General features: G+C 46.2%; 1 protein-coding gene across 1 annotated transcript; it reads left to right on the forward strand.

Annotated features, from left to right (window-relative positions):
* Window positions 1-40,125: 40,125 nt before the first annotated feature.
* Window positions 40,126-88,948, forward strand: LOC121535798 (protein naked cuticle homolog 1). The gene is made up of 10 exons (XM_045225341.1): window positions 40,126-40,482; window positions 40,621-40,653; window positions 40,980-41,119; window positions 69,675-69,732; window positions 76,209-76,315; window positions 82,169-82,264; window positions 83,887-84,034; window positions 84,885-84,966; window positions 85,147-85,310; window positions 85,842-88,948. The coding sequence occupies exons 1-10, from the start codon at window positions 40,458-40,460 to the stop codon at window positions 86,387-86,389; spliced, it is 1,401 nt and encodes a 466-aa protein (XP_045081276.1). The 5' UTR covers window positions 40,126-40,457; the 3' UTR covers window positions 86,390-88,948.
* The last annotated feature ends 55,231 nt before the right edge of the window (window positions 88,949-144,179 follow it).

A 144,179-nucleotide genomic window follows, 5' to 3' on the forward strand; every position in this document is an offset into this window, starting at 1 on the left:
GCCTGGTTCACCAACTACTTCTCAGATAGAGTTCAATGTGTCAAATCGGAGGGCCTGTTGTCTGGACCTATGGCAGTCTCTATGGGGTGCCACAGGGTTCAATTCTTGGGCCGACTCTTTTCTCTGTGTATATCAATGACGTCGCTCTTGCTGCTGGTGACTCTCAGATCCACCTCTACGCAGACGACACCATTTTGTATACATCTGGCCCTTCATTGGACACTGTGTTAACAAACCTCCAAACGAGCTTCAATTCCATACAACACTCCTTCAGTAGCCTCCAACTGCTCTTAAACACTAGTAAAACTAAATGCATGCTCTTCAACCGAACGCTGCTTGCACCCGCCCACCCGACTAGAATCACTACTCTCGACGGGTCTGACCTAGAGTATGTGGACAACTACAAATATCTAGGTGTCTGGTTAGACTGTAAACTCTCCTTCCAGACTCACATTAAGAATCTCCAATCCAAAGTTAAATCTAGAATCGGTTTCCTATTTCGCAACAAAGCCTCCTTCACTCATGCTGCCAAACATGCCCTCGTAAAACTGACTATCCTACCGATCCTTGACTTCGGCGATGTCATTTACAAAATAGCCTCCAACACTCTACTCAGCAAATTGGATGTAGTCTATCACAGTGCCATCCGTTTTGTCTCCAAAGCCCCATATAATACCCACCACTGTGACCTGTACGCTCTTGTTGGCTGGTCCTCACTACATATTCGTCGCCAAACCCACTGGCTCCAGGCCATCTATAAATCACTGCTAGGCAAATCCCTGCCTTATCTTAGCTCATTGGTCACCATAGCAACACCCACCCGTAGTCTGCGCTCCAGCGAGTATATCTCACTGGTCATCCCCAAAGCCAACACCTCCTTTGGCGCAATTCCTTCCAGTTCTCTGCTGCCAATGACTGGAACAAATTGCAAAAATCTCTGAAGCTGGAGACACTTATCTCCCTCACTAACTTTAAGCATCAGTTGTCAGAGCACCTTACCGATCACTGCACCTGTACACAGCCCATCTGAAATTAGCCCGCCCAACTACCTCATCCCTATATTGTTATTTATTTTGCTCATTTGTACCCCAGTATCTCTATTTGCACATCATCTCTTGCACATCTATCATTCCAGTGTTAATACTAATTGTAATTATTTTGCACTATAGCCTATTTTATTGCCTTACCTCCATAACTTGCTAAATTTGCACACTGTATATTATATGTATTTCTGTTGTATTTTTGACTTTGTTTTATTTTACCCCATATGTAACTCTGTGTTGTTGTTTTTATCGCACTGCTTTGCTTTATCTTGGCCAGGTCGCAGTTGTAAATGAGAACTTGTTCTCAACTGGTTTACCTGGTTAAATAAAGGTGAAATAAAAAAATAAAAATAAAAAAATAAATTTGGAAAGGCACACACCTGTCTATATAAGGTCCCACAGTTGACAGTGCATGTCAGAGCAAAAACCAAGCCATGAGGTCGAAGGAATTGTCCGTAGAGCTCCGAGACAGGATTATGTCGACGCACAGTTCTGGGGAAGGATACCAAAAAATGTCTGCAGCATTGAAGGTCCCCAAGAACACAGTGGCCGCTATCATTCTTAAATGGAAGAAGTTTGGAACCACCAAGACTCTTCCTAGAGCTGGCCGCCCAGCCAAACTGAGCAATCGGGGGAGAAGGGCCTTGGTCAGGGAGGTGACCAAGAACCTGATGGTCACTCTGACAGAGCTCTAGAGTTCCTCTGTGGAGATGGGAGAACCTTCCAGAATGACAACCATCTCTGCAGCACTCCACCAATCAGGCCTTTATGGTAGCGTGGCCAGACGGAAGCCACTCCTCAGTAAAAGGCACATGACAGCCCGCTTGGAGTTTGCCAAAAGGCACCTAAAGACTCTCAGACCATGAGAAACAAGATTATCTGCTGATGAAACCAAGATTGAATTCTTTGTCCTGAATGTCTGGAGGAAACCTGGCACCATCACTATGGTGATGCATGGTGGTGGTAGCATCATGCTGTGGGGATATTATTTAGTGGCAGGGACTGGGAGACTAGTCAGGATTGAGACAAAGATGAATGGAGCAAAGTACAGAGAGATCCTTAATGAAAACCTGCTCCAGAGCGCTCAGGACCTCAGACTGGGGCGAAGGTTCACCTTCCAACAGGACAACAACCCTAAACACACATCCAATACAATGCAGGAATGGCTTCGGGACAAGTCTCTGAATGTCCTTGAGTGGCCCAGCCAGAGCCCGGAGTTGAACCCGATCGAACATCTCTGGAGAGACCTGAAAATAGTTGTGCAGCGACGCTCCCCATCCAACCTGACAGAGCTTGAGAGGATCTGCAGAGAAAATGGGTTGAAACTCCCCAAATACATGTGTGCCAAGCTTGTAGCGTCATACCCAATAAGACTCAAGGCTGTATTTGCTGCCAAAGGTGCTTCAACAAAGCACTGAGTAAAGGGTCTGAATACTTATGTAAATGTAATATTTCCGGTTTTTATTTTTAATAAATGTGCAAAACTTTCCCCAAAAACTTTTTTTGCTTTGTCGTTATAGGGTATTGCGTGTAGATTGATGAGAGAGAAAAAAAGATTTAATACATTTTAGAATAAGGCTGTAATGTAACAAAAAGTGGAAAAAGTCTAGGGGTCTGGTTACTTTCCGAATGCACTGTCCTGAGCGCTCTGGAGCATCTTAGACCAATCCTCCATACAGAATCTTTCCACATCCTTGATATCCTTTGTCTGCACTTATGGACTGCCCTCTTCAATTCAAACAACAGATTTTCAATGGGGTTAAAGTCTGGAGACTTAGATGGCCATTGAACATTTTAGATTTTGTTTTGCACATTGGAAGATAAAAACACAAATACTGTAGATCTTAACACACTACCACCACCATCATACAGTAAATCAATTCTTCCTAACTTCATAACCTTGGCCCATCCTTCTCTCTGCCATAGAAAACAGAACCATGTGGTGCAGGAAAACTTCCTCCCCATAGAGTTCAGCCACTGTTCCTGAGTAAAGTTCTTCAGTAACCAGCTCCCCCATGCATATTCTCCCATTAGTAGCCTGTCTGTCAGAATGCTTCCAGATGTCCCTTTTCTCAGCCATCACCTTGATTAAGTCCCAGCTCTGTTTCAGCTCTCTTAGCACTAGCGTGCTGCCGGATGCTGCCGGGTGCTGCCGGATGCTGCCGGGTGCGGGGTGCGGGGTGCGGGGTGCGGGGTGCGGGGTGCGGGGTGCAGGGTGCGGGGTGCCGGGTGCCGGGTGCTGGGTGTGCTGTAATAGAACATTAAACGCTGCACTCTCTACTGACTGAGCTGAGCCCAGAGGTGGTGGAGGGTAGAAAGGCCATCAACACTGTACCTCTTCTGTCAACACGTTCCAGGAAGGAACTTCAAGCTCGCACAGTGATAGAGCCAATCTATTTCACAGATTAAAGAGGGGAGAGAGATGTCAGATGCGGCAATCTGCAGCATAATTTTATATTTGTTTAAAAACAATTATGGCCTAGTGTCTGCTTGAAGAGGTACTGTATGTCCATGGATTAGGTGACACCCAGTGCAGAGAGTGATTCCAGGAGAGGAGGCAGTTCCCAACTGCTATTAACTGCTGTTCTCATGCAGTGTTTGATCCTGAGTAAGGATGGACAGCAGTTGAGCGCTGTCGAGGAGTAACTTCCTCATGTTAAAACACCACAGGACACTCCCAACCCCTTCCGTGAATTTCAGGAGTCACGCCAACGTTTCAACACAACGTTTCTGGGGAGGAAAAGGGGTGACAGATGACTAGGCAGCACACCAGTTTACAGAACAACACTCAGCAGCCTAACTTCCCCATTACTTCAACACTGACACTGTCTCCTATAATCCCTGCTTCCTCTCAGATTTGGTGCCTGTTTTGTTTTCCTGAACAGAAGGCATCTGGGGACCGGGACTCTCCGAACTGATCTATTGTGGAAGCGGTCTCGGTCTCCCTAGGGACGGGAGTTTGTAATTCCACACGACTACAAAGCCAACCTGGCGAAAGACGTCTCTAAGTGATTGCCTGGTTAATTAGCTCTGTGAAATATATTAATGTTGTGTTGGAGAGCGCTGGCCCGGAAGCTCAAAGGCCACGTTGCTGTAATCATGCCCCCTGCCTTCCCAGCAGACGGCCTGAGTCTGGGGGTGCTCTGATCACAGGGAAGCTGTGTACTCTCTGATAATGTAGTTTGAGACGTTCTACAGACTCACAGCACAGGCCTTTCAGATGTGTCGTTTATCTCATTATTCTAATTTTGAATCGGCTGATTGTCAAGGCTAGTTTGAAGATGAAACGCTGTGTCAATTAAAGTGATCTGCTGTTGAAGTACGGCTGAAATATACCGCAACAATCACAATTACAGAGGGAAAGGCTTTTCTGATGTGTAGACATGAATACAAGCACGCGCATGTGATTAAATATCGTTTCCTATCATTGTTTATTTGGAAATATCTAAGAAGTTATTTCACACAAGTATAAAAGAGCCCCTCTCATCACCATGGAAACACTTTGAGATCTACATCAGAAAGACAACTGTACAATGGAAGCTGCTCATTGTTTCAGTTTTTTCACTGAAAAGTTATTTGACAGATTAATTTCAAACAGATACTCTGTCAGACTGATCTAAAGCTTCGGAATTTTAGAAATGTGATATTTCTCCCAGAGCCAGGCAGCATCAAAAGTGATTTAACTCAGACTTTGCTAAATGTTCTCTCAAACACAGGCTACAGTCCCTCTTTATAAAATGTCCCTCTTTACACATGCACCACCTTTTCTTGGAGATCTTTAATATGGCTCTCACATTTCACATACCATCAGTTTGTACAGCTGGCTAACTTAATCATTAAAGGTCTCTGGGTAACCTTTCGCAATGTCCATCATCTGCAGACTGAGTTCTATAATCCAACTGCTACATATTCTATAATACTGTCTGTAGGCTACTTTACAGGTGACCTCACTTTCCCACAAGAATAGAGGAACACTTTCTCTTCTATGCGGCTCCTGAGTTGCTATGACGATAACCAAAATTAGAATTTGGTGAGGGACGCACAAGGGATGCCAGGAGAGGCTCAGTCGGGCCTCTATTGTCTCTCACCAGGTGGTAGAGTGGGATACACAACATAACAATTGTTTAGTGTGGGCTCTTCTATTCTCCCTCTAAAAAGAAATTATCGCATTTGGATGCACATGGAGGAGAGGATCGTGGTCCAAAAGAGTTGTGTTTACAGTTTTCAGTGCGCTTGTTGATCAAGTGTTCCAACAAAGTGAGGCTTCTCTGTCATCATCCCCCTTTCGCCTGGTCTCAAACAGCTCAGCTAACACAATGGCAGTCCCAGCTCAGAGCACTGAATCACAGCAAGCCAAAGTAATTAACATTGTACAAATTCTCTCGTCTCTCTCCGCTTCTAATGTGGGGGGACTTCAAAAAGCATCTTTGAGGTTTTTCAGAAAACAAACTTTGCCAGGCATTCTTTAGACGTCGCTGCGCCTTAGCCTCGAATCAAAAGGAGCCCTGGCATCCTCAGGCAGTGGACAATCTCCCCTTTCATCTCCCTGAAGCTGTGAAGGAATGGACTGTGTCCTGCTATGGCCGTGAACTTGCACAGCTTAAAACTGGTGAGGGCCACGTTTTTTTAGAGGGTTTCAATGTTTTTTCTCCAACCTTTTGATCTAAATCTTCTTAACTTTAAATGAAGTGCTTCAGCCTCTTGAAGATTCTGGAGCTTTCAAGTCACTATTCGTCCCGAGACGGACGGAAAATAGATCATTTGATCAAGCACAGTTGAGAACATAAATGTGGACGTTCAATCTCTCTGTCATCAGCATATTCAACTATCAGACATGACCTCGTCTTTTTAAATGAAGGAAGAAGTCACTTAGAAGTTTATCTCCCTGTAACAACTTTGACATTAGGAAGTGATAGGGAAAGATAATGTTTGACTAATTCACTCTACTTAATTATACACAACACTTGTGTAACTAAAGGACTATTATGTTAACCAATCACCTACTGAGGAAAACATTAGTCAACACAATTTAGCTAACAACCCAATCACTTAGGGAATGTTTTCTTTCTCTCCTCTCATGTACTTGCCTTTTTGCTATTATCTTGCCGAAATTAACATGGAGGTGGTATTGTGGTGGCCTAAGTGTTAAAGCCACCAAGGTTCTGAGTACACTGAATACCACAGGGACTTATGGCTCTTGAGTACACACCTTGATAGGGTCACACAATATCACGCCCCATGACATCACCACTCACAGTTCAATCTGAAGAATCTGAAGCTCATTGGAATGCATGCTAGGACACCAGACCTGGGTTCAAATACTAATTGGAATCTTTCAAAAACTTTTAGGGTTTGATCTATTCTGCTTGAAGTGAAAGATGTTCAGGGTTTTCCTTCTTGCGACGATTCCAGGGAAGCTCAATGAAGCCCAGATAACATATTTGAAATGATTTTGAATAGTATTTGAACCCAGGTCTGTTCGACACTGATGGATGTCTTTCCTCTACATGTTCACACCAGGATCCAGGACCAGGAGCACCACAAAGCCTCAGAAAAGGTTTTGAATTGCCTGGTGTGTGAATGTGGAGATATGGGGCTCAGTGGATTAGACCCAACAGCTGTGTATGTACTGTGCTCCTCCAGGCACGAGAGCTGCTACAGTATGCATCTCCATTGATCACACTCAACTGGACCAAAGCCATGCAGGTGATAGAATTCAGGGGTATTCACGCATCCCTCTCTATTATGTGCAGTTTTCATGATAGGCCTACTGTAAATGTGTTGAATTTAGTAGATGTACCCTATCTTCCCATCGCGGAATGCCAAGATATTCATAATTGAAGAAACAGTTGTCATATAAAAGTAACTGTGGTGGGAATAAACGTAATATGTCGACTACTACATAGGCTACTACTACATCGACTACTACATGCCACTGGCATAACCAGGTCTGTCCCTCCGTGCTTGGACCACTGACCTCAGCAATCAGGGGCATCCCTCCCAGGTCCCTCAGTGGTGCTAAACTGGGCTTTGTGTGGTGCTACGCTCCATCACTGGGCTTGGACAGGCCGAGCAGGGCGATGGGCCGGCTCTCTCTGCTGCTCAGGGAGCTCCAGACCAAATCGTTCTTCTCTTCATCTGCTAAGCCACTTGGCCCATGGATGAAGGGATGGAGTGGGAGAGGGAGAGAGAGGTAGAGAGAGGGATAGAGCGGACAGGGGGGGAGAAAGGGACAGAAAGAGAGGCTTCTGGGAGATGGCAGGATTCCTGCCTGCTCTCCTCCTGCATTTGTCCTCGGCACCCTTGGTCCTGATTCACCATGAATTCTTTGGTACTGCTTAATTTACATGTATGCCAACAGGCTTTTAATGTATTTAAAACTTGGAAGATGTTCAAAGGAAACCATAATTCCTCTGAAATGGGCCTTTTGAAGGCTTTATCTTGTTCTTTCACTTCTGGCTAATCTTAGAGCCCCTCAGCATGCCAGAGCAATTTTTCTAATGCCAATTAAGCTAGTCATTAGCATAAAAACAGCTTTCAACATAAAAAAAAAGAAAACCTTTTTCCGAAACTAAAGAAAGAGAACGATGTTGAATGGACACTTACACTCCAAACAAATGTCTAAGGATTTTTACCATTAACAACTTAAGTGAAATAAAGCAGCCCGTGTTTTGTCTTCATTGTTGTTATTCAGGCGAATTCCCGTAATTAATAACAACTCAACACACTTTCTGCTAATGAGCAGTCTCTGTGGTGAGACATCACAAATTCAGCTTTCTGTTCAAATGAAGGTTATGCTATACATGCAGAACATGTTGGCAGCCTCGTTCATTTAATTCTCCCCAGAAATGTTGTAATTGCCATACAGTTGTGTTAGGAATCAATTAATTACCATTAGGGCTTCACTCCAAAGAGCAAGCCAAACACATGGCTGAAAATGGTTTCATTAGCCATAAATGTGCAAATGTGACCCAGAGGACAGTCATAAATTCTTTGCAGATTTCTTGCATATTTGTTTGGAAGTTGAAAGCAGTTGAAAGCATGGCGCTTCCTTCACAGAGGAGCTGGGAACATTCCTCTCTCAGAGAGAGACAGACGTGGTCCAGAGTAGAGGCAAGGCAACACTGTGGGAACTGACCCTGCTGCCTTACTGGGCTCTTTCTTGTCAAAGAAGCTGCCAAACTGGGGGCCCAAAGAATTTGAAGTCTACAGAATTGTCCGTGCAACAGCTGTTGAATGAATCAATGAACTAACAGCACTTAGGCTATGGTGTGTGGGTTATTTAGATGATGACTAATGGCTTCATTAAAGCAACCCTTTCCCAGTAGGATAGATCCCTTTTGGATAAATTACTTTGCTATTGTTTATTTAGTCAGGAGTTGAACATAGAGAAAATAAACTGGACAACCTTACCAGACTAAGTTGTCACAGGTACCAAGGGGAAATTGACTGAGTGAGAACAGAACAGGTTTCTCCAGTTAGGTTTTCAATCAGTTGAGCGGGCTTTAAGTTAACTGAGGTAGGGTGGGAACAATTTCCTAAATTAAGTCGACAGCGGTGGAAACACATTTTTAAGTGAAGCGCGATGACAGGGAGCAGGTTTCTGAAAAGAGAAGTGGTGGGGTTGAGATTATTTTTGAGATGCATAGACAGCCTAGTCTTTACTCTCTCTATTGTGGTTTAGTCTTGTTATCCAGTTCTTTAATCACCATCCCTCCCTATGCCATCGCTCCACTAGTGTGACTACCATGCGTTGCTTTGTTGCTGTCCCATAGCTGCGTTAGTCATTGGCTACAGAGCTACTGTAAAGCACTGTTGTTGTGAGTCTCAGCCCGATCCTCCTGCAGCTCAGAGCAGAGCAGTGAGAATCACAGGGAAGAGAGACTTTAAAAGGTAAAACGCATACAAGTGGGCTGTCATCCTGTCTGTGAGAAAGCCAAAGGAATACAAGAACAAACAAGATAATTTGCAAACTTCATAATTTCTTGAAAGGAAATAAAGTACTCTTCCTGTCCTGAAGTAAAAGACAGAGAGAGAGAGAGAGAGAGAGGGGGGGGGGAGAAAACAGTGTGAGTGCAACCCATTAGCGGCTAGTCATCCACAGTGATCGTCAGCATTAGAAAGTGCTTTTAACTCTGCTGGCTGTCAGCAGCTTTGGCAGCTTGGAAGAGCTTAGCTTCTAGTCTGAATCTTAGTGAGAGGGAGGGCTGTGGTCGGCAATGACAAAATCAGTTTGAACGCTTGCGTGGAGGATCTGTGAAAAGGGTTTTTGGATCAAAGCAGCCTAAGTGGGACAGAATTACCTTGACCATCTGAGAACAGTCACATTTTGAAGAGAGGGGAAACTAATCTGCAATATGGAGGGTAGATTAACATTTTGCGAAGCAGATCCCTCCCAAAGAACGCCAGCTTCAAAGCAGAAAGTCTGAAGTATTTTCCCTCCTTCTTCTTCCACTTTCTATTGACAGTGTTAATTTGGTAATTTAGTTGACGCTCTCCCTTGTGTCTAGCGAGGCAAGAAATGTGTTTACCGTCCAGTGTTTTGAGAAAGACTCCAGGGCCCAGTCTGCTTTACTTTTCCAAGTGAAATACAGCGACAAAACCAATGTTTATTTTGGTCTTTTGGATATGAATGTACTCAACACCACTCCTGGTGTGTGTGTGAATGTGTAAAAGGAAGGACCAGACTGAGAGAGGTATGCTGCCTGCTCTCAGAGAGCTGATATGGTGGTCAGGTCCTGATGTTTTATTGTTCTGTTGATGCATCACATCCTGAGCACCCTGGAACAGAGGATACTTTGAGCTCAGTTGACATATGCAATAGGCCAGTGACAGTGTTATTTTGTGCGAACATATTTACAGCTCATGTTCATAATTGATCCTTTGGAATTGATTGGACTGAACAATAGGCTGAAATTGTTGACATATCAGATACCGGGTAACGTTGTCAAATGAAATCTGACTAGGTCCTGCTAATTATGTACAGTGACCAACACTCTAATTTATTGACACTTTCTCTTTCCCTCCCTCTTTCTGTCTGCCTCTCTCACATGACTTCCATGTAAAAACACAGCTCTCCAGTACTTATTCCATTCCCTTCTTTATGCATAATGCATAATGTGAAATATGAACAGTGTATTAGCCTAAATCTGAACTGGCTGCAGCAGTAATGAGACATGGCAGATGGGAGCACTGTTTGAGCACTGCGTGAGCAAGTGAACAGGAGGAAAGAAGCCATAATGGATTACTATCAGACCCCAAAAACACAATTGACCAGTGGTTCAACTTCAGACTCTGTACTCTAGGGGGAAAAAACTATTTGAGAGTGAAAATACATATTTCCTTTAATTTCCTCTGAGGGACGTTTCTGCTCCTAGTTGCCTAGGGGTGTGACATTTACACCACTTATCACATCAGTTGTTTACACTAAAACACCATTAGCTAGCCATATGTCCTTCTTCGTTAATTATGTTTCTTAAGAAATGTACAAGTTGTCGTATCACAAACAAGGTGATCTGTCGCTATAAGGAAGGATTTGCAGTTGGAGTTTGTTGAATTTTCCATGGTGTCTGAGTTCATTTGCAGGGGTGATTTTCGCTCTAACCTATGCTGGTCTAATTTCAGCCAGGCCTTTGGTATATGTGAAGCAGTCCTTTAAAGACGGCCTGCGTTTGAAGCCCGCTGCTCTGGGGTGTTCAAAGCTGCAGCTGTTTTGGTGGTGGATGACAGCTATAATTGATGTTTATTTTGGCATCGAGTTCCACAGTCCTTTCATGCAAATGTCCTGCATGCAGTGAAATGGGTCAGGGCAGCGCTGGGTGGTACAGAGCAGTTTGTGTGTTACCAGGATGGAGCAAAGCGCTTAATGAGGAGCATTTACATTTTAAATCGCAGAGACCTCAAAACAAAACACAACACAAAAAGGCAGCCTTGTTATTACTTAGTGCTCAAAGGGCTTCCACAAAGGCTAAACACAACTGACTTGGCTTTGATGAGATAAATAGAATGATGGATAATTAGCTGTCACATTGACATATAACATAAATTAATAGAGGGCCTTTTATAATCATCCTCTATTTAACTGAAGAAGCAGGCAGAGAGGATATTTCATAATGAGAATGAGGCATGCCTGACCCAATGACCTTGTGAGCAGCAGTATAATCATAATATTGACTTGCACTTTAATTACCTTTGATACACATCTGCAGTTCCTCTTCATGCGTTTTCTTTTCTCGCTGTAGGTATCTGACGTGGTAGTGTGTGTCAGTGTGTGTCAGTGTGTGTGTGTGTGTGTTTCCACCTTTTGCTCTCGTTTCCACAGCTCTCTGAGGGGAGGTTGTGCTGCTACATCTGCTGTGGCTGTGGCCTACTAGAGACCTGCTGCATGTATTTGAGCCTCAGCCGCCTTTCCGACATTCCGTCTCACCGCACGTTTCCCCGGCCACGCCCTCTGTCCTCCCCTTCATCCCTCCATCCTCTTTCCCCGGCCACGCCCCTCTGTCCTCCCCTTCATCCCTCCATCCTCTTTCCCTGGCCACGCCCCTCTGTCCTCCCCTTCATCCCTCCATCCTCTTTCCCCAGCCACGCCCTCTGTCCTCCCCTTCATCCCTCCATCCTCTTTCCCCAGCCACGCCCCTCTGTCCCTCCCTTCATCCCTCCATCCTCTTTCCCCAGCCACGCCCCTCTGTCCTCCCCTTCATCCCTCCATCCTCTTTCCCCAGCCACGCCCCTCTGTCCCTCCCTTCATCCCTCCATCCTCTTTCCCCAGCCACGCCCCTCTGTCCTCCCCTTCATCCCTCCATCCTCTTTCCCCAGCCACGCCCCTCTGTCCTCCCCTTCATCCCACCATCCTCTTTCCCCGGCCACGCCCCTCTGTCCTCCCCTTCATCCCTCCATCCTCTTTTCCCGGCCACGCCCCTCTGTCCTCCCCTTCATCCCTCCATCCTCTTTCCCCGGCCACGCCCCTCTGTCCTCCCCTTCATCCCTCCATCCTCTTTCCCCGGCCACGCCCCTCTGTCCTCCCCTTCATCACTCCATCCTCTTTCCCCGGCCACGCCCCTCTGTCCTCCCCTTCATCCCTTCCATCCTCTTTCCCCGGCCACGCCCCTCTGTCCACCCCTTCATCCCTCCATCCTCTTTCCCCGGCCACGCCCCTCTGTCCTCCCCTTCATCCCACCAGAGCCAACACTGACATCACCGGGGAGGCACATTGGCTGGGGCTGGGGCCCTTTGGTTCTGCTTCCAATTACGACCCAGCACTAGTACTAACTCCTCGACTCCTTGACGGGAAAGACTTCACAAACTGTTATGAAACCAGGAGGAAAAACCTGAGTCCAAGAGAAAACAAACCACCGACGAGCCCCACCAGCAGGTTCAGGTCTGAGTCCGACAGGCAGGCAGACAGGCAGGCTGAGAGGAATTCATGTGGTCCTCTAACAACACTCAAATATAGGACATCTACAATATACCGGGCCAGGCATTACAGAATATTGTCTATAGCGTGCAGTGGTATTAGGGAGTTATGATTAGATATGGGGAAAGTAGGATGAGCTGAAATAGGACAGGTCAGGATGGATTGAGTAGCAGTACAGTAAGAACGTGAGGGATTAATGCCCTTCACATGTGTTATCGCTGCTCTCAGTCTCTGTGCATGTGTCCCAAATGGCACACTATTCCATATGTGATGCACTACTTTTAACCAGGGCCCATAGGGCTCGGATCAAAAGTAGTGCACTATATAGGGAATAGGATGCCATTTGGGACACACACTGTGTTCCTGGTTATGTTGCGTGAGAATCATAGTCTGCCTGTCTGTCTGTTTGTTCTGTACTTGAACCCTGGGCAGTTCTGGTTGTCCTGTGCAATGATATACACCCTCAGAAGCCATAAAAATCCAAAGAAGGTAAAAACAAAACCATTAAAAAGGACACTGGCATTCTTGCATTTTTGTCTCCTACCATTTTGTTTTTCTTGTTGATTCTTGACTCCGTTATACTGTATACATTACATTCTTCGTCTCGGCTGAATTCTTTCGTCTCATTTTCTTTTTGGAGCTCTGCAATGTTTTAAAAAGCATTCCTCAGATTACAGATAGGGAGACATTTGTACCGAGGGCAGAGAACATTCTTAATCATGGATTAAGCTCCACTAACATTGGGAGGTCATGGTTCTTTCAGTTTATACAGGACATCAAGCATAAATGCAGATATGGTAGATTCAAAATGCTACAGATAAAATGAAATGCCCTGTAAATACCTGGCTGTCAAGAATATCAGATACCAAACCAGCTAGTAGATGATACGATGGATTTAAACACATTTTGACATTGTCATTAAGATAAACACTTCTTGCACAGGCAGAGCAAATTGATTTACAGTACAAAGAGAAAATAATACCAGAGTTGAGATTGAAAACCATTGCTGAATCTATTTAGAACAGAGCTTCCCATAAATCACTGCAGGTGGTGTAAAGCTACAGTTCTTTAGTATTGTTGTGGCAGAATTGGGGTGAGCTGTTGTAACTGCTCATGTGTATGCTCTGTTCTGTGTTGAACTGTGATGTTATGCATGTCATAGACTCCTGTTATGTCTGCACCCTAACAGAAGGCCATTGTGTTCTGGAACTGTTGCTTGTATAAATAACTGTTGTGTAACAATATGATAGTATTATTACCTCCCACTATATAAGGGACATGTAACCGTTTATTCTTCAAGCTCCTTCCCTGACTGCGATCAGAGAGGGATCTACCTTGCAGCTGCTTGTATGTATTAAAGATTCACTATTATAATTATAAATTAGTCTATGCCTAATCTTTGGATCGAGTTTTCCACAACAGTATGCAGCACGTCAATACGTCAATGTAACAGCAAGTTACCTAGAAACAGGGATTTAGTAAAGAGGTTAATTGAAACCATCCAACAGCTTGCCTGTATCATCCTGGTACACAGGCATGGCGATGCCTCCACTCTGATAAGACTAAGTGAGTGAAGTAACTGTAGTGTGAAGTAAGTAGCTGGCACACACTGTGTTTTCACAGGTGATTGTAAAGGCTTGAGTTAAAGCATGGAGGGTGGTGTTGAGACCCATACGCTGTCCAGATGTCTCCCAACATGCAGGGGAGACAGGCAGGGTTAGAGGCCCCTGGTGCAGCCCTGACCCGACCCGCCTCTCCTCAGCTGGGAGGAGCTGGACAGCATCACCGCTTCAGAGAGAACCAGGCGGACCCCATTAAGATCTCCTTTAGAATATCCTTGTAGATTTCCAGTCTTTTGAGATGGGCAATCTCCATGTCTGGAATGAGTCCAATAAGCATGAGGTTTTAGAAATGTCCTTGACATTGTGAATCCATCAATGTCATATTACCATGTCAGGTAAAAGCAAACAGGATTGTGCAGTCCAGAGAGAACAATATCTGCCACTTTCATCAGGCATTTCTTATTTTCCCACCCCTTATCCTTTCCCTGTCTTGGCCCCCTTCTCTTCCCTCTTAGTCTCCTCCCACCTCTCCCCTAACCCCTAATCTCCCGCCCTCTCTCTCTCTCTCTCTCTCTCTTTCCTCCACATCGAGTCTCACTTCCCATCTCTCTCCCTTCACTGTCTTGGAGAGAGACAGAAGCCACCTCCCCTTCGGCAGCAGCATTTCATGTGGGATTGTTTCATTCCAATCAACTGATATCCACCAGTGTGCTCTGCTCTCTGCAGTGTGCAACACTTTCCCAGGGCACAACAAAAAGCCTAGCTGGCGTTAAGTAAGATGACATCATTGTCCTCACAGAACAGACCCCCATCCCCCATTCACCCTCCGTACCCCAACCCCCAACCTCACCCCCACCTTGATTTAAGGCCTGGACAAAGGGGACCCAGCACAGCTGAGACAGGGGCCAGGGCTGCATGCCAGCCCCCCTCTCTAAAGCTTTACCCACAACTTCATTAGGGAGATGAATTGTCTTATTGTGTGGATCCAACTGCCCGGCTCACAGGAGAAGAGAGGGTGGAGCAGTGTGGAGCCATGCTCGCTGGACATCAGGGCATCATGCAGTGACCCTGCTTCAGGGGTCAGTTCACACAGTGTTTCAAAAACATCTCATGTAACGGATCACTGGATCACCCGCTTCTTCCATTAGGACTCAGAGGGACCCTCTCTCTACAATATCCTGAGGAGCCTGAGTCCCTTCATAATGGTTGCTATTTGGTAGGTCTAGCTAAATAGTAGTTTCTTACAATAATGGTAATTGTCAAATCACATTCACGTCCAAATTATGGAAAGTGCAGTGAAACTTGTCTTGGTGCGGGAATTGCTCCATCCACGACCGCAAGGCCCTCCAGTGGCTGGTGAAGACAGTCCAGTACATCACTGGGACCGTGCTCCCACCCGTCCAGGACATCTACTTGAAACGGTGCTTGAGGAAGGCACGCAGTATCATAAAGGACCCCACACACCCCAGCCACGAGCTGTTCTCTTTCTTACCATCGGGGAGACAGTATCGGAGCATGAGGTCTAACACCAACAGACTGCTGAACACTTGAACTGGACTGACCACCCCCACCCCCCCTTCCCCAATACACATGTATTGGACTATAAATTGTGCCTTCCTGTATTATACTTATGCTAAAATGTTGACTCTATTCTACTGAGCCATTTATTTTATGTTCGTAATTGTATCTTTTATTATTTCTTATTGTTGTTGCATTGTCGAGAAGGAACCTGTAAGTAAGCATTTCGTTGGATGATGTATACCATGCGTATCCTGTACATACGACTAATAAAATGTGGAAGTTGGTTAGCAAAAGTAACCGTGTTAACAATTCAGAGTGAGTGGCGCCATTTTACCATCTAATCAACTGGGATGGAGGTAGGGAATAGGTTAACATTTTAACCCTCAAGTGTTGTAGCCAGCCTTGCTCACAACTACACTGCTAGCTTCGATGCTTGACTTCAGAGCCAGGAACAGTTGAGGGCCTGAAGTGCTAAGCTGGTGGTATTTGGATTCCCTGGAGGACACACTAAACAATATGAACAAGGACAAAGATGAAGAGTGAAAGTCATAAATAGCCTGTATGCTTGTTTAATGACTTAGATCTGTGTTTTTCCTTCCTTATGCAGCGGCAGTGTCCTCTGAACGGTTTGCTTTCTGTCGGAGAGTTTAACTTTGTCTTTGTGCACAATATCCTGCAGGAGATAAAGTTCTGACTGTCTCCTAAGGGGTATGGCTGACAGGGGAGGCCTTAAGGTCTTTGATGATGGGTAGCGAGGGTATTTTTGGGATCCAGAGGCTAGCTGACCTTGTGTGCCATTGTGTGTGTGTGTGTGTGCTTGTGTGTGTGTGTGTGTGTGTGTGCTTGTGTGTGTGTGTGCTTTTTTCAGGCTGGTGCCTGCAGTGAAAGAGAGAGTCAAACAGATGCTGCTGGTGTGTGTGTGTGTGTGTGTGTGTGTGTGCGCGCGCATGCCATTGTGTGTGTGCATGTGTGTTACAGGATTTCTGCTCATTGTTCAGGTCCAGGCAGCATCATGTCATTGTATGTAGTTGTAAACTCAGCACTGCTGCATTGTGGAAAGAAAAGTAGGCAGTGGGCACGCTAACTCAGGGAGGTGGAGTGGCAGACATCTGTGGAACGTTTCAGGAGTGCAGGGCCACAGGGCCGGGAGGGAGAGGAACAGAGGGAGAGGGGAACTGAGAGGGAAATGGACAGGGAGGAACTGGGGGATAGTGTTTGATCGGCTCCTGGAGGAAGCAGAGATTTCCTCCTGGCTGCACAGGACAAAGTCCCAGTCTTGCCCTGTTCTACATGCAGCATAGACCCTTACACCTGCCCCTGCTCAGTGCTCACACATATAACAATAACAAATGCAGGGTCCAAGGCAAGACAGATAAAGTTAGGCTACCCCAGTGATCCAAATGTTCAAATGGGGGAAAATGAAAGATTGACACATTTTAGGTGTGCATTATCAAACCTTGTGTCAGTTAAAGTTATCCTCATCAAGGGCATCTGAGGCTTGTAGGCTCGTCTCATGGGTAAAGTTCTGTTTGTGTCTCATGTGTTAAATTGGCATAAATGCCATTAAAGAAATAGATGCTCCATTGACTTTTTCCCTTCAGAGGATAGGCATCAATTCAGGCAATTTATGTTCCATTCATATTATTGAACATACTGTACACGCAGTTTGTAGGTTACATTGTGTAGTGAAAGGAGATTGCTTGGAGTCTAAGATTTATAATGGATGGCTTGAATCTTGACCACAGTCATCTGCCTTTGTCTTCATTACTGTAGAGAGGCATTCAAGCATTTCAGCTGTCTCATATACTGTACACTTTGAGACAGAAATAGTGCTATAAAAGGAATTAAATCTGTTTTAATATTTGTTCATTGTAACATGCTGTCATTTAAACATTTTATGGGGGTAGAAATCAGCCTATAAAGATGTATTTTATTGTTTTTCTTCTACAATGTCCTTCTTGCTGCTTCTCTAGCTTAGTAACCACAGGCAGAATTCTGGTGGGATGGCTACGAGCCAACTCAGAAATGTTTTATTGTTGTGGAAAAATTATTTTAAGTACTTGTTTTACAATGCTGCTCGGGGCATGCCTATTTCTGCTGTCAGTACTGCGTGAGCAGCTTTTGTCTGGCAAAACTATACGTTTTTAAAGAACTGTTTAAGTAAACAAATAAAATAGAACAATGTCAAACTGCTCTGCTGCATAAAATATTTCTGCAGTAGGCCTTCAGCCAGACCCATTTTAAAAAGCATAGGTCTGCTATGTTAGTGTGGTGTGTTTTTCCAGTGATATGGCCAGGGTTAGTTATAATGTGGCCAGGTCAGTAAGGACATCTACCCTCCGGTTATGTGTCATGGAGACCAGCCAGACAGTGGGACATTGCTGCACCATAGGCGACCAACCACTGGCATTGATTCATAGTATGTGTCTCATTTAGATACAAACAAAAAAGTACCTAGTCATTTACATTTGACATTTTAGTAATTTAGCAGATGCTCTTATCCAGAGCGACTTACAATTAGTGCATTCATCTTAAGATAGCTGGCTGAGACAACCACATATCACAGTCATAACACACACACACACACACACACACACACACACACACACACACACACACACACACACACATACACATACACGTACACATACACACACACAGTACATCATCACAGTATGCTGGAAGGGTGTGTTTTATTCAATAGGTGACACTATTTACGCCAAATGAGATGCTCCTTTCAAGTACATTCACAATTCTGTTATTCTGTATCCAAGCTCTACTCTACTTCCCTACTTTGGTTGTGGCGTATATTGAAATCTAGCATTTACGGTGCCACGTTTAAAAATCTGTATTGTAGAGGGCTGAACTGCAAATGATGGTGCCCCACCTGTTTTGAGCCCCACAAGAAATGTTTGGTGGCTTGCCTGTTTTGCATGTTATTTTGGCATTAATACGTGTCACATATCAGATCGCAAACAATATTTTAAAAAAGAAAAAAAAGTTAGTTAATAAAGCCGTTTTTTTGCGCCAGCTCCAAAATGCAGGTGTTTCAGCCTAGCTCAGTGCTTTCTGTGGTGGTGGGGCAGCCAGCGGAAAATACGGAGCGTAGGGGTTGGTAATGTTCTCTAGTTGCGCCGTGATTGGCTCAGTGTTCTGTCACTCATCGGGACACTACGTCACTGCCAAGTCTAAGGATAGAGCTCGAAAATTCAAGCCCCTTTGGTGCTGCCATAGAGTTACATTAGAAGTGCCCATCCAAGAAGGCTCAAGGTCATTGGCCAGAGATAAAATGACATCAAATACGTTATATCTACAGTAACTTTGATTGGACTGATCATGTCAACATCATCCTTTCAAAATCTTAGCTGGCAGTCATCATCATGAATCAAGTCAACAATCTACTGGCAAATCCTTTTTAATCCTTGTCATATGAAGATAAATAATGAAGCTCAATTATAGATAAAACGTATCGGTGCTCATCGGCCATTGGACATAAACATTACACAACAAGTTGGAAATTGCAAATTCAACAATGAGTGGTTTGGAAGGAATCAGTGGCTAACTGCAAGCATTACAAAGCAATCACTAGCCTGCTATTCAGTGGAGTGGCTGTGTGGTCCCAAGTCTGGGATTAAGGGTCTCTTTTCCAAGCTTAAAATGATAAACATTCAACATTGGCCATGCTGTCAATGAAGCATGATTTGTGCCGCGCTCAAAACAACTGTTAACTCGGAACTGCGAATTCTGACTTCAGTGAGTTCAAGAAAACTGGGAGCTCCGACTGGAAAAATATGTTTTGAACGGTCAACCAACTCGGAATTGTAAATCTGGAACTCGGGCCTCTTTCTAGAGCTACAACCTGAAGATCACTGACGTCATCATGATTCAACCTTGTTTTTTTTCAGAGTTCCCAGTTGTCTTGAAAGCACCATAAATCCAGAGAATGCCAGACTTTAATGACAAAGTTTGATGACAAAATTTGCCCACGAAGCACCGCCACGCCACCTTCCTGTTCAAGTGAGCACAACAAGGTGAGTCCAAAAATGTATTGTATGCTGCTGCATAAATGATGTAATATGCCAGGGAGATATGTTACTGTAGCTGAGAAAGTAATACTAAGTGTATGCTGTGTAGTAAGCTGTTTGTAGTCCATGTGCCTCACCCTAATAACTTGGTCTATTTTCCCGTTAATTTCGCCTACTGTTCTGACTTGGTGGTGCTCATGTAGCCTATAACCTGTTTTAGAGAAATGTAATCATAGAATATTGTAAGAGCTTTCATTGTCTGCTTATATGCCCACTTTATTTATCCTACGGTTCTGACTTGGTGTACAGGGAGAACACTGTAAGAACGGCCCATGTTCTGAATTCTGTCGCTGTACATTTCAAAAGTGCTGAACAAATAGTTATATTGACCACGTCCGTCCTAGCTCGCTCATTAATGTCTTAATCGAAATTACGGATTGCCTCTTATCCGCTTGTCGTCCCCTTATGCCATAGCTTGTACATCTCAATTGTCAGTGGAAACTACATTTGTTTAAGCAAGTCAGCCATCTCAGCTATGTTTTTTTTAAAGGCAGTAAATGAGGCTGAATTAACTGTTTCGCTGCCAAACAAGGCTCCGCTGATACCCAGGTGTAGCAGTGGTAAGGTGTTGGGACTGCTGTTGTGACTCTGCTGTTGGAACAGCTTTATGTAGGCCCGTTTGTCACCGTTATTGTGCAATTATTTATTGTTTAGTGTTGTGTTGTGTAGTGGCTTTGCTGGCATGCATCCCACATTTGTTTTGTTTGTTTGCCCCACCAAGATTTACATGCTAAAATCGCCACTGGCTAGCTTCAGTTAGCTTCACATTCCAGCTCAGGCTTTATCCATGTTACGAAGGTAGATATTAATTGTGCACTCACCGATTACTAGAGCCTGCTCGAGCTGGGCTTGTAACTACGCATTTATGTCGCACGTGGCTAGTCGAACGCCGAACTCTTCATTGAGATAATGTTGAAACATCGATCCATGGGAGAGTCTGTGCCACATTTACATTTTTGCCGAAATCAAAATGAAAGAAAGGTTAGGCCAGTACCCAAAAGGTCGCTAGTTCGAATGCCGAGCCGACACAGTGAAAAATCTGCTGATGTGCCCTTGAGCAAGGCACGTAAGCCTATTTGCTCCAGGGTCACCGTTGATGGTGGCAGACCTTGGCCAACTCAGGGGGAGTTGGGAGTGCAAAAAACACATTTCCAATACACACTTGCGTATAAATACACACTTGTACATGTGTGAAAATTATTTTAATTACAACCTGCAAATTCAGCAGGTTATGGTGTGAAATGGGCTATTAAAAGTGCCGTCTTGTGATATGTATTTGAATATTACTATTTTTAACACACAAGAACATTTGATTAATAAAATATTTAATCAGTCATCTTCCTCAAATATGGTCCGGAGAATGAAGGATGATGACGCACTCTTTGCGAGAGGGAGGGCATCTAATTTGATTTCTCCTCAACTCACGGCTCAAACACTTCATTCAGGAAAAGTGGAGTTAGCCCTGAGTTCTGAAGGATTCGTTGCCATAGACATGTACTTAGCTAAAAGGTGAGGCACTTTTGTGTCACCGGTTACCCCGAGTTGAACTCAGAGTTGACCAAAGTTAGCTCGCTAACTCCTCTATCTAGATTCGTAGTACACCACTCTGGAGTCAACATTGAATCCAGCACCACCACCCATCGCCATTGGCTCTTCTCCCCCCGACCCAGCCCAGTCAAGACAGGCTCCTCCCTTCACATTTTACATTTACATTTTAGTAATTTAGCAGACGCTCTTATCCAGAGCGACTTACAGGAGCAATTAGGGTTAAGTGCCTTGCTCAAGGGCACATTTACGTCATTTAGCAGACGCTCTTATCCAGAGCGACTTACAAATTGGTGCATTCACCCTATAGCCAGTGGGATAACCACTTTACAATTTATTTATTTTTAAATTTTTTTGTTTATTATTTTATTTGTTTTTTATGTTTTTTATTTTTTATTTATTTTTATTTTGGGGGTGGGGGGGGTAGAAGGATTAATTTATCCTATCCCAGGTATTCCTTAAAGAGGTGGGGTTTCAAATGTCTCCGGAAGGTGGTGAGTGACTCCGCTGTCCTGGCGTCGTGAGGGAGCTTGTTCCACCATTGGGGCGCCAGAGCAGCGAACAGTTTTGACTGGGCTGAGCGGGAACTATGCTTCCGCAGAGGAAGGGGAGCCAGCAGGCCAGAGGTGGATGAACGCAATGCCCTCGGTTGGGTGTAGGGACTGATCAGAGCCTGAAGGTACGGAGGTGCCGTTCCCCTCACTGCTCCATAGGCAAGCACCATGGTCTTGTAACGGATGCGAGCTTCAACTGGAAGCCAGTGGAGTGTGCGGAGGAGGGGGGTGACGTGAGAGAACTTGGGAAGGTTGAACACCAGACGGGCTGCGGCATTCTGGATGAGTTGTAGGGGTTTAATGGCACAGGCAGGGAGGCCAGCCAACAGCGAGTTGCAGTAATCCAGACGGGAGATGACAAGTGCCTGGATTAGGACCTGTGCCGCTTCCTGTGTAAGGCAGGGTCGTACTCTCCGAATGTTGTAGAGCATGAACCTGCAGGATCGGGTCACCGCCTTGATGTTAGCGGAGAACGACAGGGTGTTGTCCAGGGTCACGCCAAGGCTCTTCGCACTCTGGGAGGAGGACACAACGGAGTTGTCAACCGTGATGGCGAGATCATGGAACGGGCAGTCACCTCTGCTGCAGGTTCATTCCCTCAGGGTTTTCTGGGAGATTTAGTACTGTATCTCCCTGAGAGATAAGCTCCCCTGAACTCCTCTCTCTCTCTCTCTCTCTCTCTCTCTCTCTCTCTTCCACCCTTCTCCCTCCTCTACATAGTTCTATCAGCCTTACATCTCCCTCCAAGGGTCCCTCTTTCCTTGTTCTCCCTATCCTCGTTGTGTAAGAAAAAAAAAAACTTTTTCCTGGCTTCCCCATGTGTCTGTGTGTGATAGGTTGTAAGCTCAGGGGCCTGTGGAGAGGAAGTCTCTCTGCAACCAGAGCCCGTGGGCCCACCCCGCTAAACCCTGTCAAACCCTGGGCCATGTTATTCCAAACAGCCCTCTTTGCTGTGGATAAGCCCCAGTAAATATTTGGGTGTTAGCCGCCCATTGTTTTTCTGTGTGGGCTACAGCCACGGTCGCATAGCAGCTCACGGCGAATACCTTGAAGATGATATAACACTGATATAACACTGATGATATAACACTGATGATATAACACTACGGCCGCAATCCGATCGTGGTCCTCTAGCGATTGAACCTGAGCGGAGAGAGAGAGAGAGAGAGAGAGAGAGAGAGAGAGAGAGAGAGAGAGAGAGAGAGAGAGAGAGAGAGAGAGAGAGAGAGAGAGAGAGAGAGAGAGAGAGAGAGAGAGAGAGAGAGACAGAGAGACAGACAGAGAGACAGAGACAGAGACAGAGAGACAGACAGAGAGACAGACAGAGAGAGAGAGAGAGAGAGACAAGCGTGGTGAAACTATTCAAAACACAGGCGGCTCGTTTCCAGGGCCTGGGATAATGAATTCCATGGCCATCCAGGCCTCTATGTGTGGGAGACTCAGAGTTTAGCTAAATAAACCAACCAGTCTGGTGGATAACCCTGCTGGTGTCCAGCCTGCAGGGAGGAGAGAGAGAAGCCTGGTCACTCACAGGTCACTGCATGGTCCAGGCCCAGTCACTGCTACTGACAGGCTCACAATGCCAACAAGATCTCATAGTTTCCCTTTGAAATTCAACATATTATGGATTAGGGATGAATATCCCAGGACTGTCCCAGGAACACTCTTCACATCCCCTTTAGCATAGCGTATTTACTTCACACAAAGTCGCCATAAATTCAAAGCACATGCATAATTGACACTGTCGGACTGCACACACGACCTGAATGCAGTTAATAAACCCTACAGGAAACCCCTACAGTATAGCCTATAAAAGAACGTGTGCCTCTTTGAGCTGTCATTGTGACTCTTCAGACAGTCACAAATGTGATAGGCCTATGCCCAATTCACTACATAGGCATATCTGTCACAGACATGAAGTCTGTTGACAATTCAAAGAGGCATAAGGGAAAATTGTATCTTCTCCTGTCCTAGAGCCTCCTAGGCTATTTTCCTATCCAGTCCCAATCCCACTGAACCCAAAATCCTGACTCCTGTCTCGCATGAAAATTCCTAACTTTAATCTGTAATCCATAGGTTGCATTATCAAAGCATGTCGCCTGTGCATGTCAAAATACCGCTATAACATTTCCCCCGCTTCTCTTCTCTATCTCGTACTTGCTGTCCATATGAGAGCACTTGTGTGATCAACAAACGTTATGAGAGTAGATATGGATATTTTTAAAACAGAGTTGGTCCCCGTTAAGATACCTTGATTGTCACGATCGTCTAAAGGAGCGGACCAATGCGCAGCGTTGCGAGTGAACATGATGACTTTATTAAATTAAAGCAACCACGAAAAACAACAACTGACAATACGTGAAGTCCTCTGTGACACCGACAGAACATAGAACACTGGAACAAAAACCCACAAACAAACAGTGAAACACAACAGTATATATATGGCTCCCAATCAGAGATAACGAGCCGACAGCTGACACTCGTTACCTCCGATTGGGAGTCATTGACCAATCACCACTAAACACAAACAAAATGAAACTCACCCAACCCCAACACCACCAAATGAGATACACCCTGGCTCTAACACACAGTCCTGGAGCCAGAGTGTGACAGTACCCCCCCCTAAAGGTGCGAACTCCGGGCGCACCAGCATACAGTCTAGGGGGCGTCTGTCCACGGTGGCGGTTCTGCCCCTGGTCGTGGTCCCCATCCCACCTTAGTCACCACCCGCTTCCCTAGCCTCCTCCACATGACCACCCCCCAACTAAACCCCACTGGGTTAAGGGGCGGCACCGGACTAAGGGGCAGCACCGGACTAAGGGGCAGTACCGGACTAAGGGGCAGTACCGGACTAAGGGGCAGTACCAGGCTGAATGGCGGATACTGGCTGGACGGCTCTGGTGGCTCCCGGCTGGTCGGCTCTGGCGGATCCCGGCTGGACGGCTCTGGCGGATCCCGGCTGGACGGCTCTGGCGGATCCCGGCTGGACGGCTCTGGCGGATCCCGGCTGGACGGCTCTGGCGGGTCCCGGCTGGACGGCACTGGCGGGTCCCGGCTGGACGGCTCTGGCGGGTCCCGGCTGGACGGCTCTGGCGGATCCCGGCTGGACGGCTCTGGCGGATCCCGGCTGGACGGCTCTGGCGGATCCCGGCTGGACGGCTCTGGCGGATCCCGGCTGGACGGCTCTGGCGGATCCCGGCTGGGCGGCTCTGGCGGATCCCGGCTGGACGGCTCTGGCGGATCCCGGCTGGACGGCTCTGGCGGATCCCGGCTGGACGGCTCTGGCGGATCCCGGCTGGACGGCTCTGGCGGATCCCGGCTGGACGGCTCTGGCGGATCCCGGCTGGACGGCTCTGGCGGGTCCCGGCTGGACGGCACTGGCGGGTCCCGGCTGGACGGCTCTGGCGGGTCCCGGCTGGACGGCTCTGGCGGATCCCGGCTGGACGGCTCTGGCGGATCCCGGCTGGACGGCTCTGGCGGATCCCGGCTGGACGGCTCTGGCGGATCCCGGCTGGACGGCTCTGGCGGATCCCGGCTGGACGGCTCTGGCGGATCCCGGCTGGACGGCTCTGGCGGATCCCGGCTGGACGGCTCTGGCGGATCCCGGCTGGACGGCTCTGGCGGATCCTGGCTGACGGATCTGGCTGCTCATGGCTGGCTGACGGGTCTGGCTGCTCATGGCTGGCTGACGGATCTGGCTGCTCATGGCTGGCTGACGGATCTGGCTGCTCATGGCTGGCTGACGGATCTGGCTGCTCATGGCTGGGTGATGGTGCTGGCTGGGCGGCTAGCGGTGGAGGCGGACCCCAGCCTCGGATTGCAGTCATCACCTCCAGCAGGGCGGCTCCCATCCGCATGAGCCGCTCCTGCCCGTCACGAACCCGAGCCTCCAGTCCAGCATAGGCTGCGTCGGCTCCTGCTGATTCCATAGCAGGTGTATGATTCTGTCTGGCGGAAGGCTCTAGCGGCTCCGGTCTGGCGGACGGCTCTGAAGGAACAGGCCGGGCTGGGCTGGTGACGCACCCCGTAGGATACGTGCTAGGAGCAGGAACAGGCCGGTCCGTACCGGGAACACACACCACTGGCCTTAACTGGGGATCAGGAACGGGCCGGACCGGACTGGTAACACACTTCAGTCTCTCATGCCGTGCGACAACAACTTCCCTCCCTCTACTCGCCAATGGCTCCCGTAATCCGATAGCCTTCTCTCCACATCTCCCTGTGGCAGCCTCCTGCTGCCCAGGCGCCCAAGCCATGTGCCCCCCCCCAAAAAATTTTTGGGTTGTACTCCCGGGCTTCCAGCCTTGCCTCTGTGCTGCCTCCTCATATCGCCTCCTCTCGGCTTTAGCTGCCTCCAGCTCTTCACGAGGGAGGCGATATTCTCCCGGTTGTGCCCAAGGACCCTTACCATCCAGTATCTCCTCCCATGTCCATGAATCCTTTATGGGTGGATATAAATCCTGTGTAGGTGGATCCTGTTGCCGCTTGACACGCTGCTTGGTCCTTTTATGGTGGGTTTTTCTGTCACGATCGTCTAAAGGAGCGGACCAATGCGCAGCGTTGCGAGTGAACATGATGACTTTATTAAATTAAAGCAACCACGAAAAACAACAACTGACAATACGTGAAGTCCTCTGTGACACCGACAGAACATAGAACACTGGAACAAAAACCCACAAACAAACAGTGAAACACAACAGTATATATATGGCTCCCAATCAGAGATAACGAGCCGACAGCTGACACTCGTTACCTCCGATTGGGAGTCATTGACCAATCACCACTAAACACAAACAAAATGAAACTCACCCAACCCCAACACCACCAAATGAGATACACCCTGGCTCTAACACACAGTCCTGGAGCCAGAGTGTGACATTGATATTTAAACTATTTCCACTCTTCATCTCCCCGTATTCATGAGATGATCTGCTATCTGTATAATCATCAACACGATTTTGCCAAATATAGGAGATATTACGTCATTTGTTGAAGGAGGTTATCCAGCAAGTTTAGCAACTTTGGTCATTTTGTTTGATTGCCATTACAAAGTTTGTATGATTCTACAACGATATACTCAGGGTGCACTCTGTGTGTCCTGAGCACGCTCTGTGTCGAGATAGCCTACTGCTGAAATGCGCTGAATTTATGAACAGCCTGTAATTGCCGATCAAAGATAGGCTATTCTATCATTACTAAATATCAGTTTCATTTGCTCAGAAATCTTTGCATAGTGGCACAGCCAAGCCGACAAGCGCCCCTCTCATTTGGGGAGGACAATGGCATAGTGTCACGATCGTTGAGAGACGGGTCAGACCAAGCTGCAGCGTGGTATGCGTACATGTTTATTAGAAGAAACACTTGACAAAACAACAAAAACAACGAAACGTGAGGCTCCAACAGTGGCTCCAACACAACAAGCCAAACACGAGTCATAAACAAGATCCCACCACTAAGGTAGGCAACCAGGCTACCTAAGTATGATCCCCAATCAGAGACAACGAGCGACAGCTGCCTCTGATTGGGAATCACACCCGGCCAAACATAGAAATATAAACCTAGAACTAAACATAGATATACACATAGAAACTCACGCCCTGACCAAACCAACTAAAGACAACCGGCCTCTCAAGGCCAGGGCGTGACAGTACCCCCCTCCCCAAAGGTACGTACTCCGGCCGCACCAACCTGACTCATTAGGGGAGGGTCCGGGTGGGCATTCAGCCTCGGAGGCGGCTCCGGCTCCGGGCGTGACGACCTCTCCCTCTCTGCCTCCCCGTTGCACCCCTGGTCTGGTCTGGACCTCAGCGCGATGCTTCCCCTCTCCTTCCTCCCACGATGCACCAAGCCCTGTCTGGACCCTGGTGTGGGAGGCCCCGAACCTGGAGAGGGGCTGACGTCTGGGCCTGGATCGGCAATCCTCCCGCGATGCACCAAGCCCTGTCTGGGCCTGGAGTGGAGCCGCTGACCGTAGCTGAACTGGATCCCGGTGGAGCGGACTGCTCTGGCTCCGGAGTGGAGCCGCTGACCGGAGCTGGACTAGGCACCGGTGGAGCGGACTGCTCTGGCTCCGGAGTGGTGCCGCTGACCGGAGCTGGACTGGGAACACGCACCACTGGTCTGGTGCGAGGAGCAGGCACGGGTCGTGCCGGACTGGAGACACGCACCACTGGTTTGGTGCGAGGAGCAGGCACGGGCCATGCCCGACTGGATACGCGCACCACTGGTTTGGTGCGGGGAGCAGGAACGGGGCGTACCGGGCTGGCGACACGCACCACTGGTTTGGTGCGGGGAGCAGGTACGGGCCGTACTGGACTGGATACGCGCACCACTGGTTTGGTGCGGGGAGCAGGTATGGGGCGTACCGGGCTGGCGACACGCACCACTGGTTTGGTGCGGGGAGCAGGTACGGGGCGTACCGGACTGGATACGCGCACCACTGGTTTGGTGCGGGGAGCAGGTATGGGGCGTACCGGACTGGCGACACGCACCACTGGTTTGGTGCGAGGAGCTGGCACAGGCCATACCGGGCTGTGGAGGCGCACTGGAGGTCTGGAGCGTAGAGCTGGCACAACCCGTCCTGGCTGGATGCCCACTTCTGCACGGTACGTGCGTGGCGTTAGCACAGGACACACTGGGTTGTGAACGCGCACTGGAGACACAGTACGTAGAATCCGGCGCAGGATATGCTGGACCGAGGAGGCGTACTGGAGACCAGGAGCGTTGAGCCGGCACACCCCGTCCTGGCTGGATGCCCATTTTCGCATGGCACGTGCGTGGCGCTAGCACAGGACGCACTGGACTGTGCAGGCGCACTGGCGACACAGTGCGTATCTCCGCATAACACGGAGCCTGCACGTCACACGCTTAGCGTGAATACGGAGAGTTGGCTCTGCTCTGAACCCTGGCTCCGCCAACCACCCCTTGTGCCCCCCCCAAAAAAATTATTGGGGCTGTCTCTCGGGCTTCCTTCGTCGTCGGCACCTTCGGCCTCGCCGTTTATTCCTCTCCTGCCTGGGCTTCTTCCCTCGCCCAGGGTCCTTTACCAGCTAAAATCTCCTCCCATGTCCAAAATGTTTTCCCCACCTGTGTCCAGGGTGTCTGCTCCTCCTGGCCATGCTGCTTGGTCCGTTGGTGGTGGGATCTTCTGTCACGATCGTTGAGAGACGGGTCAGACCAAGGTGCAGCGTGGTATGCGTACATGTTTATTAGAACTGATAAACACTCGACAAAACAACAAAACAACAAAAACAATGAAATGTGAAGCTCCAACAGTGGCTCCAACACAACAAGCCAAACACAAGTCATAAACAAGATCCCACCACTAAGGTAGGCAACCAGGCTACCTAAGTATGATCCCCAATCAGAGACAACGAGCGACAGCTGCCTCTGATTGGGAATCACACCCGGCCAAACATAGAAATATAAACCTAGAACTAAACCTAGATATACACATAGTAACTCACGCCCTGACCAAACCAACTAAAGACAACCGGCCTCTCAAGGCCAGGGTGTGACACATAGTGACCATATCTTGGTTTTAAACGCTTAAAAATGGGCACTTCCTATTTTTGCAGTATTTCCCGGGACTCTCGCGATAAATATTAATTACTCATGGTATTGAAACTTGGTAGATTTCCAGGAAATATTAATCCCTATTATGGATGAACGTCTATTTTGTACGCATTAATCCCACATGGTTACAGGGTTAATTCCGCGTGGTTACAGGGTTAAATCCAAAACAACTCAAAGGTTAACAGTTTAGGCATTAATTCTGAGTGGTTAAGGTTAGGGCTATGGTTTGGGGAACGATTAAAATAAAATACCATCAAGTATCATCAAGTATTCTCACGGCTCGCTAGAGCATTGTGAACTGCTGTGGCGCAGTGGTCATAGCAGTGCGCTTCGTCTCTGAGCATCAGGAGTTTGTGCCCAGTGCTGGGCAATTGTTTTATTATTATTATTTTTGCTGAGGAAGGCATATATGTTCATAGGACCATTTCAAACGTCTGAAATCGAAGTCTATTTCTAGTGATCAGGCTGCATAATGCACTGTAAAAGTGTCAATAGAATCTGGCAACACTGTGCTCACTTACCCATGGTGGAATCAACTGTGATACTCACTAGTGGCTACATCTCAACTCAAACCTCACAGTCATGTAGGATAGAATAGGTTTCCATTAGTAGGACAGTAGGACAAGGGGTATTGTTAACGCCTCAGTTTGAGATGACAAACCAACGTCTATAGAGACAGGGTTTGTGTGAGATGAGCTGGTGCTGGTTCGAGGTGATATGAGAGAGATTTCTGTATTTTTCTCCCCCTGACTAGTAGGAGTGGCAGAGCACTGCTCTGATGTTTTTTGGTGCTTCTCATTAACCATTCACATTTGCACCTTATGTGCAGATCACCATCGCTGCTCGACGTGGGGCCAAGGCAGTTCAAAGGGAAGTGTTGCTTTGGAAGTGTGCGAGCCACCCCAGGAGGTGCCGAGCCTCGGACGCCTGCAGAGTCGTGGGTGCTGAGAGCCAGGGTGTGTTTGGATCAGGGACTGAATTTCCCTCTGAAGATGTGGAAAAGGTTTACGGCGCGCTCCCACGAGATTGTCTCTCCGCTCTTTGAAGCTCCTGTCTTGGTGGCTTCTCTTATCTCAGGAAAGGATTATTTTATCTCCTCCTTTTTACTTCTCTCCCTTTATTTCTCCTTTCAGCTTTCTTCTTCTACTCTCTCTCTTTCTGTTCCTCTCTCTCTTCCTTTCTTATTCTCTCTCTCACTCTCTCCCTCACAGATTTTGCTCCAGCACTCTTACACCCCAAGATCATTTCACTCCTCCGTCCCGCCTATTCTGTCTGTTTCTCTCCCTCTGTACCCAATTTTCCCCTCACTCTTTTTAAACACCTCTCCATTCCCAATTTTCTCCTTCACAGACTAGTACACCCAGCCTCTTTCCTCACCTCCTCCCCTCTCTCTCTCTTTCTCTCTCTTCATCCCCTTCCTCTGTTGCGCCCCACTCCCTTTCTCTTCCTATCTTCTCTTTTCTCCTCTTCCAGCACATGACAGGCCGTGTAATTAATGAGCATCATAAACCTCTCTTTCTATTAGCTACCCATTAGTAAACCTGGCAAGCCTGTCATTTTGGACAAAAACACACAGCTCCTTCATTTGATCCCCACATCAAAGGGGGATCCCCACTGTTTTCGGCTGAATACACTAATTGTGTATTCAGCGCTTCAAAAAGGAACCAGAGTCAGTGCCGGGTGCAGCAAATAGTGAAAAATAAGAGGTGTTGATTATAGTAGAGCTAAATTTGGGACAAGGTTTTGTGTCAGAGAGGAAAAATGAATACAACCATCCGGAACTGTGACTGAAAGTCTGTGGCAGACAACATACGTTAACTTTGTTATTACACACTACACATAATTTACTCCATTACTGTCTTCTATACTGTAGACATTAGCAGAAAAAAGCTTAGTGGGCTTAAGGCCCTATTAAGGGTGTTTTACATGCCGCCTTTATTAGATAAAAATGAATTTTTAAGTGGGACTCCAGAGTTTCCCCTCTTTTACACTACAAGCCAATAACATATAGCACAAGATCAGCAGCTAATTAAGATAAGTCTCTTAAAAGAAATAAGCCGGACGATTCTTTATTTATAAGGTATACAAATATTCCAGTTTAGCAGCACCTTCAGTTTTAAATTTGCTTTCTACTTTCATTAAGTTTTTATTTTTTTTATTTAACTAGGCAAGTCAGTTAAGAACAAATACCTTATTTACAATGACGCCTACACCGGCCAAACCCGGACGACTCTGGGCCAATTGTGCGCCGCCCTATGGGACTCCCAATCACGGCCAGTTGTGATACAGCCTGGAATCGAACCAGGGGGTCTGTAGTGCACTGAGATGCAGTGCCTTAGACCGCTGCGCCACTCTATTAATATCGTAAAAACTGCATTTAAGCATAAAAGTGTCAGAGTTGGATATATGGTCTGCAGCTGGACACTTCACACACCCCAACACACTTCTTGAAGAGTTCAATCAAACATATATACAGTACATGTCTAAAAATACAAATTACTTGAAAAGTTGATAGCTTCATCAGTTTAGATCAATTTAAACATATGGAATACACATTTCATTAGGTATGTGTATTACTATGTTTGGTCAGCCATAGTGGGAATCTGTATACAGTGAGGGAAAAAGGTATTTGATCCCCTGCTGATTTTGTACGTTTGCCCACTGACAAAGAAATGATCAGTCTATAATTCTAATGGTAGGTTTATTTGAACAGTGAGAGACAGAACAACAACAAAATAATCCAGAAAAACGCATGTAAAAAATGTTATAAATTGATTTGCATTTTAATGAGGGAAATAAGTATTTGACCCCCTCTCAATCAGAAAGATTTCTGGCTTCCAGGTGTATTTTATACAGGTAACAAGCTGAGATTAGGAGCACACTCTTAAAGGGAGTGCTCCTAATCTCAGTTTGTTGCCTGTATAAAAGACACCTGTCCACAGAAGCAATCAATCAATCAGATTCCAAACAAGATTGTGGACCTACACAAGGCTGGAATGGGCTACAAGACCATCGCCAAGCAGCTTGGTGAGAAGGTGACAACAGTTGGTGCGAATATTCGCAAATGGAAGAAACACAAAAGAACTGTCAATCTTCCTCGGCCTGGGGCTCCATGTAAGATCTCACCTTGTGGAGTTGCAATGATCATGAGAACGGTGAGGAATCAGCCCAGAACTACACGGGAGGATCTTGTCAATGATCTCAAGGCAGCTGGGACCATAGTCACCAAGAAAACAATTGGTAACACACTACGCCGTGAAGGACTGAAATCCTGCAGCGCCAGCAAGGTCCCCCTGCTCAAGAAAGCACATATACATGCCCGTCTGAAGTTTGCCAATGAAGATCTGAATGATTCAGAGGAGAACTGGGTGAAAGTGTTGTGGTCAGATGAGACCAAAATGGAGCTCTTTGGCATCAACTCAACTCGCCGTGTTTGGAGGAGGAATGCTGCCTATGACCCCAAGAACACCATCCCCACCGTCAAACATGGAGGTGGAAACCTCATGCTTTGGGGATGTTTTTCTGCTAAGGGGACAGGACAACTTCACCGCATCAAAAGAGACGATGGACGGGGCCATGTACCGTCAAATCTTGGGTGAGAACCTCCTTCCCTCAGCCAGGGCATTGAAAATGGGTCGTGGATGTGTATTCCAGCATGACAATGACCCAAAACACACGGCCAAGGCAACAATGGAGTGGCTCAAGAAGAAGGACATTAAGGTCCTGGAGTGGCCTAGCCAGTCTCCAGACCTTAATCCCATAGAAAATCTGTGGAGGGAGCTGAAGGTTCGAGTTGCCAAACGTCAGCCTCGAATCCTTAATGATTTGGAGAAGATCTGCAAAGAGGAGTGGGACAAAATCCCTCCTGAGATGTGTGCAAACCTGGTGGCCAACTACAAGAAACGTCTGACCTCTGTGATTGCCAACAAGGGTTTTGCCACCAAGTACTAAGTCATGTTTTGCAGAGGGGTCAAATACTTATTTCCCTCATTAAAATGCAAATCAATTTATAACATTTTTGACATGCGTTTTTCACGATTTTTGTTGTTGTTATTCTGTCTCTCACTATTCAAATAAACCTACCATTAAAATTATTGATTGATCATTTCTTTGTCAGTGGGCAAACGTACAAAATCAGCAGGGGATCAAATACTTTTTTCCCTCACTGTATAATACTTGAAGATACATTATATGATCCAGTCACTTTAATCTAACACAATGTGGTATCTTGTTATAAGTGTTGATATCTGGCCTAGCCAGAAACATAAAGCAGATGATATGAGATAATGGAAGTGGTAATATGCAGGGAGAAATATGGTCTGTAGTGATCACCTAATACATGAGAAAATGTCAGTGTAGCTTTGTGTGACAATTTACATTTACATTTTAGTCATTTAGCAGACGCTCTTATCCAGAGCGACTTACATAATATGCCATTTAGCAGACGCTTTTATCCAAAGCGACTTACAGTCATGTGTGCATACATTTTTACGTATGGGTGGTCCCACAATGGGGTATTTCCATACAATGGGATTTTTGGGGGTGTGAATTGTTTTGGAAAAACTTCTCACACCTAGAACTATGCAAAATATAATTGTCTTGATTTGGTACATGTCTACTGCTATTTTCCATAATAATGATAGGCCTAAATGCTACATAGCAGTGTTACAGTCATAGATATTAAAACCAGTATAGTAGTGTTGATGTCATCCACGTATTACTATGGAAAACTCCTGATGGCGCCCGTGGCGTGTATTCATAGATGCCAAAGGAAGCCAGGCTTCCCCCAAAAATTGACCAAGAAAAAAAGATTTAAAAAATATAAAATAATGTATCTTTCGTCTCTCTATTGTTTTCATAATTTTCCTTGTATCTCACTGGAGAAAGCATCCAAGCGAGCGAAACAGCGGCCCTCTGTCTCTGTATGTGTACGCCATCTATCTGAAGCAGTCTGGTCATAAAGAGTATGACATTGTTGCCACCCGTTTCATTGAATGCAAGGGAAGCCAGTGAGCATTTGGCCTCCCTTGATAAAAAAAGTAAAAGCCAATCAACGTTGAGTTAAACTGAGCAAGCTCAACTGTGAATGGTCCTGGCGCACCAAAAAAAAAGTGTCAAGGGAAGCCAGTTTGGATTTGGCTTCACTCCTATCACAGAGAAATACGTCATCGACAGATACAACTTGAATTGTTGCATCTCGCTAGGGGTTTGGTCTTGTGGTTTTACTTAATTCTCCTTACTGGCCAATGATTATAACGCGATTCTGATCCAACCATAAAATACATTGTGCCCCCTGACTGAGAGGATGGAAGTTCAATATGTAGCTAGATGTAGAAGGCTAACGTTAACTAGCTAACGTTGCCCATGGTTATGAAAGGAAGTTAGGCTAGCGAGCAAGCATTTTAGCCTGTATGACGGAGTCATAGACCATTTCATCAACATGAAAGAGAGGAGGATGGTATTGCCGTTTCTCTACAAGTAGGGTGAGTCAATATGTTTTTTATACTTGCAGGAACGCACACACACACACAAATCAGAACCATGGACAGCCACATTATATTTAGCTTACTTTGATTGGACTAAATTGTTTTTGGTATCTTTTAGTTGTCACTGTATTAGACTAAGCACAGGTGATTTGATGATGTTGAAATGTTGAAGTTGAAATGGTGCTGGAATAGTGGAGGCAGCTCCTGTTTGCAGTAACTCTCTGTGGTTCTAAATCAATAGTTTTTAGTAGTCCGAAAATGTCGGAAACATTAACTTGCTTGACCGTGCTGTAGGTCATGTAACTGTTTGTTAAATGTAATATGCTTTCTGGACTTCACCGGACAGAGGTTACTCTCCGGTTTTGTGATAAAACAAAGGTGTGGTTGAATTTATTCTGCCACTGTGTCTTCTTATTGTCTCGGCCTTAGGCATATATCACGGTCGCAAAGCATATGAACTAAAAGGTTATAGAGCAAACAACGCAATTATCACAACCCATATGTTGTAATATGGCTTTTTTTTCTGGCTTGGCTTCCCCAGTGATTTTACCTATGCACCACTACTGGATGGCGCATGAAGCCGGAAGTATTTTAATTTGAAGTGCGTCATATTGCTGAATGGGGCTGAATGGCACCAAAATAATCGCTAAGGATCATGGTGAAAGTGGCCGTAACTAGCAAAGGATCATGGTCAATGTAGTCGTTTAAATCCTGCCTGAGAGAGTCAACCATGGATATTAAAGCCATCATCTTATTACTGCTTGTCATGAAAATGAAGACGACCAAATGAAGTTAGCTAAATCGATCAGGTATGCCCATAACCTGCATAATCATGCAATAACCTGATGCTAGCCTACTGTTAAACCTTTGCAGCGGAATGTTCATTTGAAAGCACAGCATTACCTAGACCATAGCCAGGTCAACATTGGAGAATGAAATGGACAGCAAATATTAACTAAAATAATCAGAATGATGACTGACTTACCAGAAAAAAATGAAGATTATACTCTTTCAAGTGACGATTAGTACAGTTAAATACAGAAAATGTTGGCATTGTGACTGTCTTTGTAAAATCTAACTCAAATTGCCGTAAAGTTAAGTGCGCGTGAGTACCCTTATCTAGTTGATCATATGACTATGATCCTTCCACCTGAAAATAAAATGTTAATGGGCTACCATCGCAACAACCGATCACAACTCGGTTAGGCTATTTTGGATTACCCCATGATATATATATTATACATTTATTTGATCTCAATTCTGTATTTTTATATGATTGTAGACTATCTTTCTCATTTGTGCAACTGCATCATTTTGTCATCATAAAAAAAGAACCTTAGACATATGATTCAAAATGTAATAAATTATAATTGCATATTAAATTGATATTTCAATCATAGTGTGAGCTAATCCTCCATCTCCATGTCCATCCTCTGTCATCCTCTGTCAGCCCCATAGCCATTGATCAGCCCCTCCATCTCCACTTGACAGGCTCGTTGACTCCGCACTCTCATCTGGATACTGTAGCACACCACACCCCCTTAGGTGTGCAAAGAGCGTGCATGAGAGCGTGAGCCTCCTCCTAGCCTCCCGGCCTGTGATTGGTCCGTGTCAGAATGGATAACTATTTAATGAAATATCTAGATTTGCAGCGAACTTAAAAATAATTCACTGTGGGGACCTAACTTGATCGTAATAAACTAATTTTAGAGCCCAAAACGGCCGTCAAAAAAAAAATGATTGGCCGTTCTGGTGATCGTAATTTACATAGGCTTTCTAGGGCAGAACAGGGCTTTTGGCACCACTAGGTTGCTACCAGCAGAGCTCGTGACTTCACGCTCCACACTGAACACTGGGGGCCTGGTTACAGTACTCTGAGTCCATACATTTTTTGTAGATGAATCCAGCACTGGATGACTATAGGCGGAGTTCTCCATTCTCCATATGGAATGGCATACACACGACAAGCCAGAGCTCCCTTCCTGAAGACCCCTCGCCTGACACATCACACGCTGAGCTCACCACAATGAGCTGAGTCACCACCGCTCCAGGAACCAACACTGTACTTCAATCACGATTGTCTTCTGCCCTTTACAACATCCCCCCTCCTTTTGTCCCACTACAAAAAGGCAACAGTCACATGTTTGTCCTCTAAGCGCCCAGCAGCTGCTCAGCTAGACGCTAGCCCCTCTCTCCACACCCCCTTCTCCTCACTGAAGCGGCATCCAGTGTGCTCCCCAGGCAGCCTCCCTAACATTGTTACAAGGACATAAACACAGACAAAGCATTAGATCCCACCAAATCCAGGGAGCTGAATGTCCCCGATTATTCCTGTTGCCAGGGAGAGGACAGGGTCTGACGGTGGAATCAACTGGGCTTGGCCACCAAGGTGGTCGGTAAATAGGTTGACAGCCAGGCAGGTGTCCATCTTAAGACCTCAGTCTACACTCCTCTTCCGCTGTGTACTTATACCTCAAAGAGCACCTTCCTTTCACCTCAATGTGACTGTTGTTATCTTGTTTACTCTCTGAAGTCCAAGCCAGACAGAGATTACTGCACTGCTCTGTACGTATCAAGTATGTTATTAGAGACACATGACGTATGTAATTAGATTTACATTTTAGTCATTTAGCAGATGCTCTTATCCAGAGTGACTTACAGTTAGTGAGTGCATACATTTTTCATACTAATTAGACATAGGAATAAGAAGATGACCCCTATGAAATATATTTTTGGTCCGTTCCATAGCCGGATGATGAGTAATGGAGCTGAAAGTGGCCCAGCGCACAACAGCAGAATCAGTGGGTGTGGGTGGTTGGAGTTTGATTCAGATCCATCCGCGCAATGGATTTCTGCTTGAAACCCTCTCCACCTCCTCTCCCAGGCATCAAAGTGCCAGGCTCGGAAATAGGGACGCAACGCCATCTCTCCGTTGGCCTCTTCAAAGAACAGGAAGTGTGTCAGAGGGACAGGCCTTGGTTCCCAGCGAATGCAAGCGAGCCGAGCGGCTATAATAACAAGCTCATCTGCGTGTCTTTGGCAGAGGAGTTCAAAGAGAGAGGCCTGATTCCTCTGGTACAATGTGATGATAGACTCAGGATGCGGAAAACCGCTGTTTACTGGAAATGCACTTGGATGGGTCTGTGGTGGCTGGTATCAGGGAAAAACTTGATGCTTCCACTGTAGATACGTTAGAATCCTCCAGAAAAGTGTGAGGAGATTAGATTAGTGAGCATGACCTCCCCCTCAAAAAACATCCCACTAGCTTAAACTTAAATGAAACCACAGTAAAGTTTCTCTCAGTGCACTACTTTAGGAGACTTCCTGTGCAGGTAGCTGGTATAGTGCTCGTACCATACCGCCACCAGACCACACACTCTGAGACCAGACCTCCCACATGGACCTGCTCCCACGAGTGTCTTCAGGCTCGACTGCAGCTGAATACAGATAGAGGGGGAGGGGGAGAGATAGAGAGAGAGAGACAAAGAGAGCAGTTTTGCGGCTGCTGCCAGCAGTTATGATGGAGGTAGAGGCCCCGGTGCCAGTGATTTTATCTGCTGCTGCAGGGCCCAGGGCCTGTCAGAGGCAGACACTGCTAATGGAGCATGGCCTGGAGCCTTCAGGGAAGGACCAGCAGAGTGCAAGCCAGGCCTGGAGTCTTGAGCCCCAGGGAAGGACTAGTAGAGAGCAGGCCGTGGAGCTGCACACCCAAGAGTGCGAATTATACCATGACATTTGGGGGGTCTCTTTTTTTTTCATGGGACTTCCTATTTGTGCCGTGCACAAACAATGTGCATGGGCCTAATAGTAAAGACATGTATTTTAACAGAAAACATCTATTACCTTTTAACGTGGCATGAACACAACCAGTCGTGAGGTTTTCATCTGATTGTCAAACAAATTACATCAAAAAGTAGGCTACCTGCGCACATTCGTCCACTCCAAAATAATTCCAGCATCCATTGGGTGAATGGAAAGTGACATAATTTATGTTACAAAACACCATAAAGTGTAGCATAATGACCTTCTGCAATTGTCATTAGGCCTGCACTCTTGTAGCCTGAATTAATTGATGTGTCTTGCTGACAAATTGACCTTTTTTGTAAAAAGAAAAGTCGGGACTCCTGAAAAGGGGCTGAAATACGGGACGCAAATACAGCTGTGTCTGTCCCGAGCTCATCGGTGTGGGAAACTGTGAGGGCCCAGTTGAAACAATGTTGCAAGTTCGCTGGACCCAGTTGATACTGTTGCAAGTTTGCTAATGAAAGCTCAAGACAGACAGAGAGAGAGGCAGACAGGGGGAGCAGAGAGATGAATGTGATTGAAAGAACCTGAACCATCTGTCACTGGTTTAAACCATGACAGAGAAGTGGGGTGTTGGTTTCATTTGGAATAAGCTTTTATTTTCATATTTACCACTGTATCAGTACAACATTGCATTTTAAACAAATAGGAGAATGGTTAAATTAGAGAACCCCCAAAGTTTGACTTTTGTTGCATTTAGGGGAGCTCATAACTCCTTCGGGGGTTAATTCGCACACTGTCCAGGCATGTGGGTTGGTGGTGCAGGTGGCTGCCTGGCTTGGTAGATCTAAACTGCTGCATGAGGCTGACCAGGCCTGTAAACTTAAACATAGCCTTGACCGTTATAGAGGCCCGGGATAATTTAGGGGCCATTACACTTGGGCCACGTGGGAGCCATCCTGTTAAATTGTGCACTTTTTTTGTTAAAGCAATAATTGGCTCTTTTTTTTGGTAAGACCTTGAACACGTCTCAAAGTTGTATGGGACTTCATGAGATGACTAATTTGAAATGTAGCTAGTATTGTATGCATTAAAAAAATGCAATGTGTCTCTTGATAGAGACACAAGCTGCCCTGTCTTCAGGCTCATACAGTATGTTGTAAAATGTCTGAAGGGCATTTATGGTTTATTAAATGTATGCCCCAAATTAGTTTGTCTTGTGTTTATTTTAGTTCTAAAACTGGGATCATAAAGTGTTCTATAAGTGCCATAAATATTATAAGTTGTATTCTATTTCATATTCGTTTTTGTTTATTCAGGACTCCCTCCCACAGTTTGAACTATGAAAAAATGTGTAAACAAGTTATTATAGGAAGCAATTAACCCAAAATAGTTATATGATTGATAAAATATTATGTTTGCATGTCTATCAATCAAATACATGTTTTTATTCATTCTTTTTTATCCTCCAGCGAAATATCCTTTAACTCCCTTTTGCGCTGCTCTTCGACCACCGCGCCTAGTTGGCTGGCTGGGAATGGTGGTAGTGGTGACGGGGGCTGCTGCATTGCTGCTCTTTTTATATTTGGAGACTCCGAAAGAATCTCGGCTAGCTTTCATGTGCCGCCGTCGTCCAATAAAACAGAAGAGAGCCTGCCTGCAAGTCGTCTAATCTTGGGCGAGGTGTCAATCATGTTCATTCAGCGGTTGAAGTGCGGGTTTTGGTAACCGCCTCCTTTACGCCTTGAAGGGAGTCGAAGCCGGGAAAGCTTTCTTCCGATCAAAGGCTAGTGTGGCGCTGTTGCCGTAGGATGTACTGAGCGCAGGCTGCTGCTTTCTTTACGGACGCTTCTTGTATCGTCTGGATATCGCTGATTTCTGGATTATAAATACATTTGATGGTTTTCAATCCCAACTCAATGCAGAGAAATGGGTAAACTTCACTCGAAACATGGTAAGATATGATGTTTTACTGAAAAATGTCACCCCTAATCGTTGATTTGAATGCTCACTTGCGGTAATACTTTCGAATAATGCTATCTTTATGCCTATCTTTATGTTCTCTGTTTCTCTCACCAATTGTCCCGAAAAGCTGCGATTTGTAAACCGAGGGAGAGTCCGGAGGGTGAGTAGCCCATAGGCCTACACTTAGGACAGGCTATACATTTGTAGTCTATATTTTAATATATTTGTTGAAAAAATACATTTAAAAAAGTATTTCCAGTCTATCTTCCCATTTAACCATGCACCAATAATGACCGACTCGTAGGCAACATCCGACGAAGTCTACTATCATTCAAGAAAATTATGAAAAAAACACAACGCTGAGGAAAGCTAAATGGCATATTATTATTATTATTATTATTATTATTATTAGAAAGATGTTACATTGTAACCTAACCGTAACATGTTGTTTACATTGTAATAACGCACCTTTTATGTTGATTTCAGGCGACAGTTTTGTAGTTAATGCCTGTTTGGCAAGGAAAGGAATTGACGATTGGCTCGTGAAACAGAAATACTATTGCACGGGCTCGCGGCTTGAGCAACAGGACTGTCACCACACGAATAAGTGCGGCTTGTCTACTCGGGTAAGTGAAATAAATATTTCAATATGACGTTATTATGATTTCAAAAACAAGATTGTTCATCTCAGTTTGATGTTGATACAGTGGAGCCTGGACCGTCCTAACATTCTTAGCTTCCCATTCGAGGTTTAGCCAAGGCTGCATTTATTCTTAGTGGGATAAGTTGTAGGCTAAAGTTTTCAACTGAATTTATCGGTTGTTGTGAATAAAGTACATTTTAAAAATACAAAAGTAGATTCTGTCACCTTATTGCAATACACCAATGGAATGATAATACCTGATAAATAGCCTACCAACTCTTCAGATGTTGCCCGCTTACTTTTTCTTCAAACACTCATAGCATAAAGTTTGCCTCTGACGTAGACCTATTCAAGGACATTCTCAAGAAATGTTGCTTATTTCTATGTTTTCTGTGCATTATGCAGAAGTTGAAAAGAAAACCAGAAATGTTGTAAAAAGAAAATAGCAGTGTGTTTAGTTATAGGCTAGTTGACTAATAATCTCAATGAAAAAAAAGGGAAATTAATGATAATATAAAGCTGACATCACACGGATAGTTTGCATATGTGTTAAAAAAAAAGTTGAGATAATCGTTATTTGCTTTGTTAGCTACACAACATAGATAGACATTCTTGACTCTCTCATCCAGACACATGGGCATTATTGAATGCAGTGGCACATTAGAAGAAGTCTAATGCAGGTGTGGCAAGATAAAAGCTGCTATTTAAAATTCAGTGTGCAGGAACTTCTTCCTCTTCTTGACCTGTGAAATTCTTATCAGTGTGTTAATTTCATTCCCATTGCAAACAGTTTGTAAGGTACATGATCCATTGGAAACAGGATGTTGTGTGTTTTGTGATTCTGGAGAATGAAAGTGTGACATGTTGACACTAACATGGCTGTTGACAAAACATACTTTTCCCCATATACATGATAGACCAAATATTTAAGAGGGAAAACTTTGTAGGCTTGTGTTTAAACCTCACTATTAACAAATATATTCCCCATGTTTGTTTCAACGTACAGTACAAAACAACATGTTAGTACAACTTTGTCCAAAAGGAGCCCTGACTTGATACACACTGCTTACTTTGGTAACTGTCTTATCGTCAGACACTTTTGGTGCATGGGAACAAATGTGTCACACCACCAAGAACAGATGCTGCTGATGTTTATACTCTAGGTAATAGATCACGGCTGAGTTGAAAGCATTGCAGTCTGACAGACTGGTGACAGGGCTGCATTGTAAGGCTGGGGTAGAGGTGGTGGAGGTCATGTCTGTTTCAGATTTGTCATCCCGGTAAACACACAGTGGTTGCGTCCCAAATGGCACCCGATATCGGGAATAGGGTGCCATTTGGGGACGCAGACTGTATTGTTGTTGTCGAGAGGAGAACTCCTTTTTTGGAAAAGCTTCAGAGGAGCCGGGTGTAAGCCTCTTTGGTTAGGGATGCTCACTTCTCAAAGGCAGCATTTTTTAGGATTGAGAGCTCATCAAAAAATCCACCAGGACTTTCCCCCTTCTCAGCTACTGAGCTCACTCAGCCCACTGGAACAGTGGGAAGCTAATACACTCTGTCCAGCAAAGTGGCCATCATGTTGCGACCACAGACATACCACCATTAGGATGTTTACATGCTACATTTCATGCTACAGTTGCCCTCAATGAGAATCAAGCATTCGCTGTCACACTATTTCATGGACATTGCATTTCTAGTGAGCTGCTCATGCTTGTGTGCATGAAAAGCACAAGAAAAGCCTTGTGTTACCTGAACGAGAGGTGTTCTAACCGTTTGCCTTTGTTTCTCTGGTTGGATTAACCCAAGCATTTATTATCCCAGCACTTTGAAACTTTGTCAATGCATGCAAAGGAATGTATCTAAAGTGAATATTTTATGTGATAGCATATGCCTCTTTTTGCTTTGCTTCTTATGATTTATCATGCCATTATCATAAGGAAATGACCGATGGCAGCGCATACCAGACCAGTCTGGTTAATTTCATTTAAATGTCTCTGGTATGAGGAAGACACAGGGATATGCTGGTGAGGAGCCAAGCCAAGCCAAGGACTCCTTCAGGAAGTGACAATCAGCCTCAAGCACGCTGGCAAAATATCTTGATCAAAGTCTAACCTGCGTCTAAAGTACACAGTTGTTTTCTCTATCCCTGCCGTGAGGTGTTTTTAATAGCAGCACATTGGTCGGCGGGCTGCGAAGGTGTGAGGCTCTGTTAGCCCAGGGAGGTTGATGAGAAAAGCAGCGGGCTGAGCTTTTTATGACTTATGCCCAGTTTGTATTGACATACGAGTGATCAAGTGTAGCACTGAGTGTCGTGATGGGGTCAGCGACAGGTCTGCTTGTTGCATGCACATGCTGTCAGGCCTCTAATAAACATCTTCATATTGTAATCGGACCCTCCTTATGACATCATCATCAGGGAGGAAGGGGTTCGGTGTTCTGTTCCGTGTAGTGTAGCAGCCCTCTGGGCGCGGTTAGGGTATGCATGGGCCCTCTGGTTCAGCAGACTCACCAGAGGGCATTGTGGGATACATGTGAAAGGGTGGGATTGTTTTGTGGAGCATTTTTTCATTCATGGTGTGAAGTGATATTTGGCCATGATGGAAAAGGAACCCCACTGAAAAAGTTGGATGGATTTGAACAATTTGGGCTCGGCAGAGTTTCTGTTTTATAAATAATTTTATTCTATGTGCCTAATGGCTTTCACAGCGCTGCGGGATTCTTATATTTGTATTCACAGTTTTTTAAAGATTTTAAGACACTTAAGTATGACAATTCTTGAAATTACGGTCTTGTAATAGCAATTTAGTGATACCATTTTTTATACATTGTGAGATATTTACTAGCAAATGTCTTATAAATGATATATGACTTAACCTTACCATGAAGAATTAACATTACAAAACTTGAGAGGGGGAAGTTTGTGGAAGTTACTGCTTTCCATAAGTCGTAGTAAATACCCTAACCCCATAGTATTGTCAAATGAAAAAGGGCTAAAACCTTAGCGAGGTGAGAATGCAATGCAAACAACCCTCTTAGCCTTTAAAAGCGGTTCATGTTGTATTGGATACATGTACTTTAAAGACTGTGTTCTTTTTGCCTCCCGGCTGAACTGAGATCCAGGAGAATGTGGGTCAGATGGTGGCAGCAGCGGGGAGTCTGAGACTAGAATCCTTTTGATCTGAAACCTCCCAAACCAAACTATCATATTCTTGAAAGGAGTGAGGGGATTACTGCCATAGCCTACCTCCTCCATCAAAATGAAATGCCCTTTTATGGAACATGTTTGTTTTGTAGAGCTTTAGCAAGGTTGTTATCATTAGTTGAGGTACATATGCATTGAATTGTGTTAAGTGGTAGGATAAGTCGTGGGGAGATGAGACTCCAGAGCCAAGAAGAATTTCCTTGCATATAGATTTAGTGCATATAGATGATTTAAACTCACTTGTTCTTATGTATTATTTGAAATCAACATTTAAGTAAGTTACCAAAGTTATTTTATGTGGAACTGAGCAGTAAGGACAGGTGGTTTTGTGGTATTGTCATTTGAGGTCCACAACAGGTGACCTGGGTACATTTTCTCTCCAGGCTATGGCCCTTTAAAGATAGAATCCACATTAGTGGAAACAGCGCCACTGTTCACCCCAGCGCCATTGTTATTGTTTTTGTTTTGTTGACTAAATGGAGGTGAGCAGCGTCCAAATGGAAATGAGCAGTGTGGTAAAATAAATTGCATTACGTAATCTGCAGTTCTATCGCACGTGCAATAATGTCTGAGGGGGAACAAACAGTGTTTGTTCTTTGCAGAAACTTCTTTGTTGTTGTGTTATCCCAAACAGATGTGTCAGTTTCATCACTAAGGATTCCAGCTTTAATTCTGATTCTAAACACAGTTTTTGTTTTTTACTATGCTGTTTTTATATCTCCTATAAAGTTTTGTAACTTAGATTATTAAGTAGGAGTAGAGAACTCCACAATTTATGATTTGGCAGTTCCAATGCCTGTCTGGTCTGGTTTGTTGGGTTTTAAGAAGTCTCTGAGCCAAGGTGTTGAAGGTCTCCTGCCCTCCCCTGCCTTCTCCTGTCCTCTTCAGGCAGTGTTGTGAGTTGTACCCTAAGCCAGCGGTCTGTCTGGGGAATTTGCAATGTGCTGAAAGTAAATCGCAAAGATTTCATTTGATGATTTGTTAACGCATTTTCCCCCACACCCTTGCCAAGTTCCTTTCCTCCTCCCTAAAGCCCCCTCTCCCCATCTCAGCTCTCTCCTCTCCCCCTCTCCCATTTTCCCTCTCAGGCTCCATCTGTTTCTTGTGTTTACCCTGTGGCCTTGCCTGGTTGTTGCTGATGAAATTAGACTGCATTTGAAGTGGGACAGGGAGGTGGATGTATAGACGCCCCCTCCTCTGTGAGGCCTAACCCTCTGTGTAGTAAAAGGAGGCCCCAAGTGATGCTACTGGTGGAGTCGCCGAACCCATGCTCTGGCCTGACAATTCCAAAGCACATTTTTCAAAACCTTCCATCTAAGGTTTAGATTCTAAACCCATACAAAACTGAGACAAAAAATCTTAAGGTACATCTGACAACGAACGGCGCTCTGAAATGAATCGTAGAGTAGAACTTCTGCCCCCATCCCCCGTGTTTCTCACTGGGTGCCAGCGCTCTGATTTTTGAAGGAAAGCTTTTAAATGTGCTCCCCTCAGCCTCTGAGTCTGATAAAAGACATGGCAGTTCTGTGGCCAAGCTTCTTTTATTACTTCTTCTCCTGTAGTGTTTTTTTATTGTCTTCACAAAAGCACAGGGTCCTTGTCTCGGCGCTGAATGCACCTTTCAAATGCAGACTCCTCTCTTCCTCTCTCTCTCTCTTTCGGTCCTCTATCTCTTTCTGTCCTCTCCCCATGCCTGTGCTGTTCCCACCAGCTGTCCCCCTGCATGCTGTGTGTGACAGTGTGTAATATGCCCCTCTCCCGCCAGGCCATACCCCTCCACGCCCCCCTGGGAGGACAGGCCTGTTGTTGGTCTTTGAAGAGGCTAGGAGAAGTTTGGAGTTGTGGTCTAAGAAAAGAAAGCGTTTGCCTTTGGGGAGAGGGCTGGAGAGTAGGGGGACATGCACCTGGCTCTGTGTTATTCCAATGAGAATAGAAGAGAGGAGAGGAAGTCTTGTCTTGTCGTATCTGGGGGACTGGGAGGGTGAGGAGACGCAGGTGGAATTAGATTACATAGCTGGACCCTATGTGACAATGTAAAGCGGATAACCCTCATTGGGTGTTTTGTCAATGGATCCTCTGGAAAAGGTTCAGTGAAAGAATGAGATAATAATGATACTAAATGATGTAAAAGTATCTATACGCGATACACAGACATTTGATCTGTTGGCACTGTTGTTTACAACTTTATGTTGTGTGTTGTGATACTCCTGTGTTACATCTCACATGGTTCTCCATTCATTTTAGTCTGAGTATCTTCACAATATTGTTCCATTGTTGATTTGTCTCCATTTATTGTTGGGTTCCATGTCTGTGTGATGTTTTGATCTGATTGTTTGTGTGTGAATGTGTAAAAATAGTGATTGAGCATGTGAGGTATGGGGGCGTGCAGGGGGGACGGTATGGGACTTGTGTGTGTGTGTGTGAGGATGCCGTGTGTCTGGGATGGGCTGTCCGGATGCACTCAGGAGATCAAAGCAGTCCCCGGAATGTGCTCGGAATCTCCAGGGATTAGCAGCTGAGATTTGGGCTTTGTTTCCCCACATATCTGCTCACTGTGGCGCTACAGATAGCCCACCATCAATTGGAAGTGTTTCTCTTCTCCTCTCTCTTCTCTTATGATGCTTTGCTTTCAGTAGGAGTTGTTTGTATGTTCAGTATGCTAGAATATATACTTTTTTAGTGTTATTTTAACACCACGGATAGATATTAGTGCTTTTTTCTCTTTGACTCTCCCTTTGTCTTTGTTTTGTGATAGAGTTTAAAGCTTCCGGTTTTGAGATGGCTTATCGAATTGATGAGTGTGTGCATATTGAGTATCAGTGAAAGGCCTAATTAGTAGATTATCCATCTAAATATAGAACTAATCACGCTGACATCATCATGCTGAGACGAGATGCTCACTTCTCTTTATCCTTTTGATGTGTGGATGCATCAGACACTGTGTTTTGAAAAACAGATCTAGAAAGCAAATACAGATGTAGGATCTTAATTTGAGCCAGTTTCCAACAACAGGAAACTAATCTTGCAGCAACATGAAATGTGGAAGATAATTAATGGAAAAATGTTTAGGGGTTGATACATTTTTGATTAGGACAAAGCAAGTCTGACATTTCAAATTGGAAATGACAAACTTTAGAAGCATTTTAAAAACTCAAATACAATACAAGTTTGCATTTCCTGCTTTGCAAAAGAGTGATCAAATTCAGATCCTACATCTGTAGGCTATACCCCTATTTTTGTTTTACTCTGGCTGATTGAAAAGGGATGTTCACAGAGAGTGTTAGTAGGAATGGATGTTATATGGGACAGGAAGAATTGGTAAAGATGGAGCGTGTGAGGAAGGACCATGTATAGACTGAGTGGGAGAGAAAGAGAAGGGGAGATATAGATTGAGAGAAAGAGAGGGGGAGAGAGATTGAGAGAGAGAGGGGAGAGATAGATTGAGAGAAAGAGAGGGGAGAGAGATTAAGAGAGGGGAGAGATAGATTGAGAGAAAGAGAGGGGAGAGATAGATTGAGAGAAAGAGAGGGGAGAGATAGATTGAGAGAAAGAGAAGGGGAGAGAGATCGAGAGAAAGAGAGGGGGCGAGAGATTGAGAGAAAGAGAGGGGGAGAGAGATTGAGAGAAAGAGAGAGAGCGGGAAAGCGACTCCTGTAGTGGCGTTGTGCTCCGCTGAGCTTTCCATGTGAAGCTCAGTGCCCGTTTTAATCACACACTTAAAAGGCTCTGCTGAAGTGGGCGTTTAAGCGTTTACACCCTGAATAATTCTCTCTTGTTTGTTTATGTGGTCCCCCTGTGGGTTGAGCTCTGGCCCATGTAGTAAGCACGGAATAATTTGACTGAACAAAGTCGCTGCATGTATACGGCTCTTATAAATAGGACAAGATCATAATCTGAATAAAACTGCAATCACACACATAGACACACAGTCAGGCACACACATGCACACATACAGTGGGGAAAAAAGTATTTAGTCAGCCACCAATTGTGCAAGTTCTCCCACTTAAAAAGATGAGAGAGGCCTGTAATTTTCATCATAGGTACACGTCAATTATGACAGACAAAATGAGAAAGAAAAATCCAGAAAATGACATTGTAGGATTTTTAATGAATTTATTTGCAAATTATGGCTTAAAATAAGTATTTGGTCAATAACAAAAGTTTCTCAATACTTTGTTATATACCCTTTGTTGGCAATGACACAGGTCAAACGTTTTCTGTAAGTCTTCACAAGGTTTTCACACACTGTTGCTGGTATTTTGGCCCATTCCTCCATGCAGATCTCCTCTAGAGCAGTGATGTTTTGGGGCTGTCGCTGGGCAACACGGACTTTCAACTCCCTCCAAAGATTTTCTATGGGGTTGAGATCTGGAGACTTGCTAGGCCACTCCAGGACCTTGAAATGCTTCTTACGAAGCCACTCCTTCGTTGCCCGGGCGGTGTGTTTGGGATCATTGTCATGCTGAAAGACCCAGCCACATTTCATCTTCAATGCCCTTGCTGATGGAAGGAGGTTTTCACTCAAAATCTCACAATACATGGCCCCATTCATTCTTTCCTTTACACGGATCAGTCGTCCTGGTCCCTTTGCAGAAAAACTGCCCCAAAGCATGATGTTTCCACTCCCATGCTTCACAGTAGGTATGGTGTTCTCCCGAGTGGCGCAGTGGTCTAAGGCACTGCATTGCAGTGCTAGCTGTGTCACTAGAGATCCTGGTTCGAATCCAGGCTCTGTCGTAGCCGGCCGTGACCGGGAGACCCATAGGGCGGTGCACAATTGGTCCAGGGTAGGGGAGGGAATGGCCGGCAGGGATGTAGCTCAGTTGGTAGAGCATGGTGTTTGCAACGCCAGGGTTGTGGGTTCGTTTCCCACGGGGGGCCAGTATGAAAAATAAAAAAAGAATGTATGCACTCACTAACTGTAAGTCGCTCTGGATAAGAGCGTCTGCTAAATGACTAAAATGTAAAATGTAAATGTGTTCTTTGGATGCAACTCAGCATTCTTTGTCCTCCAAACACGACGAGTTGAGTTTTTACCAAAAAGTTATATTTTGGTTTCATCTGACCATATGACATTCTCCCAATCCTCTTCTGGATCATCCAAATGCACTCTAGCAAACTTCAGACGGGCCTGGACATGTACTGGCTTAAGCAGGGGGACACGTCTGGCACTGTAGGATTTGAGTCCCTGGCGGCGTAGTGTGTTACTGATAGTAGGCTTTGTTACTTTGGTCCCAGCTCTCTGCAGGTCAGTCACTAGGTCCCCCCGTGTGGTTCTGGGATTTTTGCTCACCGTTCTTGTGATCATTTTGACCCCACGGGGTGAGATCTTGCGTGGAGCCCCAGATCGAGGGAGATTATCAGTGGTCTTGTATGTCTTCCATTTCCTAATAATTGCTCCCACAGTTGATTTCTTCAAACCAAGCTGCTTACCTATTGCAGATTCAGTCTTCCCAGCCTGGTGCAGGTCTACAATTTTGTTTCTGGTGTCCTTTGACAGCTCTTTGGTCTTGGCCATAGTGGAGTTTGGAGTGTGACTGTTTGAGGTTGTGGACAGGTGTCTTTTATACTGATAACAAGTTCAAACAGGTGCCATTAATACAGGTAACGAGTGGAGGACAGAGGAGCCTCTTAAAGAAGAAGTTACAGGTCTGTGAGAGCCAGAAATCTTGCTTGTTTGTAGGTGACCAAGTACTTATTTTCCACCATAATTTGCAAATAAATTCATAAAAAATCAGACAATGTGATTTTCTGGATTTTTTTTTCTTCTCAATTTGTCTGTCATAGTTGACGTGTACCTATGATGAAAATTACAGGCCTCTCTTATCTTTTTAAGTGGGAGAACTTGCACAATTGGTGGCTGACTAAATACTTTTTTCCCCCACTGTACTCTCAACATATTTATTTACTTGTGTTTATTTAGTCACCAATTTAGTCTACTCCCACATTTGTATGTTTTCATTAGTAGGATGACACAGAGAGACACCAATGATGGTCTCCAGTCTACAACTCTTGGAGTATTTACTCTCTGCTTCAGACACAGGGTGACCACAAGGTCCCTGTGGCCACCTGAGTGACAGACTGAGAGAGAACAGAGGAAGTGGGGCATAGATAAACATTAAACAGCTCTGGGACCATTGTGGCCTCCTCCTGACAGCCAGCGTGGGGCGTAGGCCCTTCCCATGGCGCCTGGGACCCAGGGGCGCTGGGCCTGGCCTGGAGAGAGGTTCCCTACCTGAGCCTAGATTGTCTGTTAGGGGATGTTTTTGGCCTGGGCTGGAGGGAGGTGGCCTGGGCTGGAGGTGGCCTGGATTGTCTGTTAGGGGATGTTTTTGGCCTAGGCTGGAGGGAGGTGGCCTGGGCTGGAGGTGGCCTGGATTGTCTGTTAGGGGATGTTTTTGGCCTAGGCTGGAGGGAGGTGGCCTGGGCTGGAGGTGGCCTGGATTGTCTGTTAGGGGATGTTTTCGGTTGAGAGAAACCCAAACACAGGACAGGAGAGGGGGGCCCAGCTGTAAAGGAAGGCCCTGCTCCCTGCTGCTCTTGTGTGTTTATGCTCCACAGGTGCCTGAGAGAGGCCCAGAGAGGAGATGACTTTACCCCACGTCACAGCCTCTCACTGGGGCAGGACGACCAGGGAGGAGTCCCTAAAGGGCCATTTGGCCTGGCTGTTAACCTTAAACCCATTACTCATACTAAACACAGGCAGAGGAACCTCAACCGGAAGAGTGCTTAACCAGAGATGGAGTTGGTCTGTGTGAACTCTGAATGGAACTGAATGTAAAGTGGCCACAGGCTGTCAAGCGTTTAACTGTGACTACTGGTTTGTGGGGGTGCGTGGCTGGCTGGTTCTCCATCCGTAGCCTCAGATTATGATGCCATGCCCAGAGTTGTTTTTGTTGCTTTGTGTATGCATGTGGTGTGTCTGTGTGTCTGCATGTGACTGTGTGTGGATGATGAGGGCAGCTGAGGGAATCTCCTGTGGGCTTTGACAGTCCTCAGTGGACAGTGAGTGAGTGCTCTCTACCCTTGGTTGTGTAGCAACAACCAGGGGCCTGAGCTGTAGGCCTCCGCACCAGGCAGAGGTTAGCACATGCCTCACTGTCTTGCCTCTGCTGCCCCATTTCAACTCTAATAGCACAACTATATTTACTAAACACAGTGTAACATTTCTGGGTCATTTCCACTCCAGAAGCATCAGTGTTCTTCTAGCTTAAGTCTGCCCAGCCATTGGACTGTGGTGGGCCTAGCTTACGTTTTATCCCTCTCTGAGGTACACCTGGGGCAGTTGGAAATACTGTTTCAAATGCAGTGTGTCGTTCTCCTCCTTCTTCTGAGTGAGCTATCTATCTGAAACGGTTCTGCCTTAACTTTCTGCTGCATTATCAGTGGAACCTCACAGATTTAAGAAGTGAAAGACGGGTTGCCTGAAGGGAGTGGAAGTGGAACAAACCGACTGTACCGATTCATATTTGATGCTTCTAAGGCAATCCGCCTGTATGCCGTCGGTGTGATACTTTCACTTGAGATTATGAAGCCGCTGCTAATGCTACACATTCCCCAAAATCTTTGAAACCAACAAAAGTGAGAGGTTCAATGACTGAGTTCTGGATTCTGTGAGTGGGGTGCTCTGAGAGTTGTTTTGTTCTTTCCTGTTTGAGTTCCCGTTTTCTGATTGGTTTGTCGCTGGTAACGTTTCCTGTGTGTGCGTGTGCGGTAGTGAATACACATGCTGTGCAGGCGATTGTTGGTGTGTGCTTGCAGGGGATTCAGTCAAGCACGAGCGTGAACAACATGCTCCACCATAGTTCGTTATCGTGACCAACTGACAGCTAACCCTGACCACTAATTCTGGTTAGAGCTATGAATAGAAACCCTTAAACCTGCCACTGGCACCAGAGTGCTCTCTGTAGTGGAAGTGGTTATTTCTGCCCCTGTGTTTATTTGCTAAATTGAGAAGTTGTCTGTAATTAGAGAGAATGTTAGTGTAAAGTTTAAAGTTCAACATGTGAGAGATGGTTTTGAGGTAGTTCAATATGATAGGGACTAGGGAGGATGTCTGTGTGTCTGTCTGGACTGGGTTGAAAAAGTCTGTGTGGTCTAAGGTGTGGTGACTCTGTCTTTCAGGTCTCTGGGTTCCTTCCCATGTCAGCCTTAGAGAAGTGTTCACCTAAACCTTATTCCACCTTTGTCCTACGTTTAAAAACAAGACACAACTATCTCGAAGTGGCTGTGAATTTTCCCTTTAGATAATGGCTTGGGACAATGAAAGAAGATGGACAGTCAGAGCAGGTGTAGGCCCAGATGTCATTTCCTGACAAGGTAGAGAGCAGAGGTGTGTTTAGCTGGATATCTCCCCAGTGCTCTGTCTGCGGTGAGAGGCTGAAGTGCCTGTCACTTTCTACTTCCCCTGAGGGCTATAGTTCTTGACTAAAAGACCCCCTTCCTTCCTTCCTTCCTTCCATCCTTCCTTCCTTCCTTCCTTCCTTCCTTCCTTCCTTCCTTCCTTCCTTCCTTCCTTCTTTCCTTCCTTCCTTCCTTCCTTCCTTCCTTCCTTCCTTCCTTCCTTCCTTCCCTCCCACGCTCTGAAGCACTTTAGACCGGTGTCTGAACCCACACAGACCCCTACAGCACCGTCTCCTAAACCCACTCATGATACTTCAACTAATTACCCAGACCTCCTAGACACACTGCGTCACGCCCTCTGGAACTCATACAGCTCTCTCTCTCTCTCTCTCTCTCTCTCTCTCTCTCTCTCTCTCTGCAGTGTTAACCCCACACTGCTGCCTATACGGCTCCTCTCCCCTCATCTCTTCCATGCTTTAGAAATGTGCTTCACTTCACTCTGCATTCAAAGACAAGGGCTATAACGTAGTGATTTGTTACTCTTGGCAGACTAGGACACTGGTAAATCAAGGCCAAGTGACAAGCGGTCTCCATTCCTTTCCAATCCCGGCTCCCCCTGGGAATGGAGGCTTTCTCCCATAGAGGGTTCATCATAGTGGCTGGGCTGGCTGGCGGAGAATGTGTTCGAGAGAGAAAGAGTGAAAAACAAACACCATTGTAAATACAACCCATATTTATGTTTATTTATTTTCCCTTTTGTACTTTAACTATTTGCACATTGTTACAACACTGTACATAGCCATAATATGACATTTGAATTGTCTCTATTTCTTTCAAACCTTTGTGAGTGTAATGTTTACTGTTCATCTATTTCACTTGCTTTGGCAATGTAAACATGTTTCCCATGCCAATAAAGCCCTTTCAATTGAATTGAATTGAATTGAATGAGAGAGAGCAGTCCACCTGGAGTTCATATTCTCTCTGAATTTTAATTTTAATTTTTTTATTTCACCTTTATTTAACCAGGTAAGCCAGTTGAGAACAAGTTCTCATTTACAACTGCGACCTGGCCAAGATAAAGCAAAGCAGTGCGATAAAAACAACAACACAGAGTTACATACGGGGTAAACAAAACATAAAGTCAAATATACAAACAGAATATATATATACAGTGTGTGCGAATGTAGTAAGTTATGGTGGTAAGGCAATAAATAGGCCATAGTGCAAAATAGTTACAATTTCGTATTAACACTGGAATGATAGATGTGCAAAAGATGATGTGCAAATAGAGATACTGGGGTGCAAATTAGCAAAATAAATAACAATATGGGGATGAGGTAGTTGGGTGGGCTAATTTCAGAATGGCTGTGTACAGGTGCAGTGATCGGTAAACTGCTCTGACAACTGACGCTTAAAGTTAGTGAGGGAGATAAGTGTCTCCAGCTTCAGAGATTTTTGCAGTTTGTTCCAGTCATTGGCAGCAGAGAACTGGAAGGAATGGCGGCCAAAGGAGGTGTTGGCTTTGGGGATGACCAGTGAGATATACCTGCTGGAGCGCAGACTACGGGTGGGTGTTGCTATGGTGACCAGTGAGTTAAGGTAAGACAGGGATTTGCCTAGCAGTGATTTATAGATGACCTGGAGCCAGTGGGTTTGGCGACGAATATGTAGTGAGGGCCAGCCAACAAGAGCGTACAGGTCACAATGGTGGGTAGTATATGGGGCTTTGGTGACAAAACGGATGGCACTGTGATAGACTACATCCAATTTGCTGAGTAGAGTGTTGGAGGCTATTTTGTAAATGACATCGCCGAAGTCAAGGATTGGTAGGATAGTCAGTTTTACGAGGGCATGTTTGGCAGCATGAGTGAAGGATGCTTTGTTGCGAAATATGAAGCCGATTCTAGATCTAACTTTTGATTGGAGATGCTTAATGTGAGTCTGGAAGGAGAGTTTACAGTCTAACCAGACACCTAGGTATTTGTAGTTGTCCACATAGGTCTAGGTCAGACCCGCCGAGAGTAGTGATTCTAGTCGGGTGGGCGGGTGCAAGCAGCGTTCGGTTGAAGAGCATGCATTTAGTTTTACTAGTGTTTAAGAGCAGTTGGAGGCTACGGAAGGAGTGTTGTATGGCGTTGAAGCTCGTTTGGAGGTTTGTTAACACAGTCCAATGAAGGGCCAGATGTATACAAAAAGGTGTCGTCCGCATAGAGGTGGATCCGAGCTTCACTAGCAGCAAGAGCGTATTGTAATGTATTTACAATTGTATAAACTGCCTTAAGTTTGCTGGACCCCAGGAAGAGTAGCTTCTGCCTTGGCAGCAGTTAATGGGGATCCATAATAAATACAAATACAAATCTACTGTATCTCCATTAACCCCTTCTCAGTTCTCTGCTGCTGGGCTGGGGGAAACCAACCGCAGAATAACAAGAGCTTTAAAGACCCTTGATCTAGCAGCCATTTTCTCCTCCTCCTCTCTCTGTGAGACACTCGTTTGATAAACAGCCTGATAAAAGCTAATTGCTGTGGTTACATATTTTTCAAAGCCCTAATAAATACCTTGCCTTATGCCTTGAGAAACAGGCAGGTTGCAGTGGAGTGCGTTGCCCGAGGGGTTAGCAAGCTAGCAGAGCTGTAAAAGAGTATCTTTGCAGGTGTAAAAGTTTTGTAAATGGGTCATTAAAGCGTTGGCTAACTTCACACATGAAGCACAAAGAGGCAGGGAGGGAAGGAGGGAGGGAGATTAGCTCAAATCAGCATGTTTCTGAAGTACAGAAATGAGGGCTGTAAATCTCCACTAATATTCTACTGAGCCTTTTAGGGGGAAGTCTTTGATGTGGATGAGGTAATGTGACCAGCAATGTTTGCAATGTTAATCTGACGTGGTGAAAATGACTGGTGGGCAGGCCGTGCACAATCAAACTATAAAAGCCAGAGGCAGTCATTAGGGGATAGTCTTCTGGGGGGCTATCAACAGAGCTGGATTCACGCAGACGGGCACACACGCAAGCAGGCACACACACGCGCGCACACACATCATTTTCTCTCTCCAGGCCCATGAGTTAAATCTGGTATCAAAGGCACCACATTCAGCAATGTTATGTTATGCAGTTGGTGTGCACGGATGCACCAAATGTCAATAAATATACCAGCATAAAACCATGAGATTGGACACCACAGCTCCTCCAATCACAAGGCTTTTTTTCCCTTCCCAGTGTTGCTAGAGGATAGAGCTGTCTGTATGTGACCTGTTCAGTTAACTAGAGATAAGAGGGTAAACCCACTGGCATGCACCCCTACAGGCCCCTCCACCTCTCCTAACCAGCCCAGCGTAGCCATCACAGAACCCTGGTGCTGCTCACTGCATACCACACACACTTTAATCATAAGGCAGCTTCCTCCCTCCCTCCAACCTGACTGGCTGACTGGCTGCTGACGAATCCCCAGCCTGTGGCTATAATTTCCTTCCTGGGTCACAGGCAGGAAGGGAAGACAAGTGGGTGTGCTGTGAGTGAGTGGTGTCAGGCGTGGGGCCGCAGAGTCTGCTCCATAACCCTGCCGACTGCAATGAAGGTGTCCGGTCCACTCTGCTCCTTCAGAAGCGTCAAATTAGCCACTGTCGTCCGACCGTCTGGCATGGTGTTTCAAATGGGGGACCTGGAGTTCAGTCAGTGAGTTGTTATGGTCCAGTTAGAGTTCAAGGAAACATTCTTTGTTTCCTTGAAGAGGGTTTTATCTGATCAGGCTGGACTTGGCTCAGAAGTTGAAAAGGACCTAAAGATCAAACCTCGGATTGCCTTGACATGCTTTGAACTCAGCGAAAAACGTTCAGTTGATTATCAAATGTGCATCAAATAGCATTGTAAAAGAAAACCGATATGTCTCTTTTCTTGGCATGTCAAATTGCCTCTCTTCTGCTTTTAATAAAGATCTATGATGTTGGAGTCCATCCAAGTATCTATGATTTTGGTGGGAACCCAAGAAATACCTCAAAGTAGCATCAGATCTTCTGGCCCGAGAGGATAGGCTCTTCACAGTGAGTTGTAAATAACAGAACAGGTTTCTCTGGCTCATAGTGCTACATGCTACATGCAGACACCTACATTATGTTTGCTCAACACACACACACGCACACAGATATGGCTGTTGATCTAACACAATAATTGGCTGTCTGCTCTCTCCACCCTGGTAGATGTGTCTTTCTGTCTCCTGCCAGGTTCGCTACGGTATATGATTATCTGAGATCTTAATTTCATGTGTGCAAACCGATCCTCTTTGAAGCCATGCTCCGTTCACTACCTCACATCAACACTTTCTATCTTGGCACGATCTCAAGGCGTCGTGTTTTGTCAGTACGTGCCGCCCAGTCTGACTGTGGCTGTTAAATGTCAGGTAGGGACGGGTGAGGAGGAGGAGGAGCGGTTCACATGAAGAACTGAAGCTGAGTCCTGGGTCGTGTTCATTATGGCAACAGAAAACACACATTTGCATTTCTTATTGGACAAGTCCATGTAGTTCCACCCCGTTTGACTCAGTTTACAACCTAGTTCTAAGCTGCTGTCTGGTGTCTGCTGGTGCTTTCTGTTTTTCCACACAGTACCACACAATTGAAAGGGTCACTGCACTTCTAACTCTCTGATCCGGATCCCCCTACTCAAGCATATAGTCGCAGCATCAGACCCAAACCTTTGAACCAGCCTCCAGAGTGTCTCAGCTTACTCTGTTGGGGGCGGAGGGGGGATGGGCATTTCCTCTCAAGAGGTCCTGCTCCAGTAACACTACACCTTAAGCTCATTTGCAGCCTTAAAACCAATAGACGTTTTGTTGTTTTAGTTCTAACCTTTCAACATCAGCCATTTGTGTGCTGCAACCTATAGCATTGTCATCAAGCCATTTGGCAATGTCTTGGCTTTAAAAACAAGCAGTTTTAGTGGATTTCTTTCATTATGAATTTAATTTATATATACATTTCAGATGTTAGCATTGGTGTGGTGTGGTTTTCTAGGTTATTCATGACCCCTGTCTTGACTCTGACATGTGGCCATGGCTGAGAGGAGCTTAGTTGTTGTAGACAGATATCACCCGGACAGTTTTTACACTTAAATCCCTTTCCTCTGGCAGATGGCTTTGGGTGAGGCCTGTGGGCTGTGATCCTCTGTGTCTCTCTGTCAAAAGGACCCAGCAGGACTAACAGACAGACAGACAACAAGACAGACATGGCCACCAACCATTCCCTCGTTCTCCCCTCTCTCTTGTCTTCCTCGCTCTGTTTGTCTTCCTCACGTTCTCTAAATGGCCTTTCATGTGTTGTTTCCCTCCCTGCTGTGCGTCGTGGGCCTGTCTTGCTCCAGTCTAAATGTCAGACCTGAAGGTGTTATCCTGTTCCAGTACTGCCTGGGAGAGCAGAGCAGAGAGCAGCGGGAGGCACCCAACCCAATGCTTCACTCCCATAATGAGATTTTTCCTGGGTTTTGAAGGAGTGCCAGTAACTAGTAACACTGCTCCAACCCAATGCGGCTCCTGAGGCCTCCTGCTTGCCTCCACCGGGCCCTGCGCCCTGGCTGACTGGCGCACGATCAGGGGGAGCTGTCATCGGCCGCCCGCGTAAATTGTCAGCAGCCTGTGTTGGGTGGAGGCAGACAGCGTAGAGACCAGGGCCTTGTAGGACTTTCCACAACCCCACACTTACACATGTAAACACACACATGGTAGTTACACACGCACTCATACACTGAATGTGCTCATAACCAACCAGTCACACACATAAACACACACGCACTTATACACACACATACATAGACACACACACACACACACACATACATAGACACACACACATACATACACACACACACACATACATAGGCACACACACACACACATACATAGGCACACACACGGCCCAGTATTGTCACGAGTTGCAAAGCCAGAACCCAGAAGCAGACCAGGACAAGGTAAGTTGAAACGAAGGTGAGTGTTTATTTACAAATTCAAGAGTGATGCTGAATAATCCAGGGAACAGAGCGGGCGGCGTTGATTAGTTGTTGGGGGTGCAGTGGTTGATCCAATCATGGCTCGGCAGCCGCCGACCACCAGGCAGAGGTTGGATGAAGGTTCCGGACGAGTGACTGCAGATGGAACAAAACGGAGGTAAGTAAACAACAAACCAACAAGGTGCAAAACAACAAAACTAACGCTAGAAGCTCTAAGACTGATACTCTGGTAAACCTACTGTTCATGGCTAACGATCCGGCAGGGAATGGATGTTAGGCCAGAGCCTAAGAAGGGTGATGATCAGGACCAGGTGTGCAGATTGCTGATGGGATGCAGGTGCGGAAATCAAGAGAGCTCCCCGGAGCGTTCCAGAACCCTCGGGAAACTGGAGATCCCGAGCAGAAAAAACTAGTCCACAGACAGGACCCGACTCAGACTGCCGGGATCGTTACAGTACCCCCCTCCGACGAACGCCACCGGGCGGACTCCCGGAGCGCCAGGATGGAGGCGGTAGAAGTCACGGATGAGGTCAGCATCTAGGATCTGTCGCCGCGGAATCCAACTCCTCTCTTCAGGACCATACCCCTCCCAGTCCACGAGATACTGGAAACCCCGGCCCGCCGTCTGGAATCCATGATGCGTCGCACCGTGTAGGCAGGACCACCTCCGATCATCCGAGGAGGAGGAGGAGGAGGCGGAGGAGGCAACAGAGGACTGAGGAAAACAGGCTTGAGGCAGGAGACATGAAAGGTGGGATGGACTCTGAGCGTCCTCGGGAGTTTGAGTCGAACTGCCACCGGATTGATCACCTTCTCCACCACAAACGGACCAATGAACTTCGGTAACAACTTCCTAGACTCAGTCCGTAAAGGAAGATCCCGTGTGGCCAACCAGACCCTATCTCCGATGGTGTAGGTGGGAGCGGGGATCCGGCGACGATTCGCCTGGAGCTGATACCGGTCCGAAACTCTAAGGAGTGCCTTTCTGGCCCGATGCCAGGTCCGGTGGCAACGACGAATATGGGCCTGAACAGAAGGCACTGAGAGCTCCTTCTCCTGAGAAGGGAACAAGGGAGGTTGGTAGCCATACAGGCACTGGAAGGGAGACATCCCAGTGGCAGATGTAGGGAGAGTATTGTGGGCATACTCAACCCAAGGCAACTGAGAGACCCAGGAGGTGGGGTTGGAAGAGGCCAGGCAGCGTAGCGTGGATTCCATCTTCTGGTTGGCTCTCTCCGCCTGACCATTAGATTGGGGGTGAAAACCAGATGTGAGACTGACTGTAGCTCCAATGGCCAAACAGAAGGACTTCCAGACAGCAGAGGTAAACTGAGGGCCACGGTCGGAAACGATATCACTGGGCAACCCGTGGACCCTGAAAACCTCCCTAACCAGGATCTCGGACGTCTCCCGAGGCAGAGGGAAGCTTGGCAATTGGCACAAAGTGGGCGAACTTGCTGAATCTGTCCACGATAGTCAGAACGACCGTGTTCCCCTCAGAAGCGGGCAACCCAGTGACAAAGTCCAGGGCCAGATGCGACCATGGTCGCCGGGGAATAGGAAGGGGGTGAAGTAGTCCAGAGCTGGGCCGATTGGTACTCTTATTCTGCGCACACACTGGACAGGCAGCAACATAACCCCGAGTATCTCGGCCATGGCAGGCCACCAAAAACGTCTGCGAAGAAACGCCATCGTCCGAGCCACGCCAGGGTGACAAGCCATCTTGCTGGCGTGGGACCATTTGAGGACCGCAGGACGAACCGACTCAGGCACAAACAACCGACCGGGTGGACCGTTACCGGGACCGGGCTGCGTCCGAAGAGCCGCCATCACCTCCTCCTCAATCTTCCACCTAACAGCTCCCACGACGCAGTTCCGGGGAGAATTGTCTCGGTCTTGGACCCACTCTCCTCCGTCTTGGAGAACATCCGAGACAAGGCGTCCGCCTTGCCGTTCTTAGATCCAGGTCGGAACGTCAGGGAAAAATTGAATCGTCCGAAAAACAACGACCACCTGGCCTGACGGGAGTTGAGACGTCTAGCCGATTGCACGTAAGCAAGATTCTTGTGGTCAGTCCAGACAATAAACGGTTGCTCCGCCCCCTCCAACCAGTGGCGCCACTCCTCCAAGGCAAGTTTCACCGCGAGAAGCTCCCGGTTACCCACATCGTAATTCCTCTCCGCAGGCGAAAGGCGACGAGAGTAGTAGGCGCAGGGATGGAGTTTACTGTCCGTGGAGCATCGCTGCGACAGGATGGCGCCAACTCCCACATCAGACGCGTCCACTTCCACGACGAACTGACGGGCCGTGTCCGGTTGAGAGAGAATCGGTGCGTTGGTGAATCGCCTCTTCAAATCCAGAAACGCTCGATCCGCCTCCGGATTCCACTTGAAGCTCCTGATACTGGAAGTCAAGGCAGTTAACGGAGCGGCCACACGGCTGTAATCCCCGGATGAATCTGCGGTAGAAATTCGCAAACCCCAAAAATCTCTGGAGCTGCAATCTCGTACCGGGCTGGGCCCATTCCAGAACCGCTCTAACCTTCTCCTGGTCCATCCTAATCTCTCCCCTGGAGATGATGTACCCGAGAAAGGATGTCGTGTGGGCGTGAAACTCGCACTTCTCGGCCTTCACGAACAGGCGATTCTCCAACAATCGCTGCAGAACCTGCCGGACATGCTGGACGTGGTCGGAAGGTTCCTTCGAGAAGATCAGAATGTCATCCAGGTAAACAAACACAAAGAGACCGATCATATCTCTCAGGACGTCGTTCACCATACTCTGGAATACCGCTGGAGCATTGGTCAGTCCAAACGGCATCACCTGATACTCGAAGTGACCCATCGGTGTATTGAAACCCGTCAACCACTCGTCTCCCTCTCTGATCCGGACCATGTGATACGCATTGCGTAGGTCTAGCTTGGTGAACACCGTAGCACCCTGTAAGGAGTCGAAGGCAGAACTCATCAAGGGCAGGGGATACTTGTTCTTGACCGTGATGTCATTCAACCCCCGATAATCAATACACGGTCGAAGAGAGCCATCCTTCTTACCCACAAAGAAGAATCCTGCCCCCAGGGGTGATGACGAGGGACGAACGAGACCAGCAGCTAGGGACTCCTTGATGTAGGTCTCCAAAGCCTCACGTTCAGGGCGGGAGATACTGTATAACCTTCCCTTGGGGTAGACAGCTCCAGGGAACAGGTTGATGGCACAATCATATGGTCGGTGGGGGAGGGAGTGACAGAGCCTTCTGCTTACTGAACACTTCCCCCAAATCGTGATATGTCTCGGGAACCAGGGACAAATCTGGGGGTTTAGCCTCAATCACCTGACTGGGAACCGAATGGGGACAGGCAGTCTTGAGACAGTTAGCATGACAATCAAGGCTCCAACTCGTTACCTTGCCCGTCACCCAATCGAACGTGGGATTGTGTTCCTTCAGCCAGGGGTATCCAAGGACCAGAGGAACATGGGAAGACGGCAGAATGAAGAATGAAATCATCTCCGAATGATTCCCCGACAACAGCATCTTAACCGGTTCAGTCCTCATCGTGATACGTGCCAGACTACTGCCGTTCAGAGTGGTCGCTTCAATGGCTTCCCGGCAATTGCTCCTTGGAAAGCCCCAGCTGTTCCACCAACTCGGCATCAAGAAAGCTTCCATCGGCACCTGAATCGATAAAAGCGTTAATCGCTAAGCTCTGACTCCTGTTCACAAGGGTAGCCGGGAAACGGGGTCTGACAGAGGTACTGAGAGGTTGAAACTGGCTCGCTAAAAGTCCTCCCAACTTTAGCGAGCCGGGCAGTTTGACGACCGCCGGGAACAAGTGGAGATGTAATGTCCCGAGCTACCACAGTAGAGGCAGCAGTTGGTCTTACGTCTATGTTGACGCTCCTCCTTGGTTAACCCGTGCCGCCCCACTTGCATGGGTTCAGAATCGGGAGAGAGGACCTCTCCACTAATCCTTTGTGGTGGAGAATGATCGACGTGTTCTGGTCCACCACCCGACCCGACTGGGAACTGAGAAGCTGATCGATTGGACGGACCCCATTGCTTCTCCCTCCTTCGCTCTCGGACTCGATTATCCACCCGAATAGACAAGGCTACCAAGCTGTCCAGGTCACTAGGCTCCGGATAGGAGATCAACTCATCCTTGAGCTGCTCCGACAGACCCTGGTAAAAGGCCGCTTGCAGAGACTCCTCATTCCACCCACTCTCCACAGCCAACGTCTTGAACTCGATCACGAAGTCGGCCACGCTGCGAGTTCCTTGGCGAAGCGAAAACAGGCGCCTAGCTGCGTCCCTCCCTCGGACGGAATGGTCGAAGAGCTTCCTCATCTCGGCCGTGAACCCCTGGTATGAAGCCATGCAGGGATCCTGTCGTTCCCAAACGGCTGAAGCCCACTCCAGCGCTCGACCACGCAGCAACTCAATCACAAAGGCTATCCTAGCCTTGTCTGTGGCATAAGAGTAGGGCTGTAGATCGAACACTAATCCACACTGCATAAGGAAGGAACGGCATCTTCCCAGCTCCCCTCATATTTATCCGGCGTCGGAACCTTGGGCTCACGGAAGGACACAGCTCCAGAAGCGGCAGGCGAGATGGGTGAAACCGGTAGTGGATCCTCCACCGGAAACTTGCGTTGGTTCTGGACCTCCGTCAGACCGGTAGAAAGGTTCCGAACTGACAACGCGATCTCCTGTAGTACCGTGCTATGATGGCCCAACATCTTCTCCTGATGGGTAATGGCATGGCGAACAGAGTCCAGGTCCGCTGGGTTCATTACTGGCCGGATCGTTCTGTCACGAGTTGCAAAGCCAGAACCCAGAAGCAGACCAGGACAAGGTAAGTTGAAACGAAGGTGAGTGTTTATTTACAAATTCAAGAGTGATGCTGAATAATCCAGGGAACAGAGCGGGCGGCGTTGATTAGTTGTTGGGGGTGCAGTGGTTGATCCAATCATGGCTCGGCAGCCGCCGACCACCAGGCAGAGGTTGGATGAAGGTTCCGGACGAGTGACTGCAGATGGAACAAAACGGAGGTAAGTAAACAACAAACCAACAAGGTGCAAAACAACAAAACTAACGCTAGAAGCTCTAAGACTGATACTCTGGTAAACCTACTGTTCATGGCTAACGATCCGGCAGGGAATGGATGTTAGGCCAGAGCCTAAGAAGGGTGATGATCAGGACCAGGTGTGCAGATTGCTGATGGGATGCAGGTGCGGAAATCAAGAGAGCTCCCCGGAGCGTTCCAGAACCCTCGGGAAACTGGAGATCCCGAGCAGAAAAAACTAGTCCACAGACAGGACCCGACTCAGACTGCCGGGATCGTTACAAGTATGTCTGTGACCCTTTCAATTTTGTGGTACTGTGTGGAAAAACAGAAAGCACCAGCAGACACCAGACAGCAGCTTAGAACTAGGTTGTAAACTGAGTCAAACGGGGTGGAACTACATGGACTTGTCCAATAAGAAATGCAAATGTGTGTTTTCTGTTGCCATAATGAACACGACCCAGGACTCAGCTTCAGTTCTTCATGTGAACCGCTCCTCCTCCTCCTCACCCGTCCCTACCTGACATTTAACAGCCACAGTCAGACTGGGCGGCACGTATGTCTGTGAACACAGTGCCAGTAAGGGTATGTCTCCCGAGTGGCGCAGTGGTCTAAGGCACTGCATCGCAGTGCTAGCTGTGCCACTAGAGATCCTGGTTCGAATCCAGGCTCTGTCGTAGCCGGCCGCGATCGGGAGACCCATGGGGCGGCGCACAATTGGCCCAGCGTCGTCCAGGGTAGGGGAGGGAATGGCCGGTAGGGATGTAGCTCAGTTGGTAGAGCATGGTGTTTGCAACGCCAGGGTTGTGGGTTCGATTCCCACGGGGGGCCAGTATGAAAAAAATTATAATGTATGCACTCACTAACTGTAAGTCGCTCTGGATAAGAGCGTCTGCTAAATGACTAAAATGTAAAATGTAAGGCTGGCGGGCCCCCATGGCAACCTCGTGCCCTAACTTGCCAACCTTCAGTCAGTCTATGATGTGCTCTTCACCCCTGCAGTCAGTGGTTCCTTGGCTCTCTTGTCTCACTTATACTCTCAATATAACCATTCTGCTCCAATGTTAGTTCTTAAAATATTATTATTTGTAAATACGCAAATCTGGGTTCTCCTTTATTTTTCCTTATTTAAATCCATATTTATGTCTCTCATTGACGTGGGTTAGCCATTTTGATTCAAAGGCCAAATCAAACAGCCCTAGTAGACGGAGCGGGCAGCCTGTCCAGTACTAATGTAGCTAACTGGGATGCTGTAATGCAGCACAGTCACACTGTGTTCCTGTCTTATGCTGCTCTAGGAATAAATCACTTTCTGTGAAGGGGCTTTAACAACTTTAAAATACACTGGGGCCATACAATCCTCCGTCCTCCAAGCCCAGAAGAGAAGACACTCTGAAGGGTCTGGCTCCTGTTGAAAGTAAAATGCTTTATACTTTGGTTTCCACAGAACATTAAACATCATGTCTGGAAAATTGTTTTTGGTGGTCCCAAGCGTTGGAGGAAGGAGGTTTGTTCATGTGCTTACAGCCTTTCATGATACTCTGAAGCTCTGCAGTAGCGGCCAAATACGTTCTGCAGAGCTGGGAAAGTGACACTTCACTGTAGTCTTCGTAAAACCTTCATAAACACTCCATAACACCAGTCGTAAACACACAGGAAAAAAAAGCCAAAAGAACTTACAACTTACTGTGTCACACGATGTTCATCATCTGAGCAATTAATTATCCTCGGCTATTGCTCAAATGAGCAGCTGGGCCTTCACTTTTTTGTTTTGTTGTATAGAGTTAGACCAGTGAAGCACATTTGATTAGCATATAGTATGGAAGATGGTTACTAAAGGTATGAAAGATACAGGAAGATTCCGTGTTCATTGTGTTCTACTTGAGATGATCAAAGTGGTGCAGCACTTGGCCTTGTCCCTGACTCTGTTTGCCTTAAGCTGCACTCCTATTGTGACCCTTGACCCCACAGAGGGCAAAGGTCACCAGGCAGGCCTGTGATTGGCTCATTGGCCTGACACGTCAAGATGGATGGCTCTTTTAAGGTCAGCTGATTACCATGTTTATAGCTAGTGGCAAACACGGTCATGGAAGATAAAGAATAAAGGTTGGATGAACAAAAGATGCAATCACTGGAAAACATTTAAAGAATAGTATTAATTCTTCTTTGATAACGTTACTTGTGTATTGAAGCCCACATTGGCCATGAAGCTGAGAGGATGAAACAACTTTGAAGTGTGAATTTAAAAAAATCAGTGAACATCCTATGTGAAATCTTCCATCTATTGTGCCAACCAAGAATCCATCAATGAACAAAAACAACTCCTAAACCTTTTTTAGAACCTCCTAAAAGAGGACAGAGGTCACTAGTCAGTATCCCCATTCCCTAATCCTCAAACCTGGGAGCTGTGGGGTTCCTGTGAGCTCCCCAGGAAGAAAAGAGCAGTCAGTCCCACACTAGAGGGGTGAGGGCCTGAGGGGTGCGGGCCTGGGCCAGCTCCTCCATTGATCTGAATGGAGATGCTGAGGTGGCAGGGAGGGGCTGAAGACTATAGAGGGCTCAGTGTGTCACCACCAGAGTCAGAAGTGAGGTTCAGGGGATTAAACGTCTTTCTCACAGTGCTGAATAAAGTTGGTCCAGCCCTCTGCCTGCCTGGTGAGGAGGTGAGGACCTGAGGACCTGAGCCTCACTGAAAGTGTTATTCTAGCTCCATTAAAGCCTACTGACAGGGCCACAACAGGACAAAGAGAGTGGCCTTATTGTTCCTTTGGGACAAGGCCCTGGAGAAAGAACAAGGGATATTCAGTCACTTCACTGCCAGGACCAGAGGAATCTTAATATGGGACATTTTGGGCAGTCCTGGTCTGAGTTCAAACTTTGAGTGTGTGTCGAATTGCCCAGTTCTCTGAACGGCACATTCTAGAAAGTAGAAGAGAAAGAAATAGACTTCAAATGATACTGTGTAAATTACTGTGTTTCTCTTATCATATTCCTCGTGCCATTTAGCGGTCAGGTCTTTTGATGAGGGATGAGAGAAATGAGAGAGAGAGAGAGCTGAAAAAGAAATCTGAGGTTTTTACTGAATGTATTTAAAAAATTTCAACATTAAGCAGAGATGCCAAGAGCAGATCCCATCCATCATCACAGACAACAACCAATTAGCACATTCCTCTTTCCCATGTTCTCATGTTCTTGGCTAACCCCGCCATCATTTTGGGTAATTCATCAAAAACAGAAAATGTGCTCAACTCAATACTGTGCGTACGTGATAGAGAGATAGTGAGTGTGTATGAGAGAGAGCAAGAATGTGTGTGTGTGTACTTTGAGAGTTTGATTGGAGGGATGTTGCTCGCTGTAACTAAAGCCCAGCTGTCTTCATTGTTTGATTTCAGAGCACAAACCCTGGTGAGAGAGAGGGTGGAGGAATGTTGATTGAGGGGTGATTTTTCTGGGGGTTTGTGGAGGGAGGGAGGCTGGGGGCAGGGACCTGGGCTGGGGTTACTGTACAGGCCAGGGCCTTAATTGCAAACAGTACTGTAGATCTGGAGCTCTGTGGCTGTGGTGCCAATGCTGGCTGCAGTACTACTGACAATTAAGTTGTCAGCTGGCGCTCCTGAGCCCTCCTCCTCTGACCTGAAGAACTCTGCCTGACCTGCAGAGATAGTCCTGATGCCACTCAGGGACAGCCATCTGACTGCAGCTCTCGCTCTCGCTCTCTCTCTCTCTCTCTCTCTCTCTCTCTCTCTCTCTCTCTCTCTCTCTCTCTCTCTCTCTCTCTCTCTCTCTCTCTCTCTCTCTCTCTCTCTGTCTCTCTCTCTCTCTGTCTCACTCACTCACACACATACACACACACGCGCTACACACTACAGCTTCATCTGTACTACATTCAGAGCCCCCCGCTGAGTATCTGTAAATATAAGGCATTCAGAAATGCGTTACAGATGTGTGTTGGCAGCAGGATTTCAGCAGCACTGAGACATTCAGGCCTTGTGTTGGACAGGGAGATCTTTTAAAGCAGCGTACACATGGAGAGGCTCTCCTGTTACTTACCTTATCTGCTGCAGACTGCTCTGCTGGCTGCCTCTCAAAGGCAAAGCAGGGGCTGAGCGTTAAGCAGCAACACAACACTGCTTCATGTAACTCTCTCCCCACCGTCCCACCTCCCCGCCGCCCACTCCCCTCCTCTCTCGCTCTCCACTCTCACTCCATCCACACAGACAGTGTCTGATTTTTATCTCCTGGGCTGGCTTCTTTTGGGCCTGACCATATTAGTCTGGGTCAGGCCTAGTTTAAATAGCAGGCTGGTAAGGTTTCGGCTCAGAGGGAGAGCGAGGAACCTGGCTACCCTGAGCAGGTTTTAGTGATTCAGACAGCCTCAGTCAAGTTATGTCCCAAATGGCACCCTTCTCCATATTTAGTGCACTATAGTCAGTCAGTCAGTGATGTGGTGAGTAGTGTGGGCTGGGCTGGACTGGGGTACGCTGCAGAGCTGCTCTACTAGGCTGACTGGGCTAGGATCACCCCAGCTGAACTCTACCTCTCTACTAGATTAAACCCAAATCCCTTCTACACTTTTTCACTCTCATAAATCCACCTATTTAACACAGAGAGAGGGGAGGGAGAGGGGAGGGAGAGGGGAGAGAGAGATCTACAGTACTGTTTGCAATTAAGGCCCAGCCCAGGTCCCAGCCCCCAGCCTCCCTCCCTCCACAAACCACCAGAAAAATCACCCCTCAATCAACATTCCTCTAGCCTCTCTCTCAGAGAGGCGAGAGAGATACGGAGAGGGAGAGCGAGAGATACAGAGAGAGGGAGAGGAGAGAGAGGGGAGAGAGAGATACAGAGAGAGGGGGGACAGAGAGATACAGAGAGAGAGAGATACAGAGATACAGAGAGAGAGAGATACAGAGAGAGGGGGGAGAGAGAGATACAGAGAGAGAGAGAGAGATACAGAGAGATACACCGAGAGAGAGATACAGAGAGAGGGGGGAGAGAGAGATACAGAGAGAGAGAGAGAGAGATACAGAGAGATACAGCGAGAGAGAGATGCAGAGAGAGCTAGTAGCTCCACATAGACTAGATCAAGCAGCTCAGGAGTTGTTTTAGTGGTGTTTGATTTGATTGCTGGAGCAGGTAATTTTATATTTATATTTATATTTATATTTATTTATATTTATATTTACACATAAGGGATAGGGTATACCGTAACTTTAATACATGTACAGTATGTAGAGTGTGGTTGTGTGGTGTGTTTATCATGTAGTATGTGTCTGGGTTTATATCTGTGTAGGGTTACGGTGTGACAGTGTTTTCAGTAGTATGTATGTCTATGCCAGCGAGAGAGAGAGAGCTTTTCCCGATATGTGTGTGAGAAAGAGAACTCTCAGATCAGGGGTGTGTGTGTGTGAGTAATGGTTATCGGGCCAGATGACTGTAATGCCACAGAGACACCTGAGTTGGCATTTTCCATGGTGAAGCCCCAAGCTCACATATCACGCAGTCCCATTGGTATGCACTCACAGACACGGCTGCCAGGAGAGGAGAGGGGCGGGGGTCGGGTGGACTGAGAAAACAAGCCCACCAGCGAATCGCTACCACCAATGACGATAGACCCCGTCACGGAAATAACCTCACAGACAACCCACAATTCACCACAGGAAGAGTGTGATTGAGACCAGTGATTGAGGCCGTTCTTTGACTTACTCCAGTACTGTGTGCCAGTGGCATTTGGATTTGGCCATGTCACTATGTATTGGCGGCTCTAATGTGGATCTCCAGTGTCCAGCTAGAATAGTTTGTTTATATGGTGAATATACTCTTTCTCGATACTGTATGGAAATAAACTCTGTAGCTAAATCTGGTGGAATATATATTTGTTGTGCATGGTCTGTGACAAATACACTAAGATAAATGTGTCTCTCTATGTTTCTCTCTCTCCAGGATGTGTTGGACAAGGCGTGTGCAGAGGGGATCAGTGATGAACATTACCGTTTAGAAGGTAGGCCGCCTGTCTCCTCCCCCCTCCTCCACTAAGCTCCTGAAATGTGCTGATGAGGTGGATGTATGAAACCCCCCCAGTCCCTTTCTCCCTCCATTACCTTCCTTCTCCTTTCCTCCCCCTTTTCTCTCACCCGGCCCTCCCCTCCCCCTCTGTGCTTTGCAACCCGCCTCCATCTATTCTGTTTTCCCCCTGTGTGGTGTGATCCTGGATTAAGGAATCAGGAAGGAGAGGAGAAGCCTCCCCCTTCATGTGAACTGAACTCTGTTGTGCTACCTAACTGGCAGCAGGGGAGAGTGGGATGGGACCAGCCCAGATATGTGGGTCAGGGTGTCTCGGCTGGCTAGTTTTGTTGTTGAGTTTAACTAGTTCAGGCTGGTTTATTTTAAGGGGTGGTCCTCATCACAGTCCCCTCCACATAAAAGGGCCTTAAGACCTGGTGAAAAACACTATAAATACAACCTATTATAGAACATGAAAGTATGGTAACGTTAGATGGCCATTCACACCACACCTTGTTCCTGTCAAAATCCCTCCCTGTGTCAGATTAAGAGCCATCTTGGTCCCTTTCTCAAAAGTCTTAGTGTTTGAAACGGTATCTGGAGCCAGTCCCCAAAGAGCTCATAATAGGCCTTTATGTTGCAGTCAGAGAGAGGCAAGGCAATAGGAATTCAGGCATTTGGACGTTTTAGAGGAGAGAGAGCAGAAGCTAGGCTAACAGGCCCAAAAAGGTCCTAATTTCTGAGTGGTTTTGTAAGCCTCTTTTCTCGGCATTGGCAGTCCAGGGAGCATTTGTAGAAATGCAGTAATTACCTTCAGAGGGAAAACGCTAACAAGACTTGAAATATGTATAATTAAACATAATATACACCATGGTTCTCTTACAGCCTCTGTAGACAAGTACCGTTTGTGGTACATTTCAGTCAGAACTTATGAGAGACGATTTATTATCAAAGTAGTTATTGATTACCGTTTGGTACAATGCTTCTTTAGACCTGGGGGTTCACTAACAGATTTCTTAAATCACATTTAAACTTGAATGAAAACTGTTATGGAGCATTCCGGATTTTTGATTCTTTATAAGCCAGGAATGAAAGTGGTTTGTTGAAGGGGAAAGAGACAGACATAGAGAGCCAGAGAGAGGTTACAGATGATCGTTAGGCCAATGCACATATAAAAGCCTGTCTTTCCTCAGGGCTTCAGTAAGCATTTCCAAAGGAAGTTTGTGAGGATTAAAAAATAACTTGCTGGCAAAATTGCAAAGAGGGACGAAGAAAAAGGGATCCAAGATGAAAGCGTGTTTTGGCTCTTCGGATCTTGCAGTTACATCCTCTGTGCCTTTCAAATGTAGTTTTCACAAGGTCATTAAGTGAGGCTCATAAGTCCAATTCAATTCAGCTGTATAAACCTGTATCTCTGTTGTGTCTGGTCACACTTGCTTGACTCTCAGACCAACCACACAGAGCTGAAAGCTGAGAGTGTGTGACAGCGGTCCTGTGGGTGTGATGGTGTGATAGCTGTGTGTGTGTGCTTGTGCGGGGTTACACATGTGTGCGTGTCTATATAATGGCAGGGCTGTTGAATCAGGCATGATGGTATAGTGAGAGTGCCAGCCCCTCCTCCCCTCCCTTCAGATCGGATCACCAGCCAATCCTCTGGCAGCATTTAGCTCCACTCATAAAGAGCAGGCCGACTGTATTTCAGTGACGAGGGGGTCAGAGTCAGAGAGGGAGATAGCAGATTACGTCTACATAGGGAATAGGGTGCCCTCTGGGACATAGCCTACAGTATTCCTCTGGGCCTTTTCATTAGCCTGGAGATAAGCATCTCCATCTCCACAATATTGGGCTTGCTACCCAACAGATTTGCCCCCTTGCACGGCACAATGGTACCTTTGAGCACCTGTGATGATCAAAAGAGAGGGTTATATTTTTGTCCTCCAAAAACTTTTTGGTTCCTAGGATGCTGCCTTTCATTGTGCCTGCAGCCGAGGGGATGGGAGACGGGACAGACATGTTCCTCTCTCTTTGATCTGCTTGGATACAGAGGAAAGAGAACGAGGCTGTTGTGTCTGTCTTTCTGCTCCTTTGGCGACCACAACAAACACTGTTTCAGATTTGACTTGGCTTAATTAATTAGTGATTCTGTTTTACAGCCGGCTGGTCTGATCCTCGTCCAAAAGGTTTGAGAATGGAACTTCAAAGTGCGGGGGGGTGAGGAGGAGCTGTGCAGTGTGGGTGGGTGTGTATATATGTGCACAGTAACCCAGCCAGCTCCGAGCTAAACCAAATGGCCACCAACTGCGTCCCAATTAAAATGGCACCCTATTCCCTAAATAGTGCACTACTTGGACCAATGGAGAGACTCTGTGTATTCATGGCCTCTGCCAGTGGCCTATCAGTCTGTTTTTCATATGTAGTACCCAGGTCTGAAGCATCTCAGAGGTTTTAATTGGATTATGATGTGATGAGAGGATATGTAAGGACTGTGACATGTTCAGTTACAGTAGGGGGGCTGTTGGTGGGCTGACATACACCATAAAGGTTTGATACTGTAGTTGGGGCCTAGTGTTGATGAGGATGTGGAATAGGATGTGTGTGTGACAGACGAGGTGAGGCCTCCCTATGGACGCTGTCTGTCTGGGCTATATGTCTGGGAGATATAATGCTCAGTGAAACATCTAGAGTTATGAGCTCCGCTACAGTGGGCACAGAGACAGAGGCAGGGCTCCCATGGGGTTCTTTGATGTTCAGATCAGATGATGTTCCCAGTTTAGAATTTAATATCTTACGCCACATTATACAGTAGCATCATGTCCTTTTCTTGGCATTTTAGGCATGCTATGTCTGTTCAGTTCCATGTCTCCATGTTCTATTCATCCACCTCCTCACCCATTCCTGGTGCTATGCTAGCACTTTCCCATAGTAATGATTTGCATCCAAGCCCCAAAGTATTTTGTGTCTGTGCCTTATGCTTATTTATACACTGGATTGTTGACATAGCTTACTGTAATATACAGTTGAAGTCGGAAGTTTACATACAACTTAGCCAAATACATTTATACTCAGTTTTTCACAATTCCTGACATTTAATCCTAGTAAAAATTCCCTGTTTTAGGTCAGTTAGGATCACCACTTTATTTTAAGAATGTGAAATGTCAGAATAATAGTAGAGAGAATGATTTATTTCAGCTTTTATTTCTTTCATCACATTCCCAGTGGGTCAGAAGTTTACATACACTCAATTAGTATTTGGTAACATTGCCTTTAAATTGTTTAACTTGGTTCAAACGTTTCGGGTAGCCTCCCACAAGCTTCCCACAATAAAGTTGGGTGAATTTTGGCCCATTCCTCCTGACAGAGCTGGTGAAACTGAGTCAGGTTTGTAGGCCTCCTTGCTCGCACACGCTTTTTCAGTTCTGCCCACACATTTTCTATAGGATTGAGGTCAGGGCTTTGTGATGGCCACTCCAATACCTTGACTTTGTTGCCCTTAAGCCATTTTGCCACAATTTTGGAAGTAAGCTTGGGGTCATTGTCCATTTGGAAAACCCATTTGCGACCAAGCTTTAATTTCCTGACTGATGTCTTGAGATGTTGCTTCAATATATCCACATAATTTTCCTTCCTCATGATGCCATCTATTTTGTGAAGTGCACCAGTCCCTCCTGCAGCAAAGCACCCCCACAGCATGATGCTGCCACCCCCGTGCTTCACGGTTGGGATGGTGTTCTTCAGCTTGCAAGTCCCCCTTTTTCCTCCAAACATAACGATGGTCATTATGGCCAAACAGTTCTATTTTTGTTTCATCAGACCAGAGGACATTTCTCCAAAAAGTACAATCTTTGTCCCCATGTGCAGTTGCAAACCGTAGTCTGGCTTTTTATGGCGGTTGTGGAGCAGTGGCTTATTCCTTGCTGAGCGGCCTTTCAGGTTATGTCGATATAGGACACGTTTTACTGTGGATATAGATACTTTTGTACCTGTTTCCTCCAGCATCTTCACAAGGTCCTTTGCTGTTGTTCTGGGATTGATTTGCACTTTTCGCACCAATGTACGTTAATCTCTAGGAGACCGAACGCGTCTCCTTCCTGAGCGGTATGATGGCTGCGTGGTCCCATGGTGTTTATACTTGCGTACTATTGTTTGTACAGATGAACGTGATACCTTCAGGCATTTGGAAATTGCTTGTGGAGGCCTAACAGGTCTTGGCTGATTTCTTTTGATTTTCCCATGATGTCAAGCAAAGAGGCACTGGGTTTGAAGGTAGGCCTTGAAATATATCCACAGGTACACCTCCAATTGACTCAAATGATGTCAATTAGCCTATCAGAATCTTCTAAAGCCATCATTTTCTGGAATTTTCCAAGCTGTTTAAAGGCACAGTCAACTTAGTGTATGTAAACTTCTGACCCACTGGAATTTTGATACAGTGAAATAATCTGTCTGTAAACATATGATGGAAAAATTACTTGTGTCATGCACAAAGTACAGTGAGGGAAAAAATAAGTTCATCCCCTGCTGATTTTGTACATTTGCCCGCTGACAAAGGCATGATCAGTCAATAATTTTTATGGTAGGTTTATTTGAACAGTGAGAGACAGAATAACAACAACAAAAATCCAGAAAAACGCATGTCAAAAATGTTATAAATTGATTTGCATTTTAATGAGGGAAATAAGTATTTGACCCCCTCTCAATCAGAAAGACTTCTGGCTCCCAGGTGTCTTTTATACAGGTAACAAACTGAGATTAGGAGCACACTCTTAAAGGGAGTGCTCCTAATCTCAGTTTGTTGCCTGTATAAAAGACACCTGTCCACAGAAGCAATCAATCAATCAGATTCCAAACTCTCCACCATGGCCAAGACCAAAGAGCTCGCCAAGGATGTCAGGGACAAGATTGTAGACCTACACAAGGCTGGAATGGGGTACAAGAACATCGCCAGGCAGCTTGGTGAGAAGGTGACAACAGTTGGTGCGATTATTCGCAAATGGAAGAAACACAAAAGATCTGTCAATCTCCCTCGGCCTGGGGCTCCATGCAAGATCTCACCTTGTGGAGTTGCAATGATCATGAGAACGGTGAGGAATCAGCCCAGAACTACACGGGAGGATCTTGTCAATGATCTCAAGCAGCTGGGACCATAGTCACCAAGAAAACAATTGGTAACACACTACGCCGTGAAGGACTGAAATCCTGCAGCGCCCGCAAGGTCCCCCTGCTCAAGAAAGCACATATACAGGCCCGTCTGAAGTTTGCCAATGAACATCTGAATGATTCAGAGGAGAACTGGGTGAAAGTGTTGTGGTCAGATGAGACCAAAATCGAGCTTTTTGGCATCAACTCAACTCGTCGTGTTTGGAGGAGGAGGAATGCTGCCTATGACCACAAGAACACCATCCCCACCGTCAAACATGGAGGTGGAAACATTATGCTTTGGGGGTGTTTTTCTGCTAAGGGGACAGGACAACTTCACTGCATCAAAGGGACAGTGGACGGGGCCATGTACCGTCAAATCTTGGGTGAGAACCTTCTTCCCTCAGCCAGGGCATTGAAAATGGGTCGTGGATGGTATTACAGCATGACAATGACCCTAAACACACAGCCAAGGCAACAAAGGAGTGGCTTAAGAAGAAGCACATTAAGGTCCTGGAGTGGCCTAGCCAGTCTCCAGACCTTAATCCCATAGAAAATCTGTGGAGGGAGCTGAAGGTTCGAGTTGCCAAACGTCAGCCTCGAAACCTTAATGACTTGGAGAAGATCTGCAAAGAGGAGTGGGACAAAATCCCTCCTGAGATGTGTGCAAACCTGGTGGCCAACTACAAGAAACGTCTGACCTCTGATTGCCAACAAGGGTTTTGCCACCAAGTACTAAGTCATGTTTTGCAGAGGGGTCAAATACTTATTTCCCTCATTAAAATGCAAAACAATTTATAACATTTTTGACATTAGTTTTTCTGGATTTTGTTGTTGTTATTCTGTCTCTCACTGTTCAAATAAACCTACCATTAAAATTATGGACTGATCATGTCTTTGTCAGTGGGCAAACGTAAAAAATCAGCAGGGGATGAAATACTTTTTTCTCTCACTGTAGATGTCCTAACCGACTTGCCAGTGGTTGAAAAACGAGTTTAATTGACTCCAACATAAGTTTATGTAAACTTCTGACTTCAACTGTATCTACTGCTATACATATCATTCTTAGTTGATCCCGGTGTACATACAGTACATATAGATTGCATTTTAATCCTGCTGTAGTGCTATTTGGGTTGTTAATCAGATTCATCCCGCCATTCTTGATAAAAAAATATATATATATATTTTCTTTCCATACATTTTAATTGTTTGACATTTTATTGCATTGTTAGGAGCTAGTAACATTAGTATTTCGCTGCACCCGCTACAAAATCTGCTAAACTGTGTACGCGACCAATCAACTTTGATTTGATAATTTGGTTGCGTGTGTGTTTACAGTGGCTCTGCCCCCGGAGAAGATGGTGGACAGTTGCTGTGTGGAGGAGAAGATGCAGGGAAGAGAGAGCCAGGCGCCCGCAGGGACACAGAAACAGCTCCAGTTTGAAGTGAGTGTGAAGTCGAACTGTGAACCACCAACATGGACAGAGGGTAGTGCGTACGGCCCAGTACATCACTGGGGCCAAGCTTCCTGCCATCCAGGACCTCTATACCAGGCGATGTCAGAGGAAGTCCCTAAAAATTGTCAAAGACTCCGGCCACCCTAGTCATAGACTGTTCTCTTTGCTACCGCACAGCAAGCGGTACCGGTGCGCCAAGTCTAGGTCCAAGAGGCTAGGTCCAAGAGGCTTCTAAACAGCTTCTAGCCCCAAGCCATAAGACTCCTGAACATCTAATCCCCCCTCTTTTATGCTGCTGCTACTCTCTGTTTATTATCTATACATAGTCACTTTAATAACTCTACCTACATGTACATATTACCTCAATTACCTAGACTAACCGGTGCCCCCGCACATTGACTTGGAACCGGTACCCCCTGTATATAGCCTCGCTATTGTTATTTTTACTGCTGCTCTTTAATTATTTGTTACTTTTATTTCGTATTATTTTGTATTGTATTTTGTTGTGATTTTTTTGGGTATTCTTTCTGAAAACTGCATTGTTGGCTAAGGGCTTGTAAGTAAGCATTTCACTGTAAGGTCTACATCTGTTGTATTCGGTGCATGTGACAAATACAATTTGGTTTGATTTGACCATTTAAACGTGTTAACCCTCGCAAGGCTGCTGGCCCAGACGGCATTCCTAGCCGCGTCTTCAGAGCATGCGCAGTCCAGCTGGCTGGTGTGTTTACGGACATATTCAATCTGGTAACTGAACTAAATGACTATCGCCCTGTAGCACTCACGTCTGTCATCATGAAGTGCTTTGAGAGCCTAGTCAAGGATCATATCACCTCCACCTTACCTGTCACCCTAGACCCACTTCAATTTGCTTACCGCCCCAATAGGTCCACAGACGATGCAATCGCTATCACACTGCACACTGCCCTATCCCATCTGGAAAAGAGGAATACCTATGTAAGAATGCTGTTCATTGACTATAGCTCAGTATTCAACACCATAGTACCCTCCAAGCTCATAATTAAGCTTGAGGCCCTGGGTCTCAACCCCACCCTGTGCAATTGGGTCCTGGACTTCCTGATGGGCAACCCCCAGGGGTTGAAGGTAGGAAACAACATCTCCACTTCACTGATACTCAACACTGGGGGCCCACAAGGGTGTGTGCTCAGCCCCCTCCTGTACTCCCTGTTCACCCATGACTGCGTAGCCATGCACGCCTCCAACTCAATCATCAAGTTTGCAGACGACACAACAGTAGTAGGCTTGATTACCAACAACGATGAGACAGCCTACAGGGAGGAGGTGAGGGCTCTCAGAGTGTGGTGTCAAGAAAATAACCTCTCACTCAACGTCAACAAAACAAAACAAAGGAGATGATCGTGGACTTCAGGAAACAGCAGAGGGAGTGCCCCCTATCCACATCAATGGGACAGCAGTGGAGAAGGTGGAAAGTTTTAAGTTTCTCTGCGTACATATCACTGACAAACTGAAATGGTCCACCCACACAGACAGTGTGGTGAAGAAGGCGCAACAACAAATGTGTCCTGTCACCTAAAACCCTCACAAACTTTTACAGATGCATAATTGAGAGCATTGTGTTGGGCTGTATCACCGCCTGGTATGGCAACTGCACCGCCCACAACCGCAGGGCTCTCCAGAGGTGAAACCCAGAGGTCAGGCTGACCGAGACCCCAGATGTTCCATGAATGCCTTCCAGACACTGGATGTAAACTGGGGACCCCGGTCAGACACTATGTCCTCTGGCACCCCGTAGTGCCGGAAGACATGAGTAAACAGGGATTCTGCAGTTTACATGGCCGTGGGGAGACCGGGCAGAGGAAGGAGGCGGCAGGCTTTAGAAAAGTGGTCCACAACAACCAGGATGGTGGTGTTACCCTGAGAGAGGGGAAGATCAGTGTGGAAGTAAATTGACAAGTGGGACCATGGCCGTTTTGGAACTGGTAAGGGATGTAACTTACCCGCTGGGAGGTGCCTAGTTGCCTTACTCTGGGTGCACACCGAGCAGGAGGAGACATACACCCTCACGTCCTTAGCCAAGGTAGGCCACCAGTACTTCCCGGTCAGGCAGCGCGCTGTACGACCGATACCTGGGTGACCTGAGGAGGGGGACGTGTGTTCCCAATAGATGGTCACGGATAAGAGACGGCACGTACCGCAGCCCAGCTGGGCACTGAGGTGGAGATGGCTCTGTGCGTAACACCCGCTCTATGTCCGCGTCCACCGCCCACAGTACCGGCGCCACAATGCAGGAGGCCGGGAGTATGGGGGTGTTGTCTATGGGCCTCTCCTCTGTGTCGTACAGCCGTGACAGCGCATCTGCCTTCACGTTCTTAGTACTTGGTATGTATGACAACGTGAAATCAAACCTGGTGAAGAACAAGGCCCACCTGGTCTGGCGAGGGTTCAGCCTCCTCTCTGCCCGGATGTACTCCAGATTACGGTGGTCAGTCCAGACGAGGAAAGGGTGTTTCGCCCCCTCGAGCAAGTGCCTCCACAGCACCTATCCCTACCTCGGATGCATCCACCTCCACTACGAACGGTAATGATGGATCGGGATGGGCCAGTACCGGGGCTGAGGTGAACAGAGCCCTCAGGTTACGGAAAGCCCTGTCAGCCTCAGCAGACCAGCGGAGCCGGGACGGCCCACCCTTCAACAGAGAGGTGATGGGAGCTGCGACCTTGCCAAAGCCTCGGATAAACCTCCGATAGTAATTGGAAAACCCAATAAAGCATTGCACCTTCTTTACCGTGGTTGGAGTCGGTCAATTACGCACGGCTGAAATGCGGTCTCCCTCCATCTCCACACCTGAGGTGGTGATGTGGTATCCGAGGAAAGAGACAGACTGGTGGCTGCACCGGAAGCGGTCGATGAGGGCCCGCTCATTCCAGCCGGACCCAGCCGCTAGAGTTCTAAACTCCAGAGCAGTCCTGCGCGGTCCTCGTCCCCTGCCTCAGATGAACAAGCCGCTCGCCGTAATTCTCCAACGCGTGTCCTCCTTCACTCCAGACTGCGTTGGCCCACTCCAGGGTTTTCCCCGAGAGGCAGGAGACGGCGGACACCTTCTCCCGCTCCGATGGAGCCTGGCTGATGGTAGAAAAATAGAGGTCCAGCTGCAGGAGGAATCCCTGGCAGCGGGCAGCTGTCCCGTCATACTCCCTCGGTGGGGATAGGTGAATCCCTCTGGGTGCTGGGGTGTGGGTGGCTGGATCGCTCAGCTGGTCCTGAAGGGTCGGGTCCTCTCCTCTCCAGGCGTTGGATGACCTGGAGAACCCGATCCATCGCTTTGCCCAAGCTGGTTAGCATGTTGGAATGCTCCCGGACCCGCTCCACGACTCCAGGCATATTCCCATCTCCTGCCGACTCCATGCTGTTGGGTGTGTGATTCTTTGGTGGGTGATTTGGACGGAGTCAGGCGCAGGAGGGTAAATCACAGAATAAATGGTTTATTCGGTAAGACAACGGTATGCAGCAATGCGTAAAACACTCCAGTGCGGTATTACTGTGCACTGTAGACAACAAGGCACACGGGTGAATATCCTGGCGATACAAAATACCATATAGCTCCACCGAGCTATAGTAACCTCCACAATAAACAATCACACACAAAGACAAGGGGTGCAGAGGGAATACTTATACAGGTACTGATGAAGGGAAATTAACCAGGTGTGTGTAATAAACAAGACAAAACAAATGGAATGATGAGATGAGGAGCGACAGTGGCTAGAAGGCCGGTGAAGACGAACGCCGAAGCCTGCCCGAACAAGGAGAGGAGGCAGGTTCGGAGGAAGTCGTGACACCAAAGTGAGTACACCCCTCACATTTTTGTAAATATTTGAGTATATCTTTTCATGTGACAACACTGAATAAATGACACTTTGCTACAATGTAAAGTAGTGAGTGTACAGCTTGTATAACAGTGTACATTAGCTGTCCCCTCAAAATAACACAACACACAGCCATTAATGTCTAAACCGCTGGCAACAAAAGTAAGTACACCCCTATGTGAAAATGTCCAAATTGGGCCCAAAGTGTCAATATTTTGTGTGGCCACCATCATTTTCCAGCACTGGAGTTCACCAGAGCTTCACAGGTTGCCACTGGAGTCCTCTTTCACTCCTCCATGACGACATCACGGAGCTGGTGGATGTTAGAGACCTTGCACTCCTCCACCTTCCGTTTGAGGATGCCCCACAGATGCTCAATAGGGTTTAGGTCTGGAGACATGCTTGGCCAGTCCATCACCTTTACCCTCAGCTTCTTTAGCAAGGCAGTGGTCGTCTTGGAGGTGTGTTTGGGGTCGTTATCATGTTGGAATACTGCCCTGCGGCCCAGTCTCCGAAGGGAGGGGATCATGCTCTGCTTCAGTATGTCACAGTACATGTCGGCATTCATGGTTCCCTCAATGAACTGTAGCTCCCCAGTGCCGGCAGCACTCATGCAGCCCCAGACCATGACACTCCCACCACCATGCTTGACTGTAGGCAAGACACACTTGTCTTTGTACTCCTCACCTGGTTGCCGCCACACACGCTTGACACCATCTGAACCAAGTAAGTTTATCTTGGTCTCATCAGACCACAGGACATGGTTCCAGTAATCCATGTCCTTAGTCTGCTTGTCTTCAGCAAACTGTTTGCGGGCTTTCTTGTGCATCATCTTTAGAAGAGGCTTCCTTCTGGGACGACAGCCATGCAGACCAATTTGATGCAGTGTGCGGCGTATGGTCTGAGCACTGACAGGCTGACCCCCCACCCCTTCAACCTCTGCAGCAATGCTGGCAGCACTCATACGTCTATTTCCCAAAGACAACCTCTGGATATGACACTGAGCACGTGCACTCAACTTCTTTGGTCGACCATGGCGAGGCCTGTTCTGAGTGGAACCTGTCCTGTTAAACCGCTGTATGGTCTTGGCCACCGTGCTGCAGCTCAGTTTCAGGGTCTTGGCAATCTTCTTATAGCCCATCTTTATGTTTTTTTCAGATCCTCAGAGAGTTATTTTCCATGAGGTGCCATGTTGAACTTCCAGTGACCAGTATGAGGGAGTGTGAGAGCGATGACACCAAATTTAACACACCTGCTCCCCATTCACACCTGAGACCTTGTAACACTAATGAGTCACATGACACCGAGGAGGGAAAATGGCTAATTGGGCCCAATTTTGACATTTTCACTTAGGGGTGTACTCACTTTTGTTGCCAGCGGTTTAGACATTAATGGCTGTGTGTTGAGTTATTTTGAGGGGAAAGCAAATTTACACTGTTATACAAGCTGTGCACTCACTACTTTACATTGTAGCAAAGTGTCATTTCTTCAGTGTTGTCACAAAAATGTGAGGGGTGTACTCACTTTTGTGAGATACTGTATATACTGTATTCTATACAATCGTAATAATGTTTACATATCTTGCATTACCCATCTCATATGTATATACTGTATTCTATACTATCTATTACATCTTAGCCTATGCCACTCTGACAATGACATTACTCATCCATATATTTATATATTCTTATTCCATTCCTTTACTTAGATTTGTGTGTATTATATATTTGTTGTGGAACTGTTAGATATTACTTGCTAGATATTACTGCACTGTCGGAACTAAAAGCACAAGCATTTCGCTACACTCGCAATAACATCTGCTAACCATGTGAATGTGACCAATACATTTGATTTGATTTGATTATTAGTGCCTCTGGGGAGAACTAGAGCGACAACAGAATACTCTTTCAGGGATTGAAGGATGCTCACTTGCACGCACGCATGCACACAGTCATGAATGTATCGATACTTATATTGAAATGTGATTTGTTTCAGGAGCTTGAGTGTGCCGTCTCTGTAGAGGAAGACAACAGACAGGAGTGGACGTTCACGCTGTATGATTTTGACAACAATGGCAAGGTCACCAGAGAGGTAAGGGTTCAAAGACATTTACATTCAAATATACTCTTACACGTAACAGGGCACTTCCCTTTTCTTTACCCACCCATGATCTTTTTCTCTTTCAAACAATTACACAAACACATATATAGACTAAGTGAGACACAACCAGATGAAGTTATATTAGTCCATTTCAATAATACAGCCACTAGGAACCAAAGAGACTTTTTCCTTCCCAGCGATAGATACCTAGTGTCTGGCTGCTGCCTTGTAAAGATCTGAGCAGTGCAGTCAGAGAGGCCTGTATTTTTGGAGAGCTGAGTTGAAACGGTGTGAAGAGACTGAAGCCGTCCTCTGTGTGGTGGGATGGTTGGATCTCCAGTTTCTTTGGCATCGCCCGTGGCCCCGCGGCACATGAGACGGCAGGCGGCAGCTCACAAAAAGAAGTAGAAAAAAGAAAGAAATAGCTTTCTTCTCCAGCTCCCTTTCTTTATTTCTTCACACGTATGAAAAAATTGAAAACTAAAAATGACATAAGAGGATTTTTTACGTTTTAGCGTTTGAAATGGTATCTGGAGCCAGTCCCCAAAGAGCTCATAATAGGCCTTTATGTTGCAGTCAGAGAGAGGCAAGGCAATAGGAATTCAGGCATTTGGACGTTTTAGAGGAGAGAGAGCAGAAGCTAGGCTAACAGGCCCAAAAAGGTCCTAATTTCTGAGTGGTTTTGTAAGCCCCTTTTCTCGGCATTGGCAGTCCAGGGAACATTAGTAGAAATGCAGTAATTACCTTTAGAGGGAAATTGCAAAAAATACTTGAAATATGTATAATTAAACATAATATGCTTTTGATCCATCTGTGGATGTTCATGTTGCTCTCTTCCTAAACAGGCTTTTAAAGACTTAAGCGAGTGCAGATTTCAGATGTCTGGTTTGTGCTCACTGTGTGTGGATGTTATTCGGCCTTTCTAGCTCTCTCTGCGGGATTTTCCCTCTTATTTTCTCTCTTATTCTGTCTATGTCTGAATCTTAGCCCTGAGGCAAAGGTCTGTGCTATGGCCCTCCGCTACTCCACTCGTTGAGAGAGAGAGAGAGAGAGAGAGAGAGAGAGAGAGAGAGAGAGAGAGAGAGAGAGAGAGAGAGAGAGAGAGAGAGAGAGAGAGAGAGAGAGAGAGAGAGAGAGAGAGAGAGAGAGAGAGAGAGAGAGAGAGAGAGAGAGAGAGAGAGAGAGAGAGAGAGAGAGAGAGAGAGAGAGAGAGAGAGAGAGAGAGAGAGAGAGAGAGAGAGAGAGAGAGAGAGAGAGAGAGAGAGAGAGAGAGAGAGAGAGAGAGATAACTTTTAAACTTCCAAAGTTACACAAACCACCATAAAAAGCCTACAGAGAGAAAGAAAACAAGAGTGAAATTAAGAGCAGAGCTGCTGTAGAGAAGAGTTCTGACATCTTTTAGCACTTCTCCTCCCACCTCCCAGACAAATATTTTCATGCATTTATCCCATCTTTGTACTCCCTGCCTGATCACTTTACAGGGAGAACACTGAAATAAAACAACTGACAACCCAGCATGTTCTTCTCTCCATCTCTCCTGTTTGCCTGAAACAGTAACTGGGTTGTCAGCTGTGTACTAACTCAGACCATCTCTCTCTCTCCCTCCCCCTCAGGACATCACCAGCCTGCTCCACACCATCTATGAGGTGGTAGACACGTCGGTCAACCATTCCCCCAGCAGCAGCAAGACGCTGCGGGTCAAGCTCTCCGTGGCCCCCGACTCCAGCCAGCGCTGGCGGAGCTGCACGCAGGGCCCCGCAGGTAACCACCAGGCTGGGGTAGGATCACAGGGCTGGGAGTGAGGATAGGGGAGACAAGGGAGGAGAAGGGGGAGATAGAGGAGAGGGGGAAGAAAAGGTATGAGATGGGGAGGAGAGAGAGCGGTGTTCTTTGGGCTCTACTTGACTGTTCCGCTGTCAGCACATCCAGTCTTGTTTGTTGTCATGCAGAAAGGCACCTGCTTCAGGCCTGTCAGACTCCTCACTCTCTCTCTCTGCCTGTCTCTCCATCGCTCCATCTCTCCGGCACAATGGGGTTCATTTTTAATGATGGGAGTAGGGACAGAGCTGAGAGCCCCCCAGTGCCTTCAAATACTCTGAAAGAAACCTTAAGAGATGCACCGACTCCTTTTGATAACCACAACCATTTTCTTTTTCTCCAAAGTGTTTCTTCTTCTCCCTCACCCCCCACTTCTCAGAGCTGTCGGTAAAATATAGCTACATTCAACGCAACTTTTCTAACTGACGACTTGGTAAACAAGTATTGAGAATAAAAATGTGCTAAAAAATATGACGCCATGTTTGTTTACTTCCTGTTGTTGTGGCTATTTATAACGTCAAGCGATTCAAAAGAAGCAGGCTTTGAAAAGGAACCGCAACATATCTCACTTCATTAATAAACTCTGGGTTATATATATTTTTTCTTTATGTCTTATATGAGGCCTGGAGTAAATAAATGAAGCATTGCTGTTTTTTCTCTTTTATAGATCTTCAAAGTAAAAGGCTGTGAACAAAGGTTTCTTTCTTCTGAGAGAAATAGGCCTGTGCTGTGTGTGTGTAGCTGCTCTGTGTGTGCTGCTCTTTTTGATAATGTCCTGCTCTCTCTCTCACAGACATGCCCCTCCCCAGAACCAAGACTGACAAGTGCATTGAAGACCTTAAAAGTGCAGAGAAGAAGTCTCGAGCCCTCCTCAGGTAACAGATGTTCTACAGCCTGCATCAAGGTTTTACAAGACCATAATGTAATTCTGTACATCTTTGACACTAATAACAATCTTTATTTTGACACCGAAGGAATGTATGTTTTGCAATCCATCTTAGAGAGCTAAAATACTCCTTCAAGCTGTTCTAAAGTCCCATCTCTCTCCCCTCCAGGCGCCATCACAGTGACCACCACACTGTCCAGCACCAGGTTCTGACCCAGCAGGGTCAGAGTCAGGGCTGTCAGCGCCACTGCGTGGATGAGAACCTGGAGCGCAGGAACCACTACCTAGACCTGGCCGGCATCGAGAATTACACATCCCGCTTGGAGCAGGTGAGCTAGAGCTGGTCCGGGGGTAGAAAGCCAGAGCGATGGGGGCAAGGGCCAGGGGCGATGATGGAGGGATTGGAGACTTGAGACACCGACCGATCACAGCACCACGGTCCTTTGAAGCTGTGTCCAGATAGAGAGAGGCCTTCATTACCCCAGCACCTGCTTGGAGGCTGGATCCATTAGCCGTACTACTGGCCAGTAAAGCATCTGGATCCCCCAGGGCACAATACCATATGTGTTCAGGGGCCAGGCATCATCATGAAGTGAATTAAATTATGTTTAATATTGGGCTGCTTTGGTGTAAATGTCTGTGTTGACGAGAGGATTTTTTAGTGTGACTCCCTCTAGTTCAAGGCAGAAAAATACACTTTGTCCTGTGAAAAAAGAAAGCAGAAAAAATGAAAAAATAGGTATTGGAACTGGTCATATTAACGTTAATGAGTTATGAACTTCTCAGACTTTCAATTAAGTTATTGGTGTATCAATTCACCCATCATGGGTTATTTATCCTGACCTGTATTTCTCTCCTCTCCAGCCCCCACCACAGAGCCTGTGAAAGCAGAGCCACAGACCCGACCATCGAACCAGACCAGGTCTCGCTCTCATGAACCAGAGAATGGCCACTCCTACCCCCACCACCGCCGCTCGCAGGTGGCCATGGAGAGCAGCACAGCTCCGGGCCCAGACACTCTTTGTCCCCCACGACCGGGTAAAGACTCAGGTAAACACGCCCTGCGCTCCCCCAAGACCCACAGCCGCACGCATCCCACACAGACCACCACGGGCAGGGTGATGAGGAGTAGAGGGGCCCCACCTCCCCCGGCCCTGCCCAGCCAGACCCCACCTCACCAGTCCTCAGCCCCCTACCGCAGGCACAAGCAGAGGGCCAAGGAGGGCCAGCAGCAGTACCGGGCCTTGGGGTCTCTGGGGGCTCCAGTGGGGCCTGTGATGGAGAAGGAGCAGGTGAGGGACCTTCCCAGTGTGCTCCTCTATGAAGGAGGGCTGGCCCAGATGGTTCAGAGGCACGAGCATCATCACCACCATGAACACCACCACCATTACCACCACTTCTACCAGTCCTGAAGCCAGCCAGCCAGCCAGCCCGCTGCCGTGCTGCCCCCGGCCCCAGAGCACCTTCTCACAGCCCCACCTCCACCTGGCTCCACAGCCAGGACAGTAGACTCTGCAGACAGGCAGGCCCCTCCCACACAGGACAGCAACAGCACAGCCAGAACTGTGTCACTGTCAGGGGGTGCTGGGTCTTGCATTGCCACAAGAGCTGGCCCTGTGGGCTGAGAGGACAGGACATCAGGAGGATTGAGTTGGACAGACATGGAGGTGCAGGGTGAAGAGGGTTATTATGGGGTTGTCCAGGCATGAAGAGTCCCTGTGAGGCAGCGGGACAGTGTCTTAGTCTTCAGGCATGCCAGGAACCAGGAGCAGGACAGGGCAGAGGGATGTAACTGGGGAACCAGGAGCAGGACAGGGCAGAGAGATGTAACTGGGTAACCAGGAGCAGGACATGGCAGAGGGATGTAATTGGGGAACCAGGAGCAGGACAGGGCAGAGGGATGTAACAGGGGAACCAGGAGCAGGACAGGGCAGAGGGATGTAACTGGGGAACCAGGAGCAGGACAGGGCAGAGGGATGTAACTGGGGAACCAGGAGCAGGACAGGGCAGAGGGATGTAACTGGGGAACCAGGAGCAGGGCAGAGGGATGTAACAGGGGAACCAGGAGCAGGACAAGGCAGAGGGATGTAACTGGGGAACCAGGAGCAGGACAGGGCAGAGGGATGTAACTGGGGAACCAGGAGCAGGACAGGGCAGAGGGATGTAACTGGGGAACCAGGAGCAGGACAGGGCAGAGGGATGTATCTGGGGAACCAGGAGCAGGACAGGGCAGAGGGATGTATCTGGGGAACCTGAGAGGCACAGAAGGAGAAAAGAGACTTGGCTGTAATCCTTCAGAGGACTCCTCTCATCCCTCTCTGTCTGTCTGGTTCTCTGAACCCCTCTACTGTGATGGACTAACTGACTTTATGAAGCCATACGGGCCCCGACATCTTCACAGACCTCTGAGTTTTGGGGAAGAGGAATGAGAGGTGAGGGGCTGGTTTGGATGGAAAGACTGTGATGTAAAAATATAAAATATATGAAGGAAAATAGAAATGCCCAGTGTCCAGTGAGTTTGTGTTAGAGAGAGAGAGCATATGTGTATTTTGTGTGTGTGTGTGCGAAAGAGAGAAAAATAATGTGTACATTTGTGTGTATGAATATACAGTGTGTGTGTGTGAGAGCATGTGTGCATTGGTTCAATTGAATGTTTGCGTATGTGTGTGTGTGTATGTGTATGTATAGTATCCGTGTGTCTGTGTGCATGTGTTCCCTGTCTGTTGTGACACCCCTGTCGCCACTGAAAACCACTTGAAAAGCACTTGTGGGTGCAGTTGCATTGGAGACACTTTGGGCTGTCAGAACAGAGGACAGACAGGCATCAGATGGAGATGAAGAAGACAAGATCATCCAGCTCCTGACTCTCACATGCAATACAGGACACTCCCTGAGAGAAAAATTTTGAAATGTTCAGTGAGAATAGAAGACTGTAATCAGCTGCTACCTCTGGTGTTATTAATGGAATTGTTGTTATTATTGTTATTATTCAGATGTTATTTTTCAGTTACATTTTGTTTTATTTTTAAAGATGCCACAATCTGCAGTCGTGTAGTGTTGAAACGCTCCTACATATTTTACCTATATATTGTATGTACACGTTTAACACAGGTATATTATCAACATTATAAGCTTAATTTATAATGTGATAGGTTTGTATCAACAATCTAAATCCTAAATTCTTTCTCCCTCAACCCCATATTTCCCCTATTGAAAGACCACTCTGTATACAATTTAGACCATCAAAGATACAACTCTGACTCACCACACACAGTTCTTTCACACAAATGGTCAGAGTACACCTTCTCAAGTACATCTCTGCTTTGAATAGTGTCTGTCCAATCGTTGTGGTTAGCAGTTCACAGTAAGGCTCTTTCTCATTAGCTGAATCATAAATATGTGATGGTTGACAATCCACAGCAGTCCCATGATCCTCCAGGTCTGATCATACCACATGACCCTAACCGCTGTCCACCCATGGGGCATCCCCGTCCCCAGCTGTCAGCACCCGTTTCACCAGGCCGCCATCATGCCATGTGTCCCCAGCACTCAGGCAACAAGGCTCTGTTTATGACGCTGGCTGGGCGGGCTGGGCCGGGGTGGAGGCTCTCAGCTGTCTGTCTCATTCCTCTGCTGCTAGGTGACACCAGGCCTGGCCCGCAGGCTCCACCAGGACCATAACTCACCCTGCTGAAGGCCTGCTGTCGGGCAGGCAGCTCCAACCACACAGGACCTCTCAGATCCTCTTCCACCCTAGGTGAACCATCAGAGCCCTACACCACTGTTTAGGACAGGTCACTACGGTATGCCTGCATCTGGGTCCAGGAGCTCCTGACTGAATATCATCTGGCCAGGGTAAAGGGGAAAATACTGTAATCAGCAATGTTCCCTCATTTTTTTAAGTCACTGAGCAAATTTCAGGTCTGCTGAGCGCAAACTTGAACGTTGTTAAAATTCTGTGCAACTTCCAGCGCGCGTTTACTGTGAACACTGAGGCTGTACCCGCTTTAAGTTTTAACAGTGGTCAAATAGGCTACTGTGGCTATTTGATAATAATGTAGGCCTACCAGACTGGCCTAACATCAAAAACAATGGAGACAATGCATCCCATAAAATGTTAACATGCCTACAGTAGCAGCCAATGTGTGGCGTTTCACCTGTTTATCCTCTTGTCCTTCAGACGAGGAGGCGACTGAACATGTTGTTGTGTTGTTTGATGCAAGAAACCACTTTACAAAATAAAATGCATCATTATTCTCATACCATTATTACAGAGAATCAGGCAAATTATGCTATTGGCTACTTAGCTTATTCAAGTCTGTCTGAAAATACAACACTGCCCCTTTAAGACAAATAAGCAATTTACCTGACTTGCTTTTCAAAGATGTCTAGAAATGCACACGTTTGTTTGTAGGAAGCAATCACTCCCCCATTGCTGACTACAAATGATATATAACTGGGATAATAACTCACTAACTATCAAAGGATATGAACAAATGTACACACGTCGCTACATGTAGCTCTCGCTTTGATCTCAAAACAAGCGCATCTACTCACGAACGCTCATGCTGTAAAAACAGTCCAGTTCAAAGTGAATGGCACAGATCCATAAATGGCAATGGTCTACTTGCATATAGGCCTACTGCAGCTCTGATTGGTTATGGCGCACCGGTCTGTGTAGAGTATGTTGTACCTGTCAATGAAATAGAATCCTACTCCGATGAGTTCTGCTTACAACAAATCTCTTGCATAGTTCGTTTTGCAAACTAAGTCTTGCATAGTTCGTTTTGTTTCGGTATGTTGCATTGAAAGTGGCTGATATTGCGTTGATTCGATCACAATTCCCACAGTAAAGGGAAACATTGATAATGTTAACTAACGAGGAAAACTCTAGAAAGTTGAGTGAAGTTCAATCTCGTGCTTCTCTGTGCGGGCTGATATTTTTTCTGCACGCAGTCCTGGGGGAGCTGCACGCTCGCGCATCTTAGAGGGAACATTGGTAGTCAGTATGAGCTATTAGACCTAGCTAGTGGCTATGCGTTGTGAGCAGGTGTGAAGAGTTCAAGAATTCCTCTACAGGTGTGTTGAACCTCACACCAGGTGTGTGGACATCAAAGCCAACTGTCCACTCTGGGTCATGTGTAGGTTTAGAGCTTTTACTACAAGTTTCCGTTAGTGTGTGTTTTTGGTCAGTTCAAGGAATCTGGTGCATTCCAGGCTTGTCCTGAGCTCCAGTGCTGCCCTCCCTCACACAGCTGCAGGCTGTCCATTAGCAGAGGCACCAGTCAGGCTGGCCTCACCACGGGACATAGTCACCCACCTCAGCCACCACCAAGGGGAACGCAGCTGCACCCCATTCCACAGGCCCTCACTCCCCTGGAACGCTGCCGCTCTGCGATCTGCTTGGCTCTGGCATCTGTCTGGCCTGGCATGGCAGAACCCCATCTGACATGGCCCATCACAACACTATAACTCATGTTGTAGTCTTCACCCCACACCACAGCAACACCAGAGCTAAACAGTAGAGGTGTTGATACTAGCACCTGCCCATAGGATAGACATGCTTAAGATGGAAATGGCTTGTTGCTGCATTGGGGACTATATCAAGCCAGAGAGATGCAGAGGGGCCACGTCTCCCTTCATGGTGGTCCTCGTTAGGTGTGTTTGTGTGTGTGTGTGTGTGTGTGTGTGTGTGTGTGTGTGTGTGTGTGTGTGTTTGAGAAGGTGTCTGGATCACTCAGTTGCACAGCTCAGTGATCTCCTCAGACAGACACTGTGGCTAATAGGCAGGGATCTGCTTGGGTTCTCATCCTCAGTTAAATTTACAATCCCTCCGCCATCTTCCCCCAACACAACAGACACTAGATGAATGGTGCAAAGTGCCTCTAGAGTACTGTGGTATTAGTGGTGCTGGGGTAGCCACTGGAACAGATATCTCTATGGTGCGTCTGAAATGGAGCCTTATTCCCTACATAATGCACTACTTTTGATCAGGGTCTCTGGTCAAAAGTAGTGCACTGTATGGAATAGGGTGCCATTTGGGTGCACACTATGCTTCTTTTAAAGGGACACTCCAGTTTCACCGGCATCTAAAGTTCTGCTCCAGAATTCTCCACTGTATCTTCTCCATCTGTAAATGTATTCAGTTTCAGTATTTACAGACAAGACGGAATTACATTTTCTCACTGTATTCCACCACTAAGTTATGTTTTGTAAAATTAATGTATCTACATGTTTAACTAATGTAAATAGTATATGGACTGCAGAAAGGTTATACCAGTATCATGTAGAAGGAATAAACGTATTTATAATAATTGAATGACTGAGCGAATATACAATATTTCTGCCAAGCTATCACACATTTTGTCACTTCTCTACAATATCCGCTGTGCCAATCAGTGCTAGCAGGGAAGGATAGTTGTCTCTCTTTCTCTCACTTCTCTCGCTTCTTCTTGGTGATTGTTGTAAATGAAACATGTCTAGCACTTGCTGTTCAGTTCCTCAATAGCAGACCAGACCTTTTCTCTCTTTTCCCTAATGGCTTTTTCATGACTTTGTTTAGTTTATATAGACGGATTTTGATTAATTGCTTTATTTATTTGATAGCAGAACTGTGCCAAGGGAAATATCCTTTCAATAAAGTATGAACTTGTTCCCTAGAATACGTCTGCTGACTTCTCTTTGTGTGTATTTGTTCTGTGGTGCTGCTGTGTGTATTTGTGTTGGACGTACAGTGGGGGAAAAAAGTATTTAGTCAGCCACCAATTGTGCAAATTCTCCCACTTAAAAAGATGAGAGAGGCCTGTAATTTTCATCATAGGTACACGTCAACTATGACAGACAAAATGAGAAAAAAAATTCAAGAAAATCACATTGTAGGATTTTTAATGAATTTATTTGCAAATTATGGTGGAAAATAAGTATTTGGTCAATAGCAAAAGTTTCTCAATACTTTGTTATATACCCTTTGTTGGCAATGACACAGGTCAAACGTTTTATGTAAGTCTTCACAAGGTTTTCACACACTGTTGCTGGTATTTTGGCCCATTCCTCCATGCAGATCTCCTCTAGAGCAGTGATGTTTTGGGGCTGTCGCTGGGCAACACGGACTTTCAACTCCCTCCAAAGATTTTCTATGGGGTTGAGATCTGGAGACTGGCTAGGCCACTCCAGGACCTTGAAATGCTTCTTACGAAGCCACTCCTTCGTTGCCCGGGCGGTGTGTTTGGGATCATTGTCAAGCTGAAAGACCCAGTCACGTTTCATCTTCAATGCCCTTGCTGATGGAAGGAGGTTTTCACTCAAAATCTCACGATACATGGCCCCATTCATTCTTTCCTTTACACGGATCAGTCGTCCTGGTCCCTTTGCAGAAAAACAGCCCCAAAGCATGATGTTTCCACCCCCATGCTTCACAGTATGTATGGTGTTCTTTGGATGCAACTCAGCATTCTTTGTCCTCCAAACACGACCGAGTTGAGTTTTTACCAAAAAGTTATATTTTGGTTTCATCTGACCATATGACATTCTCCCAATCCTCTTCTGGATCATCCAAATGCACTCTAGCAAACTTCAGACGGGCCTGGACATATACTGGCTTAAGCAGGGGGACACGTCTGGCACTGCAGGATTTGAGTCCCTGGCGGCGTAGTGTGTTACTGATGGTAGGCTTTGTTACTTTGGTCCCAGCTCTCTGCAGGTCAGTCACTAGGTCCCCCCGTGTGGTTCTGGGATTTTTGCTCACCGTTCTTGTGATCATTTTGACCCTACGGGGTGAGATCTTGCGTGGAGCCCCAGATCGAGGGAGATTATCAGTGGTCTTGTATGTCTTCCATTTCCTAATAATTGCTCCCACAGTTGATTTTCCTAAAACCAAGCTGCTTACCTATTGCAGATTCAGTCTTCCCAGCCTGGTGCAGGTCTACAATTTTGTTTCTGGTGTCCTTTGACAGCTCTTTGGTCTTGGCCATAGTGGAGTTTGGAGTGTGACTGTTTGAGGTTGTGGACAGGTGTCTTTTATACTGATAACAAGTTCAAACAGGTGCCATTAATACAGGTAACGAGTGGAGGACAGAGGAGCCTCTTAAAGAAGTAGTTACAGGTCTGTGAGAGCCAGAAATCTTGCTTGTTTGTAGGTGACCAAATACTTATTTTCCACCATAATTTGCAAATAAATTCATTAAAAATCCTACAATGTGATTTTCTGTATTTTTTTCTCCTCAATTTGTCTGTCATAGTTGACGTGTACCTATGATGAAAATTACAGGCCTCTCTCATCTTTTTAAGTTGGAGAACTTGCACAATTGGTGGCTGACTAAATACTTTTTTCCCCCACTGTATATGGATGAGGGAGTGTGAGTGGGATCTAAACTACCGCAGGTCGCCTATCTGTGTGTCTTGGAATCTGTTTCTACTTGTCAGTGTAGCTGTAGGTGGGTGTGGTGGTGGAATCAGGCGCAGGACGCACAAAGTAAGTCCAAAAGACTTTAGTAGTTTGCAGCAAACACAGCATGAAAACAAATGCCCTGAGGCAAGAAACTCCGCACGCAGGCGAAATAAAGTGGGCGCACAAAACACGTGGGACAAAATACTCCAAACACAGAATGGAGAGCAGCTCAACCGAGCAAACAGTAAATACATAAGCTAAACGCACGACAGTGAAAACAATCACACACAACACTAGACAAACACAACGAGAACTATATAGGACACTAATTACACTAAACGATAACAGGTGTAACAACAATCAGACAAAAGCAAACGAACATAGAAACATGCAACGGTGGCAGCTAGTATTCCGGAGACGACGAACGGCGAAGCCTGCCCGAGCAAGGAAGAGAGGCAGCCTCGGCCGAAACCGTGACAGTACCCCCCCCTTGACGCGCGGCTCCAGACGTGCGCCGACTCCGGCCTCGGGGACGACCAGGAGGACGCGGAGCAGGGTGCGTCGGGTGCCCACGATGGAATTCCGTCAGGAGAGACGGGTCCAAAATGTCTCTCCTCGGCACCCAGCACCGTTCCTCCGGGCCGTACCCCTCCCACTCCACTAGATATTGGAGACCCCCCATCCGACGTCTCGAATCCAAGATGGACCGCACGGAGTACGCCGGTGCCCCCTCGATGTCCAATGGGGGCGGAGGAGTCTCCCTGATCTCACTTTCTTGGAGTGGGCCAGCTACCACCGGCCTGAGAAGAGACACATGGAACGAGGGGTTAATACTTTTATACTCAACAGGTAGTTGTAATTTGTAACACACCTCGTTCAACCTTCTCAGGACTTTAAATGGCCCTACAAACCGCCGACCCAGTTTCCGACAGGGCAGGCGGAGGGGCAGGTTTCTGGTAGAGAGCCAGACTCGATCACCAGGTGCGTACACCGGTCCCTCACTGCGGTGGAGATCGGCGCTCGCCTTATGACGACGGAGGGCCCGCTGCAGGTGGACGTGTGCAGCGTTCCATGTCTCCTCCGAGCGCCGCGCCCACTCATCCACCGCAGGAGCCTCGATCTGGCTCTGCTGCCAAGGTGCCAGAACCGGCTGGTAACCTAACACACATTGGAAAGGGGTTAGGTTAGTGGAGGAATGGCGTAGGGAATTCTGGGCCATTTCGGCCCAGGGAACGTACCTTGCCCACTCCTCCGGCCGGTCCTGGCAGTATGTTCTAAGAAACCTACCCACATCCTGGTTCACGCGTTCCACCTGCCCATTACTCTCCGGGTGGTAACCCGAGGTGAGGCTCACCGAGACCCCCAACCGCTCCATAAAAGCTCTCCAGACTCTGGAGGTAAATTGGGGACCTCGATCAGACACAATATCCTCGGGTACCCCGTAGTGCCGGAACACATGGGTGAATAGTGCTTCGGCGGTTTGCAGGGCAGTAGGAAGACCCGGCATAGGGAGCAAACGACAGGCCTTAGAAAACCGGTCCACAACGACCAGTATAGTGGTATTTCCCTGTGACGGAGGAAGGTCAGTGAGGAAATCCACCGAGAGGTGAGACCATGGTCGTTGTGGAACGGGCAGGGGTAGTAACTTACCCCTAGGCAGATGTCTAGGCGCCTTACACTGGGCGCACACCGAGCAGGAGGAAACATAAACCCTCACATCCCTCGCCAACGTGGGCCACCAGTACTTGGCACTAAGACAGTGCACTGTCCGGCCGATACCAGGGTGTCCAGAGGAGGGTGACGTGTGAGCCCAATAGATCAATCGATCCCGAACCTCGAGCGGAACGTACTTCCGACCCTCCGGGCATTGAGGTGGACTAGGGTCGGTGCGTAACGCCCGCTCGAGTTCAGCATCGACCTCCCACACTACCGGTGCCACCAGACAAGACTCTGGCAGTATGGGAGTGGGCTCCACGGACCTCTTGTCAGCTTCCTGCCTCCTGTTTGTCTCCGGGCCTCTAGAGGTCATCTGTGTTCCCCTCTGCCTTAGTTCTTCCTCGTGTGTCCTTATTAGCTTTATCCAGGTCACCTGTGCCTTGTTTCCCCTAGAGTATTTTAGCTGTGTTTTTTCCCCTTGTTCCTCACTTGGTTTTTGAGTCCTGGCTATGTGTCTCCTGCTGTGTCCCACAGAGTCTTTCCGAGTAAGCTTTTCTAAGTTATCTTTATTTTGTTTTTCTCCCCTCGTGGAGTTATTTTGTTTTGTCCTCCTGTTTTGTTTACTGTACCTCTGTTAGTATACCTCTTTCTGAGAAGAACTTTTGTTGGATTATTTTTGAAGTGCAAAGAAATACCTTTTTTTATATTAAACCTACTTTGCCTGGAGTATTGCCTTGGGTGTTTCGTTTGGGTCCTACTATACCTCCTCTGTGGCTAAGGGGTAGAACACCCAACTCTCCACATCTGAGACCTGAGTTCAAGCCTAGCTTGTGACACCTCTCCTCCGTGTCATACCGCCGAGACAGTGCGTCTGCCTTACCGTTCTGTGACCCAGGGATGTACGTGATCTTAAATGTGAACCGGGTCAAAAACATATTCCACCTCACCTGGCGAGGGTTCAGCCTCCTCGCTGCCCGGATGTACTCCAGGTTACGGTGGTCCGTCAAAATGAGGAAAGGGTGTTGAGCCCCCTCAAGCCAGTGCCTCCACACCTTTAGGGCCTGTACCACGGCTAACAGCTCCCTGTCCCCTACGTCATAGTTTCGCTCCGCCGGACTGAGCTTCTTGGAATAAAAAGCACAGGGGCAGAGTTTAGGTGGCGCGCCGGACCGTTGCGACAGCACGGCTCCTATACCGGCCTCTGACGCGTCCACCTCTACCTGAAATGGCAAAGAGGGATCCGGATGCGCCAGCACCGGAGCCGAGGTAAACAGGTCCTTCAGCCTCCCAAACGCCCTGTCCGCCTCGGCTGACCACTGCAGACGCACCGGACCCCCCTTCAAAAGAGACGTTATGGGAGCTGCCACCTGTCCACCGGTAATAATTCGCAAACCCCAAAAACTGCTGCACCTCCTTCACAGTGGTTGGCGTTTGCCAATTACGCATGGCTGACACCCGGTCTACCTCCATCTTCACCCCTGACGGAGGCAGACCAGACGCTCCCCCGCCGCTTTCCCCTCCGGGGGATGGTCAAACACCGCCCTGAAGCGGCGGGAGAACTCGTCGTAGGTGATGGTGTTAGCGTCGATTCTCCTCCACTCTGCGTTGGCCCATTCCAACGCCTTACCGGAAAGGCAGGAGATCAGGGCGGACACGCTCTCATGTCCCGAGGGCGCCGGGGGCACGGTGGCCAGGTAAAGCTCCACCTGGAGAAGGAATCCCTGACACCCGGCCGCGGTCCCATCGTAGGCCCTCGGGAGCGAGAGTCGAACTCCTCTGGGTTCCGGAGCGGGAATGGGCTGACTTGCCGATGGTGCGGGCAGGGAGGATGGCGGTGGAGGTGTCCCTCGGGTCTCCCAGCCTCGGATGGTGGTGATCACCTCCTGCAGTGCGGACCCCATCCGCAGGATCTGGTCATTCTGTTCGCGGACCCTGTCCTCCAACGTCGCCTGTGCTGCTGCGGCTCCTGCTGATTCCATCGAGAGTGGTGTGTGATTCTGTCAGTGTAGCTGTAGGTGGGTGTGGTGGTGGAATCAGGCGCAGGACGCACAAAGTAAGTCCAAAAGACTTTAGTAGTTTGCAGCAAACACAGCACGAAAACAAATGCCCTGAGGCAAGAAACTCCGCACGCAGGCGAAATAAAGCGGGCGCACAAAACACGTGCGACAAAATACTCCAAACACAGAATGGAGAGCAGCTCAACCGAGCAAACAGTAAATACATAAGCTAAACGCACGACAGTGAAAACAATCACACACAACACTAGACAAACACAACGAGAACTATATAGGACACTAATTACACTAAACGATAACAGGTGTAACAACAATCAGACAAAAGCAAAACGAACATAGAAACATGCAACGGTGGCAGCTAGTATTCCGGAGACGACGAACGCCGAAGCCTGCCCGAGCAAGGAAGAGAGGCAGCCTCGGCCGAAACCGTGACACTACTGGACCTCTGTGCCCATGGTGTTTTCTATGCATACATTTCCTCATTGTGATGTTAGTGCGTTTGGGTTTATTTCGGGTCGTTTTATCCGCTTGTGTGTGCGTTAGTCTGTGTGTGTGTTTTGATGTGCCATGTATGTGTTTGTTTGATGTGGCTGTTCGTGGGAACATGTGGGGATGAGGGAGTACGAGGGAGAGGGGGAGGAGGGGGGAGGATCCTTTCCATCCCACCCCATGGAGTCTTGGTGGGCTCCCAAATCTGTCTGGCCACAGCTGCCCGCCATGCCACGCTCTCTACATGCACACACTTTGATATGCAGCTTAAGCTCTTATCTCTCATTGGGACGACCACAGAGTGTCCGCGGCAACGTGTCTCTCGGCAACGTGACACGCCATTCTATCCCAAATACAGCCCATTTAAATCATCCACATTTGTGTGTCTGGAGAAGTCGGCATCATGATAAACAGTATCTATCCCTCCAACACTGACACATCAAAACACGCCATTTCCGAAGCTCCCTTTCTTCATTTCATCTTTTAGTACATCAATCGTATCCCCAGCCCACTGCAGGGTCTACATGGAGATATGTTAGCCAGGAGTGGGTATAGAAACGAGATGATGGAGCTAGGTGGAGCGGCGAACCGGGAGAGCGGAGAACAACAGCGCCAGTGTCACTCTTGTGGCACGGGAGGATATTCTGCTGCATGCTGTCGTCTGCGTTCTTTTGGGTCTGGAGGCGGCAGGCAGGGCACTCTCCTTCAACCCAGGTATCGAACACCCACACTCATTCAGAGCCCTCTGCTGTGCACTGTACCCTACACATCCACTTTCCTGATTACATGGTAGTTCCCCAGTGTATGGCGCTGGTCGATTCAGGCGCAGCTGGGAACTTTATGGACAGGTCATTTGCACATAGACTAGGCATTACATTGGTTCCCCTATCCATTACACTCCCCATCAGAGCACTTGACAGTTGACCATTAGGTCAACTGTCGTTAGGGAATTTACAGCACCAGTCACTCTGGTTACGCACAACACCCATAGAGCGCAAGTCACCTTTTGTATTATTGAGTCTCCTGATTTCCCTGTTGTGTTAGGTCTTCCCTGGTTAGCACTACACAACCCCACCTTTTCATGGCCGCAGAGGGTTCTCACGGGGTGGTCGCGAGAGTGTCAGGGTAGGTGTCTAGGTGTTTCTGTTGGTGCAACCACGATGGAAAGTCCAGACACTACCTGCACCGTGCGCATTCCCTCCGACTACCTCGATTTTCCAAAACGCAGGTGACCACCCTGCGTGATAAACCTCCAGGTAGACGCTGTGCCTCCCAGGAGTCATGTGTATCCCCTGTCGCAGGCTGAAACGGAGGCTATGGAGACATACGTCTCCGAGTCCCTGCGCCAGGCGTTCATACGTCCCTCCACTTCGCCCGCCTCCTCAAGTTTCTTTTTTGTGAAGAAGAAAGACGGAGGTCTGCGCCCTTGCATTGATTACCGAGCACTGAACAAGGGGACAATATGTTATAGTTATCCTCTACCCCTCATTCCATCTGTGATCGAGTCAATGCATGGGGCGCGCTTCTTCACAAAATTAGATCTCCGGAGTGCGTACAACCTGGTGCGTGTCCGAGAGGGAGACGAGTGGAAGACAGCATTCAGCACAACCACGGGGCATTACGAATACCTGGTGATGCCTTAAGGTTTGATGAATGCTCCATCCGTTTTCCAGTCCTTTGTGAATGAGGTGTTTCGGGACATGCTTGGTTGCGGTGTAGTGGTCTACATCGATGACATTCTGGTGTATTCCTCTACGCGCGCCGAGCATGTGTCCCTGGTTCGCAAAGTGCTGGCCCGACTGTTGAAACATGACCTTCATGCCAAGGCAGAAAAGTGTCTGTTTTTCCAACAGTCCGTCTCGTTCCTTGGATACCGCATTACCACCTCAGGTGTGGAGATGGAGGGAGATCGCATTTCAGCCGTGCGTAATTGGCCGAATCCAACAATAGTTAAGGAGGTGCAGCGCTTTATTGGCTTTGCCAACTACAATTGGAGGTTTATCCGGGGCTTTGGCAAGGTCGCAGCTCACATCACATCACTGTTGAAGGGTGGGCCATCCCGGCTCCGCTGGTCTGCTGAGGCTGACAGGGCCTTCAGTAACCTAAGGGTTCTGTTCACCTCAGCCCCGGTACTGGCCCATCTCAATCCATCACTACCATTCATAGTGGAGGTGGATGCGTCCGAGGTAGGGATAGGCGCTGTCCTATCTCAACGCTCGGGCACGCCACCCAAGCTCCACCCCTGTGCCTTCTTCTCCAAGAAGCTCAGCCCGGCAGAGCAGAACTACGACATTGGTGATTGGGAGCTGTTGGCTGTTGTCAAAGCCCTGACCGTGTGGAGGCACTGGCTCGAGGTTGTGAATCACCCTTTCCTCGTCTGGACGGACCACCGTAACCTGGAGTACATCCGGGCAGCGAGGAGGCTGAACCCTCGCCAGGCCAGGTGGGCCCTATTCTTCACCCTGTTTGATTTTACCCTATCTTACATCCCGGGTACGAAGAACATGAAGGGAGACGCACTGTCACGGCTGTACGACCCAGAGGAGAGGCCCATAGACAACACCCCCATACTCCCGGCCTCCTGCATTGTGTCGCCGGTAGTATGGGCGATGGACACGGACATAGAGCGGGCGTTACGCACAGAGCCATCTCCACCTCAATGTCCAGCTGGGCTGCAGTATGTGCTTTCTCTTGTCCTTGACCGTCTGATCTATTGAGCACACACGTCCCCCTCCTCTGGTCACCCAGGTATCGGTCGTACAGTGCACTGCCTGACTGGAAAGTACTGGTGGCCTACCTTAGCTAAGGACGTGACGGTGTATGTCTCCTCCTGCTCGGTGTGCGGTCAGAGTAAGGCACCTAGGCACCTCCCAGCTGGTAAGTTACAACCCTTAACAGTTCCACAACGACCATGGTCCCACTTGTGTATTGACTTCCTTACTGATCTTCCCCTCTCTCAAGGTAACACCACCATCCTGGTCGTTGTGGACCGCTTTTCCAAAGCCTGCCACATCCTTCCTCTGCCCGGTCTCCCCACGGCCCTGCAGACTGCGGAGGCCCTGTTTACACACGTCTTCCGGCACTACGGGGTGCCAGAGGACATAATGTCTGACCGGGGTCCCCAGTTCACATCCAGGGTCTGGAAGGCGTTCATGGAACATCTGGGGGTCTCGGTCAGCCTGACCTCTGGTGTTCACCCCAAATCTAATGGGCAGGTGGAATGGGTGAATCAGGATGTGGGTAGGTTCCTGCGGTCCTACTGCCAGGACCAGCCGGGGGAGTGGTCGGTGTTTTTGCCATGGGACGAATATGCCCAGAACTCTCTCCGCCATTCCTCCACTAACCTAACGCCATTTCAATGTGTTTTAGGTTATCAGCCGGTTCTGGCACCGCGTCAAGGGAGGGGGTACTGTCACGACTTCCTCTGAGGCTGCCTCCTCTCCTTGTTTGGCAGGCTTCGGCTTTCGTTGTCACCGGCCTTCTAGCCACTTCCGCTCCTCATCTCATCATTCCATTTGTTTTGTCTTGTTTATTAGACACACCTGGTTCATATCCCCTCATCAGTACCTGTATAAGTGTTCCCTCTGCCCCCTTGTCTTTGTGTGTGATTGTTTATTGTGAGGCTAGTGAAGCTCGGTGGAGCTCCTTGTATTTTGTGTGCCTTGTTGGTTCCAGTGTGCCTTTTTTGCGCACTGGACCGTTTTGACGCATTACTGCGTAACTCTGTTTTCCGGAATAAATCCTGTTATTCTGTGATTTACCCTCCTGCGCCTGACTCTTTCAACTCACCCGGCGGGTATCAGCCTAATTCTGCTCTGCATGCATTATTTTGTGTTTTTCGTTGTACATATTTTTGCAGAATTCTGAATTTGGTGTTTGTCCCATTTTGTGAATTCTTGGTTGGTGAGCGGACCCCAGACCTCACAAACATAAAGGGCAATGGGTTTTATAACTGATTCAAGTATTATTAGCCTGAGCCTGGTATGTCGAATTTTATGTTACTTTTTGATGGCATAGAAGGCCCTTCTTGCCTTGTCTCTCAGATTGTTCACGGCTTTGTGTAAGTTACCTGTGGCACTGGTGTTTAGGCCGAGGTATGTATAGTTTTTTGTGTGCTCTAGGACAACGGTGACCAGATGGAATTTGTATTTGTGGTCCTGGCAACTGGACCTTTTTTGGAACACCATTATTTTTGTCTTACTGAGATTTACTGTCAGGGCCCAGGTCTGACAGAATCTGTGCAGAAGATCTAGGTGCTGCTGTAGGCCCTCCTTGGTTGGTGACAGAAGCGTCAGATCATCAGCAAACAGTAGACATTTGACTTCAGATTCTAGTAGGGTGAGGCCAGGAGTTGCAGACTGTTCTAGTGCCCTCGCCAATTCGTTGATATATATGTTGAAGAGGGTGGGGCTTAAACTGCATCCCTGTCTCACCCCATGGCCCTGTGGAAAGAAATGTGTGTGTTTTTTGCCAATTTTAACTGCACACTTGTTTGTATACATGGATTTTATAATGTCGTATGTTTTTCCACCAACCACACTTTCCATCAATTTGTATAGCAGACCCTCATGCCAAATTTAGTCAAAAGATTTTTTGAAATCAACAAAGCATGAGAAGACTTTGCCTTTGTTTTGGTTTGTTTGTTTGTCAATTAGGGTGTGCAGGGTGAATACGTGGTCTTCTCTCTCTCTCTCTCTCTCTCTCTCTCTCTCTCTCTCTCTCTCTCTCTCTCTCTCTCTCTCTCTCTCTCTCTCTCTCTCTCTCTCTCTCTCTCTCTCTCTCTCTCTGTGTGTGTCTGTGTGTTTGGTGCTCTGTGTGTGAGCATTCAGATGAACCCAGGTCAAAGGGTTATTATAGTGTGTGGAAGGTTGCAGAATTTGCAGTTAGCAGAAGACGAGTCTGTGATGGCCGCTGAGAGACATGGGGAGAACACGTTGTAAAGAAGGCAGTTAGGATGGTGCTATGTTCACTCAGCTGAGGAAGAGCTCCATTCCCATCACACAGTGGGTATTTAAAGCTACAATCTCAAGTCATTACTCATTCATATGTACACCCCTGGTTACTCTAAGGCTGCATTTATACAGGCAGCCCAATTCAAATATCTTTTTCAGGAATTGGTCTTTTGTATGAAGTGAAAATGTAAGTAAGTATATCTAGCTGTCCGATAACACATTCTGATGGAATGGCTTGTCCTGCACTTTGTAAAAACCCAGAATGCATTGAGTGAATGTTGGAAAAAGATCTTGGTTCCTTTCTAAACATAGCAATGTGAATTATCAATGTGATCATCAAGACAAAGGAGATGATTGTGAACTACAGGAAAAGGAGGACCGAGCACGCCCCCATTCTCATCGACGGGGCTGTAGTGGAGCAGGTTGAGAGCTTCAAGTTCCTTTCATCGACGGGGCTGTAGTGGAGCAGGTTGAGAGCTTCAAGTTCCTTAGTGTCCACATCACCAACAAACTAACATGGTCCAAGCACACCAAGACAGTCGTGAAGAGGGCACGACAAAACCTATTTCCCCTCAGGAGACTGAAAAGATTTGGCATGGGTCCTCAGATCCTCCAAAGGTTCTACAGCTGCACCATCGAGAGCATCCTGACTGGTTGCATCACTGCCTGGTATGGCAACTGCTCGGCCTCCGACCGCAAGGCACTACAGAGGGTAGTGCGTACGGCCCAGTATATCACTGGGGCCAAGCTTCCTGCCATCCAGCACCTCTATACCAGGTGGTCAGAGGAAGGCCCTAAAAATTGTCAAAGACTCCAGCCACCCTAGTCATAGACTGTTCTCTCTGCTACCGAACGGCAAGCGGTACCGGAGTGCCAAGTCTAGGTCCAAGAGGCTTCTAAACAGCTTCTACCCCCAAGCCATAAGACTCCTGAACATCAAATCAAATGGCTACCCAGACTACTTGCATTTTTTTAGGTATTCTTTCTTAAAACTGCATTGTTGGTTAAGGGCTTGTAAGTAAGCATTTCACTGTAAGGTCTACACCTGTTGTATTCGGCGCATGTGACAAATACAATTTGATTTGATTTGATATGCAAAGAGGACTCGGAACCCAAAATAGGTGAAGTGAATCTGCAAAAGAGTCCTCATTCAAAGGCAAGAGCAGTGTGAATACAAAGAGAACTGAGTTCTTTGGCTTTTTTGACCCCAGAGTTCAATTTAAAAAGTACTGAGATCGGTTATTTTAATGATGACACTATGTGAAAACACCCTTAGATTGTGTGTTGTTGAGCGATGGGAGTGGGAGTCGGGTGGGAGGAGGTGGGGGTGTTGGGGAGGGGGTGGAGATGAACCCTATCTTGTTGTTGCCGAAAGCAGGAGAAGCAATGATATTGTGGGAAAATGAGAGGCTGCCATATGTGTTCTCTTTGTCTCCAGCAGATAGGCAGTGAGAGCTTTGAAGTGCGGATTGGCCCAGTGGGGTGCTAGCTTCTGTAGAGACGAGATGCTAAACGCTAAGGATGAGAAGGATATGGGGTACTCTATTACCAATACAGGAGCAAAGAGAAAAAAGCAAATCCAATGATAATGTACATCTGTTCCAGCGTATTTATGGGCTTTGATTTTTTTTTCATGCAGGATAAGTGGGCCCCTATTTCTTACAGCATATCAGAACTTCAAAGCCCAGATTCACAGGATAATACAAATTATTGGAATATGCCGGTTTCTGCCGATTCAAGAGCATGAAAAGAAAGAGGGAAAAAAGAGAGGGAAAATAGAATGAAGGCTAATTGGTGTGGCAGCCTTTCATGTGTAGAAAAGAAGGGGTAGAAAATAAAGCCACTTCAATAATTGTCAAGTTCATTGAATTAACAAAGGAGCTGAAGTTCAAGCCGTCTGCCCCTGTAGTCAGTCACTGGCACTGAATATCACTTTTCACTGTCTGTTGACATTTGCACCGGGCCTCGCTTGTTAAAAATTTGATGAGATGACAATTGGCTGGATTAAACAGCCGTCCCTATAATCACTCGGTGAGTGTGTACATGTGTGGTGAAGAGGCAGCATCGCCCCCTCATCTCTGATCCTACAGTGTTGATCGTGGGCCATCACTGTTAGCCCTGACCTAGCCTCATCCACCAGCCGGCTCGTTAGCAATTAGCCTGGGACAATGTTAGCCGGGACCTGTTTTCCAGCTCTACCTGGGCACACGCTTAGCTGTCACTCATAGAAAGGGAGGTGAAGTAATGTCTTAATATCTTTGGACCAAAGGTGCAGTATGTGAACGTTTTCAAAATCACATAATGAGTTTTACACCTTTAAACAATCAGATTACACTTTTCTGTAAATGCAAGAGGATGATGGATGTTTAATCAATATGAAAAGTAAGAGCCCAATCATTTTATCCAGAAACTGCTCCGAGGGCATGGAGCTACAGTACTAACTAAATGGTCCAGGTGTTCTCATGCCAGGAGACTCAGTCAGTCAGTACAGTAATAATAACATTTCCACAGGTTTGCTTGCCATTGGATTTTCCAGCCACTAAGGATATGTTTGTAATGGAGTTAGCCTGATTGCTAATGAACTCTGCTGTGGTGAATTATTCAGTGTCTGGGTGGATGGAGGATGAAGGGGGGCAGTAGCTTCAGGCCTTTTATATCCAACAGACTGTAATTGCTGCTTTTAGATTGGAAATTACTCTTGATTTGAAAAGGAAAAAAGTCAACAGATCTCAGCACACAGATCAAAGCGGAAAATCAATGTAGATGCACTTGTTGTCTATGTGTTCAGGTGTGGTTGACCGGTGGGAGGGGTGGAGGGGGCGGCCTACAGTAGCCTTCACAGCCCCAGCCTCTAGTAATCCAGCCTGCCCTGCCTCCCTGCTCCATCTTCCCAAAAGTGAGGGTCTGCAGTCTACACACATGGCTTTTTTGCCCAATTTCCCAGCAATGTTTAAGATTAAAGATGGCCACAAACCAGTCAAGAAGAACGCCTACTTTCTCCTTTTATATCTGTGATTTCTGCACCAGATTTAAAGGCTCCGCCTCTGTCACAAACAGGAAAAACAAAAAGACATTTGTCATTTCCACAAGCTTTACAGATCCTTTGAAAAAACTGCAAATTACTGCAACATAGGATTCAAAGGAAACAACTGGTTTAGATTGGTCCCAGATGGACGAGTGTGTGTGTGTGTGTCTGTGCACACCATGTGTATTTCCTGTTTCATGTCATCATTACTGGATTCTGGAGCCACATATTATTTACCGCAAGCTGACATCGCATGTAATCAGTAACTATTTTATGACTGAGGATGATGATTGAAATAGTCTGCTTTGTGACTGTTTGTTTTAGCTTAAATACAATTGAACGATCAAATTGTGTAGGTTAAGGTGTGGGGGAGACACTAATATGATTACAGCAGTGTGAGGAGGAAAGACCTTAGATTATGGGAGAAACAGACAGAGACACTGTACAGTCGTGGTCAAAAGTTTTGAGAATGACACAAATACTAATTTTCACAAAGTCTGCTGCCTCAGTTTTGATGATGGCAATTTGCATATACTCCAGAATGTCATGAAGAGTGATCAGATGAATTGCAATTAATTGCAAAGTCCCTCTTTGCCATGAAAATGAACTTAATCCCCAAAAAACATTTCCACTGCATTTCAGCCCTGCCACAAAAGGACCAGCTGCCATCATGTCAGTGATTCTCTCATTAACACAGGTGAGAGTGTTGACGAGGACAAGGCTGGAGATCACTCTGTCATGCTGATTGAGTTAGAATAACGAGACTGGAAGCTTTAAAAGGAGGGTTGTGCTTGAAATCATTTTTCTTCCTCTGTTAACCATGGTTACCTGCAAGGAAACACGTGCCATCATCATTGCTTTGCACAAAAAGGGCTTCACAGGCAAGGATATTGCTGCTAGTAAGATTGCACCTAAATCAACCATTTATCGGATCATCAAGAACTTCAAGGAGAGAGGTTAAATTGTTGTGAAGAAGGTGTCAGGGTGCCCAAGAAAGTCCAGCAAGCGCCAGGACCATCTCCTAAAGTTGATTCAGCTGCGGGATCGGGGCACCACCAGTGCAGAGCTTGCTCAGGAATGGCAGCAGGCAGGTGTGAGTGCATCTGCACGCACAGTGAGGCAAATACTTTTGGAGGATGGCCTGGTGTCAGGAAGGGCAGCAAAGAAGCCAATTCTCTCCAGGAAAAACATCAGGGACAGACTGATATTCTGCAAAAGGTACAGGGATTGGACTGCTGAGGACTGGGGTAAAGTCATTTTCTCTGATGAATCCCCTTTCCGATTATTTGGGGCATCCGGAAAACACCTTGTCCGGAGAAGACAAGGTGAGCGCTACCATCAGTCCTATGTCATGCCAACAGTAAAGCATCCTGAGACCATTCATGTGTGGGGTTGCTTCTCAGCCAAGGGAGTGGGCTCACTCACAATTTTGCCTAAGAACACAGCCATGAATAAAGAATGGTACCAACACATCCTTCGAGGGCAACTTCTCCCAACCATCCAAGAACAGTTTGGTGACGACCAATGCCTTTTCCAGCATGATGGAGAACCTTGCCATAAGGCAAAAGTGATAACTAAGTGGCTCGGGGAACAAAACATCGACATTTTGGGTCCATGGCCAGGAAACTCCCCAGACTTTAATCCCATTGAGAACTTGTGGTCGATCCTCAAGAGGCGAGTGGACAAACAAAACCCCACAAATTCTGACAAACTCCAAGCATTGATTATGCGAGAATGTGCTGCCATCAGTCATGATGTGGCCCAGAAGTTAATTGACAGCATGCCAGGGCGGATTGCAGAGGTCTTGAAAAAGAAGACTCTTTGCATAAACGTAATGTAATTGTCAATAAATGCCTTTGACACTTATGGAATGCTTGTAATTATACTTCAGTATACCATAGTAACATCTGACAAAAATATCTCATAACACTGAAGCAGCGAACTTTGCGAAGACCAATACTTGTGCCATTCTCAAAACTTTTGACCACGACTGTACATAGACATGACATTTGAAATGTCTCTATTCCTTTGGAACTTTTGTGAGTGTAATGTTTACTGTTTATTTTTGATTGCCAAAGCAAGTGAAATAGATAATAAACAATGTAAACATATGTTTCCCATGCCAATAAAGCCCTTTGAATTGAAAATGTTTTAATAAAAATGAATTAACCATCTGCTCTGGTGTCTTGTCTTTTACGAAGGCTAACTTGGGTTTTCTGTGTTTGCTGGATCTGCAAAGGAAGGACTTGCAAAGTAAGGGACTGCAAAGGAAGGACTAGCCATGGACAGGAAGAACAGAACAGGTTGGACATTAAGAAGAAGAACCCTTCTCAAACTCAAAGAGAGTGAGCTAGTTGGAGATGAATAAAGCAGCCAGCCTGCTCCCTCCAAAAAGTTGCTGCATTGGTTTTAGTAGATCATTGAGGTTCTTTCTTTTTGCAACATCAAAGGCAGCTCTTCCTCTTTGAAGTGGCAGCATGCTGTTAAAGGTACAGCATGAATGGAGAGATGTCAAGCTGCAAGGTGCCTCTGTAGTTTATGTTGAGTGCTGCAGATGAAAGGAGCAAACAGAGTTTGATAATGAATGTCCAACAAGTAGGACCCATCTCAGACAGCACGCGCTCAGCGGGGGCCCCAGCGCTAACCTTGAGTGGCCGTGCCCGCTGCACCCCAAACCTCGGCCAGGCAGGCAGGCAGGCACTGGAGAGGAGACCAGACTCTCCTTCTTTTTTTGGCTTTGCTGGCGCCCACAAAAAGCTTATTCGTCTCTCAGATGTGAGCTTGAATCTTCCTGTCAATTAAATCCCGATTGACACACACACACACTTGCGGCCACACACACACACACACATCCTTGCTCTGTTCCCTTTAAAATAGGTTCTATCCGGTTCTTGTTTTAAGTTCCTCCCTCCCTCCCTCGCTCGCCGGCCTTGGAGAGAACTGACTAATTGGACACCAATCTTATCAACATACGAGTCAATAAGAGACAGAAAACCACTCTCCCATTCTTACCATTATTACAGCAAAGCCTGTTGCCAATTAACCTCTCCATCATTTGACTGGGAGAATAATGTACCCACCTGTATCTTCCATCCCCCCTCTCACTCTCATTAGAGTGGCTTATTTAGTCTGTCTAGGGAAGCTGTTATCATTTTGATTAACACACACACCTTCGATTCAATCTTCCAGATTTCTATGAATTTCAGCAGAGCTCAACTCTCTTTTTTGAGTGAGGACTCTTTACAACGCACCCCAAGTTCTCAGCGCAGTGATTTAAGGAACCCATGAATTTCAGCAGTCCATAAAGTTTGATATGATGATGCATAATCTGACCTCACAGTGCACTCGGTTTTATTGTCTGTCTGTGGAGAAAATAAAATAAAAGAAAGATGGCCGCTTGACATTTACAGCTACTGATGATGGCTATGGAACCATGGAGCCAATTTACAGACAGGTAGTAATAGGTACCTACACTACATTCCTGTCCAAACACTGATAAGGAAATAGAGAATGTCTCTGTGACTGATCCCATCAGGTTATGGATGGACCTACTCTACCCTCCCAGTCCTATCCTTGTCTGACTGATCTAACACCAAGCACAAAGCAAGAGCGGTCCAGATTTATTTTGCAGTCACATCCACAATCAAACATCTTGTATTACAATATCTTAGTATTCAAAACAACTCCTAGCCTACATTTTTTCTTCCACATTACGTGCACACTCGATGCACCTGGCCTAACGTCAAGATCACCACTTGTTTTTGATATCTTAAGAGCAGAAAAATGCATGATGGTGAAACGGCTGCGCTGAACTACATTATTCACTGCCATAAGCCTGCAATGGCTGTGCTGTGCTATGTTATTCATAGCCATCAGGTTAAAATGGATGTGTGGAGTAAAGTAATTTAGTGCTTTGCAGCTGCTTTAGTGCAGTGCAGGGAGCTGAATTGAGTCCATATGGAGCAGGACTTTACTTTAATGTCCAATAAACCACATGCTGATGAACATTTCCGCCATGTCGGGGTTTGGCTGGGGCTCTCTGTGGGTATTGTGGAAAAATGAACATTATCTCCCTCTAAAATCCCCCTCTTTCTCTCCTTCTCTTTCACAGGGTGATTTGGAGGACCATAGAAACTTGGAGTCCCATCGGCATCTTGATTCCCCTTTATTACTCCATTGCTCAGGTCCAGGGATCTGTACGTAGCTGGATCCATAGACTGTGTGGTTGGAACAAGCTAGAGGCTACAGTAGATATATGGAGAAGTCCCAGTCCTGGCTATTCATTGACATGTCAGTCTGTCACTAGGTGTCCATTGCAGAGCTCACAGGCCTGCACCACATCAACAGATCAACATCAGTTTGATCCTTCATTACAACCAATGACCCAGAGCATAAGAGCTTGGTGGTGACTGGTGTGAGACGTTGGCACCCAGACACTAGTCCTTACTGTCACTAAAGAACAAGTATAACAGTGACAGCTAGATCCTGGCTCTTCTGTCATCTGACTCCCTGTTCAAATCAAATCAAATTGTATTTGTCACATACACGTGTTTAGCAGATGTTATTGCGGGTGTAGCGAAATGCTTGTGCTTCTAGCTCCGACAGTGCAGTAATATCTAACAGGTAATATCTAACAATTTCACAACATATACACAATACACACAAATCTAGTAAGGAATGGAATTTAAGAATATATACATATATGGACAAGCAATGACAGAGCGGCATGGACTAAGATACAGTAGAATATTCCTGTTTGTTTGTTCAGAGATTTCTAATTGGCACGAGAGATACAATTAACTCCAAGGTTATATCAGCAGGACTGCATAGACTCCAGGGGTTAACAGGATATATTATCCTCCATTGCAAACAATTTGTGGATTTCTTTCCACCCCTTAATCATCAGACACACAATGTAGCCAGACTCTCTGTAACATATCTGTGAAAAACATTATTATACGTCTGGGCAAGATTTAAGAAGTTGTCCCGCACCGTTGGAGACCCACACAGACCCAAGAATCACCTCATCACTGAGGGAGGAAATTAGTAGGAATGGTCTGTACTCTGTAGAGACTTGGCTAGCATCATTGCTCCTGGAATGGGTATGGTTTCAGCTATAAGAGAAGAAGAAATAAGGCAGTGATTTCTGCCAAGTACTGTATATTACTCTAGAAGATGTATTTTGTCTGCTTCCTAAATTCTACATTTTTACACAAATCATAAAGCTGTGTCTACAGTCACAGTGCATCATTTAGAAAGTGCAAAGACTGTATCAACAACACAGTAACATCTGTACGTACCACACCCAGGAACTCACCATAAACAAGCAACTTTTCATTAAATCATCCCAGATATTCATGTCCATGGTCAGACTGGGTTAAATGAAAGGATACTAAAGCACAGTGTGCCAGTTCGTTTAAATTGACTCAGACCAGGCCACAACCCCTAGTTCATATCACAGAACTTTAGATATTCATCAGATATAGCAATAACTATGCTGTGCTGGTTGGATAAAGACAATTGTGTGACAATACATGTGTGACACTCTGCTACTCCCTGTGGTAGGCTTGCCTCCTTGTCAGATTTAGGAAGAAACTGACTTTAAAACCACCCCCCCCCCCAGCCTTTCATGACATACTTCCTTTGTCTGACATTTGATGATTTCCCCTCAGAACATAATGAAAAACGCAATAAACTAATCATGGCACACAGGAGGAAACAATGATAATATAACAATAATAAAACAACAGACAGTCCCCAAAAATATTTTTTTCCGCTGGTATTTTATTTCTCAGATCAAAGAATGCATGAGGAGTAGATGGCAATCGGAATGTGTTGTTTCCATCGTTGTGTTTTTATGAGCTCTTTCAACATTACATCAGAAACACAGTATGTGAGCATGATGCATAGATACATGTTCCCAATGGCTAAACTATTTATTTCACCCGTTTCTCTCACTCCCACACCTCCACTGCATACTTTTTGTATTAATTAGTATTTCAGTATTTTATTGTTGTAGGAAGAAACAGCATTAAAATTTCCACCTGCACTGTTTTATTTAGAATGAGTTGTCAAAACACAGCCAATTAATCATTGTCTCACATCAAGTGATTTCCCGATTTAGATGAATGACAATTAACTGGCTAAATGTCTTGGTAAATGATCACAGTGCACCCTACAGACAGAGTTATGATGTGGGTGAAAAAACACCCCTATTTCTGATAATTTGTGCCTCAGACACTTCTATGATTGAGTTCTGTAGAACGTTTGAAGCTTATAGTTAATAGAAAGTGATGGATGAAAGGTTAGTGTCAGGGGAATCTAAAGCAAATGTGTCATAGGAAAATGGTAAGAGATGGGGCCCCACAGTCCACACTAGTCAACAGATAGCATGCTCTAATTTACACAACAGTTCCCTCAAGTGGTTGCTTTAGGCCACTGCAGCATATATTATTGGGAATGACAATTTGACTGCCGCTCTAATCTGTGCTACAGATCTCCTAGGACCTAGCAGAATTAAATGAAGTCCCTCACAACATGCATTTAAAAACTACTTTTACTCAATTATCATTTGGGTACTAATACTGAAGAAATTCAGTTTTTGTTGTTAGACATTTCCTCTTTATAACAGCTTCTTTTTGACGAACACATTCCCAAAACCACCTTCAAAGAGTATGTGGCCTCTAGTCTGAGCTAATGCCTTTCCTATATCCATGGTTCAGAATACCAGCAGTGATGTCTTTGACAATATGGGGCGGTCAGTATGAGGGGAACTCACACATAAAATCAAAAAAATCAAAGTAAGCAACGACTGAAACAAGCAAGCTTTAAATCAAACTTCAAACTGTAGTCCAGTCTCTATGTTTATTTTACCTTTATTTAACTAGGCACGTCAGTTAAGAACAAATTCTTATTTACAATGACGGCCTACACCGGCCAAACCCGGACGATGCTGGGCCAATTGTGCGCCGCCCTATGGGACTCCCAATCACGGCCGGTTGTGATACAGCCTGGATCCGGTGGTCCTCTGTAGCTCAATTGGTAGAGCATGGCGCTTGTAACGCCAGGGAAGTGGGTTCAATCCCCGGGACCACCCATACGTAAAAATGTATGCACACATGACTGTAAGTCGCTTTGGATAAAAGCGTCTGCTAAATGGCATATTATTATTATTATTATTATTATCCGAACCAGGGGGTCTGTAGTGACGCCTCAAGCACTGAGATGCAGTGCCTTAGACCACTGCACCACTCGGGAGCCCAATGCTCACCTTTCGAATAAAATGTACAGCAGTTAAGGCCTAGATACAATCAGATCAAGTGTAAACCCTCGATAGCCGACACCCGCATAGCTGATGTTTTGGCGGTGTGGTGACACTGATGGTTTCTCGGAACTGATGACTTCTACGGTTGTGGCTAGATTATAGGGGCAGGTTAGGAGAATTAGGTTTGAGGTTAGGAAAAGGGTTAGGGTTAAGCCAAGCTAAAATGCTGTACTCCATCTAGATACAACTGTAGAAGCCATCAGTTCCGAGAAGCCATCAGTGTCACCACAATGGGAGCCGCTTGTGGACTTGATGACAGCTCTTTAGGCTTACCTCTAACCTTTGCTCATAACACTACAGTTATCCATTTACCATTACTCCAAATCTACCATCTACAAATGGATTACAGGAGATGGGCACTTCATATCTAGCAGCATTTTAAAAGGGTTAGGCTTAGCTAAAATGCTGTACTCTAGCCAAAACCATAGAAGCCATCAGTTCCGAGAAACCATCAGTGTCACCACACCGGGAGCCGCTTGTCGATTTGACAGGTCTAACCCAGTTCCACCTCCGACACCGTCAAAACACCAGCTATGCGGGTGTCGGCTAGGGTCAATCAAATTGAATGGAGCCCTCAATCATATAATAACGGTAATATTGTGTCTGTTTACTTGTGGCTGCGTTAGCCACAAAGGGGCAGCATTGTAATACAAATTGAACCTCTGCGCCCGTATTCATAAAGCGTCTCAGAGTGGGAGAGCTGATCTAGGATCAGGTTCCCACTGTCCATGTAATCTGATATTCATTATGATTTAAAAGGCTAAACTGATCCTAGATCATTACTCATTACATGGTTCATGTTGTGCTCTCATTGCAGCCAGGTCACCCGTTATACACGTTAGTATTTGACATCCATCTATGTCTAAGGATGTCGGGAGATGACGTGGAAACTGGCCACTAGGGGCAACAGTGAGCACTGTTACGTTCAAGTAGGTTTCGGTTTTGCTAGGGGATGGTGGATGGGCGTAAGCATCTGCATCTGTTTCCATAGGTTGGAAGTTCAAATCCAGTGATTGACGTTTTTTTTAAAGCCTATCACAAAACTTAAACCTTACGTTAACCATTCGGAGGTAATGCCTAACCTTAAGATTTCGGAGTTAATGCCTAAATTTAACCCTAACCTTAAGATTTCGGAGTTAATGCCTAAATTTAACCCTAACCTTAAAAATTCTGAGTTAATGCCTAAACTTAACCTTAAATACTTCAAAGTTTCACATTTGCAACAACTTCGAAATTTGACGTTTGAGAAACATGGATGATCATCACATTCTGACGTGAGACAGTGAGAGCTAGTTGCTCACTGAATAGAAACAATAGAATAACTTTCATGTTCCAGCCACTACTACTTTGTCACTGTTCATGCACATTGAAATAATGGGAATGATATTGAATTGGGTTACCACATGATAATGATATGGTCATTGGTAGATGCTTTTATCTAAAGCTACTTAAATTACAATTGCCAATGATACTTACATTCAGTATGTGGCACATGTGAGAATCAACTCCAACACCCTAGTGTTGCCAGCATCATTTTCTAACTGACATAGCCTGTTCAAACCTTGTACACCTATGGATATCCTTTATTGATAACTTGTAAGCCAGTTGGAAACCCTCCATAGATCATAATGTAGCGGTTCTACCAACCTGCCATTTGTTATTATTAGCCAATTTTTTTTTACAACTTTTTACCAATTGGTTGTGGAGATATTGACCAAAAGGAGGAAGACCCAGGAAATATAATTAGAACACTAACAAAACAATATGGTTCCTGCACCTGCTAGGACCCCTAATAAAATGTAACTCACATTAGGCTACATCATGTCAAACAGTTTTTAATTACAAAAATAAATCCATCAGTATGACATATGTCTAGGCATATAGGCCTACAATATTTTAGTCGATGGAAGAATAAGACATGTTTTTGCTGGTTGGTTAGGGGGTTGGATTTCTTGTCTTGATTGGTCCTCACACTTTATCTCTCCTCATTGCTGAGCAAGAGGAACTTGGACTGTGATCACCGGCTAGAAGAGAGAACTCACACACTCAATTAAGAGGTTATAACCGTCATGTTATAACAACATTCCATTTCTGATGATAATGCAGATGTTCTGTTTGGTATCTGGACAAATACAATATTTGAGTGATGTGAACAGGCCACTCAGCCCATTCTAGACACACCACAGGCATAGTATTGGTAGGCCTCCAACCAAACTTTGCATTTCAAGGTGATGTCTGTTCTAGGCAGGGATGGACTGGATGAGACCAGAAATTGCCGTGGGCATTTCTAAGTCACTGGACAATTTTATTCCCTTGTTGTCCTCATCATAAGCCAAATCATGATAATTCTGCGCTAAAACCACAATTTAGACTGGCCTATTGGCCAATGGACCCGTCTGGCATTTGCCAAAACGGACTTATGGCCCTTTCTGATTCTAGAGGTTCCAATTCTACACTGACTCACCATTCGTGGTCCCGGGGAGCAGCAGTTGACCACCTTGCAGCAGTAGGCAGCCAGCGTGACAGAGATAGCGATGAGAGCAGTTTGTATCAGGACCAACTCAGCAAAGTAATGTATAGCGGAATTCTGTTGACAAGAATTGGAGCATTGTGTACTTTCTTTAATGTTTTTTTCCTATTGTATGACATACACTACATGACCAAAAGTATGTGGACACTTGCTCGTCAAACATCTCATTCCAAAATCATGGGAATTAATATGGAGTTGGTCCCCCCTTTGCTGCTATAACAGCATCCACTCTTCTGGAAGGCTTTCCACTAGATGTTGGAACGTTGCTGCGGGGACTTGCTTCCATTCAGCCACAAGAGCATTAATGAGGTTGGGCACTCATGATGGGCGATTAGGCCTGAATTTGCAGTCGGCGTTCCAATTAATCCCAAAGGAGTTCGATGGGGTTGAGGTCAGGGCTCTGTGCAGGCCAGTCAAGTTCTTCCACACCGATCTCGACAAACCATTTCTGCATGGACCTTATTTTGTACATGGGGGCATTATCTTGCTGACACAGAAAAGGGCCTTCCCCAAACTGTTGCCACAAAGTTGGAAGAACAGAATGGTATACAATGTAATTTTATGCTGTAGCGTTAAGATTTCCTTTCACTGGAACTAAGGGGCCTAGCCCGAACAATGAAAAACAGACATACCCCCATTATTCCTCCTCCACTCAACATTATAGTTGGCACTATGCATTGGGACAGGTAGCATTCACCTGGCATCCACCAAACCCAGATTTGTCCGTCGGACTGCCAGATGGTGAAGCTTGCCACACTTAGGCTTGTGTGCAGTTGCTTGCCATGGAAACCCATTTCATGAAGCTCCCGATGAACAGTTATTGTGCTGACGTTGCTTCCAGAGGCAGTTTGGAACTCAGCAGTGAGTGTTGCAACCGAGGACAGACGATTTCTACCCACTACGCGCTTCAGCACTTGGCGGTCCTGTTCTGTGAGCTTGTGTGGCCTACCACGTCGCGGCTGAGCCGTTGTTGCTTCAACATGTTTCCACTTCACAATAACAGCACTTACAGTTGATGGGGCAGCTCAAACAGGGCACAATTTTGATGAACTGACTTGTTGGAAAGGTGGCATCCTATGACGGTGCAACGTTGAAATTCCCTGTGCTCTTCAGTAAGGCCATTCGACTACCAATGTTGTCTATGGAGATTGCATGGCGGTGTGCTCAATTTTATACACCTGTCAGCAATGGGTGTGGCTGAAATAGCCGAATCCACTGTACTTTTATATATATTGTGTATTTGCCTCTACACATTTAATAAGTAATATTTGCATGTACCATTTGATAGGACTTTCTCAATCTCAGCCCACTTTAACATCTAATATAAGCATCACTGCTGCATTTACATTGAATTGTATCCAACACATACTGACATACTGTCTGTAAATACTCACATCAAATGAAAGGCAAGTTTTGTGGTAATCAGTGCGGTTGCCTAGACCATATTTCCAGCAGACATAATTGGGTCCTTCAGTGGCGGTCAGTGCCATTTAAGATGAGGGAGGACACATTTTTTTTCATGACCATGGCCGTATTTCTATTACAGAATATTAGACGACTCTCATTCATATTCCATTCACCCAGTTCAATGTAACAGCGATAGGTTTAGGCTACGACATGATACTCACATTTCCCCTATACCCATCATGAGGTTGCTACAAGCTAGCATATAAATGAAAGTTTACAACGTAGGTGCACACAGGTCGAGAGACAATTCAATACCGCCTTGCACACTCTTGCACACTCTTGCTTGCATCTAGCTGATACAGGGTGTAACTATTAGTCCAACAGTTGCAAATGAGAGTTTCTATCGGACAAATTCAGATATGTTTATCCCCGTTTTGTTCCGTTTGCTTCCGTTTAAAGAACATTTTTCAACAGAACCAGCAGAATGAATACACCCCGATCACCCGTAAACAGAGTTCACTCTCATAACAGCCACGTTGCATTCCTTCTCTTCCCTTCGCTTGTGGACTTCAATGCACAACCCATCAGCTGTATGTGACCACGTGAAAAAACCTTTCCAAGCCAAACTGCTACACACAGCTTACATCGTTGTCACCATATTAGCTAAAGTAACGTCATAGTCAGCATAGCTAATAGAACTAACGAGTTAGTAAACCCACTACAATCATGCAGTAACATTATTGTACAGTCAGTAAGCAGTTACACCGGCGGGCCCCGGTGGCAATAAATTACTAATACCGAAAGCTTACCTTGACTTGGAAGAGTTCCAGTGTTGTGTTGGAAAGTCATAGCCACCTAGCTAACATAGCATCCCTCTGTTTCGGCAGGTTGTTTCAGTAGGCTAAACTAGCTAGCTTCATTTGCTAGCTAAGTAAGTGAAAATGAAAGTGAAAAATAAAACAATGAAATCTCTCTATTTCTCTCTTGCTTCTCCTTCATTTTGGAATAAATTCATTTGTTTAAAACTGTTCAACTATTGTCTTTCTCTCTCTTTGAGTCAACTACTCACCACATTTTATACAATGCAGTGCTAGCTAGCAGTAGTTTATGCTTTCAGTACTAGATTTATTCTCTGATCCTTTGATTGGTTGGATAACATGACAGTTCATGCTGCAAGAGCTCTGATAGGCTGGAGGACGTCCTCCGGAAGTTGTCATAATTACTGTGTAAGTCTATGGAAGGGGGTGAGAACCATGAGCCTCCTAGGTTTTGTATTGCAGTCAATGTACCCAGAGGAGGACGGAAGCTAGCGGTCCTCCGGCTACACCATGGTGCTACACTACAGAGTGCTGTTGAGGCTACTGTAGACCTTCTTGTAAAATAGTGTGTTTTAATCAGTTATTTGGTGACGTGATTATATGTAGTATAGTTTGATCTAAAAAGGATAATTGTTATGAAATTCACTGAAGAGAATGGTCCTTCCCTTCCTCCTCTGAGGAGCCTCCACTGGGGTCCTTCCATGTTTGATACAGAGACTATCAAGTTGAACACTGACACTACACAGGCCACTACCTGCATCCCCAAACAGGCCTTCAGCTGAGACAAGAGGGAGGAGAGGAGAGGAGAGGAGAGCAGAGCAGAGCAGAGCAGAGCAGAGCAGAGCAGAGGAGAGGAGAGGAGAGAAGAGGTGAGGAGAAGAAATGCCAATGGTACAGTATATCTCACTTGTTTTACCTTATTCATTCATAATGAATTCATCATTAACGTTTGCTTCATGCATGTGACAGACCAATACCTCACAAGGCTTCTTCTCTAAGCTGAGACTTTGAAACTGAGATATCTTTTGTTTTCAAAATAAGGGTCAGGGCGTACTGCCAAATTGCAGTTACTGATAGTGAGGGTTTGTTCAATCAGTCACTTGCATGAACACAGAAAACGGATATTAGAAAAGCACAAACATAGAACACAGAAATTGGTAAATAGAAAGCACCAACGTAACATTTACCATTTTCCATCACATTCAATCCTCTTATCACTTGTGTGATAATAATCATTACATTTTAATGTAAGCATTTAGATTTTAGCTTCTATATCAAAATATTCTATGCTCCTATTTGAGTAAGGGAAATCAACACAGAAGAAAACTAAACACTTCATCATTTCAAACCCTTTATTCTGGGTTGTACAATCTAATTTGTATGGTAATACTATCATCATAATAAAGGATATACTTCTATTAATGGGAGTGAATTTATCAAAAATACACACACATACACACCATGTTGAATAACACAATTTTGCCGAACTAAGAAAAAAACACACGCTGCAGCCCATTTGGCAATTTGGGATCCCCAACTTCCAAACAGGGATTCCAATCAAGTTGCAGGCATCCACTCTGGTTGTGGGGAATTATTCTTAACAACAGTGGCAATGTATTCAGCGAGATCAGTCATATTAGAAGAGTGATCTGGGACAAAACTACAACATTCATCGCCAATGATTGCACAAGTGTCACGATCGTCTAAGGAAGCGGACCAAGGCGCAGCGTGTTGAGCGAACATGTTGACTTTATTAAATTAAAGCAACCACGAAAACAACAAAACAAATGACGATAGTGAAGTCCACAGTGACAATGACTGAACATGGAACAAAAACCCACAACCCCAAGGTGAAAACACACAGTTTAAATATGGCTCCCAATCAGAGATAACGAGCCGACAGCTGACACTCGTTATCACTGATTGGGAGTCACACGAACAACCAAGACAACACACCCAAAGACAACCAACCAAAACACAACAAAACGAACACACCCTGGCTCAACATACAAAGTCCCGGAGCCAGAGCGTGACAGTACCCCCTAAAGGCGCGGACTCGCGACCGCCTCAAAAACCCCAAACAGGGGAGGGCTGGGTGGGTGTTGCTCCTCGGAGGCGGCTCCGGCTCCGGGCTTGACCACCACCCTTCCTCAATCCCCCGTAGCGCCCCGGTCCGATCCGACCCAGCTGGTAGGATCTGGACTGACGACGCGTACCCCTGGCTTGGCGCGTGAGGCAGAAACGGACCGGACCTGGCTGACGATACGCACCCTAGGCTTGATGCGTGGAGCCGAACGGGCCTCACCAGGCTGACGACTCGCATCCCTGGCTTGGTGCGAGTAGCAGGAATGGGCTGGATCAGGCTGACGGCTCGCACCCTTGGCTTGGTGCGAGTAGCAGGGACGAGCTGAACCAGGCTGACGACTCGCACCCTTGGCTTGGTGCGAGTAGCAGGAACGGGCTGGACCAGGCCGACGACTCGTACCCTGGCTTGGTGCGAGTAGCAGGAACGGGCTGGACCAGGCTGACGACTCGCACCCTTGGCTTGGTGCGAGTGGCAGGAACAGGCCGGGTCGGGCTGGCGACGCGCACCGTAGACTTGGTGCGGGTGGCAGGAACAGGCCGGACCGGGCTGGCGACGCGCACCGTAGGTTTGGTGCGAGGAGCAGGAACAGGCCGGGCAGGGCTGTCGACGCACACCGTAGACTTGGTGCGTAGAGCAGGAACAGGCCGGGCAGGGCTGTCGACGCACACCGTAGACTTGGTGCGTAGAGCAGGAACAGGCCGGGCAGGGCTGTCGACGCACACCGTAGACTTGATGCGTAGAGCAGGAACAGGCCGGGCAGGGCTGTCGACGCACACCGTAGACTTGGTGCGTAGAGCAGGAACAGGCCGGGCTGGGCTGGCGACGCACACCGTAGGTTTGGCGCGTGGAGCAGGAACAGGCCGGGCAGGGCTGGCGACGCACACCGTAGACCTGGTGCGTGGAGCAGGAACAGGCCGGACAGGGCTGGCGACGCACCCCGTAGGCTTGGTGCGTGGAGCAGGGACAGGCCGGGCAGGGCTGTCGACGCACACCGTAGACTTGGTGCGTAGAGCAGGAACAGGCCGGGCAGGGCTGTCGACGCACACCGTAGACTTGATGCGTAGAGCAGGAACAGGCCGGGCAGGGCTGTCGACGCACACCGTAGACTTGGTGCGTAGAGCAGGAACAGGCCGGGCAGGGCTGTCGACGCACACCGTAGACTTGATGCGTAGAGCAGGAACAGGCCGGGCAGGGCTGTCGACGCACACCGTAGACTTGGTGCGTAGAGCAGGAACAGGCCGGGCAGGGCTGTCGACGCACACCGTAGACTTGATGCGTAGAGCAGGAACAGGCCGGGCAGGGCTGTCGACGCACACCGTAGACTTGGTGCGTAGAGCAGGAACAGGCCGGGCAGGGCTGTCGGCACGCACACCGTAGACTTGATGCGTAGAGCAGGAACAGGCCGGGCAGGGCTGTCGACGCACACCGTAGACTTGGTGCGTAGAGCAGGAACAGGCCGGGCAGGGCTGTCGACGCACACCGTAGACTTGATGCGTAGAGCAGGAACAGGCCGGGCAGGGCTGTCGACGCACACCGTAGACTTGATGCGTAGAGCAGGAACAGGCCGGACCGTACTGGGAACACACACCACTGGCTTTAAACGGGGATCAGGAACGGGCCGGACCGGACTGGTAACACACATCAGTCTCTCACGCCGTGCCACAACAACTTCCCTCCCTCTACTCGCCAATGGCTCCCGTAATCCGGTAGCCTTCTCTCCACGTCTCCCTGTGGCAGCCTCCTGCTGCCCAGCCGCCCAAGCCATGTGCCCCCCCCAAAAAACGTTTTGGGGTTGCCTCTCGTCCATCCGACGATGGCCCTGCTGACGCCGTTGCTCCTCTCCTGCCAGGTTCTCCCCCTTCATCGCCCTCCGGTACCGGACGGCCTCCTCCTGCGTAATATGTCCCCAGCCGAGGAGGACATCCACCAGCGTTCTCTCCTGCGGGTGTTCCTGTGTACGCTGCTTGGTCCTTTTGTGGTGGGTTTTTCTGTCACGATCGTCTAAGGAAGCGGACCAAGGCGCAGCGTGTTGAGCGAACATGTTGACTTTATTAAATTAAAGCAACCACGAAAACAACAAAACAAATGACGATAGTGAAGTCCACAGTGACAATGACTGAACATGGAACAAAAACCCACAACCCCAAGGTGAAAACACACAGTTTAAATATGGCTCCCAATCAGAGATAACGAGCCGACAGCTGACACTCGTTACCACTGATTGGGAGTCACACGAACAACCAAGACAACACACCCAAAGACAACCAACCAAAACACAACAAAACGAACACACCCTGGCTCAACATACAAAGTCCCGGAGCCAGAGCGTGACAACAAGTGCCCCCTTGACCTGCCAAAAGATAGTCAAGAGCCTCTCATTTTTACAGAGCCAATTTACACAATTTTTTTTTGCATTGCCAATTTTCTCTACGTCTATAGATATCTCCTGAATTTGGTCTAGGGCATATGCATATTGACTTTCACAGGGAAGAGAGAGAACACATGTTATAACAGTTTCACACCAACCTTGATAAGAATGAGATTGGGCCAAGGTTAGCCCAAGCTACAATCTAGTGACAATTTAGGGGCATAGCTCTGTTTCTAGAAGCCTCGCCTTTCCAAATCATAATTATAACTATTGATAAATTATCCAACCCAAATTTAGAATGACAGTCCTTAGTGCTTCACGTTTGTTCTATCACTTTAATTTAAGACCTTCAACTTAGCACACACTGATACTGGCAGAATGTACATTTACATTGACTTACAGTATATTCATCTCATATTTCTAGCATTAACTTTTCTCATCACTTGACAGATTGGTATCTCAATGCATTTTTTGTCTAAATTACTATACATTTTACTGTGTGCAGACCTCCACAATCAACATGATACCCCAAATAAACAATTTTGGATAAGCCTAAATCAATTACGGGCACGGTTGACCACCCCCCTCCCTCCCGGGCACTCATCCTTCTGGTATTTCTTCATGTTCTTCTTCAGATAGTGTTTCAGTTCGTCCTCCCAATGGCACATGTTCAAAGTGGATGGCCCTTGATAATGTCTCTCACCTGAACCGCCACTGTCCTTTACAGTCCATTATGTCTTGTCCATTTTCCTACCAGTACACAAGCAAGTTTGTACGGGATCTCTCTCCATGCTCACTCCATGTGGACTCATGTTGCAGTCTGAGAGAAACGGCATGAGAGAAAAAGCAGTTGATAGCTTCGACTGGATGATGTGTACAGGTTGCTGGCTTGGACTCAGGTCTCAGGGTAGAAGTGGAGAAGGACCATATTGAACGCCATTGTCACCATTACTTCACACTGTTCTTGGTCACATTATCCCTTCCATGCATCTAGATACCACCTGTGGTCACCTTCGCCATAACCTCAAGAGAGGACAGACCAGAACAACAGTTTAGTTTAGGGCATTTCTGATTCAGGAAATCTAGACAAATGATTTACTGTATGACAAATTATTACTACTACCTGATTCAGGAAATCCAGACAAATTCTTAAATCCATTTGTAGTAACTGTCAACAATTACCAACATATATTTATTCCTTTTATGTGACTAAAATACATTTGCATATTTAGTAACCCAGGGGACTGGTAATTCCCCCTTTGGACACATGACTCACATCGTGATTAATGCATCCAAAAAAACAACAACACTGCCTGTTAAATAAAAAATTAAGAAATTAGAAAAACAAATCAAATTAGAGTTACAACTCTTGATAACTCCATAAGGAAATAATTGTTTCCCATAAGGTAATGGTAAAATAGACTAGAGATAGGTGTCCCTCATTCAGGGGCAACGCTCTCTCTCTGTCCTTCTCGTGGTCCGAAACATAGGACTATTGATAAATTATTAACTTCTTCTTAATTATTTGTGTTTACATAGCCCAGTTAAATCTCACCCAATGTCTCCAATCTTTCTAGTGAGGGTGATCAGGCCTCACCAGGAAGTCAGAACAGAGGTCAGAGGTTTCCCTGTACCTCAGACATTATTTAAAGATATTTAAAACATTTAAAACATTTTGTGTATCAGGTTTACATTGGGTTTTTCAGTACATTTCTTGTCAAGAGAATGTACATGTGTGCAACCAAAACTCTGACAATAGAAACTTCAGAAAATGTCATTTGTGTACAGCATCCTTTCTAACCTGTGAAAAACCCACTAAAACAAAAATAAAAAGACCCCACACAATACATCAAACAGAGTATTAACCACTAACAAATATTAATTAACAGGTGGGTTGTGTGTGGGTGCTGGCATTTATGTAGTAGAAATCGTAGGGTAAAAACAAACAAAATGGCCAGGACTTACAGTGGGGAAAGAAAGTATTTAGTCAGCCACCAATTGTGCAAGTTCTCCCACTTAAAAAGATGAGAGAGGCCTGTAATTTTCATCATAGGTACACGTCAACTATGACAGACAAAATGAGAAAAAAATATCCAGAAAATCACATTGTAGGATTTTTTATGAATTTATTAGCAAATGATGGTGGAAAATAAGTATTTGGTCAATAACAAAAGTTTCTCAATACTTTGTTATATACCCTTTGTTGGCAATGACACAGGTCAAACGTTTTCTGTAAGTCTTCACAAGGTTTTCACACACTGTTGCTGGTACTTTGGCCCATTCCTCCATGCAGATCTGATCAAAAGATCAAAAGTAGTGCACTGTATGGAATAGGGTGCCATTTGGGTGCACACTATGTCTCTTTTAAAGGGACACTCCAGCTTCACCGGCATCTAAAGTTCTGCTCCAGAATTCTCCACTGTATCTTCTCCATCTGTAAATGTATTCAGTTTCAGTATTTACAGACAAGATGGAATTACATTTTCTCACTGTATTCCACCACTAAGTTATGTTTTGTAAAATTAATGTATCTACATGTTTAACTAATGTAAATAGTATATGGACTGCAGAAAGGTTATACCAGTATCATGGAGAAGGAATAAACGTATTTATAATAATTGAATAACTGAGCGAATATATAGTATTTCTGCCAACCTATCACACTTGCCTACTATTTTGTCACTTCTCTACAATATCCGCTGTGCCAATCAGTGCTAGCAGGGAAGGGTAGTTGTCTCTCTTTCTCTCACTTCTCTCACTTCTTCTTGGTGATTGTTGTAAATGAAACATGTCTAGCACTTGCTGTTCAGTTCCTCAATAGCAGACCAGACCTTTTCTCTCTTTTCCCTAATGGCTTTTTCATGACTTTGTTTAGTTTATATAGACGGATTTTGATTAATTGCTTTATTTATTTGATAGCAAGGGAAATATCCTTTCAATAAAGTATGAACCTGTTCCCTAGAATACGTCTGCTGACTTCTCTTTGTGTGGATTTGTTCTGTGGTGCTACTGTGTGTATTTGTGTTGGATGTACAGTGGGGGAAAAAAGTATTTAGTCAGCCACCAATTGTGCAAATTCTCCCACTTAAAAAGATGAGAGAGGCCTGTAATTTTCATCATAGGTACACGTCAACTATGACAGACAAAATGAGAAAAAAAATCCAGAAAATCACATTGTAGGATTTTAAATGAATTTATTTGCAAATTATGGTGGAAAATAAGTATTTAGTCAATATCAAAAGTTTCTCAATACTTTGTTATATACCCTTTGTTGGCAATGACACAGGTCAAACATTTTCTGTAAGTCTTCACAAGGTTTTCACACACTGTTGCTGGTATTTTGGCCCATTCCTCCATGCAGATCTCCGCTAGAGCAGTGATGTTTTGGGGCTGTCGCTGGGAAACATGGACTTTCAACTCCCTCCAAAGATTTTCTATGGGGTTGAGATCTGGAGACTGGCTAGGCCACTCCAGGACCTTGAAATGCTTCTTACGAAGCCACTCCTTCGTTGCCCGGGCGGTGTGTTTGGGATCATTGTCATGCTGAAAGACCCAGCCACGTTTCATCTTCAATGCCCTTGCTGATGGAAGGAGGTTTTCACTCAAAATCTCACGATACATGGCCCCATTCATTCTTTCCTTTACACGGATCAGTCGTCCTGGTCCCTTTGCAGAGAAACAGCCCCAAAGCATGATGTTTCCACCCCCATGCTTCACAGTAGGTATGGTGTTCTTTGGATGCAACTCAGCATTCTTTGTCCTCCAAACACGACGAGTTGAGTTTTTACCAAAAAGTTATATTTTGGTTTCATCTGACCATATGACATTCTCCCAATCCTCTTCTGGATCATCCAAATGCACTCTAGCAAACTTCAGACGGGCCTGGACATGGCTTAAGCAGGGGGACACGTCTGGCACTGTAGGATTTGAGTCCCTGGCGGCGTAGTGTGTTACTGATGGTAGGCTTTGTTACTTTGGTCCCAGCTCTCTGCAGGTCATTCACTAGGTCCCCCCGTGTGGTTCTGGGATTTTTGCTCACTGTTCTTGTGATCATTTTGACCCCACAGGGTGAGATCTTGCGTGGAGCCCCAGATCGAGGGAGATTATCAGTGGTCTTGTATGTCTTCCATTTCCTAATAATTGCTCCCTTAATAATAGTAATTAAACCTCTTATAGAAGAAGTTACAGGTCTGTGAGAGCCAGAAATCTTGCTTGTTTGTAGGTGACCAAATACTTATTTTCCACCATAATTTGCAAATAAATTCATAAAAAATCCTACAATGTGATTTTCTGGAGAAAAAAAATCTCAATTTGTCTGTCATAGTTGACGTGTACCTATGATTAAAATTACAGGCCTCTCTCATCTTTTTAAGTGGGAGAACATGCACAATTGGTGGCTGACTAAATAATTTTTTCCCCCACTGTACTTAATTTGGGAGTTCGACAGCTGGATCTGGGTACCTGTCACGAGAATTTTGTTATCTCAATGGTTGAAGTCAAACACTTCTTAAATCTTCGAATAATTCCCAGAGGTGTAAATCTCTAGTTTAAATAAATTAAACAAAGACCCCTTTCTGCAATGGTCAGCCTTTATTCATGAGAGCACTCTGCCACAAAATGGACGTACAATATTTTTATACACACACGTCAGAGGGAAAATCCCACCCCGCTTTAGGCGGGCTGTATTTTTCTACTGTACACATCTTGTAAGCTAACACCTGGGTTTAGCTCATGTGATTATCCTCTGCTCTCCTGACCATCAGGTCACATATACACACACAAACACACACATACACACACAGACATACACACACACACGCACACACGTTCTTATCATAGTCTACTCCTTGCTCGGGCAGGCTGCATTTTTTCTCTATTCCCAAACATAGTTATCGCTGTTCTCATAATATTCTGCAAGCCTTTTTCACTCCCCCTCCCTGTGTGGGAACCGGTCTCCTGTTATTGGTTTCAATCGTTTTGCACTTCTGCTTGCCTAATTACAAGACACAAATACTCTGTTGCTGGGCAAATATGCATCTTATATAAACACATTTGATTAACTCTCTAAGCTCTAGTCTACTAATAGTCATACATTATTAGTTTAACTGAGGGTGTGACATTTTAGTCATATCTTACTCACACATTTCTTTATCAATCCACCCTTTGACTAAATTTCACACACACATTTAAAATACATTCTTATAAAATGAAACACACAACAAGGCATACAACTTATTTTGCATATAAAATGAATCACTCGTATGAATCACACAATAAGAATACAATTTGTCTTGCATGCTATCAAATTGTACTTCTAACCATAACCCTCCTTGTTAGGATTTTCACTATAACTTTCATTGAAAAGATAGCATACTAAACATAAAAAATGGTCTCATTCAATTCAGGTTCATCAGGATTGAAATCTTCTGCATCCTCCACCAGAGCGGGAGGCATGTAGCGTTCATTCCATTGGTCTGTCGGGAATGGGCCCATACCTCAGCATCTGCTGGGTCACTGCTTTCTCCAGAGACCTGAACACAAGACTTCTCACACACGGAATTAAGCAACATCCACATAACATCAACATGAACATCCCAGTCAGAGCCCCCCCTAATAAAGTTGCAACAATAGCTTTCCATTTTCCAAACATGTTATCAAACCAACCGGTTAGTGAGTTATCAATACCAGAGTTCTCAGCCAGTTTGTTCGCCAGCGTGGTGAGTCCCTGAAGAGCCTTGGTCACTGACCCATCAGGTGCTGAATTATTGGGGATGAAAGTACAGCACATAGATCCAAACATAACACAAACCCCGCCCTTCTCCGCCAAAAGCAAATCTAAGGATATTCTATTCTGCCATGCCATTAAGCTAGTTGCCGCTGTCTGCTCAGCCAATCCCTTTATTGCATCACGAGTGTGGTTAATAAATCTCTGCTGGTTGTAGTAAATGTAGTTTAAAAGACTTGACTCAAACCCAGGCGCGATCTGATTCCTAGCTTTGAATTCTTCTGGAACCCCTCAAGGTACTTCTATCCCATCGATATATATCCTCTCATCAAAGGATCTCGGAAGGAGGTCTCGCTTTTTACGCGACAACCCATCAGTCTCTGACATGTTAGATTGTTTGATGAGAGTGAAAGGCATTACTAGCTGAGCTAACGCACAGGTTCCAGTCCAATTCGCATGTAGTCTGGGCCACAGTCTGTTACCACCACACAACCACCAGATGTCAGCGCGGGCCTGATTTTGGTTCCTAAAATCCTCTGTGTCACGATCGCTTATAGACGGGACGGACCAAGGCGCAGCGTGATATGCGTACATGTTTATTAAATATCAAACACAATGACAAAATAACAAACAAAACGAAACGTGAAGTCCAAGGCAACACAACATACCTTTACACGGAACAAGATCCCACAACTAACTAGTGCCAAAAGGCTGCCTAAGTATGGTCCCTTTAGTTATGACATCCTCTGTGTGGGAGCAGGAGCTAAGATGCCCTACCCCGTACCCTATCTTATCCATCCTAGAAAAGCAATAATACGCCTCCACTGATACTTCAAAAGGGGGTAATCTAGGTCTAGGAGACTTTGATACTGGGGGATACAGATAGTGCAAGTTAACACAAGACTCATTCACCACATTCCCAAGTGGTTTGAACAATTTAACCATGCAGGATAAACCTGATGGAGTGTTAAAGCCAGTCAAAGGGAACGGAGTAGTGGTTAACCTAGATTTAGCTGTTCCACAGGCGTAACAGTCCTCCTTAGACATAGTTCTTACTGTATACTGTATCCATTCCAACCATAGATTTGGGTCCTTATAACCAGTCTCCACCTCTAATACCTCCTTCAGGTCTATAGTTTGCACTTCACCATCTTCACCACGGCCCCAGTCTCACTCCCTCCTTCCGAAATGTTTACTCTATAGGGTGCCCCAGTTGAAGAGGATATTTCATCTGTTGGGACTGTGTATGGAGATTCACATATCCCCCCTCTCGGTATGAGCGACTACATAGTCCCAGGATGTACATGGTGACATACATATATATCTCCCGTCCTTTATAACACTACCAGCCAGCCTTGGCTCGAGAGACCCCAACTGGTCCGCGAAGACCTCAAAGGTGATGTCCTTTCCTACAGTCAATAGTACTTCCCCTGCCTGCTTTTGCTTTCCCCGGGCATGTTCTTACTAACTTGAGTTAGGTTAACTACTACTTCTGGCGGGTCAGGCGGGTTTGGGTGTGCTAGGAATTTGGCTCCCACAATCAGACAGCCACCTACCGCCAGGAAACGTAAATCCCCACCCTCGTCCTGCGAACATGTCAGACGCCAGAGGCCAACCCATTGCTTTACCTTCTATCGAACTCACACAGGGATGATCAGACAGGGTAAGGGAATCTTCGTTAAGGAGCCAACCACCGAGCCCTAGTGGTGATCGGTTCTTTCTCCTAACTCTGTGTTTGTTCGTCAGGTGTGGCTTGGTTTACCTTTTTGCAGTGTGTGACATGCACCCAGGTGGATCTTTCCGCAATTCTTACAGCGAAGGCCGTCACCAACAGGACCTGATATGGACCTTCCCAACGGGGCTGCTTCCAGTCTTTCTTCTTTAGGGATTGGAACCACACCCAGTCACCTGGTTGGATAGAGTGGGTTACCTTCTCCTTTAGTTCTCCTGTGGGGCACAAAACCTTTGACATATGGGCGTGGTTAATAAACAACCTTCTCATGTGTTCGGCTAGGGTGCTCTCAGTTTCTATCTCTGCCTGCTTTGGTCCGCCTAACTCAGGCATTCTGTATGGACTCCCAAATACCCTCTTGAAGGGGGATAACCCATCTTTATCTAGGGTTACTCTAATGTTGATCAACACTATTGGTAGGCATTGTACCCAATTTCTTCCCTTCACTCCGTGATAACTCTATAAAATCAATTTCCAATTGCTGGACTGGATATTTTGCCAGGGGATATTCCCCCTGGGGTGCTCTCTCTACCTTGGTGATTATTCTGTGCACAGATGACACATCTGGAACAATTTTTGTTTTTATTTTAGCAGTTCGTTATACCATAGGCCACAAAGTGTTTCCTAACCCGCTCTACCATTCCCCCTGTTGACACATGGCTTTACCCATGTGTCAATATTTCTGCATATCAAAACGGTGACTTTAATAAAATTAATAATTTATCCTTATGGCAGACATTATCTCGTAGGATTGCCCCTTTCTTTTTCCACATGTTCAATTCTTTATCCTGTCTTCTTTACAGTATGGAAATGTATGCACTCACCAACTGCAAGTCGCTCGGGACAAGAGCGTCCGCCAAATGACCAAAATGCTCAATTTAATCAAGAACATAGGAAATATCTGTTTCCCCATATATTGTTCCTGTCAACCTTCTTAATGTCATATTTCACTCATTTGCCAATATAATCCTTTACTTCATGTAAGTAAGCAGTAATATTTTGTTCCCAGGCATCTATTTAAAAAATATATTTGATACGTTGTCTCCTACTGTCCCTTAACATATACTGTAGGGGATTTCCCTCAATCCTGGGAAATAAAAAATAAAAAATCCCCCTTAGAACACATCGGATAACTCCACGTTTCATTAAATTCACTAAACCTATAAATAACAAACCCATAACCACCTTCCGGTAATCTACTGATTTAAACCTGTTGCATTAATTTATTAAAATATAAACCTGTTGTTTAATAAATCCAGAACCCACGAAAAATATTTACTATGCCATCAGCCTAATAGTAAAAACGATCTCCCATTGTTCAATGTGAACTGTCTGCATAACTCACTGTTGTATAAACAAACTATTCAGACATCCGCTTCACATTACCCTCTGCTTCGTTTACTAAATCCTGGCATTAGTAAATTATATCCACACACCACCAAAAACTAATACAACTTGCATACACATAACTAGAAAGCATGAATTTAATACCATTCTTGCTTAAACAATGCAATTCAACATTTATCATCACCCAATTTCTATTACTTTTTTTTACGCAGGAAACCCTGTACAATCTCTATCCTCTACCACTGTCTTTCCATCTAACATACTTTAACAGATAACCAATTATTTTTAAGTTATAGTCAAAACAAACAAAACATCTATTCCCAGAGATGCAACTTAAACTACTATGTTATACTATCCGCTATGTGTCGCTAGGACAATCTCTTTCGTATAAACGTATCAATTAGACCAGTCAGTCAATGTTATCTTACATACTCTGCTTCCTTCCAACACTGTTTCATTATTCTTAGTGTTTGTTTAATAATCCTATTATTCTCTGAGTTCCCTTACTTCACTTCCCATGAATATACAGTGGGGAAAAAAAGTATTTAGTCAGCCACCAATTGTGCAAGTTCTCCCACTTAAAAAGATGAGAGAGGCCTGTAATTTTCATCATAGGTACACGTCAACTATGACAGACAAAATGAGAAACAAAAATCCAGAAAATCACATTGTAGGATTTTAAATGAATTTATTTGCAAATTATGGTGGAAAATAAGTATTTGGTCAATAACAAAAGTTTCTCAATACTTTGTTATATACCCTTTGTTGGCAATGACACAGGTCAAACGTTTTATGTAAGTCTTCACAAGGTTTTCACACACTGTTGCTGGTATTTTGGCCCATTCCTCCATGCAGATCTCCTCTAGAGCAGTGATGTTTTGGGGCTGTCGCTGGGCAACACAGACTTTCAACTCCCTCCAAAGATTTTCTATGGGGTTGAGATCTGGAGACTGGCTAGGCCACTCCAGGACCTTGAAATGCTTCTTACGAAGCCACTCCTTCGTTGCCCGGGCGATGTGTTTGGGATCATTGTCATGCTGAAAGACCCAGCCACGTTTCATCTTCAGTGCCCTTGCTGATGGAAGGAGGTTTTCACTCAAAATCTCACGATACATGGCCCCATTCATTCTTTCCTTTACACGGATCAGTCGTCCTGGTACCTTTGCAGAAAAACAGCCCCAAAGCATGATGTTTCCACCCCCCATGCTTCACAGTAGGTATGGTGTTCTTTGGATGCAACTCAGCATTCTCTGTCCTCCAAACACGACTGAGTTGAGTTTTTACCAAAAAGTTATATTTTGGTTTCATCTGACCATATGACATTCTTCCAATCCTCTTCTGGATCATCCAAATGCACTCTAGCAAACTTCAGACAGGCCTGGACATGTACTGGCTTAAGCAGGGGGACACGTCTGGCACTGCAGGATTTGAGTCCCTGGCGGCGTAGTGTGTTACTGATGGTAGGCTTTGTTACTTTGGTCCCAGCTCTCTGCAGGTCATTCACTAGGTCCCCCCGTGTGGTTCTGGGATTTTTGCTCACTGTTCTTGTGATCATTTTGACCCCACGGGGTGAGATCTTGCGTGGAGCCCCAGATCGAGGGAGATTATCAGTGGTCTTGTATGTCTTCCATTTCCTAATAATTGCTCCCACAGTTGATTTCTTCAAACCAAGCTGCTTACCTATTGCAGATTCAGTCTTCCCAGCCTGGTGCAGGTCTACAATTTTGTTTCTGGTGTCCTTTGACAGCTCTTTGGTCTTGGCCATAGTGGAGTTTGGAGTGTGACTGTTTGAGGTTGTGGACAGGTGTCTTTTATACTGATAACAAGTTCAAACAGGTGCCATTAATACAGTTAACGAGTGGAGGACAGAGGAACCTCTTAAAGAAGAAGTTACAGGTCTGTGAGAGCCAGAAATCTTGCTTGTTTGTAGGTGACCAAATACTTATTTTCCACCATAATTTGCAAATAAATTCATAAAAAATCCTACAATGTGATTTTCTGGGGGAAAAAAATCTCAATTTGTCTGTCATAGTTGACGTGTACCTACGATGAAAATTACAGGCCTCTCTCATCTTTTTAAGTGGGAGAACTTGCACAATTGGTGGCTGACAAAATAATTTTTTCCCCCACTGTAAGACATTCGCTTCTCTAGGCGTCATAAACCACATCCCATTACCTCTGTTATCAACTAAAATTATAGCCACCTCTTATGAAACCCCCAATCTGTCATTGTTTAGAATACAGCAGATCTAGGCAACTGTCCTTTCTAAGTAGGCTACAAGTAATTCACACTTATAAAGACAGATTTATTCACTCTATGTGATTAAAGTGACAAATAAATCCCACTACTATCACAATGGTTTGTCGTCTTACCATCTGATACAAAATGACGTTCCTTAATGGAAACCCTAAATTGGCTTTGTACAATATTATAACTTACGTCTTTAACCACATTACTTCTGGTCAGTTTATTCAGGAAACCCATATTAATTATGTCTCACTCATGACGTATGTCTACGTTTGGGTGAGCAAGTTAATATATAATTATTATTCCAATTATTATTTTATGAAATCTCTAGCCTGTCATTCAACACAAATCCCCTTCATCAAATATACTCCCAGCAGAACTGACAAAAAAAACACAGACTGTGATTTCCAGGACACTGCCCCTTTGTTCTGGCCTTCTATCTCCCCGAGTGTTGGCACTCCCTTCAGGTCCCTCTTACTCCTCTTTTCTCTCCCGCTCTGTTCTTGGTGAACGGCACACCTTTTAACCTCAGTGTTGCTGTGCCCCAGCCAATCAGGGTCTTTTTTTATTGTTTGAGAAATTTCAGGCCTCATTCCGCTTAAAAAGGCTATTTTTAATTGTTGATGATACGGTCCATCTGCTACCTGTTTGCGCTCATGGATTTTAGAAAAATCAGCATGTCTATGGTAGTAATCTCTGAGATTGTTACATAGTTGATTAAGTTTATCTCGATACTCTCCATCTACGGCCCACTGTAAAATAACTCTGTCCCCCCTTCCTGGGGTCCAGTCTCCCTTCACAGCTGCCCAATCCTTTCCTACCACTATCTGTCTCACTGCCCTTTCCAATTCCCCCGTGTTTAACTTAAACCTTGCAGTGAGCCCTTCCATATCTCTCCTGAATCCCTCTATTCCTGTTTTCGGGTGTACCACCCCTTCTACGGCTCGGACCACATCTCTCTGGGTCCATGCCCTGTATACATCTAAGGTTGCCGGGGATCCCTCAGCCCCTGCCAATGGATTGGGTAAGGCTATCATTGGGTACCGGCCCCCTCCTACTCCCTCATCTCCTGACTCACACTGACTCCCTCCTGAGCTCAGCTCTGAATCCTCCTGTTCTTCCCTCCTAACTGGACTTTGTTTGTGGGGTTCAAGTCTCCTCAGGGACCTGGGTCTTCCACCCTTCGGTCCCTTGACGCCCCTATTGTACCCTAGTACTCTAGTTACTTTCTGCAATTCCAATTGGGTTTGCTGCTATTGTTCCAAAAGTTTCTTAAGAACCTCAACTGTACTTTCTTCCTTTTCTTTATCCTCACCTCCTCCCTGTCCTCCCTCAGCTTCCCCTTGGTTCTGGTAAGGGGGTGGAGGCTCCAAAGCGGCAGCCTGCTGTGGCACCCTTCCCCTCACCACCACTGCTTCATCGTCTGGATTTTCCCTCCAGGCCTGATCTGCCAAGGAGGGGTATAATCTGGATCCAGACCGTTCTACAGGGGGAGCTGTGGGTTCTGTCTTAGACCTTCCTTTCTTACTTTCTTTTTAACTTCCTTTTTCTGTCTCTCACCCTCCTCTCTCTTTCGAGACTCAGAGAGCCACACCCTGGCCGTATCTAGCCCTTCCACTCGATCTCTCTCTGCTCTGCCTTTACACACCTAGTGCATCTGTTTTACCATGGATTCGAGTTTGTCTGCATCCAGACGTCCCTCAAAACCATACCTCTCTTAAAATACTCAATTGTAGTAACCTTCTTTCTCACGCGACCTATCTTTGTCCCCTCCTTGAAGTTTTCACCCCCGTTTTCTATTTATCTAGAATATTGGCGCATTGGGTTTTCTCTAGATAAACTTCTAAAAACGCAGAAGTTCACTTCCCTCTTGTCCACTATTGAGATGGGGAATTATCTCAACACAAGATTAGTTTATTTTTGGTAATGGCCTCAACTACCTGGAGTCAATTTCGGACCCACACTCCGTTTTTGATCTTACATCCCCCCGTCTTATATTTATCTAGAATACTGGCGCATTGGGTTTTCTCTAGATAAACGTCTAAAAACGGGCTACCAAGATTTCGATCCCGTTTCGGATTATTGACGGAACCTCACTACAGCAAATTTAAACTATGAATTTTTACTGCAGGTTACAGATTAAATTCCCCCCAAAAACATGAATAAAGATTACTGACCTTATTCTTGCAGCTGGGACTCAATTTTGGTTAGATATCGTCACTGTTTCTGTCGTGAACCAGTTCACCACTAGCCTGATTTAATCCTCAATCTCAGAGGTCAGGTCTTTGTATATACGGATATATCATCCTCCCGTGCACAGTTTTCGGTGTCCCCCGGAATGACAGAAGATGGGTATTGATATCCGGCTTGAAGGACCAAGCTGTCACGAGAATTTTGTTATCTCAATGGTTGAAGTCAAACACTTCTTAAATCTTTGAATAAATCCCAGAGGTGTAAATCTCTAGTTTAAATAAATGAAACAAAGACCCCTTTCTGCAATGGTCAGCCTTTATTCATGAGAGCACTCTGCCACAAAATGGACGTACAATATTTTTATACACACACGTCAGAGGGAAAATCCCACCCCGCTTTAGGCGGGCTGTATTTTTCTACTGTACACATCTTGTAAGCTAACACCTGGGTTTAGCTCATGTGATTATCCTCTGCTCTCCTGACCATCAGGTCACATATACACACACAAACACACACATACACACACAGACATACACACACACACGCACACACGTTCTTATCATAGTCTACTCCTTGCTCGGGCAGGCTGCATTTTTTCTCTATTCCCAAACATAGTTATCGCTGTTCTCATAATATTCTGCAAGCCTTTTCACTCCCCCTCCCTGTGTGGGAACCGGTCTCCTGTTATTGGTTTCAATCGTTTTGCACTTCTGCTTGCCTAATTACAAGACACAAATACTCTGTTGCTGGGCAAATATGCATCTTATATAAACACATTTGACTAACTCTCTAAGCTCTAGTCTACTAATAGTCATACATTATTAGTTTAACTGAGGGTGTGACATTTTAGTCATATCTTACTCACACATTTCTTTATCAGTACCTTTAACTGCTCTCCTAAGGCACTTGCCTTAGGAAGCCTTTCTAAGGGAAAAATACAGAATTATAGAAAAACATGAAAAAAAAACTTGGTAGCTGACATTCCATCAGTCGTATACAGAATAATACTTCAGACACATCAGATGATACAGTGTCTCGTCAAGCTGAATGGGCACCTTCTAAAGTAAACAATCCCAGAGCCCCTCTCTTGAAATCATTATCATTTTGACTTGTTACATTGACATACAATTCTGTACAAACTGTCCCAGGGACATAAACTTAGTAAAAATATAAAACCTGTTGTTTAACAAATCTGCTAGGACCTTCAAATAGTTGGTGCTGGCTCATCTGCTCAATATTCGGTACTAAAACATTTACTTGGATCTACTTCAATTCTGGACACATTTCCACGTAATGGAAACAGATCATTGCTCTAAATGACATCACCCACTTAAATCACTGGTGCTACTCAAACTTTAGAATTGAGTAATAAATTGTCAAAAACTTGTCTTATTCAATTATTCATACCTCTGTCCCAAATTTCCCCACTGTCTCTCTTACAGCCTGTTTGAGTTCAGTGTGTACTGCCAGCTATCTATTGTTCCACAGGAAGGTTATCTCTAACCCAAACAACAGATGACTTAAACACGAGAGCAGTGGACCAGGCCTTGAAGAGTGGCGGCCTCAAATTTAATATCAGTCCCAATGCTCAATCCCTCTGTTCGTCATGTGAAAAATATTGAAAGATTTACTTCTTCAAATTACTAAGATAATGCATTATTGGAGTGCTATCTGAAAGCCAATTACCATTCACTAGTCTCCATATCTGTTTCCTTCAAATAGGACTCCCTTCTTCCCAATAGGAAGACCTTCTCAATCTACTACTACTAATACACACGGCTCACTCTCAAACAATGTTCTGCTTTTCCCCTGTTGTATGGTTTAAAATAAAACAAAACAAACATGATAACTTTCTCCATATTGGAAGGCATTGTTTTAATTTTAGTCTACCCTAACAATGTTACCTCTTAATATTTATTACCAATTTCTGTTGGATATTCACTTTCTGCTTCACACTTATTAAATGTCTATTATTTTAAGATTAACATGTAATGCTTTGGAGGGATCAATATGTATTAACTGTGTTGGCACTGTCAGTCCCCTGAAGATGGAGCGCTCGGTCGATAATAAGTCTGGCACCTGAGACAGCATTGACAGGGAAACAGATGCAGTTCATTCTGCCTACTCACAAACTGGTTTAGAACGTCATCATTTGGGATATCAATGAAAACGCAATCGGGAATACAATACATTGTAGCCTTAAGTTTAGTTAAAGAAACTGGTGTGTTCCAAGATGGCGTAGCAGTGCGGTCGCGGTTTTATTCATTGTCCTAGTGTAAATATCCAGTTTCTTGTTTTTTTTGTCTATTTTGTCTATATTTCTCAATTTTTACTTTTCATTCTTTAACTAAATATACTTTCCTGCAACCCGCCTCACCCAACGTGGAAAGGATTCTATTATTTCTTTATAACTTTCATCAAGAACCTTAAGCTGAAACTAGTGTAGCTGCAACTGAATGGCTACTTGCTATTAGTCACCGTTAGCGTCTTCACCATTGTCCGTGGTCTACACTATCCACCAGCCAGCTCTAGCTCTAGCCTGGACAATTCGTCGGCCAGTCTGCACAGCGTGCTATCGACCCAGAGCTTATCGGACTTTCTGCCGGAATCACTGGACCCTAGCGCCGGATCATCGCAACCAGCTAGCTAGCTGCAACCTGTTGTTGGCTAATTACCATTGCCCTATAGCAAGCACCAGTTAGCCTTGAGCTAGCCTCAGGCCCATCTCCCGGCTATCTACCTCTCTGTCAACCGGACGGGACCTCCTAGTGTTGACACTGAGCCCCGCCCGATCCAACACGACTGGTTTGCCGGCGAAATCGTCTGATGTGGTTTCAACAGGCTTCCCGTTGCGGCGACCACGAAGATCCATCTGCCAGCCCCGGCCCGCTAGCACACGCAAACTACAACTGTGCTCCCTGCTAGCTGTGCTGAAGCACCAATTTGAACTGCTCTCGGACTCACATATTGCTGTTCACTGGACCTTATGATCACTCAGCTGCACAGCTGATGCCTGCTGGACTGTTCCTTTACACGGTACCCTGTCCTGTTTATTCTGTTTAGCCTCAGCCCAAACTTTATCGCTATTACCAGTTGTTGTCTTAGCTCTCTCTAATAACACCTGTGATTGCTTTATGCCTCTCTCCCTTGTCAATATGCCTTGCCTATTGCTGTTTGGGTTAGTTCTTATTATACAATTTCACTGTAGAACCCCTAGTCCCTCTCAAACTGCCTCAAATAGTTCCTTTGTTCCACCCCCATACACGCCGAGACCGGCTCAATCGGTGCCTCCAGTGATGCTATCTCTTTCATTGTTACCCAACGCTTAGGTTTACCTCAACTGTACTCATATCCTTCCATATCCTTTTCTGTACATAATGCCCTGAATCTTTTCTACAACGCCCGGAGAACTGCCCCCTTTATTCTATGTACCCAACGCACTAGAAGACCAGTTCTTAAAGCCTTTAGTCGTATCCTTATTCTAGTCCTCCTCTGTTCCTCTGGTGATGTAGAGGCTAACCCAGGCCCTGCAGCCCCCAGTATCACTCCTACTCCCCAGGAGCTATCATTTGTTGACTTCTGTAACCGTAAAAGCCTTGGTTTTCTGCACGTAAATATCAGAAGCCTCCTTCCTAAATTTGAGTTATTCACTGCGTTAGCACACTCCGCCAACCCTGATGTTCTAGCAGTGTCTGAATCCTGGCTTAGGAAGGCCACCAAAACTTCTGAAATTTCCATCCCCAACTATAACATTTTCCGTCTAGATAGAACTGCCAAAGGGGGTGGAGTTGCAATCTACTGTAGAGATAGCCTGCAGAGCTCTATCATACTATCCAGGTCTGTGCCCAAACAGTTTGAGCTTCTACTTCTAAAAATCCACCTTTCCAGAAATAAATCTCTCACTGTTGCCGCTTGCTACAGACCCCCCTCAGCCCCCAGCTGTGCCCTGGACACCATATGTGAATTGATTGCCCCCATCTATCCTCAGAGTTCGTACTGCTTGGTGACCTAAATTGGGATATGCTTAACACCCCGGCCATCCTACAATCTAAACTAGATGCCCTCAATCTCACACAAATTATCAACGAACCTACCAGGTACAACCCTAAATCCGTAAACATGGGTACCCTCATAGATATCATCCTGACTAACTTACCCTCTAAATACACCTCCGCTGTCTTCAACCAGGATCTCAGCGATCACTGCCTTATTGCCTGCGTCCGTAACGGGTCCGCGGTCAAACGACCACCCCTCATCACTGTCAAACGCTCCCAAAAACACTTCAGCGAGCAGGCCTTCCTAGTTGACCTGGCCCAGGTATCCTGGATGGATATAGATCTCATTCCGTCAGTAGAGGATGCCTGGTTGTTCTTTAAAAGGAATTTCCTCTCAATCTTAAATAAACATGCCCCATTCAAAAAATACAGAACTAAGAACAGATATAGCCCCTGGTTCTCCTCAGACTTGACTGCCCTTGACCAGCACAAAAACATCCTGTGGCGTACTGCATTAGCATCAAATAGCCCCCGCGATATGCAACTTTTCAGGGAAGTTAGGAACCAATATACACAAGCAGTTAGGAAACCAAAGGCTAACTTTTTCAAACAGAAATGTGCATCCTGTAGCACTAACTCCAAAAAGTTTTGGGACACTGTAAAGTCCATGGAAAATAAGAGCACTTCCTCCCAGCTGCCCACTGCACTGAGGCTAGGAAACACTATCACCACCCGATAAATCTACAATAATCGAGAATTTCAACAAGCATTTTGCTACGGCTGGCCATGCTTTCCACCTGGCTACCACTACCCTGGCCACCAGCTCTGCACCCTCCGCTGCAACTTGCCCATGCCCCCCGCTTCTCCTTCACACAAATCCAGACAGCTGATGTTCTGAAAGAGCTGCAAAATCTGGACCCCTACAAATCATCTGGGCTAGACAATCTGGACCCTTTCTTTCTAAAACTAGCCGCCGAAATTGTCGCAACCCCTATTACTAGCCTGTTCAACCTCTCTTTCGTAACGTCTGAGATCCCCAGAGATTGGAAAGCTGCCGTGGTCATCCCCCTCTTCAAAGGGGGTGACACTCTAGATCCAAACTGTTACAGACCCATATCCATCCTGCCCTGCCTTTCAAAAGTTTTTGAAAGCCAAGTTAACAAACAGATCACCCGACCATTTCGAATCCCACCGTACCTTCTCCGCTATGCAATCCGGTTTCCGAGCTGGTCATGGGTGCACTTCAGCCACGCTCAAGGTCCTAAACGATATTATAACCGCGATCGATAATAGACAGTACTGTGCAGCCATTTTCATTGACCTGGCCAAGGCTTTCGACTCTGTCAACCACCGCATTCTTATTGGCAGACTAAATAGCCTTGGTTTCTCAAATGACTGCCTCGCCTGGTTCACCAACTACTTCTCTGATAGAGTTCAATGTGTCAAATCGGAGGGCCTGTTGTCTGGACCTATGGCAGTCTCTATGGGGGTGCCACAGGGTTCAATTCTTGGGCCGACTCTTTTCTCTGTGTATATCAATGACGTCGCTCTTGCTGCTGGTGACTCTCAGATCCACCTCTACGCAGACGACACCATTTTGCATACATCTGGCCCTTCATTGGACACTGTGTTAACAAACCTCCAAACGAGCTTCAATGCTATACAACACTCCTTCAGTAGCCTCCAACTGCTCTTAAACACTAGTAAAACTAAATGCATGCTCTTCAACCGAACGCTGCTTGCACCCGCCCACCCGACTAGAATCACTACTCTCGACGGGTCTGACCTAGAGTATGTGGACAACTACAAATACCTAGGTGTCTGGTTAGACTGTAAACTCTCCTTCCAGACTCACATTAAGAATCTCCAATCCAAAGTTAAATCTAGAATCGGTTTCCTATTTCGCAACAAAGCCTCCTTCACTCATGCTGCCAAACATGCCCTCGTAAAACTGACTATCCTACCGATCCTTGACTTCGGCGATGTCATTTACAAAATAGCCTCCAACACTCTACTCAGCAAATTGGATGTAGTCTATCACAGTGCCATCCGTTTTGTCTCCAAAGCCCCATATACTACCCACCACTGTGACCTGTACGCTCTTGTTGGCTGGTCCTCACTACATATTCGTCGCCAAACCCACTGGCTCCAGGCCATCTATAAATCACTGCTAGGCAAATCCCCGCCTTATCTTAGCTCATTGGTCACCATAGCAACACCCACCCGTAGTATGCGCTCCAGCAGGTATATCTCACTGGTCATCCCCAAAGCCAACACCTCCTTTGGCCGCCATTCCTTCCAGTTCTCTGCTGCCAATGACTGGAACAAATTGCAAAAATCTCTGAAGCTGGAGACACTTATCTCCCTCACTAACTTTAAGCATCAGTTGTCAGAGCACCTTACCGATTCCTCCGAAGCTGCCTCCTCTCCTTGTTCAGGCAGGCTTCGGTGTTCATTTTCACCGGCCTTATAAACACTGCCGCTCCTCATCTCATCATTCCATTTGTTTTGTCTTGTTTATTACACACACCTGGTTCATATCCCCTCATCAGTATGTGTATAAGTGTTCCCTCTGCCCTCTTGTCTTTACGTGTGATTGTTTATTGTGGAGGATAGAGAAGCTCGGTGGAGCTCCTTGTATTTTGTATCGCCGGGACATTTCCCTGTGTGCCTTGTTTCCAGTGCGCCTGTTTTGTGCACTGGAGTGTTTTGATGGATTACTGCATAATTCTGTATTTCTGAATAAATCCTGTTATTCTGTGATTTACCCACCTGCGCCTGACTCCTTCGAAATCACTCATCACAGAATCACACACCACGACATGGAGTCAGCAGGAGAGGAGCACATGCCTGTAGTCGTCGCGCCGGTCCAGGAGCATTCTACGATGCTAGCCAGCTTGGGAGAAGCGATGGATTGGGTTCCCCAGGTCATCCAATGCCTGTAGAGGAGAGGACCCAATCTTTTGGGACCAGCTGAGCGACCGAATCCAGCCACCCACACCCGAGCACCAAGAGGGATTCATATATCCCGACCAAGGGATTTTGACGGGACAGCTGCCCGCTGCCAGGGATTCCTCCCACAACTGGATCTGTACCTATCGACCATCAGCCCAGCTCCATCGGAACAGGAGAAGGTGTCCGCCCTCGTCTCCTGCCTCTTGGGTAAAGCCCTGGAGTGGGCCAATGCGGTCTGGAGTGAAGGAGGAGCCATTGGACAACTACGGGGTGTTCGCTCGCCTCTTCCGGGCCATCTTCGATCACCTGCCCGAAGATAGAGAGGCGGGCGAGCGGTTGGTCCACCTGAGGCAGGGGACGAGGACCGCGCAGGACTTTGCCCCGGAGTTTCACACTCTAGCGGCTGGGTCTGGGTAGAACGAGCGGGCCCTCATCGACCACTTCCGGTGCCACCTGCGAGAGGACGTCCGAAGGGAGCTAGCCTGCCGGGACACCACGTTGTCCTTCAATCAACTGGTGGACATGGCCATCCGGTTGGACAACCTGCTGGTTTCTAGAGGACATCCTGGAAGGGTCCTGCCCATTTCACCCCTCCCCCGACCATTAGGGTCCGGGTTCGTTAGGGAAGTTGCAGCACCAGTCACTATGGTTACGCACAACACCCATAGAGCGCAAGTCACCTTTTTTATTATTGAGTCTCCTAATTTCCCTGTTGTGTTAGGTCTTCCTTGGTTAGCACTACACAACCCCACCTTTTCATGGCTGCAGAGGGTTCTCACGGGGTGGTCGCGAGAGTGTCAGGGTAAGTGTCTAGTTGTTTCAGTTGGTGCAACCATGGTGGAAAGTCCAGACACTACCTCCACCGTGCGCATTCCCCCCAAAACGCAGGCAACCAAATTACCATCTCATCGGGCAGGGGGACGCTGTGCCTCCCAGGAGTCATGTGTATCCCGTGTCGCAGGCTGAAACGGAGGCGATGGAGACATACGACTTCGAGTCCCTGTGCCAGGGGTTCATATGTCCCTCCACTTCGCCCGCCTCCTCAAGTTTATTTTTTGTGAAGAAGAAAGACGGAGGTCTGCACCCTTGCATTGATTACCGAGCACTGAACAAGGGGACAATACGTTATAGTTATCCTCTACCCCTCATTCCATCTGTGATCGAGTCAATGCCTGGGGCGCGCTTCTTCACAAAATTAGATCTCCGGAGTGCGTACAAACTGGTGCATGTCCGAGAGGGGGACGAGTGGAATATGAGGGAGATTTTTTTAGTGAACTATGTGCTAAACAAAGTTAAATCACGGATGTCTCTGTTGCTAGGCAAGAACAAAGAATGGTTCCTTTCACTGGGCTTGTGTATGTGTGAAATGGGGATCTGACCTAGGGTCGAAATGCTCACTCTTACCTAAATCCATGGCTGTCCTACCTTATCAAAGACTGAAACCAGACTGTGGCTCTCCTTTAGGCATATCCCTGGAATGAGCCACGGTTGAACAGAGTTCAGGCTAAACCTTTGTCTCTCCTTGGCTATCTTCTTCTTGATTGATTACAGCATGATGAGGTGGGGTTTGTGTATGTTTGAAAGATTAAGTGTGAACCTGTCATGTCGAACAATCAATCTTCAGGTCAAGCTAAGGTGAGCCGGGGTTGAACGGAGTTTAAACTAAACATGAGTGTTTTTGCAAGATAAGGGATTGATTGATTGTATTACTATTGATTCTGAACTGAATAAAAGTCCAATTTAGCCGCTATCATATACGAAGGGAGTGGGCAGAGCGGTAGAGAGTGGGAAACTGAAGACAATGGTAGGAGAACCCAAGAGGGAAGGGCTTTTAAGCTAGCATGTGAGTGAATGAGACTATATAGAGGGGGAGCAGAGAGAGAGAAGTTAGGATGCTTTGCAAAACACCCTGGCTTTGTCCATTGTAATAAAGTATCTTGATTCTACAAAA

Source organism: Coregonus clupeaformis, chromosome 15 (assembly GCF_020615455.1).
Source record: "Coregonus clupeaformis isolate EN_2021a chromosome 15, ASM2061545v1, whole genome shotgun sequence".
NCBI lineage: Eukaryota > Metazoa > Chordata > Actinopteri > Salmoniformes > Salmonidae > Coregonus > Coregonus clupeaformis.

What these genes read in the sequence shown, in the direction of transcription:
- LOC121535798 (XM_045225341.1), top strand. Translation starts at nt 40,458, where the DNA reads ATGGGTAAACTTCACTCGAAACATG. An exon ending in TGAACATTACCGTTTAGAAG is followed by an intron (nt 69,733 to 76,208) that starts GTAGGCCGCCTG and finishes GTGTGTTTACAG; the next exon opens with TGGCTCTGCCCCCGGAGAAG. An exon ending in CTGCACGCAGGGCCCCGCAG is followed by an intron (nt 84,035 to 84,884) that starts GTAACCACCAGG and finishes TCTCTCTCACAG; the next exon opens with ACATGCCCCTCCCCAGAACC.